The 144,179-nt window shown below is 36.7% G+C and overlaps 1 protein-coding gene across 8 annotated transcripts; it reads right to left on the minus strand.

Annotated features, from left to right (window-relative positions):
- Nucleotides 1–48,582: 48,582 nt before the first annotated feature.
- MDFIC (MyoD family inhibitor domain containing) lies at nucleotides 48,583–102,608 on the minus strand. Of its 8 annotated transcripts, none has more exons than XM_030481091.1 (6): nucleotides 102,504–102,608; nucleotides 100,271–100,426; nucleotides 86,250–86,381; nucleotides 64,376–64,651; nucleotides 60,854–60,892; nucleotides 48,583–52,035 (listed from the first exon to the last, which is right to left on the minus strand). In XM_030481091.1, the coding sequence occupies exons 2-6, from the start codon at nucleotides 100,359–100,361 to the stop codon at nucleotides 51,788–51,790; spliced, it is 786 nt and encodes a 261-aa protein (XP_030336951.1). In that variant the 5' UTR covers nucleotides 100,362–100,426; nucleotides 102,504–102,608; the 3' UTR covers nucleotides 48,583–51,787. The 8 variants fall into 8 exon arrangements, with proteins under 8 accessions (XP_030336951.1, XP_030336952.1, XP_030336953.1 ...); XM_030481092.1 differs by lacking the exon at nucleotides 102,504–102,608 and adding an exon at nucleotides 100,712–101,003; XM_030481093.1 differs by lacking the exon at nucleotides 102,504–102,608 and adding an exon at nucleotides 87,918–87,979 and having other exon boundaries at nucleotides 100,271–100,333.
- Nucleotides 102,609–144,179: the final 41,571 nt, after the last annotated feature.

Raw genomic sequence — 144,179 nt, forward strand, 5'->3', positions numbered from 1 at the left:
AGGGTAAAAAATACAGGCAGGTGCGATATTGAGAGTAACTTAACTTCAGAATCAGATCTGGCCAGAAAACAGATATCACATATCAGGAAAATGATGGCATTTGAGACATTTGGGAAAAAGACCCCAACAAAATAAAACAACACACAATAAAAACCAAAACTGAGGCAAAAAGAAGAGCTTTTAATTTTCTCAATAAGTATTATTAAAAATAGTATGTTGTAACGTTCTGAAATAATTTGAAACATCTTATTTAAATTTGTATCTATTTTTACAGAAAACCAAATCCCATTTAAAACCAAAATTTTTTGAAATAATTCATTTGAATAAAGACTTTGAATAAAGAATAATGATAATTCTTTATTAAATTGAATAAAGAATAATGAAATAAAAAATTTAATTTGAAAAAGAGGAAAAAGAGGAGCTCCACCATTTCAAAATGTTTTCATTTCCCTCCCTGTCAGCCTCTCTTCTCATAACAAAACTATCTAAAAATTGTTATGACAACATGAAAGCAGTTGTCTGTCTGTCTACATATATGTCTGTTTGTTTATCTGTCTATCCAGGTATGTGTTTATATGGCTGACAAACTTTCTCATCATTTACTTTCCTAAAAAACTAAGTGTGAACTGAAGTCCAAACAGGCTGTACATCATGCCACTAGTTTTAGGATAAACTAAAAAGGTTTAGCTCAACTCCAGGGATTTTCAAGTCCCTTGAATATAAAATAGCTGAGGACAATTTACAATCTCAAACTGTTCAGGATTTTATATCACAAAGGAGCACAACATATTTATAAAGCAACAGTGACGGGTTTCACTTGCTCTGAGTAATAATGCAATTAAGAGTGCTAATAATGCCCAAGGAGAGTCTTTTCCCTGAAACCATCTCGGCTTCAAGCTTTCTTAATGATTCTTTTGTATATTTGATTATTATTATCATTCCTGAGACAGTCTGGCAGTTTATCGATATCCCTGCCTTTTGAAGAAACATACCAAGAAATAGCACCACACCACCTCTGAACACATTTATTAAATGCAGTGCTAAACTGACAAGACACCAACAGTATAAGCAGATGTTCATTTCTCACCAGGTCTATGCCATTCAAACCATTCATCCAGAGCTAGAGCTGCATCAGTTTTACACCAGAACATTTTAAAGAGACATTATGCACTTTTCCTCAGAATGGGCTAAAACCTGATTGCACGATTTTTTATTATATGCAAACGAGCTGCATCTGATTAGGTCCTGAGGCAGGTTCACCTAGGTGTTCACAGGAATAGCAATGGGAGCTGGGGAAGAATATGTCATAACTGAAGTATATTTTCCCTTGGGGGACACCACCATTTGATTTTGACATTTATTTGTCCTGTGCTGTAAAGGACAAAACTACAATTACAATTTTTTTTTCTACTGTGCAGTGGGCACAGTGTCAGAAAAAATTAAATCAAAGGTAGTGTGTTCTCACAAAAAAATAACAAGCTTTAAACCAAATTTAAAGAACATAGAGATAAGTCACACTATGTTAGAACAGCTTATATGATTGAAATATACATATCATATATGTATTTTACAAAATAGCAGAAATAATAAAAAATAATATATGGTCCTGCACTTGATTTTTTCTTAGTTTATTATTAATAATATTAACACTAACATTAACATTTTACTTTTCTTAATATTTTTCATTGACAGCTTTACTAACAAGACTCGTCAAAAATAAATCAGTTGCTTGAGCTCATTTCTGTTTTATTTGTTATTACCTTTTTCATATTTGGAGGAAGTTGATGTAAATTTAATACAAAATTAAATGAATTATACAGATTATGACTCTTTCATCTTCTGTTTCAACAACATATGAATCTATTTTTAGTATGTACATTATCATGCAACAAATAATTTTTCATTCTTTAATTCCACTGGCACAATTCCCGCATCATGTAAAGAAATTTGTTCACATTTTACACCGAGCATGCCTAGAAATTACAATACTGAAAACAATTTATAAGCTACTATCGTATGTTTCACTTCAAGGATTCCCAAACTCAGTGTGCATAAATATAAATGGACTTCATGTGTCAAAAAAAAAAACCCTAGAATAAAGTGTTAGAGAGTTAGTCATAAATTGGCATTTCATCCTCAAATTAGTAATATGTACCTATTTGCAAAGCTTATCCAAATCTTAGTCCAAACTATAATGGTCAAACATGTCATCATTTTCTTTCTTCCCATTGAATTTAAATGCAGCTGAACACAGGCAGTTCCCGGGCTAAACAGGTGTCTAGTTCATAAAAGTAATCTTATCAAACTACATTACTTGCAATAAATACCAACAAACAGGAAAAAATAATAAGATACCACTTCATAAAAATGTGAAAGGTAACACATTAAGCAAAAGTTTCACCAATTTTTAAGGAAATTTAAACTGCATTTGAAGTAGAGGTAGGCTGAATTCGGATACCAGGATGTCTGCAGAAAGCAGATGTGGTCACTTTGATTTGAATACACATTGAACTTGACACTAAAATAGGGTGAGATAAAACCAGATACAGTACATGTAAAAAGAGAAGCATTTTTTTTTATTTCATTTGTTTAATCTTACATCCACTGGTGATTTAGTAGTGGTAGATCAGTAGATGGGAGCGATGACTTAGCTACTAGAACATTTGCTTTCTTCCTGCACTGGGCTTAGCTCAATGAAGAATTGTAGCACATGATTTTAAACACAGACATAGTAACGCTAAAGAAATAATACTATTTGTATGCTTGAATTACACACTTGCACTGCAAGTGCATAGGTCAACTAGGTCAGCAAAAAGAAAATGACATATTAGTATGCAAGGATCTAGCTAAGATCTGGAATATGTTTTGTTTTGGGTTTTTTGTTTTGCATGTACAAGAGACACTACATCCAAGTAATTCTAAGTGGATGCTCCCTATTTCTAAAAAAGATACTGTAGCAACAACACTTATAGAAGTTCTACATGCCTGCCTTTGTCTTTACTCCAAAAACAAGACCACCTCTCAAGAGCCAAAGGCCAGATGATCTTTATATCCACTTACTGCTTAGCCTCTGACACTGACTCTGCTGACACTGAGGAACACTAGCAGGATCTATATAAACATGTTTTTTTGCAGAAGTTTAGTCATGAAGTTCCTCATTATTAGATTGGATGGCTGTTGAATTGGTTTGGTAATAAATAATCAATTTTTGAAAGGGCATCAAACAACTTTTTTGATTAACATTAGATTTAATTCTGTTCTTGGCAATACAATAATATGGAAAGTTTGTTTACCAGGGATAGCTCTCAGTATGCTATGACATATTATGTGATAGCTTGAAGCACAATCATCTTCAGATCTGGAACTGGGGAAAGGAAGCATTGCTTAACGTATACATTTATTTCTTTAAAATTTTGATACTGAAAGAAAGTAAAGCATTATTATAATCTGTAATTTTTCCCATACTTAGAATCACAGAATCATAGAATCATAGAATCATAGAATGGTTAGGGTTGAAAAGGACCTTTCTACTGAAGGTTTCAAAACTTCACCATAACTCTTCAAAAAATGAAAGGTATATATTTTTACGATTTTATTTAGCAAATTAAAAAAAAATATATATTTGCTTTTTAAAATGCAGTGGTTTATAATAATATATTATGACATTTAGAATTTTAATAGCAGTGCTTTAGTGTAATAAAACTTTTAGCAATTACCTGACATGTCTTGTTCAGACTTAAGTTCCTCATTTACATATCTGATGTCCCCCAAGAGACAAACTAGCTTCAAGTTAATTATCCATATAGCTGTAAGAACTCCTGTTTCTTTGGTGAGAACTCTCTAAAAGAAAACTAACAGTTATTAAATATTACTTTGAGTTTCAAAAAGTAATCGAATTGCATTTAAAGAGGCACTAAAGAAATACTGAAATTTAATATTCTTTGCAGATTAAATAATATATAAACCATGTACAACTCTTATACAATCTGCAAAGAAAACAATCACTAAAAACTAACAAGAAGCCCAGCCTTCAGTAATTTCAAGCACTACAAATACCCAGAAACAAAAAGGCTCTTGAGCAGACCCTGCACTACTCCTTAACATGCGGTCATTTTACACGAAGGCAGAATTGCACCTGTTGAAAGCAGCGACACACTCCTGACCTCTTCCACTGAAGTGGGATTACATTACTAATAGCTCATAAAAATGTGGAGAGAATCATGTTCTTTAGAGAAAATAACAAGTGACAGAATACATACTTCTGAAACGAAATGCAACTGTTGCAGAGACACCATCATTTCTCTTGTATCTCACCTACTATAGTTACAGGGAGGAGCAACAGAGAAATACTGTAGCGTGTATGTTGTCACTTGTGACCAAAAGCATCTTTAAAGAACAGTGTGATATGTCATGGAAAAGAGGAACAGAATAACTGGCAACATAAAATGGACCTTAATTCTAACTGTTCTACACAGCTTCCACTCATGCAACATCCAAATGCCTTCAGTATCTGTGGTTCATTTTCTGTTCAGCTGGCAACTTACAAGTACAGATATCAGGTGAAATAATTAATCTGAGCATTTTACATTAAATGAACATGTGCATCTATTTCCCAGAGTCTCATGATGACTTGCATGAGAGGCAAATTCACTGACTGTCTCAAAATTATTACATGCATCCTATAATTAAGTTACAATGACTGAATAGAATGTGGATGCTCTCCTCTACACAGAAGACAACAATCTCATTCCACAAAGACCTTGGAGGTCATTCAAGAAACAATTAGATGCCCTGCTATCTTTACTAAAAAGAAAGAAGGCCGAGAGCAGAATAGCCCTTCTTCTATTTCCTGTAGCTTCAGTGCTCATACATTCAAATGAAGGCAAACAATATTAAGCCACAGAGCAACGCACACAAACACATATGCTTTGTAAAAAATTGGTATTGTTTCTATCCAGCAAAATGGGTGGGAAGAGTCATGTCTGTCATTTTACAGAAAGGCGTTTGGTAACAGACTGGTAACAGATTTCTATTTTAGTTTCTCAGCTTCACTGCGTACAAAGTGAAAAGCATTAAACAAACCTGTTGACATTCCACTAGGTAAAGACAGAATACATACTAACATCAGCTGTGTACCCATTCAGCTCTGCGGTAAAAAACAAAAGAAGACCTAACTTTTACACGTCAACCAACATTCTTCTATCATATGTAAAAAAATATACCTGGTATTTTCTGGCACTTTACATTTGATCAGATGTTTGATTCATTGTAATAAAGACAGTTAAAACTCCATAACGCTCACAGACTTTGGGAATGGAAAATCTTGCAATCCTTAGGAGGACAATGCTATCGCTGACTTCAAAGGAGACAAAAGGAGACGTCAAATAGATAATGTCTATTATGACTCTGAGATGATCTCCTGCTGAAATACAGAACAGTGTTGACAGGCAACTGCAAAGGTAGTCATTTCTAGGTACCCTCAGTCAGTGGAGGGTCTCTGAGATGTAGACCTTTCAGGATGTTTGCAGGACTGTGTGGAACTGGTTCTTCCAGGTGCCTCGTCTATATTGGGGAAATCTTAGCTTGTGAAGCTTGCTTCTATCACTTCTATAGTATTGAAGCACAAGGCAAACACTTCCAGAAAGCACTTTCTAAGACAGAAACAAACAGTTCACAAATCACTACCCTGTATTTCACCCTTTCTTTACTTCCTTTTCATTTTTTTCCCTTGGCCTTCCTATTTCTAGAAGAACCAATAAACATTTATGGGATGAGTAGGGCAAATATCAGTAATAAGATAGGCTTTGCAGTTTGATTTGAACAGTTGCCTAGGTGAAGTTCAAAGAACAATGCAAACCACTTGGAGATTTGCCACTAGATTTGCCACTGAAAGATTTGTCTCAGAAACAATAACTTGTTTAAATCACAGATTTAGACTAGAGAAAGTAATAGTCTTGGACTACCAGAGTGAGATAATTTCAAAAAGAGATTAACTCCAACCACACAAATAAACTAAATTAATAAAGAAAATGTACTTCCAGTGTATTTTATTTTCCACATCAAAGCTTTTCTTCTCTCGTCATATTAAAGTCCACCTATATGCTCAAGAAGAAAAGTCAAACTTAGCAGGACCTGAATACTGAATTAAGTAGAGAAATATAGAGACATTCAACAATCTAGAACTATGTTAACAGGTGCTTTCAAACAAAAATAGAAGAGGAAATGCAATGACTATCCCTGAAAAGAAGATATGAAATTAAGAGCTTTTCTTTCCATCTGAGAGCCAGAAGAGGACCAAAAGTGACTACTGCCAGGACTCCAGCACTCCTGTTATCTAGAATATAGATGCAGGTGACTAGAAAGAGATAGTCTACTTTAAATGAAATAATCTGTCTTTCAAAAATCATGAAATTCTGCTTACTTGCTATGAAGACTGAAGTTGGATTTTCCTTAATCAGAACAGCATGTAATTGCCTTTGGATTTTTGCCATTGTTTTCAGTCCATGCAGTAGTTATTCCACATGAAGAAACTGAAGATAAACAGAGCTCTCTATGCTATTGATCTTATTTATAACAGTCTTAATCCCACAGTGAAATGAGTTCAGACACAGACAGAGCACATTCTTAGATCTGCAACTATCCGGTTTAAAAATCTCCTGATTAATAAGCACTAGGTCCCATATCTGTTTCCTTGAGTCATTCCCAAGACCATATCCCACCACATCATCCACAGCAAAATAAGATTAGTATCTGAATACCACAGCACTACATCTTGAGTTTGCCTAGTAGAGAGTACTCAACTTCACTGTTTCATGTTTAAGGATACATCTCATGCTGTATTTAAATTTACACAAATGTTGATGGCACAAAATTTCATGCACTTCATTATAGTATGCGAGATTATTTGGGCACCATACTCAAAAGGCAAATAATATATCCTGTCTCCTCCTTCTGGCACAGAGAGAGGCGGTCAATCAAAAAGGTTCTCAGAGTTAAACAAAATGGCTGTATGGTGCTTCAGCGTTCAAATTATGAGTGTTCTTTAAAAAAATTGAATGCTGGATAATGATTTTCTACACTACTATACTACAGGTAAGTTCAAAAGCAGTCATTGTCAGTATGCTGATTGATGTAAAGCTTTCAGTCTCTGGGGGGAAGAGCATAGAACTTCCTACTGCTTGATCCATAAAGCAGCATTTACTGCAGCCCACCTTCCTGGTCTGTGCTGCAGAATACATTGCTAGATTACGGGAGTTAGGGAATTAAAAGGAAAAGAAAAGAATGGATGAAAAAGCCCTGACCCCCTCCTCCATAGGTGAAATATTTGAGTCCCTGCCTCAGGGTATTGGAAGTAGACACTAATTGCCATCCAGATACCCACTACTCACTTTCACCTAAATATTTCCCACCTTTGACTGATCAACCAACCTAAAATTTAATTGAAAAAGTTTTCATTTAATGTTTGCATCGTGTGATGACTAGCTGGGACTGGAAGCATTCACTATCAGAGCTACAGTATAAAAAGGGAGAATAGCACCATGTGAAGGAGCCCAAGTAAAAGGGAAGAAATGAGAAGGGGGAGAAAAAAAGCTCTTAAGCATACACACTTCAAGTTTCTTTTACTAAGAACCAACAACTTGCACTAAAAATGATACTTCATGTGCCAGGTACTGTGCCATGTTTTTAATTCTGCATTTGCTACTTACTGATCTCTATTTGGATTTTTGTAGGCATTTTCTCATGGCTGTTGAACAGAAACCTGCAACACTATCCACAGACAGGAAGAGGAAAGTATTATTGATCTGTGTTTGCTTTGATGTGCTGCTTTCTGGGAGTGAAAACCAATCCATTACAATCAGATGCTGCACAGTCTGAAATATATTGAGGTTCCCATCAATATATAGAATATGTGGGAGCAAATAAACAGTAGCCACAAAAGAAAGACTTGACCAGCTTATTAACCAATTCTGGGTGTTGAAAAAGGAAATTCATGGGGAATCCAGACAGGTCTCATTCTTAAAGACCTTTCTGGGACACAAATGTTAGAAAGGAAGTGTTTGATATTGGAGACCATGCAGAGAAGGCAAAGAAGAGGATTTGCTCTTTATGAAGCATTAAAGTGACTTCTGTAACGATACTCTATTTGGAACTGAAATGCCCCATTTTAAAAAAGGAACGAAAGTAGCTGAGATTCGGAACTTACAAACCTTTTTGGCAGCCTTACAGATATTTCCTGTGTTACAGTTGTACCTGAAAGGGGAAGATGGAGAACACCAAAACCCTAAATCCTTGTTCAGAAGTGTTTACAATCTGAGAGAAGAAACATGAGCACAAGCAGTCAACAAAAAGAAAGACTCGAAGGTGATGATTAGAGACGAGGTGAAAAAAATCTGAAAGACATAAGAGTAAACTTACTGATAGGGTTGAGCAGATAACATTCTCTCTGCCTCCTTAGAGCTTGCCACCATTTGCCTAACAGCCTTCAGGCAGGGTAGACAGGCAAAGGGGAATATTGGTTACAAACAGGGATGGACACCAAAATGAGATTGGCCAAAGGCAGGAACAAATGACAGAATGAAATTTGTTCAGAAACAAAGTCCTTGTAATAATTAAAAGTTTAACAACAAAATTGAAACACAGATATGTGTTTTACAGATTTAAAATATATGTTTGGATCTGACTGAACAACGTTTTGCATCTTGTTTTCTTCCTTAAAACTTAGAAATCATCTGTGAATCAAAACAGTACCAATTTTTGCAGAGATGTAAATACACAAAGTTCAAATGTTAGACTTGTGCAGAAACAACTGCCAGCTGCCTCTCCCCATAAAGATTTCTGGTAGGTATCTCACTCTACATGCCAAAATGGTAGTGCTTTGCCAAGCCGAAAGTATTCCATAACAGTGGTCAAATGTGGCATGAAGGCTGAATTCATCAGTAGAACAGGTAAAATGGCCAAATATATGTTAATGACAGTAGCTGAATAGAAGCAGAATTGCATAGGCCTAAGCGAAATGTGAAAATATTGGAGGATGGAGTCAAAGGGATCTTAGAGAATATTACAGCATAGCAAGTACATGTACTAGAATGACATAGTAATGTAAGAAAGATCCTTTCATTTTGCTTAACTCATCTGATATACATCTTTTCACTGTTCAAAGGTAGAAAACAGATAACTGAAACAAAACACTAAAGGCAACTTCAGTATGCTAAATACTGACAAGAAGTTAGAATATCTGGGACATATACATATGGCACAGAGATAACACAGGACCCACCAAGGACTCACAACCTTGTGAAGCCAAGCTGAATACCATAGAAGGTATCAAATGGCACCTACAATGAAACACCTAAATTTTCAGAGTTAAAAAAACATTTTGTCTTCAAAAGCACCAGGTAAACACTCCCCTAAACACAACCACCAACACAATATTTCTTTATTCTTTTTCTCCCACTTATTTAACTCTATCAAAATATCTTTAGGTGGAGTTCTTAAAGAAAAAGACAGGTTTCACAGAGAGGTGAGGACCACCGGACTGATGCCTTTGGACATGGGTTATTTCTCTTGCAAGTGTAATTGGTCATTACCTAATGAATTAGGTGCAGAACAGTATATTGCATAATAAAGGCTGAAGACTCCGAAGCAGGGTCTTAACTTTGATTATTTGGAGAGGTTTACAAGATTCTTCTGTTCTTGGGGTTTCATTTTTTCTTTGGAAGAATAAATAAAATTGAGTCAATTTCCAGCTGTGGACAGATTGTGGGCAGATAGATAATTACCCCATCGTACCTGTGGGTAGCCAAATTTCCCCACTGTTCAGTAGCATTTGAATTGTTTGCCTTAACTCTCACTGGCTTTGACTCTGTTGAGAAGAATGGAGGTGACATTTATCTCCTAACACAAACATGTATTAGTAAGCCATTTTTAGAGATGCAGGTTAAGTGAGGGACCATAAGGCACACATATGGGCAGACACATTACAGCAATTTTAGTAACAACAGAGACTGGAAGAGAATTGTTACTTTTGGAGAGAACGTGATTGAAAGTTAAGGGATAAATTCTGGTACATGTCACTATTCTCTCAATGCTAAAAAAAAGCAGAAAAATAATGACCTGTAATTCCAACAGGGAGCAAAGAATCAGACCTTCTACAGACAATAGGGGTGTTTCACCCCATACTCCTCTTTTGATTTCTACATGAAGCCATACACTGAATAAATTCCTGGCACAGTTCTGCCAAATTTCCTGTCACTGTAGCCAGTTATTAAATATCTAGGTTTGACAAGAGAAGTGACAAATAAGTATCATGTGAAAAGCAAGCATTTTGGTAGTTTAGTAGTTTCTTGACACAGATGCCATGTAAATTCATCCAGATGGCAAAGACTTAAGGCTAAGACTACACCATTTAAAGTGCTACAAAAAGCAGGCAACTGACCCCAATCATGAGATGCAGAATGTGTTTCCCTGGCACCAGCATGCTCTACAGACAGAGTGAAGCTGCTTTGGAGAGAGATCAAAAAAGCCCAAGGCTGACTAAAGTTGGACAGGAACAGGGCTGTGTCTGAACTTTGGCCCCTCTTAAAAGCTCAGGTACAACACTGCCTTTGGGCTCCAGGCCCAGAGCTGTCACCTAAGGCCTGATGCATAATTAAGCATGGGCTTTTTGCAAAATATCCTGGTGACCAGAGCACTCAGAGAAGACATACCTGTGTTACAGCTTCTCTTCACCTTAAGGAGATTTGATCCCCAAAATGTCATACGCAACAAGAGTGCACAGCCATAAAACTAGAGCTAACTGCAAGAGTAAGGGAGGCTAGTGAGAACATGCTCTCTAATCCTCTTTCCAGACTGGACCACTGTGCAAAAATCTTGTCAAAGATTAATTTTTAGTGTGTGTCGAAAAGGCAAAAATCTTGAAGTCAAAAGACGATACAGAATTGAAAGTCTAACTTTGATGTCTATGGATAGATGGAGATAGGTGGAGTCCATCTGTGGATAGATAGTTGGAGTCCATTCCTTAGCCATTTGTAGCACCTAAAAAAATTTATTTACGGAACATGCAGTGGATAAAAATAGAAACATCTTGGAAGCCTCCTTTTACCAATTAATGACCATTCTTGTAGCTTTCAATATTCTGCAAGATGGAAGATGAGAGAAAGAAAGATATATGATCAGAAAATTAGCTAAACTGACATTTTTTATATTTTCAGTCATAAGTGATGATAAAAACTGACACCTGACATGTTAATTCTCAGAGTTTTGGACAAATCCTTCTGAAAAATTAATTCAATTGCATTACAACTAAATGTAACTAAAAAGGTTTTAAAATTGTATACTGTAACTAAAAGTTTTAAAATTGTATTAAATTATATAAAATTGCAGTATGCTCTCAGTACATAATTTTTTATTATAATTTTCAATTAACAAACAATGAGAAGGTAACAGAAATGCCTTCACTCTCAACTTCAGGCAAAAATGTGAAGGTAATGGAGAAGAATGAAGAGAAGAGGAAAACACTGCAACATCTGAGGGCTGGTTTTGACAGAAAGATTTCCAGCATGAATAGTGGCATTGTAAGTAAAATGTGGAAGACTTCGCACAGATTCATAGTCAGTACAGCAGTAACAATCCTTGACATGCACTATTTTTAAGCCACTGGTGCCCTATGCAATGTGTTAAGACAACGAACTTCCAAATCCAATCAGAAGATGTCACAAACATTACCGCTGCACTCTGTAACACACAGTCATGAGCCAGAGCAGGCCTCCAGGAGACTTTAGACAAGTGGTGGAGTACAGCAGCAAGGCAAGAGAAGTCCTCAGAGGTTTCAACTCTGTGACGAAGTCACTATAACTTGGTCTGACCCAGAGCCAGCAAACGCTGCAGCTGCTGCTCTTTCTCACACTATCTGTAAACAAATGTGCCCTGTGCATTTAGCAGGTCCTTGTTTCAAACACTGATAAACAAACAAAAAGAAACCCAAACATTTTTTTATATTAGAAAACAATGTTTCTTGTATTCTTTTTTAATCACAGATTTTACTTCACCAACCGTCTTTTTTCACTGTCTTACAATATTGTACACCATCTCATTTCAAAAGGAAGTGAAATCAATATACACATGTGGCATATATGGACCACAAAATTTCTCTGCATGTGTTCTCTGCTGCTCAAATTACATGGGCAGTAAGGATAATCGAATTTCCACAGCTTTTTCACCTTACATACCTATTCCAGATTCTTTAAGGGTCTCTGAGGGACTGGTTTTAAGCATGATATCTAGTGGCCCATAGAAAATACAAATCCACTAATCTGATTTTAAAAATGCCCACTCACTTGGGCACATAAAGTTATTTGAAAAGTATTTTTCACCAGAATAGGTATGGTAATATTGCAAATGATCACAGGCAATTTGAAAACACAAATTCAAAATGCCTGTTATATACAACCCCTGCGTAGGTGGAGCCAGATATTGCTCCCTGTTCACTATTTAAAATTACCATTAACATATACAAAAGGTAAATATTTTCAAATTACTAGATATCCTTTCTATCCTCAGAGGGTCAGAGTCCATAAGCACCTGATTCAGATCTAGTCTCCACTAGCACACAGCTACAGCATCAGATTCAGGCATGGCAATATATTGAATGATTGAAGGTATCAGGGGGTGAGATTTAAGTCTGCAGTGAATCTGAATTTGCAGACTGAATTCAGCTGTAACATATGCTCAGGTTCAAGTATACATCTATTTTAAAAATAGTTCCAGAGTACATAAACACTGAAAAATTTTAGGATGCATGGGTTTTCCTTTAGCTGTCTTCCAAGGACTTTGATAGTGCTCTTCAACTGGAGGGAGCTTGGAGACCACCAGTCACCATTTTGATCATAGTCGCAAGGCATGGCTAGGAAATGCTGGACTGAGTAAAGTCCTGAATATATTTTACTGCTGGGCATTAGTGGGCATTTATTACATAATATTACTTCTCTCTACCACAGTACTTCTTGTATTTATACTAAGAAGTGCTACAAACTAGGTGGTAAACCAAATTACATACAAACCTCGCTTTATGTGGACTTTGCTGTTTACATACACAAGGATGCCCTACAAACTAAATCTTTAATGCTTCATTAAACCTAAACAAAATTAACATCAAATCTTCAAACAAATGTTATTCTGTGCTCTAAATTCTGCAATAATTAAAGGCCAAATAGGTTTATCAACTGGTGTTTCATCTGAGGCTGAAAAGATAATGACCACATCACTTGCTCTTCTGCCAGTCTCACCATAGCTCAAAGAAACAATAAACCAGTTATAATAGATCCAAAAAAACCCACCCTCACAGGTCCAAACCCTTCAAGTCAACTCTTCTGACCTGCTGCCTTTAATGATAGTTACAGATCAGGGCCAAATTGTGGACATAAGTGCAGGCATTTATAGTTTAGGGCAATGCCATTCCTTGCTTCTCAGAGTGTGATTTAGCCAGAAAGGGTTTTATTCAAAACAAATCTGATAAAAGGGAGAATGACAGGAGTGAGACATAGCACCTCCTCCTTCACAAAGGATGCTTCCTTGCTAGCGGAATCCTCCTCTCCTTCTCTCTCCCTCAGTTTGACAATTGCAGAGTGCAAGACATAGAAATCATCCTTCCCCTGGTGACATCTGCGTCCCCAAAGAGCTCCAGAGGCAGTTACTTGTGATAGCTTTGGAATCTGTCATATGATTAGGTGAATATCGAACAGTCTGGGACTTCATTCTCTTAATGCTAGTTCCTGTGACTCACATTTGATTGGCTAGTGTCCTGGGTTTGGCTGGGATAGAGTTAATTTTCTTCCTAGTAGCTGGTGCAGTGCTGTGTTTTGGCTTTAGGATGAGAATAATGTTAATAACACATCGATGTTTTAGTTGTTGCCGGGCAGTGCTTACAATAAGTTAAGGCCTTTTCTGCTCCTCACCCCACCCCACCAGCAAGCAGGCTGGGGGTGCACGAGAAGTTGAGAAAGGACACAGCCAGGACAGCTGACCCCAAATGACCCAAGGGATATTCCATATGACACTGTGCTCAGTATGTGGGGAGGAAGGCAAGGGGCTGACTGTGTGGTGTGTAGCTACCTGCTGGATTAAAATACAACAGCTGGAACTAATGCAATGTATCATTTATTTATTTATTGGGGGAAGAGGGGGTGTTTGGTTTTCGGGTTTTTTTTTGTTTGTTTGTTTGTTTTGTTTTGTGCTAAGAAAGGGAAGAAAAAGGCTTAAATAAATTTATGCATAGGGCTTTTAGTTGGGAATGCCTTCCCTTTCATTTATTGTATGGTATATCCATAACAATCAGACTGCATTGTCCATTTATGCATCTACTGGAAATATTGAGTTTTCATTGTGAAAAGGCTGATGCTTATGAACATGTAAAAAAGCTTTATGTGCCACTTCTTTGCAACCAGAGACTTCAGAACAGTCTCATTAACGAACCATAAAGGAAAAAGGGAAAAAGATTTTTTAAAATAACAGCTCTCCTAAGAAATTACATTTGAAAGGAGCACTGCTTAATATCAGAAACAAGTCAAAAGAGTTAAAGAAGTTTTAAGTATTATCTTTTTCAGTATGGCTATCAATAGGAAGCTGACAATAGTATTATTGCTATTTACATATTGGTAACATGCTGGTATGAATTTGCATAACGTATTGTGGTTCTGTGCTCTAGGGACTTGCATTGTAACATATTGGTGCTTAATGAACTCTGAAAAAATTGATTTTCCACAGAGTAAATTAAGGAATGCATTATAGCTGTTAAAGCAATCTTAAGGGAAATCTGAGGCTTCCACTGCAGCACCGTGCTTAGTAAGTAATAAATTACATGTTATACTTATTTGCCTTAATTCATGCTAATTTTGTCCAATTAATGTATCACAGTAATTCAGAAGCCTGTCACAGGAGAGCTAATTATTTATTGGATTTTTGTGTTCAGCTCCCTAGGAGTCTACTAGCAAACAAACTTGCGACTGTCTTTCTGTTAGGTCCACAATGACATTCTTATGTCTTACTGTGGGAAGAAAAAGAATGTTATTATTTCCTGGTTTCAGTTATAAAAATGGATCATTATTCATGTAAGTTAGTTTTTTGTTTACAAACTGGTGTCACCTCATGACAGACTGCCATACTGTTAGGATGAGACCCAATGTTTTTCTTCTTCCTGTAAATGCCCGAACATGACATAATTCTTATTAAAGACCATGGCGGTACTTTTCACAACCTGAAAGCTTCTGCCAAGTGTGTGTAAAGTTCAAGAAAAATCCCTTCTCATTCTTTTCACCGAAACCTATGTTTTTCAAAATCCACTGGCTTGAAAAATCAAGCACGATGTGCCCATAGCAATTGGTACTCTTTCACAAAAATAGATTTTTAACTGTGGCAGAATGTTAATTCACAGCAAACAATGAATTATTTATGAGATTAATTTGTGCAATTCATACCTATAAATAATACGGCAGTTGCTAAATAATTTGCACAGAGTGATAAGATGCAGACATCACAGTTAAACAATAAGAGAGTCACCAGCTGTGAAATACCCACTATCTGCTAGCATTCTGTCATGCACAAGCATTTACAGAAAACTGTTTGTTGGGGGTGGAAAGTATTAGATCCGATGCTTGGCTTCTTCTCATGGGTAGTGAAAGAATACTTGTCAGTCGATTACTGTCTTCTATTCTACGTGAAAAGAAGTGATATTTCTTTAAATGTATAATGTGAAGTGACATTTCCAGCAGGCTACAAAAAATCATGCGATTCAACCTGCCATAATATGATGCACATGACCGACTGTGTCACAAATTTAAAGAGACTTATTTTAGAAGAATTGGTGAAAAAACATAAATTCCCTACTTCTTTTCAGTTAGTTGCCATTGATCTGTGTTTGCCTATAGCCAAATGAATACCTGATAGTTCAGTAAATGTCTCTGAAAAATACACTATCTTACACTTACTGAAGCTATTATTAGCACTTAAAAAGCATCTGTCAAGTACTTCATAGTTTTCTACCATTGTTTCTCGGTCTCTTCATTCCTAGCAAACATATAAAAGCTTAACAAAGGATTAGTTGTCCAGTCCTTGTTTCTTAGAAAACAGTTGTTTAATCGTGTACAGCATTTAGAATTTGAAATTGTTTTCTTCATTTTAGTTCCTTGATTTCTCACTCTGGAAAACATAAAACCTACCCTTAACATTAAACATGTCTTGGATCCCATCAAAGTCAACAGGGATAATGACTGAGTTTTACCCTTAACTAGCAGTTTTATTTTCAGACTGCATTACCTGGACATTCTGGACAAGGGGCAGAATATGGGCACCCCTTCCAAGGGTGGGAACACCTTGTTTTATGAATGGTTCACAAAAAGGTGTGAACTATGCAAAACAGTAATAATCAACAAAGAAAACCCAAGAATCAGGAAGAAAAGACGTTAGGACAATGTCAGAAAACTCTTCCTGGAAGCAAATACATTAGTTCTGAAAGCCCACTTGCCTGAAAATATTCATAACTTTTTCTATCTCTCAATCCTTCTTTCCTGAGCAGTCTGCATCATTGTCTATATGGAGAAGTTTAAATAGCCTCTTCTCCTGAGCCAAAACCTGCACAACCTGACATTGAAAATCATCTAAAACACTAATCATATAGAACAGGTGACAGCGGGTTTGCATTGTAAAGATGTCACACTATGGATATAAAAAGTAGGAAAAAGCCTAAAAAGTTAAAACAAGATTTGGAATCCCTGGTTGGAATGAATGTTTTAAAGTGCCCATGTTTACTCTCTTGTTAAGCTAATATGTTTTCTTCTGCTAGACGTAGCAGAAATTTATAAGCTAACTTTGGTATTACTTTAACCTAATATAGAAACTTTAAAAAAACCCAAACAATACCAAAACACCCTTGGAGAGAGTAGGTTGGCAATAAGGAACTATATATTCATTAAAGGCTCCATTTGTAACAGAGCTTTGGCTACATTTGCTCCTTTCTTCTCCAGGCCAGCCTCCTGCAGAACCCAGCTTCACAAGAAAGGTAGGGAGGAATAGGTAATTGTAATTTCCCACTACTTCCCTCTGGTTGCGCCATCTAATAAATGCCTCAGTTTAAAATCCTCTTCTTTCCATGGAGGCTGCTGTTTTTCTGCTAGTTATTTTGTTTTGTACTCTTATGGTCATTCAGAATATGACAAAAGAAATCAAGTTTCAAACACCTTGTACATACAGAAAGGTATGGAAATCCTGAGTCACACAGCAGCAAGTGGCAAGACTGCTATGAACTTCAACAACCCAAGAGTTCATCAATAGCCTCTTGTTACAATAAACACCTGAAGACTATAATTTCTGGATAAGTAGCTTTCCCAGCTCCAATGTATGTTGTCATTCCTCCTGACACCTGACATGTTCTGATACACCATTTCTTTCTAACACAAAGACAACTCCTTACTCTACACCTGGAATATCTTTGTCTCGCTTCTTTCCCCTCCCATGCCCTCCTGCCAGCTCCCTGGAAAAGATCCATCAGCAAAGGGTTTCACATCTCCGTTTTCAGACTGATGAGACTTTAGTGGTCTCTCATCATCCAACAAATGAAGAAAAGCTTTTTATAAAAGCTGAAATATCTATTTAAGATCACTTCCACAATGCAGTTTTGTGTAATCAATAGTAATTTGTGTAATGCAGTGTTTCCTGCCATACAAAATCTGCCCTGTTATGCCAATAGGCCACCTTTGCCAGACCATAAAAGATATTTAAAAAAAAAAAATAATCACCAAATCACAAAATAAACAACCAAAAGCAAGACCATAGGGTGGAAGATCCCCACTGGAAGCAGCATCTTCTTTCTTGTCTCAAAAGAAACAGAGAAAAATTTTACAGATTACAGAGGTATCCAAACCAATCCTGGTGTCAATGGTTTCAGAAAACAGTGCTGTTCAAAATAGCTGCATCCTTCATAGCCATAGCTGGATGCAGAGCCAGCACAAACATCTTTCTGGCAGTTCATATTATCATGGACAAAATCAGCACAGGTATCACTAAAGCAAAAGATATGGATGCACTCATAAAAGTGCAAGCTTATACAAATAGCATTCATTTACTCACTGCGTTCAGAAACAGATTATTTAGAGAAATGGAGGGCAATGATAGCAAGACTTTTAAATGATAGCTAAGCAGCACCTTGGCCTCAATTACAACATTAAATTAAAGCAGAAATCATATAAAGAAAAAGGCGACCCAACTCTACATTAATCATACAATGACAAAACCACAGAGGTTGGAAGGGATCTCCAGAAGTCATCTAGTTTGATCTTCTGCTCAAAGCAGGTCTGTTGGATCAGGCTGCCCTAGTGGTGAATGATTAGCTTACTGGGGCACAATGGAAATTAGAGATAGCTAGACAAGGAAGGACGTTAGTAGTTTGTTATAGAGTCAATAGTTTGTTATAGAGTCAATTGTAGCAATAGGGAAGAAAAGGGAAAAGAAACTGAAAAACGACTATAAAAATGGGTCAGACTACAGCTACAAATAGAAGTTGCAGGTGACTACACACCATGTATCTTGCTCCCATGTTGCCTTACAACATAGGTGACTGGAGGAGTTGTGCTAATGGACACCTGCGGCAGATCTTCACTTCTTGTCTGTGGTCAATCAAGACTAAGAATACCCACAGCTCCACTTCCTGGACTCACTCATGGCCAGATTCCTCATCTTGAGACCATGAGCTGCTTGCAAGTTCCTGTCATTTGTATATGACTCTTATGTTCCTGTTTCATGACCCCCAAACACTAACAAAATGAATTATAACTATTTTTCTGTAATTCAAAAAGTGACTCTCCAATTTTAAGAAGAGTTTAAAAACAAGCTTATTTGTTTCTTTTGATATTATCAAGCTGGTTAGCAGAAATAACAAGAGTTCATACTATGTGGATTTCTTGGGTTTTTTTCATCTATAAATTCTGGTATACTTTACGTGCTTTCGCAAGAGAGAGAACACAGCCATTGCTTCTATACTGCTTCCTGCTACACCTGCAGTTGCTGACTTCCTACAAAACTCTGTTTCTTGCAAATGACGGCTGTATATGTAAATACAGGACTTGCAGTAATCAACTTTGGAATAGAGTTCGATAAAATCACTTACAAACAGCCCTGTTACACAAGTGATTCCTCTTGATGTGCAATTGACCCCATGGTCTATTGGAGGGTTGCAACTCCTGCTGCTCAAACAAAACTCCTTTTTTTTCCATCATACTACTGCAGTTCACTGTTCTATTTTGTAAGTGGTTTATATTGCTCTCTGGAATTAACAGAGGGACCACTTTGATATCTTCAGGTGAAACCTACTATAGAAATGCAAATAAACTACTAGCTCGTTATTTCATGCAAAGGCTGCTGTATAGCTATACCTAGCCATTACATTTACTTTCCATGCCTATCAGTATGCACTCAGAGATTGATAGATGATAGTTTTATAATTCTTAAATACTTTTTTGATATCCTAAACCTATAGAGCCTTCAGACATTTTGTTCAGGAGATTTGAAATACTTTGCTACTTGAAATAAAAAGAGCTACAATTGGCAGGGTTTTAAATCCAAACATTTAAGGCATTGATTTTACTTAGTTTTTCTAAAGTAACTCCTTTAGGAAACTGCTACGTTGCTAATTTTAACTTTATTCATTTTAAACTGCTCGAGGATACTAGCACAAAGGGCACTGTAAAAATTGCGTTGTGCTGTATTAGGTTTGAATAGGATGAGTTATAGAACTTTTTGAGACTTTGAATTTGCAGAATTTACTTATTGCAATACTTATAATGCTAAAGGTTTCTTATGCATGCATTTTATGTTTGGGGTTTTTTTTCTTAATCATCATGATTCCTAAAAAATATCTACTACACACAGTCTGTCACTAAAGCTTTATAATATTTTATATTGCAATACAGCTGTGCAAAAAGGTTTTTTAGATGTTGTTCATATAGAATGTAACATGTAACATACATCATTTATGAATGTTACACCTACATAAATATAATTTAAAATGCAAATGTTCATTGCCTAAATTACAGTGGAAATACATTTTTCATGCAACAAATCTTTAAAATATTTCCAGTGTTGATTAACCTGCAATGGGATTTTTCTGTTGGAATACAATAAATATGTTCACCTCCTATAAATCCGAGTACAGAAAGCAAAAATCTGTCTGAATATTACATAGTGAGAGTAAGTGGTTGTGTATTCAGAGTAAACAATGCAAAATTAAATAGTTTGCATGTCTTTTGAATTTTAGATCATTTTTATTCTAAGATATTTGGACATTTTTGGTCTACTACAGCACAATTAAATGTACAATAAAAATGTAACAAAGATTGTGCTCATTTTCCTTTGGTAATTATAAAAATTTATTCAGGACTATATAGTTGATTTCAGTAAAAATTGGTTCATGTTACATTAACATTTGAAACAATAATGTAGCTTTATAGGTGTACTTTTCTTATAAGCATTCTTTAAAAAAAACTACATGGCATAGTGTGAAAATGTGAAAGATATTGCAAGCATTCTGATTTTTCCTCTCTGTTTTCCAGTGTTTTCCCTCAATCTCATGAGTAATCTAGCATTCACTGCAAGTGATAAATATCTAACACAAGCAGGTACAGAATTACTTTAAAAACAATAAATAAAATTTGAAAAATACTATGAGCTGAGAGGGAAAAATAATCAAAAGTATTCAAAAAGGTAAACATTGGCTTTGGAAGAATAAATGGAACATTCCTTAATTGCTTTTTCAAGACCAGTGGAAAATATTCCTCACACACACAGTGGGGTTTTTTTCTCTTCTGCCTCTCACATTTGTGAAGGGGAAACCTGGTGAAGGAAAAACAAGGTGGATAAACTTAAGCAACATTTTAATAGGTATACTACCAAACTTCAGCAGGTCACTGGGGAGACTGATTGATGGAATGTATGTTATCACTAACATCAAAAAGAATAGATCTATCTCAGAAAAAACATCCCAAGCTATTTAAAAATTTAAAGCGTTACCTACAACATTTTTATTCAAAGGATTTTTTTGAACCATTGTGTTTGGTTGCACACTTCTTTGACAATAGAAATTTCCCCACAAACCCTGCCGTCACGGTCAAAGTACTAGTTGGGCTTTTTAGATTTCATGTATAACCAGATTTGAGATGTACTTCAGTTCTGTTCAAAATATATGTGCATTAGCAATTATAAGTCATTTTAGCTTTAAAGGAAGAGGGCAATACTGCAGCCACCCCAAAGCAAAAAAAAACAAATTACAGCAAAGTCAGGCAATGATAAACATTTTTACTTTTATGTTGCCTTTACTAAAAACCATGTTTATCACAATAAAACACACACTATACAATATTCATGTTATCTGCCTAAGCCATATCCAAAAGAAATTGAAACCCATGGTTATCTTCTCATTGGCCTCCATATTTCTTGGAACATGTCTTTTGTATATTTCCAATGTGTCCTTTGTTTTTATACTATAGATCCATCTTTTTCCTTCCTCACTGAGCCCAATGAAATTTGTGGTTTTATTATTACCCACTTGTTCAGTGCCAAAGTACATTAGGCACTTTATTAATGAACAGAAAATGCAGTGTTTCTCTTAAAGAGACCCATTGACTTGAATAGCACAGGGCCTCTATAGACTTAAAGTCTGCAACATGTTTATGGCAAAACACGGCCTGATGTGCCAGGAAGAATGTAAATGACAGCAGTCAGTAGCAGGGAAGCAACACGAACCAGAAACATCACCCAAAGTCGTGAGAGGGTATGTAGTATCCACAATCTTGTGTTCCTCTGAGCTGAGAAGATAGGTAGACCAGACTTTCTGAGAGAGATAATAACTGCAAATTTGTTACAATTCTGTGATAACCAGGAGGGGTAATTAAGACCTGTGATGTGTTCTACAGCTTTAACTGTAAAATAGTCTGATTAATTTAAACCTAGCCTAATAAACTACTTACTTTTCCAGAAGTGAAATCTGCAGTGGGTTAGAAAAGAAGAAATCTGTTTCACACTTCTTCTAAGCTGTACAATGGCTGCTCTTTTTATTTAGAAAATAGAAATTTACATACAAGTGGAAAGTGTTTCTCATCCCTTGGGAGAATAATTTTCATTAAAATACTCTGGGTTTCCACTGAAAATTCAAAACTTTGTCTAGCAAGCAGAAAACAGTTATTCAGAAAATGTGTTGCTTTTTTCATCGAAAGACATTTAAGAATATTCAGTTTTATTTTAAAAGTTGCTTTTCTTGAACAAAACATTTGTAAAAAACAATCAATGTTTACAACAAAATCATTCATGTTGGCTGAATTTAGCATTTTTTAATATATGAATTAAGCTTGAAGTTTCATTCATCATCTATTTTGGACTAGATTATAACACATACCATTTTTACCCTTGGGATTAGGATACAATACTGTATCAGGATACTGTAACAAAATCATTGAAATATATTTGTGGTCAGAATTAGTCAGAAAATTTCTCCCATGGAAAATTTCAAATAGGAAGTAAAATGTAAGAAATGAAAATATTTTTATTTGGAAATCCTGTCATAGTGTCTGCCAAGAGTTATGTTCCAAGTCTCCTTCACCCGGGGTGGGGGGTTGCATGATCAAGATATTATACATAAAATGGTAGCCTTTCTTAGTTAGTCTGGGTAAAGAAAGTCCCCAGAAGCAGTAATGTATCTAGGCAATACAGCTACCCATTTCTTACTACAGAGACAGGAAAGATGACCTACTGCTCTTCTAATTTCCACACTAAAAGCACCAGAGTGGTAGCATTCCAGCTTTCTGGCATGTGGTTCAAACACTGGTTTTAATACAAAACTAGATCTCTTCCATGAATAAAGAAACGGCTTTAGGTCACAAACCCAGCTGGCCACTGAAAACAAAAACAAATAGTGAAACATAATTTCTCACACTCCTCTGACTTAAGACACTCTTCATAGTGAGAGCAGCAGCCTCATCCTCTAAAACAGGTGCATATACTGCACCCAAAAGCACATATTCCTCTCCATAGACTCCCAGATATGTTGGGGTAGCTCATTCAGATATAGCTTTCCTATACTAGGTGAGATCAATGCATGCCAACTCTGGTCTTCAGCCACACGCTGCTCTAGTGGAAGGAAAGAAAAGAAAGGCAAGAAAGCCTTCCCTTGGATTAGGAAGTTACTTTTTCTATAGAATATAAGGGCATTCCCCCTCTTCTTGCATACTTTTGTTGCATATAACTTCATACACCTGAATAACTAGTAGTTTCTTCACGCAGCTCTCATAACAGTTCTTAACAAGGCTACAAGGACAACTCACATGAAAAATCTAGAGATCTCTACAGAGAATCTTTAAAAAACACTAAAGCTTTGTTTTACTTGTTGTTTCTTGAACAACAGCCTTTTACCATTCTGAGTATTTGCTGCACAATGGAGATGTTAATAGTCACCCTCAGACTGTACCTTATCTTTTACTGTAAACCTCTTAGGCAGTGCATTCACATTTCATGTCTTTCACAGTGCAGTTCACTTGGAGACAAAAGCAAGAGGAATTTGTTTCAGTTGAGCTATTCCTTTTTAACAGACACTTTCCAGCTCACTTGCAGAAGCTGCCAAAAGGGAAATCGAGGATTGAGATTAGCATTTTTTTTTTTTCCCCCCCCAAGATTTGAAAGACCAGTAAGGTCATGGGGATTTTTAAAATTTATTTGTCATGGATTAAAGTGTCATTAAAGTATTTGCTAATTGATGGACGGTCAACAATAGGACAGTCCTACACCTCAAAGGTACTAATTGTACAGTCTTTCAAGATGCCATCATCACATCTTAAATTTCTCCTATTGGAAAATGCTTCCAAGGTTTACACTTTTCTAACCACTGCTACTGAATTTTTGTAGCTACAACAAATAAAGACTAATTATGTTAGTTAATTATGTTAGACTGGGCATTCTAGACACAGTACTGAACTTCTAATTGTTTACATGCTGCTCAAATAGAATGTTATTATAGATGCATATGACTAGGAAATGTTTTATCCAAATATTTTAAATTATAATACTAAAACCAACAATGGCTTTTTTTTTCCTATGCTTTTGTACTTTCATATGTATCATAATAACTAAATTATATATTACATAAAGACTTTAAAGATGATTACCACCTTGCAATACAAGTGCAAAGTTGTTTTAAGCAGAGGTGGACCTAATCACTGAATCGAAGCCTCACTGTTAGGGAACCTATTTCATCAAGAACTTGTGATGAACATTTTGGCTACCTCTTTACACTGCACAAATGCTGGAAAGCATATAATAATTTTTCTATGCATCTTTCTACTCTATTTGCAGCCCCTGAACAAAATCTCACCACAGAGGGACTGCTGGTGTTCATGGAGCCCAAAGATTCAACTACTTTTCTTGTTTTTAAATGGAGAAGTGAAGCAAAGGTTCTCTCCAGCATAGGCCTAAGCACTAGGTAAGCACAAAGTATCAACTCCCTGTGTGGTGCTACAGCTATTTTCACATTATATTCTCCAAATCTCAGAGTGATCTGTCTCCAGGCCTTTTGGGTAGCAACGGCTGGTTCTTTGGCTAAAAGCTGTACCAAGGTCATAACTTAGAAAAGCACTTTAGTATTTACTAGGTTAAAGCATATGATATATTACTTGAATTTACACGAGATTTTTCAAAATTATTAAGCAACAACAGGAGAAGAGCTGGAAGATTGGTTAAAGGTGAAGGACAGAACCCTGTTGTGCCTCTCACATGTTTTTGTAGGGGAAAGTGTAATAACTATTCATTCTGTCCATCATGTGATTACCAAATCTTTCTTTAAAGAGTGAACTATTATGAACTAGTTTTGGATACATCTGACTGTGAATATGTAGATTTTTAAAAAAGATATACACAATTGTACATAATATAATGGTGACAGTATTTTAAAAAAATCATGTATTCTTTTAAAAATATTGCAAACAATTAATAGAGTATGTTCCATAAGTTCTTTCAAGGTCTGGGACCAGATCATACAAGATAGATTTCAGAAGCGGAAAATATTATCATTTGGCATTTTTTATTAATCTTCCAAACCAGGATGTTGGTTTTTGTCTCTGGCAGAGGTCTGCACTAAGCACTACTGTCAACAGTAAGAAAAATACTACCAAAACAGGTTTGGATTGTCTAAGACCTACACAAGGGACAAGGCTGCCTATGGGGGTCTTTACCTTAATACTGGCATTGGGCCTAAGCCTTGATTTAAGTTCCCAGGCAACAGATCTATTAAAGCTATATTACTAAGGTTCACACTGCCCCTGAAAGCTTTATTAAATGATTATTTCACAGCATGGAGGGAAATCCATTGAAAATTAATATGCAGCATCAGCCAGCCATGGCTCAAAGCTGAGATATGCTCTTTGTGTTAAAAAAGTAGAATTTGCCAAATAAGAAAGTGCAAGTGAAATTCCTCTCATTAACTTTACTTGTCTAATCTGACTTCTCAGGCTATTCTCAATGGAGAGAAATGGACATTTCTAGAGTTGATTTCATCTTTCCTCTGTCTTAGAAGGCCAATCTTGGGTAGGATGCATTGCCCTCTGGAAGTGCCCCTCTGCTTCTGAAAACCACAGAGGTATCCTAGCTGCCTTACCAGAGTGGCTAAAGTTAAACAATATGAACCCCAGCTTATGTGAAAGGAGTAAGATTTGATGTATCCATCTGACCCATGGGATTCTGACAGAATGAAAAAACCCATCTTAAATATATACAGGATTTAGTCTACTAGCTTATCCTTTTTGTAGAAGACAATTTGATATAGCTAATGCCAAGCAAAATCGTGCCGATACATATTTCTTCAAAAGAATTGACCAGAAAGAGTTAATTAGCTTCTACAGTGTTGCCACAGTCAGAACGTACATATTTTCTTGTATAAAAACACAATTACATGTTTTATGAAGGTGATTATTTTAATCAAGTCAAGACTTCTAAATAATTTAAAGATACAATTTAATCTTAACAAAGTTTGCCATTTTCCATTATTATACTTTTTTGCGAAAAAATGTAATAATTAGGATCATACAGTCCAAAAGTTATGAACAATTAAGTAAATGGGCAAGTACTCATGCTGACTTCAATTAATTTGGAAGGTGAGGGATAGGAAGAGGCCAGGCAGGCAGCTCCTACCCCTGTGAGCACCAGGTGGTAGTCCGGCATTGACTGACAGGTCTTTATTTCCTCCTGCACTCCCCAGACCAAAAACTTTCCTTGTCACAGTACTTGTCTCACTAGTCCCTTTCTGAAAGTCTTCTACCCTTTTCTATCTGCTAACTAAATACATTCATCCTGGGGATTGATACTTTTTGCAGAAAAGAAGATTAGGGTTTTTCATAAACACCTTAACACCCCAATGAGGCTGAAATGCCACAGAATTTCCCTCACACAAATCATTCTTTTTCAAATTAAGCTCTGAATTTTGCTGGTATGCCAGACCATACTAGCATAACCCAAAAGTATAAATAACCTACAAAACCATGTACAGGAAATATGAGGCATACAAAACTTTTATTTACTATGTCACGATCTTTTTCACAGCACACAAAACAAAGATTGGTTGAAAACTCTGTTACTCAAAATGAAAAAAAAAAAACAAACCCAGCTAAAATCTTCACAGCTCCAAGTTAACACTGGAAAAAATACTGAATAAGAGATAAGCATACATTACAAAGTTTATAAGACAGGTTGAACTAGTGTAAAATCAGTATCTTCGTCAGGAAATTTGATGGTCCAAAAGGTCCTGTTTTGGCTATGTAAGCTATTTAGAACACCTTACAATCTGACAAGTTGAAATGATTTTATAGCTTTTCTTGCTACGCTCTAGAAGAAAAAAAAATTTTGCTGCATAAAAAAGAAAAAAAATTACACTAAGATGTACACCAAATTTCTCAAACATCTATGAATACTATCCTACATTGTTACTCATCATTGCATCATTTTGATTAGTCTGGTGATCAATTTAATGATTAAATTTTGTTAACAATGCAGGTGAAAAACAAAAATTGGAAGGAACAGTAAAAATCTTATAACCTCCCACATAGTGAAAAAACATCTTTTTAATATCAGAAAAACAAGTTTTATTAACAAATAGAAATGTTTCACTGAAAATTCATTGCTAAATCCTGTCTATATAAACATGCAAGTCATTTTTACCCACACGAGCTTTTCTGATTAATCAAGAAGTTACTCTTTCCACCTTGCAAAATTGTGCTCACATATACAGGTAGCTCAAGTTTCTAAAAAAGACCAATAATAATAGTGTAAGTAATTGATTTTTCATTTGTCCATTTTGATAAACTGTTATTTGAACTGCACGGTGCTCCCTTTCCTCATCTGTATGGAACCGCTAAGTGCATTTCTTGCATCTTCTCCAGAGGATACCTGAGAAGACTGCATTTTAATAAGAAATTTTGTTACCAAACATTGCTGAAAACATAAAAATATAGGAATTTATAACCTGTGACAGTATACATGAAAGTAAAGCTACTTGTGTGGTGGTTTGGTGTTTTTTTCTCAAAGAAGTTTAACTGGTTTGAAAAGGCATGACTGTGTTTCTTGAATTATTAATTTTGTTACATTTGCAAAGGTTAAATTCAGTAAGCGGTATTATTCTAATAAATATTCACCAACAAACAACCCAAGCACTGTTCAAATTACTCGCAAAAAAAGCAGGAAGCCTGTGGTTATGATCTTGACTAGAGAACTGAAGAAGTTTACTATTCTTCTATCATACATACATTCATTTGGTTGCAGTGGATATATCAAGAATATATCAAGAATTTTAGCCTATGTTCATCTTACACTTTTTCTAAATTCTTCTCCACATAATTCTAACTTCTGTGAAATCTCGTGTTATAATTCTTGTAAGATTCTACCCACAGTGAGCATACAGAATAGAAATTACATATAATCTGTTTTACAAAGAAACAAATTGTTTCTTCCAGAGCACTCTCATGTGATTATACTTGCTTTAGGGAGGTTTAAAAATTACAGAGTGAGGACAACTTTATTATCTTTTATTCTCTCTTTAAAATACAGCTGTGGAATTTTCAATGTGCGCAGACTATTCTCTTTTTTTTTTTTTGTGCTGTTGTGACAGCATGGAAGAGCTTTATAGCCTTAGATAAGTCTACAAGGGAAAGTCTGTGATGCAGACTGTGCGAGACAACTACTACTGTAGCATGTAAATACTGGTGGAGGACCCAAAGATGGAGGCTTCTAATGAAGGGGCAGGAACAAAATCCATAAGGGATTTCAGATATAATCATTACTTAAAGGGAAGAGGGGACATACCTGCTCTTTAAAGGTCATACCTGCTCTTAAATCACTTACAAAATGGTATATGATCGATAGTAATAGAATTAATACTAACTAGTTTTCAGTTGTATCTGGGCTAGGATGAAGATCGCACCTACAGCCCAATGACCACTGCTTAGCTGAGAGGCAATACATTGCTGTTGTAACTCCAAAGCTTTCAGTTTCTTTCAGTTTTTTAAGAGTGTCCATACTTTTAAATCTGTAGAGCACAATGTCAATGTAAAGATTTTTTCTCACATTTTGGTTTGAAAGTTGCACCTTAAAGACACAGCATGAAATTTCACCTTAGTTATCAGTAAATTGTTTAAAGCAGAGGTCTTCAACCACTCTCAACTTCCTTCAAAAATTTTATAGTAATCACTCCATTAGACAGCATTTTTAAAACCAAATTATACATACATAAACTACTGACACTTTCATTTTTAGAAGTGTTCAGGACAGGCGTACTTCTAGAGTGCTGCAAAAACATGAAGAAGTCATAGTTCCAGTATCACTAGCTGTGTCCTATGAGAACCAATCCTAAGAGAACATGGACTTTGTAGGTTTTACTTTCCCTGTTTGGAGATAAATACAAAAAGATCTTTACTGGTGTTGTGAAACAGCTCTCTATACACATTTAAGTGTCATGTTTCACCTATCTATTTTCAGTGATTTACAGCTTTCACTAGAGTAACTACAGTTTATCATCTTAAAAGTATAAATCTCTGAAAAGTAGGTAACATGAAAAAATCCTTTATTTGGTACACATGTATTCAAATGTCATTTTATAAAGTTCAAATAAATTAAAGAGAGGAGATACCTGCACAAAGAAGAGAAATAAAAGCCTGATATGTCTAGAAAAAGGTCACTAGTGATGACCAAAAGAATAGGAATTTGACAAACTTTACACTAGGCAACATCAATGAGCCACAGGTAAAATAGAGTAGTCCTGCACTTCTCAAAAGTCTTTTTTTTTTCCCCTACCCTGAAGTATAACCGTGTCTGAGTAATAATAGCAGTTTTATTCCACAGAACCAGTCCTTTTGAGCATTCTGAGCAGGATCTGCTGACTTCAGTAAGGAGAAAATAAAAAGTTTTAATGCTTTTTATTGCATCTAGACCTGCAAAATGAGCACAGCTAAGATGGATTCTGCTCCTTCTTGTTCATCTTCGATAGAAATCTTTAAAATGCCAATGAAAAATATGCCTAGTTGTCATAGGTCATTAAATGCAGAAGTTCCCAGGCATGAACTGGGCTAAAGAATAGCTGTGCCTGCATATAGGCTTGCAGGACAGGTGCCTCATAAATGACTTGGAAGCAATACATACCTTCTCTGAATCAAACATTGCAGGGGACACACATCATGCACCAAAAAACAGCTTACATTCCCAAAGTCAATGAAGTGTAATCATCGGCCTTTTCCAGCCAAAATCCCAGTGGCTCCGAAGCAGCTGAGGCAACCTCATAATCAAGTCTCCTGTGCGCAACCCTAGACCAGGCTTTGGTGTCCAGGCTGCCCCCACCATGTCCATACCATCCCATGTCCTTATCATTCAAAATGCTGAACACAGACTCCCCTTAGTATCGGAGAGAACTGCTGGCAGAATGCTTTTTACAAAGGTCTGTTGACACAGGAACTGGCTTTTGCTGTTGATCTGCCACAGCCTTGACTTCCTAGTCTTTGATATGTAACAAAGCCTGTTTTCCTCTTGGGTCATCTTTAGTACAACTCAGAGCTTCAGTTAAAGGGATGTATATTTCTTATGGACTATTTTCTATTATATTTGCCTTCAAGTTGTTATCCATGGTACAAATTGAGACAATGACTGTTAATATGTCTATGGCGCAAGAAGTGCATGGAATGGCCACCTACTGAGACTTTTTCGTCAATCAAAAATAAATATTTTTTAAACCCCACATGCAACACTCAATTTGCTACTACATGAACTATTGCTTGTCATTTTAAAAACTAGCATTAATTGATTATCGGATTTCAAGCATCATTACAAACACCTATTTTTATTTTATTGCAATGGTTTCTACTTTATTGTTTCATTTTATGTTAGTCTGTTGAGATCCCTTTATGTGAGGTATTTTCTTCTTAGCCATATTTTATTGAAATGTCAACTAGTGATAGGGAACTTCCTATGTTTTTTTTAAACTTAGAAATAGCTTGGCTCTTACATGATACTTCTTTAATAATGTTGCCGATCCTCTGATAAGTTGTTCACATCAGATATTTAGCCCCAATACCTAATGCCTGAGAATCTACATTGATTCTCTTCACGTTCCGTCTCTGCATTCCAGGATTTATGAATATTAAGTTGTGCTTGCCCCAAAGCAAAAGTATACTCACTAAGATATTTGCTGAGATCAGGAGTCTCTCTGTCCCATTTTTAAAACAAAGGCATTAATAAGGAAGCACTATAAAATATACGACACTGAAAAAATAACGAAAATTCAGTATTTTTAATCAAGTGAGAAAAAAAATCCTCTAGTTCAAAACCCCTTATCTGAGCTATCCCAAATAATGTAAAATAAAAGTAATGATTTATGACACTTGTACACAAATTATGACTGCTAAGTGTGAATAAACCCTGATTTCTATAAATATGACCATTATTTTAAAACCAGTGGTCACCTATGATGAAAAGATATCATTCTCTATAATTTTAACCCTTAAAAATAAGTGGGTAGATACTACCCACAGCATCTATGAATGTCAGTTAGAGCCAGTGTAAATGGTTGCATCATTACCCAGCACATACAGAATTACATTGTGTACCATGCACAATGCATAGACCTGTGTAGAGGGTACACATATGCATCTTTCAGTGCTGAAACATCTTTCACAAGGACTAACTGAGCTTTATAATTTTAAATGCATACGTAAACATGCTTACTTTGAAAATTCATGAAATGTCATCTTTCTTGGTTTTTTCTAATAATTACATTTCTTAAATTCTATTCCAAATGCTCTCAGCTTCCTTTGCGATTTGGTCCATTTTTATGTGTGCATGAAATTAGAGAATTTATTAAAACCAAGCTGAAACTGGTGCAAATGAGAAGGACAAAAAATCACAGAGGAAATGTGAATGAGGTAGTTTACAGGTTTACCAACAGCTGGGATAAACGTGCTACAGCAAAAACATCTCATTGAGATAAGTGCTGAAGCAAACTAATACTAGTCGTTTACGTAGGCATATATTATGATACTCAAGACTCAGTTTTTAAACTGTGACTACATAATATTACTTCTGCCTCTCTGTTTGTAATTACATTGCTTTCAGTGTTATATATTAAACAGTTCTCCAGATGCTCTTTAGAAAATAATACATTGGTTAATTTTAAGAGCAACCACACATGGTTAAGATAATTCAAGAGATATAGATAGATACAACTGAGTAAGGTAATTCATCTTTTTTTTTACACAAATCTTTACATTAAACTACAAATAGAGCTCTACTGTGTTTATTACAGTAAATATTCTTACTGAAGTCAATAGTATATGAGGTATTCTCAGCAGGTGCTGTATAGCCATTATTGAAATATCTTACTGCAATTACTTTTCAGCAATATCCTCCCACTGTTATTCTATATATTACAATATATTGACACAAAATAAGGTGTTGGTATCTCTCAGTATCGCTTCTATTGGATTATGAATTAAGATGGATATAAATTGGATTGTAAATTAAGAAACATGAAAAGTGAAGGCCTCTCTTGGATATAGAAAGCTCACTCTGTGTGGCAGAGACCTCACTTCCCCACCAGCATCAGGGCTGACACTCAAGACACTTCAGAATAGCTCTCTCATTCGCCACACCAGCAGAAAAAAGAAATTCACTGGCTTCAAGAAGAAGAGCTAGAGAAATTTATTCTTCTCTTTACTGGCAATTTCTATGTAGGACATTATATGGATTCCCGGATAGCATTAATGGTTCTGTTTTCTGCATGCCTCAGGCCACAGGGCTGTGATTACTTTTAATCAGTTTCAAGACTCCCCACCCTCAGCTGTGCTTTGGTTATCTACAGACTGGATCAGTACCTTGTAGCCTACCTACTGTAACACTTGGAAGTTTCCCTGAGGCTTTCAGGCTATGCAGAATGCAGCCAAAATGAAAGTTCAGGTCTCTTTCCTCCCTTTCCTCTCCCTACAGGAACTTTGCTGACTGTTCCCCGTTTCCCATTAGTAGTCCCAAGTATAACACAGCCATCAGAAATCCTGCCTTTTCTTTTGCAAGGCAATACCATTAAACAAAAAAATAAAGGAAAATAAAATAAAATAAAATAAAGGAAAAGGAAAAGGAAAAGGAAAGGAAAAGAGAAAAAAGAAAAAAGGAAAGGAAAGAAGAAAAGAAAAAGAAAAAGAAAAGAAAAAGAAAAGGAAAAGAAAAAGAAAAGAAAAAGAAAAGAAAAAGAAAAGAAAAAGAAAAGAAAAAGAAAGAAAAGAAAAAGAAAAGAAAAAGAAAATAAAAAGAAAAGAAAATATATTTTCCTGGAAGCTTGCAGTGTTGTTTGTTATTTATATAATTCATAAATTCCTTCTGAATATTCATGGAAATACATGTAAATTCACTTTACTCATGTTCCTGATAAAGAACAGGTCTCAAAATCATCAGTCCGTGTGATCAGAAATAAACTTTACCAGTTTCAACCCCTAAAACTCAGTTTAATGGGTTCAATGAGGAGACAATCCTTGGTATTTGCCCATAAAAGCAGTGAAACACATTCTGCCACTCACACTTGTTCCTCAGTTGTTAGCTTTCTTCATTCCAGCAAAACTTGTAATTTAAATTTAATTCACCTCTGCTGATATAACAAGCACAATTTCAGTTTCAAAATATCTGTAACTCATTGCACAGAGATGCTGAAACTTAACACAAGTGCTTAAAGAGAGTGAATATTGTTGACGACAGTAAAATAATTTTCATTATCATATGCTAACTATCAGCAGCATAACAAACATCAATTTTTCTATCATTGTGGTAAAATCGTGTCAGTGGAGGGGCTAGGGAGCAACTGGGAAGATGTAGTGACAGTACCCTGTGCAATTATTATTATTCAGAAAAAGAAAGAAGAGAAAGTAGGAGGAAATGTATTTATAAAAATCCTTAGTGAATAATAGATTATCAAAAAAGGGCTCAGCCAAACACTCAGACAATTTATAGAGCACATCAGACAAAATACACCAGCTATTCAAAAAAATGAGGCAGATGAGATTAGGCTTGTGCAGGTTGTCTCACTGACATGCAGCATTCTAGACAACCAAGTGAATATGCTACTAGACAACCAAGTGAACATATTACGCAAGGACCTATGCAAACTACAAAACGATCAAAGACTGCTTCAATATCATAATGTAAAATTGTAACGGGAAGGCAGACAGGATGATAAAAAAAAGCAGATCTCTTTGAAATGTGAGTCAAAAGAAAAAAAAGTGACAGGCTTATAACATTTTCAGATGAGAATTTCAGATTATGGCATCTTCTGCAAGAACAACATAGGAAGTGAACACCAAAACATGCAGCTGTTAAAACAACAAGATTAGCATAATTTTTACAAGCTATAACTCCACTATTAGAGAACTCAGCTTATTCCAGAAACGAAGTTATCCAAGGACAGACGGATGGAAGAGCTAATTAAATGGAGAGCAATGCTGCTAAATAAAGTCTAGAGTGGGTTTCTACCTTCACTACAGAAACCGCAGCCTCCTATAAAATAACAGCACTGTGCTCCTCTGACTCCCAGCAGCATTCCAAAAGCAAGAAGCTGAAAAAGCTCTTTCTCTTTCAGTAGTTCTGTGAGGTTTAACTGAGAGTTTTGCAATTGCAGTACCACTAGCTTTCTAAACACTGACACTTGCAGCATTGGCTGTGGGAAGCCTAATGCGAGATTAAGACTCCAGCTGCAGGAAACCATGTGTTTTTATTTAATGTTGACAACGAAACTTCTCTTTACTCATTGTTGAAATGCAGGTTGCAGGAAGAACAGGGGTTTTTTGTTCAACTGGAAAAGTACCCAAGTTCCAGTTAACTCCTGCTGGTGAGACTGGCTGACCAGCTGTGCTGTGTTGAAAAAAACATGGACAGAAGTGGTATACAATTCAACAAGAGATTGTCATAAACAACCATGAAAAAGACAGGCCAAAACACTTCACAGTGTGATAAAGGGGATTGAAAAATAAATACATAAAGACAAAAAAGAGACACATCCGTGTTACATTGGAAAAAGCAAAACCAAAATCACTGTTAAACCATCTGTGGGCAAAGGTATTTTTCATGTGCTGTGAAAAGGTGCATGTGGCTGCCCCACACATGTTATAATTTCTCTGGTTTCAAAATAGTACAAATATTCCTGTTAAAATCACCTGTAAAACCAAACAAGAATTATGACAATTTCCCAGGTTTTGATGGATTCTTAGTTTGGCTACCTCTTATAGTACTTTTGCAATTTAAACCTCTATCTTGAGACATAACAAAACATCAGGTAGCAGGTTAAAATTTCTTCTCTAAGTATCAGCTAATTTGGTCCTACCAAGTTAAGACAGTCTAATACATAAACACAACACATTATAGAATGTAAACAGCAAAATAAAGTTGCAGGCTCAGTATTAGGTTGTACTAATTTCATGGTAAGTAACAAATGTTTGGTATTAAACAGAAAACAAAGTGAATTACCCTTTTATGATCAAGCTTATGGAGACAGACCTGCAGACAGACACAAGTAGGAATATAAGCTGCTTCTTGTATCTGCAAGCACGATTCAAATACTTGAGGAGGAGCACTGGTTACTTTTCAAGATGAAATATTACCTCTTTGATAATCTCTTTGAATTTCTCTTTCTTGCCTTGCAAGTGAACACTGGCTCAAGCCCAAAGCAGCCACAACAAGAAATCAAAGCGAAATAAAAAGTAAATATTTAGAAGCACATGCACCAAGGAAACCAAAGGGGGAGAAGAAAGTTAAGAAGTAATAGGTTTTCTCTGGGTGCCAGCTGGTAGGATGCACACTGTAAGCCCCATGAGGAAACAGATCGCCTAGCTCACAGAAGCTTCAGCATCCACACCTGTGATTGGAGGCAGAAAGCAAAACTTAAAAAAACTTTAAACAAGAGGATCAAATTCAGCAATTCAATTGGATGTTTATTCAAAAATAAGATATATATTTTTCCTGGGGAGAACAGCGATTTACTTCTGCTGTGTATTTGCTTTGTATGAAGGATGGTGATTTGCTGGTGCGTGCAGGGAGGGTGAAGAAGGAAAAGGTGTTCAAGTTTTAAAATATACATTTATCAACAAATGCTTAGCTTTGGTCCAACAGTCCTTTTGTTTACACACTGTGACCTTAATAAATTCCTAAGTAAAGCAGTTCCTACAGAAGAATGCTGCATTTACGATAGGTAAGACTTTTGTATTTATGCATTGGCTTGGCAGGTCAAGGTGGAAGGCTTTTTTGGAGGCTTGTGGGATCTTCATTTTCCTCATTTAGAGCTTTAAAAAGACAAATGTTCATAATCCTTCATTTCTGTGGAATCCTTAGAAATGTTTCTTCTGCAGTTTAGCTACTATTGTGAATGATTCCTTTGCATAGCTCCACAAGCTACTCTTGTACGACGAACAGAAGAACAAGTTAAGAAAATGATAAGAGAAGTGCCTAGGGAAGAGAGTACTGCACTGTACATTACAAAGATCAGAGGAAGCCCAGAAGCAGAACTAGAAAAAAATCTCTGCTCACAACATTCATCACAGTGAAGAAATTCCCAGAAAACTCAAATACCATCACTGTGATTTTTGAAATCAAGAAAGCTGGGGAAAAAAATTGCAGAAGGGACCTCATAAAAGTAAAAGCTAACGAGTCACTTCTACAGAAAGATTTTGTTGAGACATTTGACCTTAAACAATGGATACATTAGATTTTTAAGTCCAGAAAAAAGACTATCAGTCCTTGAATCCAATTTACCTCCACATCTTGTGAAGAAAGCTACTAAAATTGCATATTTTTATTTCCTACTGTGAAAGGAATTCACTGAAACAACCAACCAAACAAAAAAATCTTTCAGCCTAAGAAAACAGAAATTGTGTTAGAAAGAGTTTGGAGCAGCATATTCTTCCAAAAATATTTATCGTGACTTGAGTTGTAAGCATTAGGTGAGAGAGAGAAAGAATGTGTCCAAAACACTGCTGTGTTAAGGAAACAACCCTTAAGTTTTTACATACATGACAATACAAATCCCTCAGTTTCATTTGTTGTTGCCTCTTGCTATAGAAGTGATAGAACATGTTTTCTTGGTATGTTTACCAGGTGTTAGAAAACACCAAGAATAGAAACCAAGTGTCTGGTTTTTTAGAAATAGAAATGAAATTGAGAAAAATGCTGTTAGTGCTTTTAATAACTAACTGGAAGAAATCTACCTGGCAACAGACAGAAATCAGAAACCATCAGGATCATTTAATAGACTAAATGACTTGGGAGACCATTCAGAAGAGCTGAAACACAATTTGTGGTGAACCTGATCACTCTCTATACAAGTTACTGATCAATAAACTGAGATCCAGTACACGGAGGCTTTTTAAAATTATTTTAGTTATGCTTATGGCACTCTTCTGAGAAACATGCTGCAAGTTGGTGCAAAATTTGCTGATCAGCATAACAAGGAGAAGGAGGAGGCCTCAGCTAGGGCAAGCATTGCAAATGAAATAAAGATAAGCCTTCGTGCTGATGCCTAGCATATCATTGTAAGTTGTACAGTAGTTTGTATTGTCTTTTAAATGTCAGATATTGGAACAGTTCATATGAGAATCTTTGGGTTTTGACTTTTAAGTTATTTTTTGCTACTGCTTTTTAAGGAAGCAGCCTCTGTGATTCTGAAGCATGAAAATAAAAGTTGTGTTTTCAGGCATCTGGCTACTGGTTTGTCATCCAAACTCTACATAGTTGTAGATCATTAAGTAATAGATCAGTGATCTCCATGTTAAAGATATTCTAATATATGACAGTTCATGAACATTCGTATGTATAGATTTATATTTCTGCGTATAAAAAATCTAGACATCACTCTAATTTGTGATATTCTGACATTTTGTTTATTTGAAGAAGAAATAATAACACCAAACCAAATATGAATTATGGTATGGCTAAATTGGGAATTACAATGTCTACAGAACGGATGATGAAGTCTATGTATTTCATTTAGGAAGCACAAATTAAATTAAATTTTGCTCTTTCCTGGATGGGTAGAGTTGTAGTGTTATTACAATCCAGAGATGTCCAACGTCTCCATGCTTACATATGATATTCCCCTGATGCAGTCTCTTCCATTAATCTTCTATGTGTTGTATGTGATTCCTTCTGTGTGCAAAAGCTACAGGGCAAACTGCGATCAATGTGTAATTTGACTTGATGCCCTTTGAGTTTCCCAGTGCTCTGAAACAGGCGAAATCACTTAGAGTAGCTGACTCAATTTGCCAGGCAGCACTGTGTGTATCGGCCCGAATTCAGCTGTAGTAAATTAGGGCATCTTGTCAGTCTGTCAGCACATTGGGTTATTCACAGGAGCAGGACAGTGCAGAACATGAATCATAAGCACTCCAAGAAAGAATATTTAGTTAGAGAGGTAGCCATATGCATGTACAAATATTAACATTTACAGACACATAGCAATACATTTTGTAGAGATAAATTTAGTGATTGTAGATATTGAAAGTTCACAGGACAGACACTTTTTCACATACCTCATGGAAGGAACAAAAAAATTCTCCCTGTGGCTGTTTTTGAAAATGGTTTCCAGTTTTCTAGGCTACCACCTCTCAGAAGGTTTTGAGGGTTTTCTTTTCGTTTTTCATTCTGTTTTGCTTTGTTTGTTTTTTTGGAGGGTTTTTTTGTTTGTTTGTTTGTGTTAGGTTGGTTTGGCTTGGTTTTTCTCTCCAACTGCCTGACACCATCTGACCCAGCACTCAGAGGCATATTTCTGAGCCAGGAAAGGAAGCAGGAAATGCAGGTTCCTCCATTTAATATTGGTTTCAATGCTGAAGTTCTTTATAGAAATCAGCAAAGGCAGAAGTTCCCATGCCATAGCAGACTGCTACTCTACAGTCAGGCCTTTATATTCAGTGTTTGAAATCAGCTTAGCAGTAGAAAATTATAATAGAACAAACAATGCATGTCTGTTTTTTAATATATTGTCAGGAAATAACCATTCACACTAATTGTATCTACATGTGAGCAATCAGTTCCAGTGTTCATGGTTTAAAAATCCATTAAAGAAGACTACGTAAGGATACAACCCCCTTAATTCCAGGATTTACCTGAAGGTTATGGTAATATTCATACAGGTGGCAGACAGTGGGCCTATGCAGATGCAGATGCACATATGTAATTCCCTTTTATAAATAATAATTTTATAAAATATACAAATTAGGTATTTGAATTATATCCCAGGATCATATCTTATCTTCTATTTGAAATATGCTGGAACACCTTTGCCCTTTATTGAAAATACAAAAAGATCTAACCTGAGAAAAAAGTGAGATATCCTACATTTATTTAAACCACATACAACATTGAAGAATCTTCTACCAAAGATGCAGGAGTCCTTACCTTTTCTGACACACTACTTCTTGAAATGTCAGGATCCTAGAGAATTACCATTAAGCCTCCAGACAGCATGTGCTTTCTCTGATTTTCTCCTCTATTGTTTATTTGAGCTCAGAATTGGGCCCAAATAATCAGACACAAAGCTTCAACAAGCACATTAACCCAAGCAGTGCCACATACAGTGTTTCATACATCATTAGCAAAACATCACACATCTGACATACAGTCAGCACAGACACTCCAAACAAATTGCGCCCTTCCCATTTTAATTTTAACAAAAGGCTTCAAAAAGTCTTTACACTTCTATGCAAATTGCCTGCCCTTTGTGCGCCAGCATCCTCACTGGGGTGCTGATAGACTACTCAGGGCACCTACAGTCAACAGGATCTGCTTTTCACAACCCTGATTAAGTAAGTAATGTTCACTTCCCAAGAATCCCCCACAGAGCAGCAGTATTCCTATTTGCCCAGCTGTAAAACCAGTGATGACTGGATTTGGAGAGAGTTTGAAAACTTCCCTCAAAATGCTTATTTCTGTTTTTCAACCTATATTCAAAGACATACTTTGGCATTGTTATGTGATTTCTGATGGGGATGGATACAGTAAATTCATCATGTTAAACTGAAATGTTTCTGTCAGATGTCTACTCCGCAACAATCAAGCTATGTGTACAGTGAAATGTGACAACCACAGTGCTACTTCTACTTATAAAAATTACACATATAATATTTACTAATGCTAACTGGGACCACAATTATGCAGTATATTTTTTTTATTATTATTAGAAATTTTTTATTGCAAGAAATTTTTTCAGTATATTATATGAATATACTGAAAAATTTAGTCTTGAGTCAAATGTTGCTATTTGTAAAAAGAAAATAAACAAATGCACGTGCTAATAAAAACATGTTTTCTTTCTCGACCCTTCAAATTCTCTTTCTTAGCCAATATCAAATTACTTTTTTCAGTCATTTCTAGTTTTCTTCGTGAAGGCTACCCTGGAACAATGGATTTAGAAAGCTATTTGGTGGGGAAAACCCATAATCATTAAAAGGAAATACTATAACTTTTTCGAAAGCAAACGTTAGAAAACAGGAGACAAAGAAGTAGCATTTATTTTGAAAGCAACTTAAACTATTCCTATTTACAGAAGTCAAGCTTATACCATACAAACCAACTTGTTTCATGAGTAGCAGAATTAATTTTCATTTGTGTGATTTCAGTCTCTCAGCTTGATTCCTTTGCATTTTATAAAACATGAACTTCAGCTATAAGTTTTTCCACAATTAAACATTTTTAGTAAGTCTCCCTTGTGTGGATTCTCTGATAGCTTATAAGGCTTGAGAAAATTCTGCAAGTGCCCCCTCAGTGAGGTAAGAATAGCCCCATTCTCCTTTATTAGGTTTTTCTTTTTTTAATTGTTCTAATTTTTCTCATGGCATAAATGGGACCAACAGGCCTAAAAGTTATTAGCAAGGAATAAGAAAATGGATTATCACACATGCAAGCATATACATCATAGTGGTTTATTAAGCCCTTTTCTCTCTGGAAAACAGTCTAAGAAGGGGAAAATTCATTTCTGTCATTGGAGAAATCCCCATATGTCTCACAATACAGTCTAACGAACTATTTATGATTTCCACAGGGGTCAATTTTCATTTGATCATTCGACTCCCTCAAGTACACCACAGAAGTACTTGAGAGAGTAGCCTGAGGGAAATAAACAAACAAATCAACCAACTAAATGGTATAGTTTGTGAGGTAAATTTCTCCTGGAGTAGGAGAACGCAAAACTATTGCTGGATCTATGTAACACAGCATTGCATTAGCCTCTAACTGAGGAGAAGGGAAGAGAAATATGCAGAAAAGGCTCTACATATGCCTTACCATTCCACCTGCTCTATAATTTCCTGCATTGCAGCATGGGAAATGACAGCAGACAGAAAAAAAAAAAAAGTCAGTACCCACTTCTTTTCCCCAGCCCAGAGGAACTGGACCTTATAGCCCTATATTTTTGCTCTTTTAATATTTCAGAGTAGATCTATAACGGTTATGACGAGCCCACTGACAGCTCACAATACACAAACCCCAGTGGTCCTTTGTTTAATACAGTGGAATGCATTTTGTCTTGTAAATTTTCCATTAACTTCTATATCATAGTTTCCTGCTTTATTTCAGTGTGAATGGACTATTTATCTTAACACTGCTGCTCATCTTACTTTCACAGCCCATTTTATTAACTTTTTAATATTAAGTAAATTCACTTTTTATCTATGATGTTTGTTTTACAGGTAATTAATCTAATTTAAAGTATTTTCTTAAGGACCTCAATTTAGCTTTGCTCTTGAAATTAATATTTAATGTATTTTACATTTTTGTGATAGAAGTAAAACTTTATTTGAATTATTAGTCCAGAACTATAACCTACATTCACCATATCTGAATGTTGGAATGGGAAACATCCATGTCTGTCATGTTATACCAGAGAGCTACCATGAGAGAGGACATACATCTTTGTGTTGTGGAGAACCCTCACTACTAAAGAAAAAGCACTATTTCAGTCAAGTCTGACATGGTCTAGGGTGAGATGTCCCTACCCTGCAGGGGGGTTGGAACTAGATGATCTTAAGGTCCCTTCCAACCCTAACTATTCTATGATTCTACGATTCTGTTTCAATGGATTAGACACATATACTGGTACTTCTCATGCTCCCACCAGTAAGGGCAAGGAAAGAAAGAAAGGAAAGGAAAGAAAGGAAAGGAAAGAAAGGAAAGGAAAGGAAAGAAAGGAAGGAAAGGAAGGAAAGGAAGGAAAGGAAGGAAAGGAAGGAAAGGAAGGAAAGGAAGGAAAGGAAGGAAAGGAAGGAAAGGAAGGAAGGAAGAAACCCCACCAAATAAAACCTCAACCACAGAGATGTAGTAGAATCTGTTACAGAAGCAATACACCTTGTAGACCCAGGAGACCTGTCCCTGCTGACGTATGTATCTCACCTGCAGAGTAAGTTCTGACATATGTATCTTACTTGCAGAGCACAGATCAGAAAACGTCACTTCCTCATTAGATAATCTCTCTAAACACAGGTGATAAAAATAGTACAGAATACTGTTACTTTTCTTATCTACCTAGAATATATAGAGATATTATGCCAATGAAAATTTTATGGAAAAACATTTCCTTCTATTTTTTTTTTTTGTTTAACAGAAGTAAGAATTTTACAAACCCCACTCAAGCAATTAAAATAGTCTATTACTGCTGTTAGACAACAAACCCATGAGGTATTACTGCACCATCTCATCTAACCTCACAAATATGAAATAAAATTCCATCCAGTTCAGTGTTTATTGATTACATATATTCTATATTTTGTATATATTTATTATATTTAATTTTTTCTATACATGCTATATATATATGTATGTATGCATATAGCCACAGCCTTTAAAAGGTAAGCAGAAAAGCATTCAGTTGTAAGCTATCAGGAGGTCAGTAATCAAACGCTGGGTTTGGTACTTTGCTCTACTCATTACTATCCTCACAGTTACATTCGGGTAAGAAACTGGACATCAATTTTTGTTTGGCTTTAGATTTTAGCTCTTTCTGCATCTGTTTCGTGCTTCAGAACACTGTAATCTGTGCCTGTGAAATTACTGGTACAGTGTGATGAAGTCACACCTCAGTCTTCTGCTGGATATACTTGAGTAGAATAAGCTCTGCAATTCTCCCTTTTAAAAGCAATTTTATGTCTCTAAGTAATTTCTGTGGCTCTGTTTTGGACTATTTCTGTTTTTCAAAACACGAAGGTCAGAAAGCAGTGTTCTGAAACTGGTTTCCTTAGTACACACTCTCCCCTCCTTCCACTCACTGCATATCCATTTAAAAATTGAAAGGTCACCATGAAAGGCCACAGCATTTCAGCTGAAAACCATTGTTCAGTTCATTCTTCATCATAATTCTCAAGTCTTTTCAAAGTGTTTAAAATTAATCCTTTTTCTGTGAAGTAAACTAAATATTTCCTTTCCGTTCCATAGCATGGAAAAATATTTCCTTAAAAGAGGTCCATCCTACAAGATCCAGATTGCTCTAAATAAGCTCCTATTAAGAAGGGATATATTTAATTTACTGTTCCATCAACTATTGATTCATCTAAAAATTCTGCCAGAAATGCTTCTAGATTGAAGACTAGTAAGGTAGCATCAACCTTTGGAAATACAGTTAAAATCTACTCTCACTCAAGGTCTTAAAACCATATTATAAGGCTACCACAAATTTCAGGGAAGTTCAAAAAGCAAAACATCCCACTGTTGTGCAGGGGCTTGGGTTTTAGTTTTGTTGTTGTTGTTGGTTGGTTGTTTTGTTTGTGGTGTTTTTTGTTTTTTTTGGTTTTTTTGTTTTTTTTCCCAGAGATTAAAAAATATTTATTAATATGCATTTATCAAGATAGGCATCAAAGAAGCAGTAAGAAACAATATAACTGGATAGGAAGTTTTAGTGAAAACACGGAGGATGCTGGATTAGTAAATAGAGTTCTGAACAAAAGTGGCAAGAAGTCAAAAGCTGAGACAGAGCAAAAATACAGAAGTAACAAATGGAGATAAGTGTTAATGACATGGTAGGTTTATTTTCTGTGTTTGTTTGTTAAGACAACACTTGCGGTTCTCCGCCCAGGAAATTTTAAAAAGTGGTGTACAAATCCCATGAAAATCTTTCAAGTGTTTATGTAGGAGATCATAATGCTGATTCTTTGGACTGTTTCCTTTACAAAAGTCCAACACCTATGTTTCTCATTAGCAGAGAAAGTTGCTTCACAAGTTGCTTCCTCAGTCTTGTGATACTTTAAAATGAGAAGCATGGCTCATACAGTCTATAATAGCTGAAATGAATGTCATTCATACTGAAGAAGACAGGTTGAAGAAACTGGGCTGGATTTCTTTGGACTAAATAAAACAAAACTAGGTAGGAGTACACAATTTGTACAAAAGGTTATGTTATGAAAAGTCATGACAAGGGAATGGTGACTGTCCTGCACATCCACTGGGAATACATCAGTCTTACTTGTAGAAATGAAAATAAGATCAAATGGGATGTTAGAAAAAAAAATCTATCATCTGTAAGACTACTATAGCACTAGTGCAGACTATCTCTAGCTAGAGTTCCAAATCCCCTTGATTGTAGGTTTTCAAGAATATGCTTTTAGACACTGTTGGAGCTTAGACTACTGAACTAGAAGTTCCCTAGAAGTTCCTTCCAACAATGTACTTCTGTTGTCAGAATATTTGTGTATGCATTTTGGAATTAATATCTTTCAGTATTAGACTTCTTATTTATACAAATAATTCTGCAAAGTAATTTCCAGAAAAAATTGGAAGTTAGTATTAATTAGAAACACAGTACGTTTTTGTCCTTTCCAAACAGAATGTGAGATACAAGTTCAGTATGATGTAGCCATTTTTTCATTTACATGTATATTTACTACAAAAATACTACAGTTGTGATTTCAGATACTATAAAAATTTATATCAGCTTAAAAAGGAATTGAAACATGTAAAAATATCATTTTAACACTAAAACATACATTTTCACCACAGGTTTTTGTAACAAGACTTGCATATGCAATATATGGAACAATTTAAAAATCATTTTGATGCATTATGAATCACCTGTAAAAAAATAAATAAGTGAAGACATTCTCAATTTTGGTAAATATTTATAGAGCCAAACAATATGAAGTATATGTAACAATCAAATTTCTAGTGAAAATGTGTGCAAGTGGGTTTATTTTGAAAGGAAAATTCCTACTCCCAGTGTCATACCCAATTAAATTCTCCAGGTAATGACCCCATTTGCATAGAGAGCTGAACCCACAAGTGGGAATTTTAATGGGCACAGCACCTGAGTACATTAATTGAGAGTGACACTACTTGAACTAGTTTTGTGCTTACCCCACTGAAAATTCTACTCATATTATTTTTAATGTCAAGCTACAAGTCAAATTTCAAGATGATGGATTTGTTCTTTTTTAAGCATTGAATTTGAATAAAAGAAAGCTTTAATTCTGTTATGCATTGCATAGCTTTAACTAATCTGTAGTTCTGATTCTCACCATTGCTTCATTTTTTCAGTGATTGGAATTTAATTTTATTCATTAATTTGTGAATAATTAGATAGAAAATAATGCTTTCAGCAGCTAAATTGCTTTTGGATTGCTGTTTAATGTACTTTTACCAGAATATGTGTTACAGTTAAGCTGGCATAATAGTTTACTAAAATGTAATTGTGTAAATATGTCTAATTATGCTTTCTGAAGAAACAAGACTGAATATAAAATTTCAGTCATGGATACCTTAATTTTCTTAAACTTAACCCCATGAAAGCTTGGTAGCTGCAAAGCAAATTACTGATGCAGAGACAGCAGTTGTCAACAGTAACGGAATCCTTGCACCATATTTCCCTTTATCCTTCACACGCTACTTGTAATGACCTTGAAGTTATTGTGGATTCTGAACCACTGCTGTTAGTCTACATTAAATATGTAATCAAGGTGTCTCCTCCTCACATGAGGAAACAGACAAATGGAGTTGTGTTTCCCAGGGAGGAAAGCAAATTCATGTTGTGTAATACATTTCTTTTTCCCAGCTTGTTCTTATCAGTCTTCAGTACCTAAAAGTAGCAGAGAATATAGAACTAGCAATATACATGCCACTGTAAAATGTATTCAACTAATGTACCGGTCTTATTCTTGTGAATAGAACTATTTTGAAGATTGCCAGTTTGCAAGACTGCAGAGTGCATCTCAACAGAACTTTTGTTTTTTTTTTATTTGAAAGATTGCCAGTTTGCAAGACTGCAGAGTGCATCTCAACAGAACTTTTGTTTTTTTTATTTGAATGAGCAAGACAGAATTCATATATTTTGAACTGCATATATTCAAATATAAACCACTGTTGAGTTACAGTTGCTTAGATATATTCTGAAGTTCCAAAGGTACCACTTTCACAAGTCTGTTTGACTAGGAGTTGCATACAGCAGTGAACACAGAAAAGATGGAGAAATAACTTGCAATGTAACATACATCTTTGTATTGCTATAGATGTCCATAACGAAAGCCCTTTGAACAACAAAGATTTAAAAAAATCCCAACAAAACAAACAAACAAACCACCTTGTGATAAAGCTAAAGAAACAAAGGTGGGCACTGTGGAAAAATACTATAATGTGAAACACATACAAGTTGGAGTGCAGCGTATTCACAGTGTGGTCACTTCGTGCAACTTGGAAATGAGACAAATTGCAGAAGACTACACCACTGATTGAAGAGGAATTGTATAGTGCTTGGGCACCAATTACATAGCCTACTGAGATGATATAAAGAGCCTCAATTATAGTGGAGTATTTTGTCAGTTAAAACAGCATATGCATATCAGAACAAAAATTAGCAAGATACTATTACAGGTATAAAAGATATTATACAATTTTTTCATCTAACATCCCATTTTTATGAGTATTGAATAGTAATGTACTAACAATTGCTGTAATATACATGCATAAAGGAGACAAACAAAACGGTATGTAGTGTTTTATTAAATTTTTAAGTGAGGTGAACTGATATACTAAAACCATATAGAGATTAAGATCATCAAATCAAATTCAACATCTCCCTGTTTCGTAGAATGGTAATTCAGAGAAAGTTCTCTCTTTCCAACTATCGTAGAAATAGCCCATCATATCAAAGACTTGTAAAGAAGAGAAAGGCCATCTTTTTATGTCACTAGCACCAAATCACTGGTAAATAGCATTTGCAAGTGCTTATGAGGAGGTTGAATTCTGCACAATCAATCAACTTCGCATTCGAGTGTACTGAGCACAGTGAAGAAGTGCATCATGGGTGCAGGGTATTATTTTGATTGAACTTCTTTCAATACCCTGATGCTAAAACTGAGTTCAGTTCCCCCTGCTCTCTTTGGAAGTGGTTAAGAACTGGCAGAAGGCTTATGAGGTAGGAAATAAAGATTAATGCCTGTAGGACTCTAGAGTTACTACTGTCAACATCTTCACTACCTGAAGTCTTTCAACACATGGTGTACGCACTCATATATGGACAGAGAGAAGGACAGAGAGAAGATACCAGGGAGATATTTCTCTAATCTAAGTTTGGGACTAAGAGTAAGATTTCAGATATATGATTCATTCTATCATATATGTGCTGCCTTTCAGGAAGCTACAAGACTGCTAACAAAAGGAACTTTACCATGGAAAAACATCAGTACAGTTGGCAATGCTCTCACAGAACATACATCAACTATTGCAATCAGTAAGACAATTAAAAAAAAAAAAAAGTGAACAGTTCAGAAAAGCTTCTCATTTAGAAGATTAGAAAACCAATGATTCACCAAACTCAACAAACAGTTCTTAACATGAGTAATATGGCTGAAATAGAGTCATTATTTATTCCAAAAGCTCTCAAATGCTCCTGATCCTTCTTCGCAGATGCCATTTTTTTTTTCTAGAAATATTATGTATTATTGATACTGGCTAGGACACCTATAATTAGTCTCAAATGGTGCTATTTGGCTACGCATTTGTCAGTTCTCTTACACAAACAATAATTTTGGCACACAATCTCAATGGCAAGGCTTCATGGTATGCATTCAAGTACAATTTTTGTCAGTTTTAACATCTTACCTGTGTAACGCCCAGAGGAGTCGTATCAGAATGTTTTTAGACCCCCTAAGGGCCCATGTATATACAGTCATGGTAGAACGTTCAATAATTTTTTAAAAGATATAGAAAATTTAGTGCAAAAGACTGTAGACATGCAGTTTCTGCAGCTTTAAAGTAGCATAAGAATGTTCACACTTGGCTTAAACCAACATGGAAATAAAAAAAAACCAACCCTTTGCTTAAATCACAGTTGAAACAGTCCACTCTGTGTTTAAACTAGCTGATTTTAAAAACCTTAATTTAAAATACTGGTACTGCGTGTAAGCCTTCATTTCATAGGCCACATAGGCCATTAGACCTTAATAGGTCTACTGCAATACCGACTACGATGTTGTGCAGCTTGTTTTTAGTAAACTGAAGACTGTTGCTGCAGATGTATTAAAACAATATTCATTTTGATCAAATGTAATCATTGCTGGAATTTCACCTCAATAACACAATTTCACTAAGGAATGACTCTGCCCTTTTACCGACGAAGTCTTTTACTATTGGAGATTCACGCTAGCACAGCTTCTAGTGCCGGAGTTGCTCCACCTGTAAGACAATTCACATACACTGGCTCATCCTCTGTGCAAATCACCCAAAGGCCAAAGCCTTCAGGAAATGTTGTAACAGGGAAACAAAAAAAAAAAAAAAAATCACAAATAAGACATGAAATTACAATTCAGAAGAGTAACAGGGCAAGATAGAAGATCTCTCAAAGTTTCAAAATAAAGATCTTTATTTCAAAATAGTGTTTGAGAATAGGACATCCAGTTGATATAAAATACAAATAGCAAGTTACCATTTTTTCAAATGGGCCAGTTTGCAGAACTATATACTGAAACACTGTACAAGTTCACAAGAACTATTATAAAATAGACAGTTAAGTTCTGATGTTTTAATTTTATTTAAACCATGTTTTCACATTTGACTCCTTCTAATTCTGCTTGTTTTAATTACACAAGGTGCTTACAAGATTGCCTATAGAGTGAAAATTACAAAACAGCATTTAAGAATATAAATATAGAAAGGAATTACTTGAACTACATACTAATATTCTCTGCTACAAAGATACATTTTACAAAAGTGCTAATATCTCTATGACAAACAGTAGCAGACTACATTTAAATGTCAAAGAAATCACACATTTTTTAAATTTTTTCAATTGTCTGTAATACTTTGATACTTCTATTCACTAGAAGGGTTAAACAACACTATTTTCACTTCCTAGTATTTCACAAATGAAGTGGGAAAAGAAGTAATATATCTGCATATGTGTGTGCACATGTCTGTGAGAGAGAGGCTGTACACATACACATATACACATCAACAAAGTTCTTGTAATTATTATTTGTATTTTAACAGTTCTAGAAGTAAATGCTTAATAGCAAAGACATTTCCAAGGTTTTCATAATTTCGATAGATCAAAAAACCTTCTGAGTTCCTGTAAGTAGAAACGGGGGTTTGTGCAGGGCAAATTGTATAAACTTCTACACAGATTGGCATTTTCTTTTTTTTTTTTTAACTGTATCTTTCTGTAGTAAAAGTAATTTTTATTAGCATCTGGTATTCATTAAAAGCTTGGTGCGACTGTGCAGTTTTCCAAGCACAAAACTGGAACTGCTCTGGCAGGGCACAGATATTGGGGCAGGACAGGAGACTGGAAGTCCTCTTCCCCGTCCTCAAAAGCACAATTGGACAGCCATAATTCATCTCTCCATGACCAGAAGGACATGAGGAAGGACAGTTTATGTTGCTGACTAGCCCCAGAGAGCATGTCCCCACCACCACGGTGTCAACCACAGAACTACATGGGGCGAAGCACTGTCTACACTTTTTCCAAGGTGCATCAAGTCCCAGTGCTCACTGTGATGCCCCCAATTTCCCCAGAGGCACTATGCCTTACAAAGGCAAAATGCCTCCAGGTACTGCCACTCAACCAAGGCACCTCTTCCCCCTTCCCACTGAGGCTCAGACTTTTAGGAGTCATAATTGAGCCCTGTGGGCCTGATTCTGAGCTCAGGGAATTTATCAACTTAACTATATGGTTCCTTATTAGCCTGCCTATTACCATGATATCTTTGTGCTCTCCAGCTGGAGCTAAACCAATGGAAAATTCTGACATTAATGAAAATGCATTTAGTTTATGCAACACAGATCTGAATCTGGCCCAATATATGAAAAACAAAACAAATCTAACAAAAAACCAAACTGAACCAAAACACCATGGTAAGAATCAATTCTTGTAGTAACTATGAAAAAACAGGTAAGAAACCCTCTAAGTAAGTCTGCATTGTATGAGAATACACCACAATATCGCAGATGATAAGGCAAAACGTAACACCTCCCAGCTCCCTAGTATAGTTGAGGATTCGGCTATGTTACCTTCATAGATAACTTGCAGTAGTAGGCACTACTAGTCAGTGTTCACAGGGACAGAAGCTTTGGTTCATACCAGACCATTTGTTGACTTAGCTTCACAGTCCTGCGATCTTTAGCTTGTCACATTTGCATAAACCGAATTCACTACAGCGGAAAGAGACATTTATGGTCAATTCACTCTACAGAAATATGCTATTGGCTATCGATGACTCTTGTAACAAGGCCTAAATTTACGAGATCCAACAATCTACAAATGGGACATCTGGAGTGTAGATAGGAAAGTTTAAGTACGTGAGATCAAGATGTGTAGGTGGTTTACATTGAAAAGTTGATGAGCTGCAGACATGGACATAAGAAACTAGCAAGAAAATGGTACCATTATTCCCCAAATCTGGGAATGCCATAAACCTCATTCTGTGTTGGACCAAATTCTTTTCGCAATTACAATGACAAAGAAAGATATTTCACAGAAAACCTTAATCATATATAGGGAAAAAGTTGCCCACTAGATCCTAACTGTATTTTTCAAACATTTTAAATCCCAATCCTTTTATTTTTAAAGGATATCATACATTTTTAAAATTTCATTCTTTTTACACAGCTATTTTAAAATAACACTTAAAACATATCTGAGAATAACATTTTTGCATTTGCTTCTTATGTTCAATGACAGAATTTCTTGATCAAGTCAGTTTTAATTTGGTCTTTATACCCCATTTAAATTCTGCCATCCGCTGTGGATTTTTCTCAAACAGTGAAGAAATAAATACTAAGTTATGTGACACTGGCTCTAATGCCCCAAATACTAACAAACAGGGCCACTTAACGTCAGGCTTAGATTCTTGAGTTAAATTCTGATAATCATAGAATCATAGAATAGTTAGGGTTGGAAAGGACCTTAAATAATTTCCTTTTAATAGCCAAAACTTGAAGATCTGTTAGTCTATTAGTCTGTTAGTCTAAGGATATATTTCATGTCTACATAGATTTCTGAAGTCTCTTTCTAAAAAGAAGCATTTCAAGTAATATTAGTAGTGAAGAAAAATGTAAGTTCTCTGTTCTGTCTTGATTTATAACAATGAAATCTTGTTATTCTAGCCTTGTTATTCTGGTAAAACTTACATTGACTTTAGCTTGCCAAATCTTCCCACAGTATCAATACTGAGATATTCAAAACAAAAAAATATCACCAACGTGACCATTGTAGCAAAACCAACAGTAGATTTCTGTTGCTGACTTCTGGATTAAGTTTAAAACAAGAGAGCAAAGCTGCTTTCAACCCAAAGAGATTGAAATTAAGTTATTTTGCTTTCAGAATGCCTGTAAAGGCATGTTATGGATGGAGGCATTTAAACATTAAACTAGGTAAAGGCAAATACTTAAGGCTTCGCCCTGTCATCTCTTCTCTGACTAAAATCTGTCACTTAATTCAAATGGCAATTTTACCCTCATGCAGCCTGTGGCAACAGCCCTATAATTCGGTTTCAATAAAGTCTTCCATTTGCAAAGCCAAAAGGAAGCTGGAATGTAGCTTGAGTTTCACATACAAAACTATACAATTTGTGTTAGAATACAGATTTTAGGACTGGTTTAGAAAAAAATATTTATATATAGGGAATTAACAGTGCAATACCAGTTGGTTGTGTGAAAATCTTACCTTGTCTTTCTTCAAATGTATTTAAAGAAAAGCTCTCCAGTTTTATAGAGAATAAAATAAAAAGGGATAAATATTTCATGATGGGAAGCAGATCCCACAGCATTCCATGCAGATCTCTAAGCAATCTGAAGATTCACAACATGCGTCCATTATGCCACAGTCCATATCACACGGGCAGTTACAGTCATCTCCCATCTCGTCCCCACAGCAGCAGCAGCAGGCCTCTGATGTGCAGATGCCACAGGATGCTTGTCCCAGAACAATGTTACAGAGGGTGAGAAATTCACAGAACAAGCAAGCCAGGATACAGTGAACACAGCAATCTTCATATGTACCAGTTCAGTAGCATGTTATATACAAACAAACAAACAAAAAAAAAAAAAAGAAAAAAGAAATCATTAATATGTTATTCTAAATCCAGACGTATCACAATATACAAAATAAGTAGCTGAAAGACAATAATTCAGAATAGACATAATCTAGCACCACAAAGATGATGTTTCCCATCTTCAAGGTCACTTTTGCAGCCTAACTCATCTCCCAGTTCAGTTTTGGTACAAGTTTCCTTTTGCCACTTCACTTCATGCAAATCTTAAGTACCAAGCATCAGCTTAGATTCATTTCTCCAGTCATTTATTATGCAAAATATCCATATCTATTATCTTCAATCATAACTTCTTGCAGGCCCACAAAGCGATTAAAAAAAAAAAAAAAAATCAGCTTATGAAGGAAACTATCTAAAATTATTTCCAGCCTCTCCCAGTACATCTTGCCCTTCTGAATTTCTTTTGTGGGCCTGCTACTTATGAAGAAATAGAAGGGAGTTGCCACACTTTTTGCACACCTTAAACCAGCATAACAGCATGTTGTATGTATTTCTGTACTTTCAACAATATGTAAAACATTCGATCAAAACAGATTTTTCTACTGCTTTTCGACATAAATCTCTTAGCAATCCTTTTAATGTACTATAATTTTCAATAAGTACACTTGAACATCAATATCCATCTGTCATAAGTACTATTAAATTACATGAGAAAATTCAGGTGACCCACAAACTGTCTAGCACCCAAAGAGTAAAAATATAGAATAACTTCAAACAATTAATACATCCACAAGACAAGAAAACACGAAGATTGGAACTAAACACATGCCACTGAAAAGGAGACTGCAGGAGTAAGGGATATACTCTGTTATTTTCACTCTCCTTCACTAGTAAGCACATAACGTATAAATTTCTATGTATAAACATATTTAATCTGTAAAAGGCAGTGACAGTCCTCCAGAAGGAAAATAAAAATACAAGAAATGTTCAGGATAGAGAATTAGTGTTCTTTCTTAGCATCAGCTTTCCTTCTTTTTACTGCTTACTAGCCTTGAACTCTTTTAGCCACAGACAGTTGAAGACTGAGAAAATGTCCAGGGGAAAATATCCTGCACCAGGCTCATCCTTTCCCTGTCCCTACAGTCTATCACAGGTATCTGTTATGAGAGGCCGGTAGGAAAGAGCATACTGAGCCATATGGGTAACTGGTCTGACTATCTACAGACATTACAGTTAACAGGCTGGAGACTGTTATCATAGGGGAAGGGTTGCAATTACTCACAACAGTAATACAACTACCAGGACTCCTAAACAGATTTATAAATGTCAAAAAATGACGCAGTAGCTGTGGCAAGTAACTTGATTGATTCAAAGTACCTCTAACATTATAGAAACTCTCACTGCAGGATAGTGTAGTGATGACTTTACATGAGCAAGCACAAGTACTAAAGCAATACAGTGGTAGTCTCAGACCTGCAAAGCATGTCCTAAAGAGCAAAATAACTACCTAATCTCTTAGCCCACTCTAAATATCACACTACTGGGGATTAATTTCTTTACTTCCTACACTACTTAGACCACTTAGATCACAGGCTAGCTTGGGAATACCTGCACTGCAATGCGCTGACAGTCATAATATGCAAAATGAACCCATATGTCCAAATGAAAAAAATGGAAATGCCAGGAAAAACAAGAAGAAAGAAAACAAACACCACCCCCCTGAAAAAAACCCCACAAAACAAGACAAAAACAAACAAACAAATTAAAAAAAAAAAAAAACCCACAAAAAAGCTAAACAAACAAAACCCCACACACAAACAAACCTCAGAAACTCCCTACTACTATGCAGGATGCAAAACTGAGAGGAAACTCCAGGTAAGATTGAGCTGTTTTTAAAGAAAGTTGTTGCTTGTATTAAAAGGCTGCTTTTCCCAAAGAAATACTGTCACTAAATAAATGACCTTCATAGCAAATGCAGAAGATATGAAATAAAGCTGAGGAGTATCAGTTCACTGAAGAGGACCAAAGTCAGAGTGATAGCAATTAATTAGCTGGTTGTCATGGAGATGGTGTTAAATTTGTTCAGGTACAATCTCCTTTCAGATTTTCTTTTAATATGAAAAGAAAAAGATAAAGAAGCCAAGAGTTCTACCTAAGAAGCCTTCATATTTGAGGAACTGAGATTTTTGATATTTTGCATCTTTAAAATACAGCTAAAAGAAGATAATGCCACAACAAATTTTGTTCTACAAATTTTTTTTTAAACAAAGGATCATAAAAAAACTTCATGTGTATCAGTATTGAGGATAATGTGTAGCAAATGTTGACTGCTTCATGCAGGGATATGTATAATTGCAGGCAGAGAAATAAACAGTCACAAAAATTATAATACACATTAATTATTAGGCAAGAGAGAGAGTTACAGGTTAAATGAATGGGACTGCACTTAGAAAGCACTTTCTGGACCCACAAAAAAACTTCACCTTCCTAATCTAAAAAACCCACAAAATTGATACTTAGAAGAAGAGGTTGTGCTGATTTAAATAAAGCTATTTCAAAGGTAAAAACTATGAAAACTGGCCCAAGACACAGAAAGAAATTTTGGCCATTAGTGCTATGACTCTGTGGTAGGTCTTTCTTTCCATCTCTTCTTCACTGACTGAAACACTAGAAGGATTTATTTACCTACTGTTTATTTTATTTCCTTCTCCCCAGATGGCAAAACTAATGTTACATTCAGAAAATCTTTATATAAGAATTATACTTAGTCCACACAAACACTTAACAGAAAGTAGAGATGCCCTTTACTGCTCTCTTCATTCTTGCAATGACTCATTTCTACAATGAACATAAACTTTGATCCACATTTCAAGGACAAACCTGAAACAATCTTGCTTTTATGTTCTTCATGTTATTGACTTTTAACAACTATCCAGGTAGCCATTATTTAACACACGACAAAGCATGCTGTTACCTAGTCCTGCCTAACTTGCTGAATTCAGAATCGTGACTCTAAAGGTCTAATATATTTGGATAAAATGGGTGGAAGAATAATTTCTTCCATGTATGACTCCTACTTCTGAGCTTCTTATCTACAGCAGCAATTATAAGGAAAAGATACAGTCACTGATTATTTTTTTTTTTGTAATAATAACCAATCTACATGCTACACGAAACACACACCTTTCTCTAGTACCTGTATTCCTACATCAACCTGTCAGTTCCATAGAAGAAATTATGCAGCTAAAGCCCACTTCCTTCCATTGCTGTTGCAGGGTGTCATGATCAGTGGAATCCAGCCACACAGAAGATGGTACATAAAGCTCACTCCAAAAGAAACGATCTCAGGTTTTTCACTACCATGTTGGAGACCCCTAAAATATATTTCACTGCTTTTACAAGAATTTCTAATAATTCTTTCCTGCTTCCAAGACCAAAGAGTCTATTTTAAATTACAGATTAGTTTAAATTTCAAAACTATTTTAACATACTAAGAATAAAGACTATACTTAACTTCCACTCTTTGACCTTACGATATCAAAATTCTAATAGTTTTTGCACATGAGTGAGTCGTGGAACACATTAACCCAACTGGAACTATACTTAATTTATATATTTGGGAAGAAAAAGTAAATTGGGTGATCTTAATGTCTGACAACATGTTTTCTGGAAACTCTGAATATATTTTACTATTTTCTGATAAAGAAATGACATAGTAGTATCAGTTATGACACTGTATTACCATAAAGAGATGCCAGCTTAAAATTATTTATTTCTTTGCTTTTTTTTTTTTTTTTGAGAATTAGAGCTATTCTCATACTTCTTTTCCCATTAGATATACTAATGCAATTAAGAATCACAGATGTGCCTTTATCAAGGACCAAACTCTATCTGCCTTGAGGTTCATGATGTAGTACTGTTGATAACATTAAATACTTCCACAGAGAAAGAACTTAGTCTATGTCTACCACATAAGCCTAGCATTAACGAAGATAAGCTTTTCCTTAGGACTTCCATACTACACCACATGAGTCTCAAATTTCCATTGTCCTTCAATTCTTCTATTATTACACTTTATTTAATGGAGGAATGCTGCACTACAGATCAGCAATATACAAAAGTAAAGATATGCTGTGTCAAACACTGCACAGAAGTAAACTTTATAACCCCAAAATGGTACATCTGCTTTAGTTCCTTCAACAAATGCATTTAATTTCATCAAAGCACACTATCACACTTGTTGACTGCGACCAAAAACTATGTTGAACGGCGTAAATTACAAAAGGCTTGTTTTGTAGGCAGTGATAGTATAATTTATTAGACCAACTTACAGTTGGGGAAAAAAAGATGAACTTTCAGACATGCAAGCTTATATTCAATTATCCTTTCCTTTAGCCTGGGATGAAAGTTCAACCCGAAGTTAAAAGGGTCATCCCATGCAGCATTTTTAAATACCAATGTAAGTAAAGCTGTTTCCTTAGTCGTTTGGCACATTCCCAAAAGTTACAGGTTTGTTAGGGAACTTCATCAAAACTGTTAAACAATGCCAAGGCAAACAGAAACCCAAGCAACTTGTCCAAGGTTTTGCTGCTTATATTGTACACACATCCAGCTACTTTGTGCTGATTTAACCAAAGAGCATACATACAGTACATGTAACATCTACTTTGGGTTATAAATGTTATGATAAAAAATATCCAGACAAGAAATAGCCTAAAATCCCTTAAAACTGTTTACACACATTTAATCAAAGTCCAGACGGCCCTAAGACTTAAGTCGAAAACAGAGCACTGCACCACCTACTAAGAAGGAAAAGAAATAACTGTTACAGCTGAACCCAGGACACTCAGTTGTAACAGCTATGCTGCTATGCTCATTTAAGCAAAAGAAACAATATAAACAATCAAACAACTTTAAATTTTGCCCATGTCTTTAAATATTTGCTTGTGCACACCACTCTTTAGTTCCAAAATTTTTGCATACAGATATTACCCTGATCTCTAATTCATTTTAAATACCAAGATATGCATTTCTTTTATTTCAACTTCCTTTTTATCACCTCCTCTTCATTTTTATGAAATGGTGCAGCTCTACCGTAAGAAACAGACTTATAAGAGAACTATTGACCATTGAAACTGTACAAGGGACACAGAAGTTAAACGGAAAAATGTACAGAGAAACACACACGCAGGCTGATCTGTGCTGCTTTTGTAATGTTTGACACTAACCTGTCACAAACTGACCCAATAAGCTTTCATACCAAGCAGGCAGGTCACATATGATAAAAGTTTTTCATGTCTGAAACAGTAAATAAGCTCACTTACAGGATGGTGACCCTGGTCAGCTTCTTACTAACTATATTCACTGAGTTCAGACAACTCAAAACAAATCTCCAGGCACTCTGCTGTCTCACAGCGAGAATCAAGGGCAGAACCACAATCAAAGTGGCACCTGAGGTCCTCAGCAGGGGTTTACTGCAGGCCCCTGTAGAGCCCAGAACCCCAGCAGGTGCTACAGGCGGCAGCAACAGGGATAAACGTGCAGCGCCAACAGTGGAGAGAGTCCACAGCCAGAGCGGCACAGCCAGCGTATGAGGAACCACCCCACACAAGTGTCTTAAAGGTGCGCATTGCACTGAGGTGGGGCCTAAACTTCCCAAGCAGCAGTCCACACACCATCACGCCACTGTTCCTGCCATGTACAGGGTTCACATGCAGCGTCTGCTACCTGTTCCCACGCAGAAAAATGCTCCAGGAAAAGTAAGAAATGAAGAAAGAATAAACTCACATGTCATATGAAGTATAGTTATCTCTAGATAACAGAGCTGCATCTATTTAGACACGGGAAAATACAAAGCACAGTATATGTGACATTTCGGCATTTTAAAATAGAAAACTATCTCTATTGATCAAGAAAATTAGGACGTTGACTGAACAGGCAAATTACACTGCAAAATACATGGAAACTTTCATTAAATTCTCAATACAGATATAACTTCAGGAGTAAAATGATCCAGTTCAAACATACAAGTAAAATAAAAAACAGGCCAATTTCCAGCATCTAAGGCTTCCTTAGAAGCTTTCACTGCCATTGCTCATCACTGCAAACACTGAGACTAGTTATGTGCTAGCTAGAGCATGACCTTACAAACCTGATACTGCAAGAAGACCTTTTTCTGTTACAGGCCCCATTTTCCATTCACTCTTGTTACACAACATGAAAATCACCTCCCAAGACCTCTGTGCAAACAAAAATATTAGCCAGGCTTAAAAGACACAACTCTTCAAAACACCTTCTTAAAAATCACAGGTTTGACCATATCATAATGTTATCTGCCCACTGCCTGATTGACAGCTGTGTTCTGATACAACCTCGTCCCACAACAAAAACTCTGTAGCAATTCGTGCTTAGACACAAATCCACTTTGAATCAATTTCTAAAACATAACAATGGAAATTTTGGCCCAAGTACAGAGATTTGCAGGATACTAAGTAAGTAGCTGCCTAAATGCTACTTAATGATATGGTATAGACTTCAGAAGTGTATGTATGTTAAAAAAAAAAAAATAGAGACAGAGAAATGGTCAGCAGATACTTCTGCAATGTTAGGCTATGCATGGTACAATGCATAGTCATATCAAATTTCAGTAAATAATACCAATCCAATGACAGAATAGTATATAAAAGAAAACCTACTGATGCTTTTGTGGCACACAAGAAGGAAAAAAGTAATTTAAAAAAAAATTAAAATCATAGGTCTAAAAGGAAAGTTCACTGAAAACTATTTTTCTGTTTATGCAAAGTTACACAAACCAAAATAAGATGCTCCTACTTCAAACAGAGGTCTGCTACCTTGCTAAGATAACTACCCACTACTTGCTACATATATGCACCTAGTGGTTCTTAAGACCGTGGCTTAACACAAAGGCTATTTGGTGTATTTGCTTTGTCTTCAGTTAAGCCATCACTATCACCTGGGATACTCTAATAAATTAATGTAGTCAGCAGCATGAGTTAAACAGTGCCCACCAACCCCATGCTTGGATTCAACACTGAGAACAGATGAAGTTGCATTCTACTAAAAAGAGGAAAAAAGTCTTATTCAAATGCACCCTGAAATCTTGAATTTTAAACAATGGATTTAAAAAAACCCCATATGTTGGGTGAGATTGTTCACTGCATCTCTAAGCTCAGCAGCACAAGATACACAGTCCAGCAGGTTGAAGAAAGTTGCTTCAGGACTTGCTCGTGGAGAAGCACAAGTGGCAACTTAAATCTGGCATCAAGCCTTCACTGTCTGTCCTTCCCCAGAGCCTCACGCCCATGCTGCAGGCTTTCTCTATCTACCTCACACATTCTGAATCTAGCCTTTTTACACTTACCAAGTCGTACCTTGAAAAAAAATCCTTGGAAAGAAGATGCCTTCAATGTCTGTCTGATTTAGAGAGTCTGGGAAAGAATAAAGAACTTGCTGTACATACAGGAGGCAGGCTCATCATCTGCTCACCATAGTTTAACAAGCTACCATTTCCAGATGAATAACAGCAATTGTGTATGCTCTCGGCCTTTTGAATATGTGAAGTACCACCCTAAACTCAAATTATCACAAATTACTGGAGCAGTGGAAACTATCCTGATAAATAAACTTGTGAGGTCACAGCAACTTGACCAGAAGCAAGAGCTCTGTTTCAAAATTGTATTAAAACCTGTGTTCCCTCTCTCCATCACTAACTTTTTATAAATGATTGCTTTGGTTATAAAAATGCATAACATCAAGCTTCATAAGGTTTTGCCAGGAAAGCTTAATTCATTTTTCACAGAACTATTAGCACCTACTTCCTTTTGTCCTCTCCACCCCCTTAATTAAATTCCTCTTCCATCTGTCCCACTTCCAGTTTCTTCTGTTTCCTCCTCCAACTCTGCATGTCATTACTACTTATACCTTCCACTACTCTAATACGCATATGTATGTATTCAGTCACCTATTTTTCTTAATTTCCTAATGTAGATTTACTATTCAGCTGCTACATTGCTATCTCCTTCAGAACTCCTACCCTGTTTAAGCTGCTTCAGACAGGTACCACTGCTTCCAAACACAGCAGCTGGACTGATGCTTTTTACTTGTTTACAATTGCTTTTTCAGGTTTCCAAGGTGTATCTCTGCACCACACACAACAGGTGCAAAGGAGTGACAATTCTCTGCTAGAGGTCTTACCAGCCAGAGTTTTGGAAGAACTGTGACACCTCTGACATCAATAGTTAAAATATTATTAAAATTTCTTTGAATAAAAAAAAATATTTTATTCCCAATATGCACTGAAACCTATCCAGTCCCTTTGAAAAATTGTTAGAACTGAAACAGTGTTTCAAAACTGTATTTTTAAGAGAGACACTCCTACTATTTCATAGTTCCTTTGGGTTTTTGTAATGTAAGTTACGGAGCTAAGTAAGATTTCTTCAGGGACAATATGGATTAACAATAGATGCAGAGGAAAAGAAGAGCTGGTGAGTGCATTTGCACCCTCATTTCACACCCAGCCTCACTGGATGTGAAAGTGTTTCTAAACAGCATATTCTGGAATGCTGACACAACTCCATACACTACAGGCTCATTTAAAAAGGGAATTTTTCAAAGCTTCTATACTACTGCATTTGCTAACCTTTTAAACAAGCACGAGCCCAAACAGGTTCCTGCGCAGGATGGGTGGCAAGCCTGGATGTTTCTTGAGCCTATCCTGCTTCAAGCACTACCAGATTTTCCATTCTCCCAATAGATAATATGTTCTAGAGCAAAATAACTACGAGACTTGGACTTGTTTTGCATTACAAATAGGTGTGGTGCTCCAGAAATCTTGTCTTTTAAGAAGAAACAAGAAGAATGCAGCTATTGGGAGGGAATAAGAACGTGAAAAATATTTTATCTTTTCTATAGTCAGCTTGATGACCATAATTTTCACTTCCTTCTGAGGACATAATATATTTCTTTTTTCTGGTCACTTTGCTTCACTTGAAACCAGTTATTCTCCTGACTGGCAAGAGTGCAGAGCACTCATGGTGGAAGAGAAGGCAGATGAAGTAAAAATACGTGTCATGTGTTTTCAGGTTTGGTTATTTAGAAAAAAAAAAAACCAAACCAAACAACAAACAAACAAACAAAACCAAACCCTAAAAATTAGACCATAAAATCTAAGGTCATACATAAGGAATAGCAAAATTACAAGTGAACTGGAATAACTGCAAATGTAGAAGTTTATCTGTATTTCTTTCTACTAAAATTATCAGGACACTATAGTAAATGGAAGTAGCTGAGTTAGTTCAGGTGATTAATTATTCAACACCCACAGTACAAGAATTAATATAACTTTTCTCCTTCTGCATAAGGTTACATAAAAACCTGCGTACAAGTTATACTACTATACTGTATAGATATGCATGGAAATGCATACCTTCAAGTAAACTTAAACCCAGCAACTCTTCAGCAGTAGCCAATGGCTTCTGAGGTTAACATGATACAAGTTAAAGCAAAGTCAAGTAGTTAAGCAACACTGCAAATAATTTCCAACAGTTTCCTATCTCTTCTACCCTCCTGTAAACCTTTTTGACAGTTTCTACAGAAATGTCATTGGATCAGAAGAGACAACTCCTCACAAAAATGCCTCAAGATTATGATTCATAATACAAGGAAGCTTTAGAAGTTAGGTTCAAATTAATGTGTATACCATTTTGAAATAATGTCTATGCAATCCTCAGTCACGGGACTTACTAGGGTACTCTTCTGGCTTAGTATAGTTAGATGCATTCATGAAGTATGTATATATAGCTGGTTTAAATGCAAATGAGCTCCTCTGAACAAATAACCTGGCCAAGTACAACAAGTTTTTAAAGCGTAGCCATCCAAAAGTAGTCATGAAGGTTTAACGTTTCTTAGATTAATAAACAGATTATTTTTAAGTTACAGATAAATCTCCATCTTTTTTTTTCCTTAGCGCTCTTCTTTATGTTATTTTAGATATTTTAACTGACCATTGCCAGAGTCTCTGATTGTGCATCTCACAAAAAAACCTGAGGCATGATATAATAGAACAAATTAAGTATATATTGATACTTCCTGCAAGGTAATGACTTGATAAGAATATCACTTATAGCCTACAGTTCCCCCATGCAGCCCAACAGGGTAAATTACTGAAAAGCTGAAGAAACTGTCAGGTGGCTTGTACATGTTCGCATGCAGATGCGTACACACAAATATATGTCTGCCAGAGAACTGTAGAGCAAAAATAAATGTCAAAAATAGAAAATGATTTTTTTAAAAACAAATATTCCCTTATAGGCATATCAAAATACCCTAGATAGATACACTTTAATCATTGCATGATAGAACATGTTCTTCACTCACAGTGGTTAAAAGAAAACCCCGAGCAGCAGACACAGGCCAAGCTGTTCAGAGCATATATCCAAGTTCCCACATTCAAAATGAGAACATTGCAAAGTTATCTGTATAACATTGATTATATTTCATTTTAGCTATCAGATGGCTCAAGAAACTACCTGTTACAGTAAGGATTACCCTACATTTCTGTACTTTGAAAGTATAAGTTAGACAGTGTGACAACACGATTTAATTATCTATATCGTAATCAGATATGCCTTTAAAAATATCATAATTTCTTATTGTATATAAAAATTGGATACTAGCAGTTTCGGGCAACTAACACAATCATGTGTTGGATATTAAAATAAAACATTAGAATTTAGAGCTAAATCTGAAGGTATCATCTTCTTAATTTTCTCCTCAATCATTCAGTAATTTGACATAATCATTGCCAAGGTATATAACAAAAAACAAAACAAAACCAAAAAAACCACAAAAAAAAAGAAAAAAACCCCAACCCACTGACTGTATTTCTTCCAATATAATTTTAGAAGAAAACAGGAAGTGTTTCTCATAAATAACAGTATAGCTGCATGAACAGGGCAGGCACCATCTCTTTAGAATGCTGTAATTTTTTTTCAGAGGTTGAATTTCTTAAATTCAGAGGCCTGTACTTTGTACCAGTCCTCTGAACAGATCTAGGTCTCTTCACTTACAGTTTTTTGATACTGCATGAAGGAGCAATATATAAGAAAAATATCAGGCTGGAGGGTGAACTGGATTTCACATAACAGAAAGACATAAGGGAAATACAGGATGTATGAAGTTTTGATTTTGGAAAGAAATGTTAGAGGACTGCAAGTGCAACAGAAAAATAACAGTAGGTTCTTGAAGATACAAAAATAAACCACAGCAAGGAGGACCAGCCCATGGCACAGTCTGAGTGAAGCTGTTCTTGATATTACTACATAAATTCACTGAGTAGGTTTGACTGAAGTAGTTGAAGTCAAGATAAGTCACTCCACTGAAATCAGTAGGCTTCATTCAGGCCAGTATGTGCAGTCCTGACCCTTCTTCCTTTTCATCTAGGCTAAGAATCCTCTCCATTTCACTGAACAATACCATCTCCCATTTCTCTAAGAAACTGTGCCAGTACCCACGCCCCAGAGGTTTTTTTTTTAACCAGTTGCATCTATGCCTGCCTCAAACCAATAAAATTTATAAAGCCTCTGCACCCTCCTTGTGACACACAGCAGCAAAGCCCATTGCGTGTATTAGTGCCAATGGGAAGAGAATGGATTGAGGGGAGGCTCAGGAACTCTGGAACCATTATCGTAACTGCAAGCAGTGAAAACACACACACAGCTAAAACATGAAGGGAAATTACTTACTTTTGCTTATTTAAGTTGCGCATATAGAGTAAAAAGCTTTTTCACGCAAATTATTTACTGCCCAAATATAGCATAAGGCATGTAAAACACTGAATCACAGGTCCAAATCTAGTGCTCAGACCTCATGGCTAGTCAGAATATCTGCTAACACAACATTTTCAAAAACAAACTCTACCCTCATAGAGCCTGCCATTACTGGATTTAAATATTTACTATGCTTTGAACTAGTGCTTTAACATGTTTTTCTGGTGTATATGTGACAATGTTGACAAGAGCTTCTATTAATTCAGGGTACTAACTACAGTGATCAAAACATTATTAGACGATGTTGGCCAAATGTTTGAAAGCAAGAAATCTCCCATTGCTTCAAATTCCTTCAAACACTTAATATTCCTTTGGGGAATTAATACTTCCTTTGGGGAAGTAACTTGTGTTTTATCATAATGGTTTCTATTTGTTTCTGGAGCATGAGTCATGCTCTTCAATTATTTTCAGTTGATTGTGTAATTATTAGTGGGAACAGGGTTTGGGTAGTTTTATTCAGTTTGTGGTTTTTTAATAAGAATTTCTGCTTACCTTCAGGTGAAGTACCTGGCTTTTGAGAAAATGCAGAGCTTATTTTACTCTTTTTGCTGCCATTGCTGTTGACAGACAAGGTGGACTGAATTTTTCTGTGCATTTTTTCTGAAACAGGAGCCGAATGTTTTCTGTTGTCTGCAGGCATGTGCTTGATCCCATTGTGAATTCCACTTCCATTACTCAGACCCACGTGACCATTTTGGATTTTGCCAGTTTCTTCCTCACCCATTTCCAGTGCTGAAGTATTTGGCTGAGGCAAGCGTTGAGGTTGTGCTTAAAATGAAAGAAAGAGAGGGTTAATTTAAATTGTAAATTGATAACTGAACACTTTAGACTAGACTGGGAATGCAACTTTCATTGCTCTTATTGATCAAAGAATAGACTGAAAAGTTATATTCCCCCATCAAAACAAAACGGCAAAAAATAGCTCTAGATTAAAAACAATTTTCAGGTGTTCAGAAAACACCTCATGTCTGCATTAGGCCTATATTCCCCATTTAGCACCACACAGAAGGTTTGCAAGACTCTGTGAATTACACAGGGATAATAAAGCAAGCAGTTTGAAGAAGGAAAAAAAAAAAAATCAAGAATAGGAGAAAAAGTAGCAAAACTAAGATAAATTTGTGTTAAGGAAGACAAATAAAGACTAGGGGAAATGCAAGAGAATGAGGGAAAAAGGTGTAGAATCATAGAATTATAGAATAGTTTGGGCTGGAAAGGATGTTCAAAGGTCATCTAGTTCAAACCCCCTGCAATGAGCAGGGACATCTTCAACTAGATCAGGTTGCCAGAACCAGATGCAGCCTGACCTTGAATGCCCTGCTAAAAAGTCTCTCATGGATTGCTGGGAAGAACAGAACCAATCAAAATCTGGTTTTGTGGAGGAAGTGATCCAGTAACCAGAAGGAATAATCATTCAAACACCACACAGCTGCAGCAAGCCAGAGCTTAATTCAGAATGACAATTTTTAAAATTGCTTTAATGGGCCAGTTAAGGCTTTTAATGGCAACCAACTGAAATGGTCAAAGGGAAAAAATACAAAACCAGTCAAGGGAGGAATCTGCAGTGGCCTGGTTAAGACTCCAAGAGTATATAACCCCATTCTAAAGAGAGGGCACAAAACTCGACCATTCTTTGTTGAGGTACTGTATCATAAAGGAGCACAACGCTGACACCTGAACAACTAACTGTTGCCCAAAAAGTTTTTCATTGCCAATACTGAAACTGCTTCTCCTTTCACTTTTGCATTAGTGTTTGCAAAACTTACGAAGAGAGGCATAAGCAAGGCACTTTCTTCACTCTGGAATTCAATTTGTAGTATATATTCTGTTCACTTTTCCAGACTCTTGTAAAGGCCCCAAACCAGATTTTTAGGGAGTTCTCTCTTACCTGAATAGGATTCATTAAAAGAATACTACCAGGAACCCTTTGTGTAGGTCATCTTTCCACATATGTGCACAACCAATTTTCTTAAAATTAAAAAGGTATTCATTCCATTTTAAAAATAGTCAATGTAGACCTAACCACAGTCAAAAATAAAATCTTTGGCAACATCAGGAATAACTATTTTGCTCTCTGAAATTCAGTGTTCATGACCATAGTTCCCTATAGCTTTTTCTTTTCATTACCCCACTCAAATGTAAATTGTACTATTAAGAACAGTGTTTCTCACATTCCATGAAATGTTGTTTCCTCAAATTGCACTGCCTGATTACCAGATGTGGAGTGGTGCAGTTATACCAATAACCTGGCATTACTGGGGAGGGATTAACCTTCCTCAATAAATAAAAACAATAGATTATACTAAAAATTCTGCATGTCTGGACATGAGTTTCTAAAACTGACAGTTATGACCTTTTCCAAGCCAGCTAAATTGGTGGTGACAGCTTACAGTTGTTTGTGTATTTTTGGTGCTTTGCTATAATACAGTTACTTGACAAATTATCCAAAATACAGTCTTCAAAATTAGGTGTGTTTCTGTTAAACTGTGGGTGAATGGGAAGTCTTGGAGAACCTAAACAGTTATATGTTTTTGCTTTTATTATTATTTTTACTAAGGGTTTGGGGGATATTTTTTGTGTTTTGGTGGGGATTTTTTTTAATTCTTTTATTAAATAATCCTGTTCCCAAAGTAGTCTTACTTCAGTCTTTTAGCATTAACATACAACTTTTTAGCTGACTGGCTTTGCAGTATTCACATGTGATATGCAGGTCAAATCAAAATGGAATAAAACCCCAAATGGATTAGTTATCTCAATTTAAATTTATTTTAACTTTATTGATAATTTTGCACAAGGGAGACTTGAATCTTATGGTTAAAACACACTTGAAACCAATTAGGAATCATATGACCGCATTCTAGCATAAAGAACAAAAGCAATTGACAGTTCCAAGATTAAGCCACAACCACTCAGTTTAAAACAGAAATATTTTTACCTTATTTTTTAAAGGTTGTGTATATCTTAAAAAAAAAAAAGGTGTAACATGGGGAACGACACAATGCTTCTTAAAACACAGTGATACCCAGGGACTCTCACTCTCTCTTTAATGATCCACTGCTCTCATTCAGCTGTCTTTCTTTTTTCAAATCTTTACATATGTGACAGCTCTCAAAAGTAGACCATAGACCATCTGGCATTTTCTGAGGTGTAACTTGTGCAAATTCAGCTCTACTGGGAACACAATGCTATCTTCTGCCTGCGTTATAAAAGATACAATAGAATGTAGAACTTATGAGTTGTTTTGAATTATTCATTTTTTGCCTGTATATTCAAGAAATTTTACAAACTCTGCATTTTGTACTACATAATCACATGCGTTAAAGGTACAAAGAAACTTTTTGACACCTCTTTTCTACAGAAAGATGGCATTTTGTTTGATATGTGAACATTCAGCGCCTGTTATATCATTCTAAACAGGCCTTGTGCTGCTACAAAAGATCCCATTTTATACTCTATGTATGAGCAAAAAATTTATTCTTGATATTCAGAAACTAATGCAATACACATCAAAATTTAAAATATGAGTTGGATGAACATTCAGCACAAATCAGGATGGCACTGGTCACTTACTATACATTAGAGATTTTAAAAAAAATAATTCCTCATGCAACACAGAAAAATTGTCATTTCGAACATTCACAATGAATAGTTTCAAATGTCCTAAGAAATACTCTGCTTTTTAGGTTAATATGGTTTTAATCCTTAGCAAAACCAGTAGATTTAAGTCAATATTTTATACAGTGCTAACACTAGTGGATTTTCAATAAGAATGACAAATATTGGATTAATGATTCAATAGACTGAATCTTTTTTGATAGAAAACTAGCAGATAATGTAGCTAGTAATAACTGTACATGAATCTGCTGACTGTGGAAAAGCAATAAAATGGCAATATATTGCTATAGCATATAATCTATTAGCGTGTTTCACTGCTTCCCTGTCATTGGTTTCCTTGCAAAGTGGGCCTTAATACAATAACTTTTGCTGTTATTTAACTGACTTTACATAATACTTTAATTGTGAGGTTACGATCTGGTGAAAAAATATTCGAGTACCAAATATTTACTTGATGGTTTTGAAGTAACTGCACATTCTCATTCAGACTGTAAAATCCTCAGTGGTGTTTAAATGAATATGCACATATGTATGCACACTGACAATACATTGTTTACACCTTGCAAAAGCTATTCTTAGGAGAAAAATCCTGATGCAGGCATTTAACAGAAAAATGTTTGTCAACACATGGAAACGCTCCACCAAAAGAGGACAGTCTAAGCTATCATTAGGGATTTTACACAAAACACAAAAACAAATATGCACACAATACAGACTCCTTGGAGTCAAAGTGAATCAAAAGAAAACATCAGGAGGGAGAGAAGAATTGAGACAGCTAATTAGTAGCCTAATCACATTAAAAGCAATTCCAAGGCAGCTGATATGCCCACGGAGTTTGCTAGGCTGGCCAATGCCACCGATGGAAAAAATACTTTCCATTTTACAGCCTGAATCATCTGACTGTACACCCAGAGAGGTAAGAACGCTGTTTTTCTTCACTTATGACACAATAGTTTATGACATCAGATCAGGCCACAGAAGCAATGTTTTTGCAGGTGGACTAGGGAGGAATAAAATGCACAACTCCTGGGTGTAAAAAAAAATAAAATATAACCTTTGGTATTTTCAAATATTGAGAAAATACAAAGTATCATTTCATTTGAAAATATCCTCAATGCTTCTCTGTCTCCCAAAACAGTTGAAACCACAATAAGGGGTGAGCTCTTTTTAGGAAATACAGGTCCTGTTTGGGTCCATTAATGTTGAAAGCCAAGATCCACATGCTAATTCGAGCTGGGGAAATTGTTTGATCTCAGTGGTAGCCGCTCCTACTCCCTCTGCATGGATCACACAGAAGAGACCACGTGCAAGGGAAGTAGGAATCAGGCCTCTCTTTTTTATCAGTGCTTCTTCACAACACCGACCTAAGCTTGAGGGGAAAAAGAATGCAGATGACAGAAATATCATGGATTGCACAGTAAAATTAGGGCCTGCCTGGATTCTAGATAAAATTAAGGCGATTCCAAAGTGCTTCTGGAAAAGACATCAATTCCTGAGATATAAAAGGCAACATTTCCAACTGATTAGCAAAAAATCTTACCTTTTCAAAAATATTACTAATCATATACATTCATACATTCAATAAGCATAAAATTTCAGTGAAGCTGGGAGAAGTCAAATATCTCACTCTCCCTCCCCACTTTTCTAACTAAAATCCTGACTAGTCTCTACGTGATCTTCAAACTACATCAATAGTTTTCTCTGCCTAGCTATCCAGAGTATTAACATTCAGATTACAAAATGTATCTCTGAGTCAACTTGTGAAGTGGCTTTTGTCAGCAATTATTTTTGAATATTTTCTAGGACATAAATAGCATATACTGCAGCTTCCACATCACAGAAGGCATACATTAACTAAATAACAAGGTACCATCAAGGTACAATCTATCTTTTAAAATCAATTTTTTATACTGAATTTTTTATACCATGCTGACTTTACAAGGAAAACAAAGTACCAACTAACAGCATCAACCACCTTTTTAGAATTGCTTCTTGTAAGACATGAGGGCACCTTCAAAATGAATACAATATATTATTATGAAACAGGATGTCCTTTGTAATGAAAATACTGTAGTAAAATTGCTGGTACAAGTTTTCCAGGACCCACACTGAGAACACTTTGTTAAAATACGCCTGAGAACACATCCAGGGAACACCAGGTATAACAGAAATGGTGCTGGCAGGGGACAAAGGGAAAAGACATTTTATCCTGTCAGCTCTCAGTTGGTGAAGGGCTGACGCGGGTGGCAAATGCCTGTGTGCGTGTGTGTTTATGGGTTGAGAAGGCAATGCAAGTGCACAAGAAGGTTCCAAGAGTACTCTTACATCCGTGCAAAGACACCTGCAGTGCCTTCCTTTGGAAGCACCGCAGGACCTTACACGCTGTTTGAAGGGTTGCATGAATTGTATAAAGATGCCTTTGACATACCCAGAAAGAAGCAGTTACCACAGCGAAGCATGAAAAGGGCTGGTAGCCAGGGGTTTACAAAGTTGATAAGATTCCCACTGAAAATGTGGAGCAAATTTCTCTATTTACAAATCCTCTTTCCTGACATGTTTTTGCAAAAGGAAGAGATGCCTGCTGATTTTTTTTCATGATAGCAACAGCAAATTTTTAATCATTGCTGAATAAATGCTTAACACTTTTAATTACCTATCTTTTAACAATTATCTCAAAACCCAAATATCCTTTTGTCTTCTAATTACCATTAGATTATCAGTGAATTCTCCCTCCTTATCATACACAAATCTTGCCATCATTAACAATGTTTTTTTGAGACTGCAAATATTGGCATCTATGATAAACTTTGCAGATGATTTGGAAATTCTTGCTAGATCACAATATAATTAGAAATAAAGATGTTTCACATAATGCAATGATTTTTAAGCCACATCTACGTAAAGTGGAATATTGGTCTTACTCTAGGATACAGTTTTCAATTCTCGAGAACAAACTGTAGTAGCTCACCATGAAAAATCCAAGAAAAGAGCCAAACACAAAATAGAACATTACAGCTAACAGGCACTCAGACACCTGGGAAATAAGTTTCTATATAAAAATAAGTTTAAAAGTGTGAAATTTTACCACAAGCTTTCTGCTTGCAAATTTATCTATGCATTTTTCTCCTCATACATTCTGCTAGAGGACTGGAAAAGAACTGCAGTATATTTGCCCTTATCTTTTATAGCATTACAACTAATTACAGCAGTGGTGATCATTGCACATCTCTGTGTGACGGATTAACTGATGGTCACTATTCCAACATTCCACTGGTGTATTTATGGTGGTTAACACATTCATTAATTACTACCAAAGCTGATTTTTTTTTTTTATTTAAGGTGAAATGCCTAGTTATTTCCTCCTATGTTTTCTACATAGGTAGCTTATTAAGAGGCATCTTAATCTACTTGATTTTTTTGTTAAATCTTTCTTTATAGTGCACAGTGGCTTGTAGAAGTTGGATTTGAGAACAAAATAATAAACACATTAAGAATCAGATAATTTTTTGTGAATTTCTAAAGTGTTGAATTTGATCTATTTCTCCAACGCATATAATCAGTAATCTAATAAATGTGAAGACAGTCCCACAAACTATAAAGGAGACAAAGGGGTGCAAACCCAATACAATCACATCTCACTGAATAACAGAATGCTTTGCTTCTGGAGTTCTGATTTTCAAAGGAAGGTTAATTAACCACTAGATGCAAAAAAGGTAATCCAAGCTGTTGGTAATGACAATTACAGCAGTTACGCAATTAGTACCTATTACAACATACGGTTATACTACTGCATAAAGACACACTGGTGTCCCATGGAATTTAAGCTATTAAGTCAGATATTTGGAACAGTTTTGATGCCCCTCACCACTGTGTTACTGGTTCCCAAATCAAATAATAAACATCAAAGAGAAAGTACAAACAACAGGATATCGCTTGCTGGGTATTGCCTCCTAAGCAGCACAGCAGGATGCACCAGGCAGGAGAGATAACCTCAATGTCATTAACAGCATTAACGCGGGCAAGTGCACAAACATGTCCTCTTAGCCCCAGCACCTCCTGCTCCCTTCCTCAAAACCCCAGCCACCACTGACAAACCGGACACCATTTCACTGCAGTAAAGAACATTGGATGGTGAGAAAAATAGCTTCTCGGCCTAGCCAGTTCACTGCTTGCCTCTGAGTGAGAAAATACTCAAAGGTCAGATTCATTCTCCACTGACCATATATACTGAGTTTTCAGATTATGAGATTACAGTGTTCAGTTAAACTCATACAAATATACATAAACACTGGCTCTACTTGGTTCTTAAAAGAACATAAAGGCAAATGCTTGGAACAAGCAATTCCGTTCATGTTCACTGCTCCCTTGATTTCTAGTCCTCCACTCATAGAAGATTCCAAAAAGTGTTCAACCTTAAATGAGAATCTGACCAGCTGCTCTCAGTGCTCTGTCTTTTGTCATCGCTATAATTCTAAGTAATAACCAGTAGCTACCATTAACAAAACTAACAAGATGCAGAAATAAAAGAAATTAAAAAAAAAAAAAAGGGGGGGGGTAAAACCAGAATAACAGCAACAAAGAGTGGGTAATGTAAAAAGGTAGCAGGAAAATATAGAATATCGGCAGAAAAAATAATAATACATACATTGAGAACTGAGTTTCTGCTCCCTTTGCTGCACTTGTTTTCTCTCTGGTATTCTTTCTCGCAACCTAGAGCTGATGCTAAGTTTGGCATCCACTGACATCAAGTATCACAAAACCAAAGAAAGAAAGACAGAAAGCACAGCTGCAAGGAAAATTGAACAGGAGAAGCAAATGGGCAGTAACCATGAGGAACAGGCTAAAACATGGGATTTTACATTATTAACACAAGAGTATGGAAAAAACATCAAAAGAAAAAAGAGCAGACAGCAACCACCCAGAAGAAAACAGCACTGGAGGGGAAGGAGACAGAAAGGGGAAAAAAATCCCCACAGTGAGCTGAGCCACTTTCAGTCTGTGAGGGCAGAAAAGAGTAAGGAAGAAGAAACAAAAAAACACAAGTAAAATCCCATTCAAGCTGAAGTATTTTCTTCCATTTTTACAAAAGAAAAGGATTAAATGAGAAATCATTAGTCGATAAGCAATGAAATAAAATAAAGATAAACACATTGTACTTGTACAGTGATCTAGCACTGAAGCAATAGTTCCCCTTCTGCTTGAGGTCAGAGAGGCTCCTGAAGCCTAAGCCAAAAATCAACCATGTTCAGCAATAGCAGCATGACGGAAAATGGAAATTCTGTGTCAGAAAACAGGGTAAGGACTTCAGGTCCATAACAGTAACTCTTCATTACCCAGCTTGTCATTACTAGAGACAGGATAGTTCATAGAGTGATTGTCAGTAGGAGAAAAAAGATGTGGAAATGTAGCAGAGAGTGCAGCAAATGTCCAGCTATTTCCCCATCCTGAAAAAGCAAAGTATGATCAGAAAAAGAAGTAACATGCATCTGCAGCAATAACATTAAACACACTGAGAAGGGTTAGTCTCTGCTACGGATGTCGTTCAGCTAAGGGAATTCCCTCATGGCAAGCAGGGTCCAGGAGATGGGTACAGGACCCCTGTCACTGATCCACCTGGCTGTTACGTCCGCAAGTGGGATGAATGGGGCTTTCCCATCCCAAAGCACTGCAGAGACCCCAGGCCACCAAAGGACTTTGAGCATACACAGGAAGTCCAGGCAAAGCTACCGTAAGCTGGGTCTTGTGCTGCTTTATGCCGCTAACGCACCAGCTTGGCATTAAGATGAAATAAGAACTTTTTTTTCTTTTTTTGAACTGTTTTGGCATGCCTTGAAGAGATATGTTACAATCTCACCCCAAACGTTTTTGTGCAAGCTGTACAAATCAGATTCTTGAGAACACACCTTCAAAGTCTTCTTATCAGAGTCCTTAAAAAAACTTAAATTCTCTTTTTTCTTTCTTTAGATTCAAAACTGCAAGCATGGACTGAAGGCTCCATCTCTGCACTAGAGCACCAGAGCTCACTGCCCTTTCCCTTCCCCACCCCACAGGCAGTTTAACTTTGTTTTACACTGAAACAGTAGTTTTGTATGCTGAAGGGAAAGGGAATGTTATATTTCAGAATGTAAAAATTTATCAACTAAGGGATTAGTGTGTTCAGTTCAAAGCTGAATGACACCTAATCACTGTCACCAAGACTTAGCACAAAGGAAAACTTTTTTTACTTCTTATTTACTGTATTCTACCAAAATGACACAGGAAGTCCTCTTTCTGACTCAGCTGGACAAACCCACCCATCCTGGCCAAGCTTTCATACACGATTCATGCAATGAATCCATTACATGAATTCAATATAGCAAAAAAAAAAAAAAAAAAAAAAAAAAAAAGGATGCGAAATGACTTTTTGCCTGCTGCTCACGCACACATCCCTTAGAGCAGTGCAAAAGTCAGACTGCTGTCCGTGCCTAGTGAAGACCGAACTTCCTGTAAAATGATGCACTTAGTTTCCTGAAAGGAAGCAAAGCATAAGCTGCTCAAACAATTAACAAGAAAGCTCTGGTATCTGAGCCACGCGGTTACAAATCTGTCCTGCTAGAAAAATACAGCGTCACATCAGCGACCAACAGCTACAAGCATGAAAATTCAGAGAAACAAATGCATTAATGCAAAGGAGAAAGCACCAGATTATCTGAAGAAGCAAGTAAATTGTCTTAACAGGATGAAATTACCTGCAAAACCTTTTTCTTTCATCCACAACTGAGTTAAAATTCTGATTCTCCACTCTGTTCATGAAACAAGATAAAAGTCTCTATGAAATTATTGTGCCCAAACTGTTTCAAATATAGTGGAGGCCAATAGCACCTGCAAGTCCTTATACTGCAGAACTGACTGAATAGCAGCAGAAAACTGGTTTTTATCTCTAACATACAGAAATGGAGTATTTTTATTTCAACATCCTTAAAGGCATTCAACATTACATATGGGATCATTTTAATACTCTACTAAAAATATAAAAAATATTTCTTTCAATTTATAAAACTATGTAATTTGGCCCACTGAAGTTTATTAGTTCAGCCTTTGTTTAAAAATACTTCTAAGTAGCATTTAAATTTGGACAAGGCCCATGCTTTGCATCAGTGCTTCTTGCAACAGGGATCTTTTTTCTGAAAACCTTGTTTGTCTTATTTAGAAGACATACTTTCCTTTATTTGCAGAGAAAAAGACAATCCTTCTCCACACTAATCACCATTACTTTTTTTTTTTTAAACAGAGTATAGATACAGCAGTTAAATCTGTGTTACATTAATGTTATTCACAATACTGACAACTATCCATTTCTACATCTAATACCATTTTGTTACATGCTTTTGCAAGGAAGCTGAAGGAACAGCATTTATAATTTACAGTTACTTTTTTTGTCCTTTTACAATTCAAGAGCTTTAAAAAGCCACAGCTGAAGCAGCAAGCTCCTTTTACCCAAAAAGATCCAAAGTACAGTGGCAACATTTGCTTATAGCAAAGACAGCAACTACAACACATGCAAACAAGCTTCCATTACTGCTTACACAAGCCTTCAGCCCCACAAAAGCATTCACGTCACCATGAGCAACAGCAGCTCGACAGGCTGGCTATGGGTGAGCCAAACTGCTGCCTCCATCCCCTTGTGGCGTGCAGCTGTTCTGTGCTTGGGAAACACCTCAGCCTCACTTCTTGCATTTCTTGGCCGTGAACAAAAAAGCCTTTAGGAAACCATTCAAACAACTGCCAAAAGGACATAAATGCCTGGTTTTTATACACCCTTATCCACTCTACTAAAGATTCATGCCATCTGCCATTTTATTTGCACTGCTATGATAGCCCTGCCACTTGGAGTTAATTCCAGCAGCCTTTTCTTTACTGTTCCTTCAGCATAACTAGCTATATTTTATTAGGCCATATCATTTTCTCAGGCTGCTGGAATTAACAGCTCACAATGGGAACATCTCCCTACCACCTTATATTTAATTAGTGATACATTAATTTAGACAATATTCCTTCTTTCTGTATAGTACGGTACTGCCAAACCAAACTACTCAAAAAACATCAAAAGTTTCTTTTTAAATACACCTTTTTTATTGGCATTGTCAATTTTGCGTCTTTAACTTTCAGCTTTTGTCAGTAGTTACAGACTAAGACCAGGTTAATTTTTTGTTTATTTTATAAAAAATTAAATCTCACATTATCACATGACTGCAGAAGCTAAGATTTTCATAGTGTGCCTGTAATATTTAACAGTTGTTTTGTTTTCCCCGAATACACAGTTTCTTTTCATAATGTGTAATTTACTGTTAATTTTCTGGTAATCAAAATAATCATTCTAATAAGAAGGTTCACTGCTACTTACCAAACAGCTTAAATGTTGATGTTAACACACCGAAGCTGAACTGAACAGGCCTTTATATACACTGAAGCACTTTAAAAACATTTCCAGTCAGCCTCTAAGAACAACCTTCCTGTCATTGCTTACAAATATGTAACTGTAATAGAGAAAAAAGTGGGGAAACAGGAAAAAGGACTGTTCAAATAAACAAAAAAAGAGGGAAAGGAGGACTAGAGAAAATTATGCAAACAGAAAAGAGAAAAGGCTTAGAGATAGTAACATAATAGGGATGGGTCAGTCTTTTCTCTTTTTACTTTATAAAATAAATATGGGGAAGGGGATGTCGAACCATTTATTAAGAATGGGATCAAACCTTAAACACTCTTCCAAGTTTGACTCTACCAGGATAACCACCACTTCCCTATTGTATCACCAATCCATATACTTTATTCCAAAACTACCATAATTTCTAAAAGATTTTTTTTTACTGATCAAAACTTTGAAGTGCCATTATGTTACAGTCATTGTGAAATGGATTTCTAACTCTGACTTAAAGTTTTGAGAGCAAAGTGGATTATTCTACAGGAACCTTGCCTGTGCTATCAAACAACGCTTCTCACCTTTTCCATAAGGACCTGTTCCACAAATACCCAACAAAATATTGATAATGAGATCTAAACTTCTTGTCCTATTCCAGCTATCCCAGCAGAATCCCTGGTGTGGATGCAGATGCTATAACAAGAGAGAGCTTTTGCCAGGTTATTTTCAAGGAGGTTTTATTTTGCCAGCTTCAAGGAGGGAGCATAGCACAGCAAATGAGGTCTCTCCGTTAGGCTGCTCTTCTCAGAGCTACAGTAGCGGATACTATACAATATGCAAATAGTCAAAACCAAACAGTAAATTATTTAAAATTAAGATTGAGTCTATCAATTAAATTGTAGGGAAAAGACTCCTCAGGCATAACACTACCCTACAGATGGGAATCAGAAAATCAAGCAGATAGAGAAGCAGATGAAGTAACAGCCAAAGGAAAGGAACAAGAAGAGGAAAGGAGGGAAAAAAAAAAAAAGAGGTAACTTTTACTAGAATTCCTCCTTTAAAATGGTGTTGTGTGTTGGTTTTTCCCTTTGACACCTTTCCAAAGGTAAACAGTGTCTTATTTGTTGTAAATACAAAACTCATACTAGTTTCAAGTTTCCAAGTCTTGATCCAGAACAGAACAGTTTACAAAATGGCTGTGATGAAGACTATGAAACATATAGAAGATCTTTCTAACTACTTCAGATGCATGAACATACTCTATCTGCTAGACAGTATCTGCTAGATACTTTACAGAATGATTAGTGCATAGCCCCACTGAAAGATCTATTCCCATATGAAAATATTTCTCAATACTGATTTTACATCATAAATATGCTAGGGACTATTATCACTAAAAAGTCAGCACACAATATAAGGAATATATACCGAGGTAGGGAAATACTTTATAAAGTCATAGTTACAAAGTGAGCTAGGAAATACTAAATTATTAGATGAGCTGGTGTAATTTAGTAAAATTACATATATGAAAACTACATGTGCATTACCCCAAAGTTAGCTCCATATCCCGCTGCACCATCCAAATTTTTTTTTTTTTGTATCATCTTGTGAAAAATTCGGTTTAATCACTCAGACAATCCTTCCCAAGCAGGCTGATCCCAGATCTTCTCACTAAAGCTTACTGTTTCCTTTATTTTGAAATTCAAGCAAAAAGACTACTGTTCACTAATCTCCTGTATTTCAGAATTGTGAAGACCTAAAAGATGTTCACTCTGGTTTGACACTGCTCTTATGGCAAATTTTGGACAGCATAATAATCTTTCATTGTTTTTCTGTTAAAATGTGAGTTTTATTTTAATTTGCCAGAATGCAGTTAAACTATGCATCTGTCCTAATAAAGAAGGAAAGGGTACATGCCTTCCACCTAGCGAAGAGCTTTAACTTCTGAAGAAAGATGTATTTCAGAGCTACCCATACTTGAAGGCAGGCTTGCTCTTGCTCTGCTGAGGAACGGGCAAACAGCTTATGCTATCTCTCAGGGGCAAAAACTTGTCATGAAGATCAAATCTGACTCATAGGCCACATATTTCATAGGCTTGCCTAACAGCCTGCTCTACTTGATTTGTCTCAAAAGTAAACTTCATAACATTTTATGCAAACATTATACAACCTTAAGTCTGAGCTATAAATCAGTAAAAGTCAATTAAGATTGAGGAACTTCTGCAAGAGGAAACAGCCTCTTAGTTGAAATTCTGCTCTAATTAACATTAGCATTGTTAAATCTTACAATTTTCTCTAAACAAGTATCATAATATTTATAGCTTCAGATTAAAGTAATAACATGATAATTGCGACATTGCACCCCATTTGAGGGAAACAGGTTTAAAAGGAAAAATTTAAGCCTCTAAATTTCATGGGTCCAGACATAAACCTCAGAATTTGAAACCTCTTGTGTTAGAATGCAATGGGTTTGCATTCCATGATCAAAAATTATAAGCATAGTTTCCATGCAAAAACCTGTTTCTCACATGCCAGAATACTACTGTTTATTTAAAAATAGTTAAGACTTAGGTGGAAATAATTCATTATTCTCTTAAATCAAGCCTCTGTATTTTTGGAGGCCTACCTCATCAGTATGAGTTAACAAAACCAGTATTAGAAATAGCCCAAGTGACCATAGCTTTTTGACATTTGACTTTTTCAAAGGGATCCTTTGGGTTTGCATCATGAATAATTTCTTTTAAGAGAAAACAAAAAACCACCAGCACCAGCACCACAACACACAAATAGGCCTTAGGCTCCTGTTTTTCCTCATCCTTTACAAAAATACCTTCAGGGAAAGGTACTTGTGGGTACTTTTGCACTGCAGATATTACCAGAATGAAGAACAAGTAGTATGCATACCTTTCTTTCCTCTGGATAGCTATTTAAAGAAGAAAAATGTTTAACCATAATTACTTAGCTAAGCCCTCTGCTGTGACCATGAGCCCCTCTTCATCTTTCACTTTTTTACCAGCAAATACAAAATTTGAAAGATTAAAAACTATTTTGACTCTCTAAATTTTGAAGAATTTAGTAATTTTGATGTAAACACAATATACAGTACTATTTTTCAGCTGTATAAACCTACTCCAAGTGTTTCACACACACAACAGCAAATATAAAATAAAATTTTAAACAGAAAAACTAAGAGAATTTTTGTAATGTTTTAAGTTCAAGACATCCTTGCCAGAAAACAGGTTCCTGAAAGTACAAGTTGCATTATGATACTTTTGCACACTTTGTAATTTGGTGTTTTCTTTGCTAAAAATGGCTAACAATACCGGTAGCACTTAAAATAGCAGACTGAAACCACACTGACTCGTTGGTTTTGTAGGATAATATTTCACGTAGAACACAGTCAGAATTTTAGTACTCTTCCTCTTCAAGGAACTACTACAAATGTATTGTACTTTTTCCCCTGTACAAGGAACTAATCAGGAAAAGAACATAAATATTCTTTCCCACCGAGGCAAAACACCACATTAATTCTGAGACAGTACCAATACAACAAATTAAAATATTCTGAAATTAAGATACAGTTTACTTCAGGCTCAAACACAGCAAGCACAGTAACCTTCACACTACTTGAAGAATTTCACCTTTGTCTGGTACTGATGATTATTGTCATCCAAACTTCCCCAGCCTCAGACCATAAAATCAGATTATGTTCTGAGAGTCAGAAGTAAGGTAACACAGAAAATGAAAGGCTCCAGGTAATTCTGGCTACTAGTGATATGCCGAACACATGCACCTATCTTACGGTCATCTGGTGCAGTTTGAAGTTCTCACTGAAGTTTGACTACTATTCTGTAAATGGATCAACAAAGAAGTTTATTTCTCCACATGGAGTCACCACAGAGTATACAAATTCGTCACCCTTTGCAGTCCATCATTAACTGCATTGCTTCAAAACGTTCAACATAGAGTTGAAGGGAAGAGGCTACAGAGAAAACGTGCATCCCACAGCAGCTCCATTTACAAGTAAGGGGCTACTAATTCAGCGACATGTGGGGCATTCCACAGACATCTTCTGTAAACACAAAAGACCAAGTCTTTGAAGACTAACTGTAAGGATATAGCTACCGTGAAAATGCCTCTTTGCCCAGGAGATGGTGAAATTAAATCAAAATGCTATGGTTGTGCAACAATGAGCTGTGAAATTCCCTAGATGCAAAATTTTCTCAGCTGAGAGGTTTGATCCCAGAAATTCCTAAGGGAAATGAAAGTGGTGAGATGGATACACTTTCAACAAGAAAAGGCCTAACTTTCTGCAGAAGTTTTCCAGGTTGAGACTGGAAAGAGTGTGTCATCTTTATCCATTAAAAAAAAGAGGAGGGAAATCTAAACAAGCCCAGCTGAATCATCAAGACTCAGATGAACAGTAGCAAACATGAGCTCCAGTTGAGTATGTGTGCACCAGCTGCAAACCCTGATTAGTCTATCTGGAATACTGAAAATGTTTCGTCTCTTGGTATCCTGATAGCACTGGCTTCTGATTTTTCATTTGTATTTCTCAGCCCACTGCCGAAGTACTGTTATTCATTCTTCTCCTCAGCTTCAACTGGTGTATCATCAGTAGGAGTAAATCCATGGGTCCTTCACAGGCTCTAGTACTTCTAATGCACAACACACTGACCTGCCTGTAAGCCAAATGAATTCCAAAATTTTGTTAAACAGCATAATTTTCACTACCACCTTTATGAGATGCTTTCTCTTAACTGGCATGAGTACTCTGAATATGCTCTACAACACAGGTAACTTCCAGTTTATATAATCGAAGTCATAGTTCACTATTTGGTGGCTGAAAACTTGCCACAGCATAACCCTGGTAAGCAGCTATGAAAATTAACTTTTGCCCAGCCAAAACCAGTAAAAAACTATTATAGTAAATCACATTCTACCACCTGTGTTGTGCTAAAGGACTAGCTCATGCACAATATTTTCAAAGAATGTTTTCAAAAATGCTTGTGTTGTCACCCATTTACAGCTGGTTGGGACGAAGTTAAAAACATCAGGCTCCTCAAGAGACATGAGCAGAGTTATCTGACGACTTTCAGAACAGAAGTAGCATGAGATCTGCCAGTTCAGAGGGAGAAACAGAAGTAACTAAGGCTAGTACTAGCTTGGGAGAGGATTAGAAAATCTCTCTGGGAGGAGTTCTCAGGGAAGACCTTCACACCTTTCTTTCTTCTACTTGCCAGATTCCTCAAAGATTTATCCTTTTTAAAGAAGGATCTAAATATCAAATACTGCACTCCTGTAGTTAAGTATTGAACTGATTAAAGCTTTTTTCATTCATAGGTTTGCCGTTTTTTATACCTGGGCATATTTGGAACATCATACATAAATCACTTCTTTAACTAAAAGAATACACCTTTCAGACTCAGCAATATATTTTGAATAATTTCCATTAATCTATTCTGCACAATTTCTGTACTCACACACTCAGTTACGCTGCAAGATGACTGTCATACTTTCTAGCTTTCAAGAGAACCATGTAAGTTACTCCTAGCTCTGTGCAATATTTTATAGACAGAGTGAAAAAAGTCACTTGAAATCACAATAACTATAAGCTGACTCTGCACCATAAATTAGCTGAGAAGATAAACTTGGATTAATATCAAACAAAAAGAACAGTTCTAACAGCAGATTATCTTAATCTTCTTGGAAAAAAAGTCCCAAACCCAAAGCATAATTTAAGCTACAGAGATCAGTCACTTAGCCAAAGGGAAAAGGGAATCTTCACATGTGAAAATTAAATAAAGTCATTATTTATGTAAAGATAAATTAAAAGTAAAAATGTCAACATAAAAATATAGAAAACAAAAATATTAAAATATCTAGGTGTATATTTCAATAAAACAAAACACAAGAAAGAAGACTGTAATAAATAAAATAGTGGGCACAAGAACATGTAAAATTGTTTAATCCCCACTGATCTGAATGAAGCACCCCTTTCTCCGAAGAACCACTCTTATCGGGAGGGTGTTTCATGCAGGAGAGAGAGGCAATTGAAGCTAGGAAATGATGGATAGCAATGACCTTTCTATCTGTAAAACATGGGCATATTTTAGGTATTAATCTTGAGAATTGGGTTATTATTAATCAATTATTCATGACAATTTGAATCTATGGTAGATGTTTTTTGTTTTCTTAAATATCACATAGCTAAGGTCCTGCTTGAGAACCAGAAAGGAGATTAAATCCTCACAAGCAAATAGTGTTCCAAGACTGGCATTTTCTTCCCTCCTAAACATTTCTTCCCCTGAGTAACAGCACACACTAATGATAACCCAGTACCCATTGTAAAAATTCTGCCTAAGTATTCTGAAACCCAGCCTTGTAGCTTTTTTTTTTTTTTTATAGAGCAAAAATAATCCCCAACCTTTCTCAAAGAACAAAGCAGGGCATTGTAGTAACATGGAGAAGCAAAACCACCTATGGCTTCATTCCTATAGCCACTAGTTACTCAACTGCATGTTTTAGCATCCACTCTTCCTCACTTGCCAAAGCTGAGTGACAACAGAAGCAGAACATTACCACTACAAGCCACCAGATCATACAATGAAAATAAGCAGAAGGTGTCTGCAGATATTTAAAACGCATTGACGAAGAAGAAGGAAAAGCAGATGGAGCTATTCTAAGGCTAAGCTCTTTTGAAAAGCAGAACCTCTACAGCCTGCAATAAAACACAAAATACGTATGCATCTGTAAGTGGAAAGGAATAGGTCTCAATGTTGCCTTGAAGAATACCTGAGCTGAAAAATATAGAGGTTATCCCAGTTTGCGGGAATCACTATGAGAAAGAGTCTCTCCCTTACTCAGGTTCTAAAATTGAAAGATATGGATAACAATGGCCACCTTGTGAAGAATAAAGCACACCTAAAACCACTAAATATTTGGCAGTTCTTCCTGTTCTTAAATACTCCGTTAAAAAATGTGCACCTTATTTCTAGTCTAACTGAACTTCCAGGCATTACATCTAGTTCTCCCTTTGTCTGCTGCAGTTGATGAATTGTCTTAAGAAATTTCTGGGTTTTGTGGTATCATGCTTCTTAGGGACTAGGGAAGCACCTTTTTACCCCCTTGTTAACACTAAACAGATTTAATTCTAGGAGGTTTTCCACAATAAGGCATGTTTTCAACTACTCCAGTCATTCCTGATATATTTGTGGTTCTCCCCTGATCCTTCTCTCACTGAACACAGTATTCAAGTAGCAGTCATGCAGGTGTATTAACAATTAACTCAGAAAGGTAGTATAACTATTTTCTTCTCATTTAGTTATTCCCTGTTTATATATCAGTATACTGTAACCTTTTGACTCTCAAGCTCTCTTCAAAAGCAATTAATTCCTTGGTTGAAACTTCCCATAAGATTACCCATTTACCCAGGGTATTATGAACATTTCCACTTGGGAGGAGAGAAGGGATGCTCTGAAGGAGGTGGGGAAAGGGCTAATCTGGAGAAATCTCATAATCTAGAAATTAAAAAAGGGGGCTTGAGAAAAGGACTGCAAGGGCAGAGCAAGATGAACTAAAAACACCTTACTGTAGAAAACGGGAGCAGCATTTTAGTTTATTGATGTTGCCTGGTAAACCGAGTTCACAAGTGCAAATGAGAAATCATACATAATGAAGTCATTACAGAGCCTCTAACACTGGACTTCATTGTTGGTGTGCCAGTAAAACTGACTGATTAATCTACTTCCATATAACAGCAGGATAAAACAACTGCAAACAAGGAAAACCTTGGAAATGAAATACTGGAAATATTTATAAAGTGAAAAATGAGGCTAACTCAAATGGAGTATGTATCAACTGTGGGGGTGGAAAACAATCTGTATGGGAAAAAAGAAACTGAATCATTAGGACAGTGAATGGTTGTTCGTACCTTAGAAAATTGAAGTATGCCTTGTCTAAAACAATTTGAAGAGTTTTTAAATAGACCATAATGATTAAAACACTTTATTTCTAACCTCAAGCTTCTTTCAATATGCAGCATTCTGCAAACTTTAGTCTAGTGGGGTAATAGATCTGGTTGAATCACAGCCATTCTGAGCTACAATACTTGTTATTTTAGATGAAATACCTAAGTAATATTGTGATAAACAAACTTCTCTTTGCTCTACTTGTTCTATTTTTCAAACTTGAGTTCTTATTTTTTCAAACTTACTAAGTAGATTGAGTTGTAAAACTTCTGCAAACTACAAGAAGTACTTGTAATAGAGGCAGTGTTCCTCAATTTTTTTAAGTAGAACAGACTTCCCTATTCATAGCCACAGCCCCCCCCAAAAAGAAAAAGAAGCTGTTTTAATTTCATCATTTTTGTTTCTTCCATCTAGAAAACATTTACACTGAAGGTTAAAAGAAATCATTAAATTGAAACAAAGAGAGGATTGCAGCATCATAGCAGCTACTCAGACATGTCTCATAATAAAGCCACTACTACACAAAACTCAGTTATTAAGACCAGGAGTTTTAGAAGCTTCCAGCTTTCTCTTCAACTTGCTTTTCATAAAATCAAAGGTAAAACTACAGCTGACTCCAGGAGCACAGTTGCACACACTGGAGCAGTACATTACAACTCTGAATTTTATCCTGCCTTTGCCCTTTTTCCTGATACTTTCTTACTTCAGTGGCAGATAAGCCTCCCATCACAGACACATATAACTGCATATACCTGTCAAGTCACTTTACCAGGGACCTGCAGAGTCTGATGCAATTTCTACTATACCTTGAAAAACATGATCTTTTCCTCTCCCTCTTTCCAGTGCAGCCACTACAATATGTCCTTGTGGTGAACAGATTACAGGAAGCACAGCACCATCCTACTGTCCTTGGTTCTTTCCTCCATAGCTCAGGTGTGCTGGTAGCTGCTCCAAAATAAATCTGCTTTCCCATGGGTCCGGAAATAAGGAAGCCTCTAGGAAGAGGGAAGGAGAAGGAGGCCACTCCAAAAGCAGCAGATGCTATATGCACCTTCCCATGTCCTCAACACAAGCACAAAGCAATTGCTTGTCCAGGGACAGTTAGGTTTAAAACAATAATCTTTTGGGATTAAGTAAACTCTGAAGCTATTCAGGACAATTCTCCCTCTTTAGAGTCCTTTAAGAATTATTCTTAAATTGTCAGATAACTATCTGACATGCTAAATTCGTTTCCTGTAAAGGATCTAGATAACTATTCAATACATTAAGGGTATAAGTATTTACCAGGATTCATTATTTAGAAAAAAGGATTAACTAAGATTTGAAAAGAACTCCAAATGCTAATGCAAAGTTCAGATGTTGAATGTGTAGATAAGACTAAAAAACCAACAAACAAAACAAACGTAAAAAGAAAGAGATAACTCCCCAGAAAATAACTAGTATTGACAACAGCAGGTTCAGAAATACGAATTTACCCCAGTGTGTACAGTGTAGTACATGTGCAGTGTAAAGACAGACTGACCCCGAAGTGTGTGGTCAGACAACAATCTCCGAGAGCTGGCTCACTGCTTAGCATTTAGTCCATATGCTTTCTGAATACACCCTATAATTAGAGAACAATTTCTCATGCAGCCCCTCCCTTGAGCAACTAATGTTCAAGCATTCACAGAATTTTAAAGTAGCATTAGCTCTGGCAGTTGACAGAAATATTTTTGCCTTGGGAGGGTGCAATTGTGGATGATCTTTTGAACAACATATGATCTTCAGTTCAAGACAGAAAATTGGGAATAATCTTGCATCCCTTTTCATGTTTTAAAGCATTTAAGACATACACTAGGAACATGGACTTGTAAAAAAAAAAACACAATTCCATAGCTTAGGCCTAAACCTTGTCTTACAACATCCTTCTAGTTTTGAAAGGAATAACTACTTTAGGATTCAAAGCTCTTTATAAACTTACACCTGACCAGTACTGAGTGCATCTGGAAGCAACTGCTCTCAGCATAGTTTACTGTGCCACTTAAATGTATAACCTGAGAAATCAAGGGCAGTGGCATTCAGCACAGCTGCATTCTGCAGCCCATGTGCCTACTAAATATACAGATCCCATGACGAATGATAAGAGAAGAATATAACAATAAGGCTTTAAAATGTAGATGTTTCACAGGTCTATATTATAGTGCACCATTCAAACCATACTTTTCTTTGAACTCACTGCTTATGCATGCTGACAGGAGTCATTCTGGGAAATAATAAATTCAGTAGGCATGCATTATAGTTGCAACACAATTGCATCTGACACACATTTAACAGAGTCAACAGGCAGTATCCCATTACACTGCAAAAGCAAGCCTAAGCGGCAGCAATTTCTGCTGGAAATACTTACTTCTGATGAGGTCACCATCAGTGCGATTTCCCCAGATGGACTGGTCTTGTATCTCTGGCTGTATACTTTGGTTACTGGAAGGCTGGTTTACGTCTTTATCTCCTGCCACAGTATTCTCTCGGTCAGCTTTTTCTAAGTCAAAAGAAATTTTAAGGTAATAGTTTCTATGGTATTTTTCCTCTATGTGAACAAAACTCATCTTTGGAAATCAAAAACAAGAAAGCATAAAACATAACACATCTTAGCATCTCATGTAGCTTCCTTAGAAATAATTCCTAATAAAGCTGATTTTCCATTTGTTTTGTCTAGATCAAAACAATTTTTCTTTAAGAAGGTGTTTTAGTCATATTATGTTTAATCATTCAAAATAATACACACCAGCTTTTGCCACCACAAGTTACAGTTCAGTTTGTTTATGTTGAGTTACCTTCCACAAAATTTTCAGATAGAAATTTGAATTGCTTTGTCACACAAAAAAACATAATTTTTTTGTCCATGTACATGTGGCTCTGGCATATAAAAGCTACAAAAATTCCACAAACATCTGTTCTCTATTATTTACAATTGAAAGTATAATTAAAGATAAATATTGTTGAAACTTCAAAACTGCTTAGTACAGAAATTCAGAAAATTTATTATAACAGAATCACCTATTTTTTATTGAAAAAATAGCCTTTAAAAGCCATTTCTGAATAAAAGTCAACTTTTAGCCTATGATGAAAGGCAAAATTATTTCTTCTCCCCAAGTATATCCAAGATGCAGGGAAAATTCCATGGTAAGGTTATTTGAGGGATTCTTCAACTTACTTCGCAAGGTAGCAGATCTTCTTGTTTTGATGATTTCACCAGTTAACATAACATTAACCAGTTAACATAACATCTGCATAAATGCAGATCTGCATCTTCTCAAACCAAGGTAAGTGACAGCTTTCATTCTGACATTAATGTTTTAATAATCAAATTCACATACACAAATCTTTCTGATCTTGACTGCTACAGGTTTTTCCTGAACAACAAAGTATTTCAGGTATTCAAAGAAACATTTCCAAATCTGGAATTACTTTGCTCATTATTCACAGTGACAGATTATCAGTTTATATCACTTACCCGAGGGATCTGTAAAACACTAAATGTTTTGTCTTAAGTATTTTTTTAATATACTTGCAACATTTAATAGTTACAGTAAACCTAAATGAGCAACTTTTGAAAAGGTCTGTTAGGTCTATTTATTTGTTTCAAACAAGAACGTGTTTATAAACCACTTATCATAACGTAATGATACCATATCCTCTAGTAAAGCAATGATTCCAGTCCTAAGACCCAGGAAAAACACTTACTGCTACTGCGACGTATTAAAGATTAGTTTCTTTATGTAACCAACAGCAGTTTGATTTTAAATCCTAACTTTCTGCCTTTGTTATCCACCCTATTAAACTGAAGCATTGAACATCACTCAAAATAATATATGCCATATTGTATGTATACTAGCATGTGCCTTCAAGCACTGCTGCTCCCCTTCTATTAATTTCCACCTCTGAAATGTCTGAGCCAGCTACCTCTGTGGTACTCCTCTCTCAGCCTTCCCTCCCCTCACCATTTCAACAACTTGTCAATATTTCCTCAAGCCCATCCTGAGATGAACCATTTCACTGGGACTGGCGTAGACACCCACGGTCTTAAGTGAGTTTTGCATCTTGCCCTGATCGTATGATCTCACACAGATACTCATCCTACAAAAAAAAAAAAAAAAACAAAAAACCAACAACCAAAAAAACCCAAACCACACCACCAAGAGATGTTTTCAAGCCCTTTGACAGACATCAGATACAAATCCAACTGCACTGAAGTATGATGATTCTGCCTGTGCAGTTAGGTATTAGCTGCAAATGAGTTTCAAAAATGTCTGAAAAGTGTCCTGAAATAGACAGAATGAAAATAAGTAGTGTCCTGGAGAGAACTAGTGCAAAAGCTCTCTGTTTTTCACATAGAGAAAGCTTTAAGAGATTCTGCTCTCAAATTACTTTACCGCAGTAACACCACCAAGATTACAACAATATCTTCTTAACAGTGGTAGTACAAAACTGCAGAGTTATTGTACACAATATTCTTGTAGAGGATACAACTTCGCAGAGCCCTACTATTTCATGTAGTAAACAATGAATAGCCCTAAGGAAACATTAATGTTAATGTTAATATTATGGACCCTTCAGTGTTCTAGATTACATTTTTATCCAAGAAATCTACAGGAGTGCAGAATACAGTCATCATTATTCACAGGGATTTCGTTTTCATTCCTCTACTTCGTTGCTTTGTTTTGGTTCTGTATCTTTTTTTCTCTCTCTCTCTTTTTTTTTTTAAAGGTTGTACATGTATTTTTCATGTGTACTTTTATTATTCTAGCTAGATATGGTAAACAGCCAGGTAAAACCTGGTAACTGTAAATTATATTAACAGTTAACAAGAAAGTAGTAAATGGCGCTATTAAAAAGTAAAAACCACCAATGTTTCAATTGAACGCCAACCCATTTTGATAGGAAGTTTATAACAACTAACATTAATTGAATACTTATTTTTTGATCTATGTAATTCACATGAAGATTTCCCCATGAATGTGCATAGCAGAAACCTACAGCATTAAACATGTATCTGATATTTTACTTTGCGCTCCAGAATTACCTACTCCAGAATTACTGGAGCAGATGACAGATGCTGCTTGGCGGGTGTGGTCAGCTGACCCTGGCCAGCAGCTAAGGACCACATGGCTGTCCCTTCCCTTCCCAGTGGGACAAGGGGAGAGAACAGAAAGAGCACAAGTGAGTAAACTCATGGGTCAAGATGTAGTTTAATAAGTGAAGGAAAGAGGAAGAAAAAAACAAAGTCAGTGAAGCAAAGGCAATTACTTGCCACGTCCCACAGGCAGACTGATGCCCAAGCCAGTCTCTAAGCAATGGCTACCTCCCACAAAACCTCCCCCCTTCAGTTTTTATTGCTGAGCGTGACATTATATGGCATAGAATATCCCTCTGGTCAACCTGAGCCAGCTGTCCAGGTTATGTCCTCTTCCAAACCTTGCCCACCCCCAGCCCACTCACTGCGGGGAGAGTGGGAAAAGAGAAAACGTTGATGCTGTGCGAGTGCTGCTCAGCAACAGCCAAACCACTGGTGTGCTATCACCTTTGGTTTAGTCACAAATCCCAAACATAGCACCACAGGGGCTGCTCAAAGAAAAGGAATTCCATCCCAGCCAGACTTAGTACAATGGGGCTTTAGAAAAAGGAATCATAGAATCATAGAATCATAGAATCATAAGGGTTGGAAAGGACCTTAAGATCATCTAGTTCCAACCCCCCTGCCATGGGCAGGGACACCTTGCCCTAAACCATGTGGCTCAAGGCTCTGTCCAACCTGGCCTTGAACACCGCCAGGGATGGAGCATCCACAACCTCCCTGGGCAACCCATTCCAGTGCTTCACCACCCTCACTGTAAAGAACTTCTTCCTTATATCTAATCTAAACTTCCTCTGTTTAAGTTTGAACCCATTACCCCTTGTCCTACCACTACAGTCCCTAAGGAAGAGTCCCTCCCCAGCATCCTTGTAGACCCCCTTCAGATACTGGAAGGCTGCTATGAGGTCACCACGCAGCCTTCTCTTCTCCAGGCTGAACAGCCCCAACTTTCTCAGCCTGTCTTCATATGGGAGGTGCTCCAGCCCTCTTATCATCCTCATGGCCCTCCTCTGGACTCGCTCCAACAGCTCCATGTCCTTTTTATGTTGAGGACACCAGAACTGTACGCAGTACTCCAAGTGGGGTCTCACAAGAGCAGAGTAGAGGGGCAGGATCACCTCCTTCGACCTGCTGGTAACGCTTCTTTTGATGCAGCCCAGGATACGGTTGGCTTTCTGGGCTGCAAGCGCACACTGCCGGCTCATGTTAAGCTTTTCGTCAACCAACACCCCCAACTCCTTCTCTGCAGGGCTGCTCTGAATCTCTTCTCTGCCCAGCCTGTAGCAGTGCCTGGGGTTGCCCCGACCCAGGTGTAGGACCTTGCACTTGGCTTGGTTAAACTTCATAAGGTTGGCATCGGCCCACCTCACAAGCGTGTCAAGGTCCCTCTGGATGGCATCCCTTCCCTCCAGCGTATCAACCGAACCACACAGCTTGGTGTCATCGGCAAACTTGCTGAGGGCGCACTCAATCCCACTGTCCATGTCACCGACAAAGATGTTGAACAGGACCGGTCCCAACACCGATCCCTGAGGGACACCACTCGTTACAGGTTTCCAACTGGACATTGAGCCATTTACCACAACTCTTTGCGTGCGGCCATCGAGCCAGTTTTTTATCCACCGAGTGGTCCATCTATCAAATTGATGTCTCTCCAATTTAGAGACAAGGATGTCATGCGGGACAGTGTTGAATGCTTTGCACAAGTCCAGGTAGATGACGTCAACTGCTCTGCCCCTGTCCATCAGTTCCGTGGCGCCATCATAGAAGGCCACCAAATTGGTCAGGCAGGATTTCCCCTTAGTGAAGCCATGTTGGCTGTCACCAACCACCTCGTTGTTTTTCATGTGCCTTAGCATGTTTTCCAGGAGAAACTGTTCCAAGATTTTGCCAGTCACAGAGGTGAGACTGACTGGTCTGTAGTTTCCCAGATCTTCCACCTTCCCCTTCTTGAAAACGGGGGTTATATTACCCTTCTTCCAGTCATCGGGAACTTCACCTGACTGCCAGGATTTTTCGAATATGATGGACAGTGGCTTAGCAACTTCATTCGCCAGCTCCTTCAGGACCCGTGGATGGATTTCATCAGGTCCCATGGACTTGTGCACGTTCAGGTTCTTAAGATGGTCTTGAACCTGATCCTCTCCTACAGTGGGCCCAAGGTCTTCGCTCTCACAGTCCCTGCATTTGCTTTCCAAGACTTTCGTGGTGTGGTCAGAGCATTTGCTGGTGAAGACTGAGGCAAAGAAGTCATTAAGAACCTCAGCCTTCTCCAAATCCATGGTAGCCAGTTCTCCTGATAGCTTCTGGAGAGGGCCTACATTGTCCCTAGCCTGTCTTTTATTTGCTACGTATCTATAGAATCCTTTCCTGTTATCTTTTATATCCCTTGCCAAACTTAATTCTAGCTGGGCCTTAGCTTTCCTAACCTGGTCCCTAGCTTCTCAGGCAATGCTCCTGTATTCTTCCCAGGCCGCCTGTCCTTGCTTCCACCTTCTATAAGCTTCTTTTTTCCCTCTAAGTTTCCTCAGCAGCTCCTTGTCCATCCATGGAGGTCTCCTGGCACTCCTGCTGCACTTTCTTCTAGTCGGGATGCAACACTCTTGAGCACGTAGCAGGTGATCCTTGAATACCGACCAGCAGTCTTGGGCCCCCCTGCCCTCTAGGACTGTATCCCATGAAACCTTACTAAGGAGGTTCCTGAAGAGGCCAAAGTCTGCTTTCTTGAAGTCCAGGGCAGTGAGCTTGCTGCACGCTCTTCTCACCGTCCTGAAGACACCTTTAGCTATGTTTGTTTGAGGTTCTTTCATACATCACTTCTGATGCATCAGAACATTGAAAATAGACAAACACTGGTATCCTGATTAATTACTTGTTTTTTCTTGAATACACACCAGGTCTCAGTTTTAGTACAAAGGGATTTCTTGATTATTCCCTTATAATAAACAGCTGACGATGGGATCATAACATTTTTCTTTTTTTCTTTCATTCTACAGGTGCAACTGCAACATACCAACTACAAGACAACAGACGCAAGAATACTCAAGTCCATGTTTTGTTGATGCCATTATTTTTGTGTTAGGTGCATAAGAATAATGATGAGTAGTTTATGAAGTATAACACAGTTATGAGTTCAGTAAGAATCGATGCAAACACCTTGAACTTCTCCGATATGGCATGCTTAAAGCAAAGCAGATTTAATAAAGCCTAGAGCTAGCACAAATACTATTGGCTGGATCTGGCCATAGATAGGTATGGCTTTTTCCTACTGCATCTTCAAATATGTTTGTAACACCTCTCTGTTTTAATCAAGCTTAACCTTATGGATTTTTATGTAATACTTCCTTAGTATTTTAGCTTCTGCTTCCTTTAGTACACCCCTCCACTCTCATGTGACTAACCTCCAAAACTGAGAGCCAAGAAGAAAAAGAGATGCTCTTCCTAGCAGTTCAAATAATGGAAAGACTCATTATGTTCTGAGTCTGGCAGTGCTGAGGCAGAAATACAATCTCTCTTCAAAACCGCGAGTCACGTCACAAAAGCAACATAGTCTTTTTACCTACCACGGTACCGCCCCCAGACCAGCAACCCATGTGGCTACGTACCACTCCTAAACTAACAGGCTGAAGAGCTTCTAGCCAAAAACCCCACGGGGGTGGTGTACACCCACACAGAGTACTTATCGTGAAGGTAAGCATGAGCACAAACTCTGCTTGTGTACAGATTAATCCAAGTTTAAGGTTTAAATAAGGAAGAGATACAACATGCTGGCAAAGTATAAAATTGAGATGGTCAACCCCAAATCATATCTATATTACAGACAATTGGTAAGCCACTTCCTTAGTGAAAAAAATAAAATTTTAATCACATCTCAGAATTACTATTTCATTAAATAAGTGAACAGAGTGAACTATTTTTTTTTTTCATTTGGAATTACTAAGGTATATATAAATCACTTTTATAGTACATACATTCATTTTACAATAATCTTGTTATATTTGTTTTTAAAGTTACACACTGATACATGTATTTCTTAGAATGAAAACTTGTTTTCGCTGTTGAGACTATTATAGCATTGATTGTTAGCTCCTGTTTTAGTTTAGAGCATATGCCTCTTGTAACATACAATTCTTTGCATCATGACATACATTTTACAAGGCTCGACTAACAGAACAGTGTCGGCAGTCTGGGTCAGCAACAAGGCTACTATTACAATAGCCCTCTCAAAAAGAAAATTCAACAAATAGCCAGAATTGTCAAGAAAGACTTAGATATAGTTAGGCAAGAAGGGTATACAAGGCAATCCCTCTAGATTCCTTCCGATCCTGTCTTCTATGCTTTTATAAAGTTGCTGGGATATAGTTCAAACTAATTCTTTAAAATTTCTTACAATATCCCAGTCAAATATCCCTCTTTTTGAGCTATATTTATTCTATCTTTCTCTATGATAATGTAGAGGGTATTGAGTGGATGTCAAATTAATACAGAAAACTGATAGAAAATACAAAATATATAGGTAATGGATGTACATCTGCAGGACACACCTGGAAGAGCTCAAGTCTTTGTCTCTCCAAGTGCTTGTCCATTCACATTTCAGCTGCCCCCAAATGCCCCACTATGTCTCTTGTGCTGACTCAGGAATGAGTCTCAGTGTTGAAGCATACCGTAATGCATCAGTAACTATGTAATGTTCAATCTCTGAACACGCAAAAAAAAATGGAAACAAGTGCCCATAATAAGTGGGTTGCACGTCCTCAGAGTATGACTGGCAACTGATTTCTATTTATTAGATGACACACAGGCCTATGTACTGACTCAGACATCTCTTCCAAGCACATGAACTATAAGACTGCTTGACTTGCAACATGATAAACTGGACTTGAGAAACAGGCTTAGAGTTTGTCTATTGACACAGGGATACTGTGAATGTAAAACCAGTTAAAAATCCTGTGACTGCAACAATAGAAGGCTTTGTTGCTATGACACATTCATCTTCTGTTCACCAAAAATGTGGTGGACAGCACCAAACAAGTAAATCAAAAGCAATTGTTGGGAAAGGTTTCTGGAAACCTGAGTACATCATTCTCATCAAGGAGAGAGGAACAAGAAGAATGGGCTGGTGCAGTGTAGTCATTGCGACCTCCAAACATGCAGAGTTAGGAACAGCCCAAGAGTTTTATTGTTTAAGGGTGGAGGAATGACTGAGGCACAAAGCAAAGCTTATTTATGCACCTAAATTTGACCCAGCTGCTGGAATATAAACATGAATCCTCAGAAGGCCTGAGTTATCCCTGAACAAGCAGAGGCAGATTTAAACATACATGGGCAAAACTCAAACCATCCCAAATGGAATTTTGTCCTTCAAAGCAATGAGAAATCACCAAAAAAAAAAAAAAACACCAAAAAAAAACCAACAAAAAAAAAAAAAAACCCACAACAAAAACCAAACCACCAAAACGAACCACAAAATCCAGGAAGAAAAAAACAAATCAAACAACAACAACAAAACAAAACAAAAAAGAAAACAAACAAACAAAAACAAAACATGCAAAAACCCCCAACCAAACATGAAAGTAGACCTATGAGGAAAAAAGTTGAAGAATATTTCCAAAAGGAAAGATAACAATATGGTTCTCTGTCTCAAGCCTAGAGCAGCTGGGAGGGACTAAAGAGCATGTGGCAAACACTGCATTTCTAACACTTCCTTTGTTCATTAATATCCTCGCTGGCAAGGAACCGCTGAGGATGCTATTTCCTACCGAAAATTCCACTGTTCACAACACTGTTCACAACAGTAGCACAAAGGAACCGCAATAATAGCAGGTTTCACAATGCAACCATTAACAGTAACACCCACCAGCAACCTAAAACTTTTAGGCATTTCACATACCAGGTTCAACTGTGCTTGTTACTCTGTTCATGTAACAGAGTAACTATTGCAGTTCATGACCTGCTTGAAATGATCTCATTTCATTAATGACTGATTGTACAACCTAATTAATACTAATAATCCATAAATTATGGAGTTGGAAGCCTCCATTTAGATGTTTGATTGTTTTAAAACTAATTTGGTTTTATCTCATTTCAGTGACTTTCACTTAAATGTCTTACTGCAACTTTCAGTGGCCTCAAAATGCCACTGAAAAAGTCAGTCTCTTAAAATTAGAGCAATTCAACTAGACTTCTCGGAAAGCCCTTACACAGAATTTTCCAGGTGCAAGCTATGCAACAATTATGAATGTACTACAGGTTTGACAGCCCTGGATAAATTTCAGTCATGATAAATTAAAAATTAATAGCAATATGCACACAGGTACTCTGCATTAATTAATTAAAAGCATTAAGGAAGTCAAATACAGAAGCAAAAACTTCACAAATTATCACACTAATTGTCATGTGGTCAGTTATAAATATATGTCAATCATCCAACAGTATTTCACAGGTGTACAAAACTAGTTGCTCATTAAGTGCAAAGCAATACTCAGTTCAACATTAGCATGCTAATACTCATTATTAGCAACAGCATGGTCCAATAAAAGTGGGCCTGTACAGTAAAAAGAGTTTATTTTAAGGACACATTCCATATTATACAAGGGACTTTCTACTTTGGACTAGCTCTCAGATTTAATCTCAAAGGCTGCAGGCTTATTAGTGGCTGAAGTGCATTAGGCACATTCCTGCAGTGCATCTTTCAGATTATTTTGTCCAAAAGGAATCCAGTCCAGGTCACTCCCCAGGATCACTCACAATGCAAACCAAAGCAGGGGCGAACAGGATATTCATTTCAAAACTGCATTGCTGATCCAAATGAAAACTCTAGCATAACACACTCGTTGCGGGATGCTAACTACTAGGAAAAACAAGTGTTTAAAACAAAGAGAAATCTAACTTCTGAGGGCCTGGAATGGAATTTTAGAAGAATTATTCTTGTATAAAATTAGCCTATGAGATGGAACAGAAGTATTTCAAATTTGATGCAAGACTTTTACAGTCAACTCGATGAAATACAAGTCTATCACACCCATGTGGACATGAATCACTTTACTGGAACGGCATGAACATGAAACTGAAAGCAGAAGTGTATTTTTATGACAAACCAGAGTTAGAGACTTATTAAAGTTTTAGGTATTTTAGTCAGTAACGTTCAATAAACCCCTCAATACTGACAGACAGTGATGAAACAAATTAACATGAATTCACTCAACTCTTGTCAGATTGCAAGTAGTAACACAAATATAGAGGAAGTATTTGGTAGATTTGAGCAATCTGACTGCACTGGTTAACCGTTAAAATAAAAATCCACTACTCATAACACTGAGGCACTGCTGTTAAAGTGCAATAATTATGGTGATAGTAATCGTTGCCTCAAGAATGTCTAAACATTCATCACAGTAAGCCCTCTGTCACCCCGTCTCATCTAGTCAGTATGCTCCTTTAGTGATCCTCATCTTGAAAACAGCTAAGCACAGACAACATGAAGAGGTTTGAATCACATTCTTGAAGAGGAGCACATGCTTTTTGTACTTTTCTGAATGGAAGTATTAGTTGCTGAATATGGTTTCTTCAGACACCGAATCTGAACTGCATCTGCCTCAAGTGACATGATTTGCACCAAAGAGAACTGTCACTTACAGAACTTGATCCTTAATATTTCTACTGGACTTCTCCATCCTCCTCCCCCATGTCATTAAAAAGAAAAAAAAAAAAAAAATAATTCCAGTGGATTTCCATCATCTAAAGAGTTATCAGGAAGTTCTTAAAGTGCAATTATCAGTCTCAATTTCATTAATAGGAGGTAGTAGCAGTAGTAGTAGTGAGAAAGCTAAATATTATTCACCTGTTATTCTAGGTTACACTTAGTTACCTACAAGCAAAGGTAAAGGCATTTCAAACACTTTATAGATGACAGTCCTCCATTGTCTATCACATGGCCCAATTCTCTAAATAGTTCCATGTTCACTGAATTTTTCTCTTGTATTCCATGGACTATTCAAATGCAGAGGACTTAATGAAAAAAGTCTACCCATAGTCCATGGGTAATAATCATGATATGACCTCTAACATATGAAACATTTTCCTTAAAGCAGAGAGGCTAATGGTCACTAATTGTCACATTCCTTGCTTAGGGACATTTTTTTGGTACCAACCAGTGGAGAAAATACTTGATTACAGCCAAATTGAAATGGTCTGAGCATAGACATAACACTATTCACTGACTACCTTGCACAGCACACAGGTAGAACTAGTCATAATTTGATTTCAAGGCCTGCGGAGTTATAGGAGAAGAGAGATGGCATGATCGGGGTCTTGAACAAGGGTGCACAAGTAAAGCTGCACTTTTGGAAGGATGTGGAAAAAAATAACTAAATATTTGCAGAAATTAGGTTAAACCTTTCATCCTGTTGCCTGTACCTCAAAGCAGCAGACTCCATTGGCACAGATAATGGTTTAAAGACTGAAATTAAGTAACGATATTGCCACAAAAGATGACACTATGATTTCATTTGATCATTCATAGCACACGTAATTGTGGTGGGCCAAAGTTCAATAATCTCAGTAATATTTATACATTAATTCAACAATGAACAAACAACCAAGAACAGTGACAGGGGATATGTTGAGAGAGCATGCTGGTTAAAGTAACAGACAAAAAGTCTTTAGGTTACAAAAGCCAGAGCACACCACATCCGTAGGCCAAACTATGCCTCAACCCACATTTTCACCATGTCCACAACTGATGTATATCCCTGCAATCTGCCTAAGTTTTATTACTTTTGTCTGGTTTTTAATTAGGCTGTGGGATACCTATTTGTTGGATATTTAAAAATCAACTGAAGTCTCTTTTCCTTTCACGGAAAAATAAAATTATTTGGCTTCAGCATCTGAATGTATGTGATAGTGAGCAAAAGAAGCACTTTGAAGATCTGGGAGTTTTGATGATACCTTACAGAACTACAGAAGAGAAGTTTGTTCTCAGGTATCTATACCAGTTAAACAAATACAGAAAGCATATTACAGTATGCTGTCACCAATCAAAAATTCTTTCTCACTAGAATGCACTCAATATTTTATTATACATACACCATAAGCCATTTTTTTCTGATTAAGGAATCTTTATTTCTAGGTGGACACAGATTTCAAGTACCTCACTGTAAGTATATGGAGTCATCGCATAAATACAATGAGGTGATTCTAAGTAAAGTAGTAATTATTTCAAATTATTGAAAAATTTTCCAAATACCTCTAGTCTATTTCCAGAAATAATATGAATTTCAACCACAGCTTTTAAAATTATCACCAAATTCTAGAGAAGTCAGTGCACTTTTAGATGTTCTGGGGGTAGTATAGGAAGAGTAGGGGGTGCTGAAAGACACCCAGACATACTATCTTAGATCTCCAGTCCTGGAATATCTGGACTACCTTACCCTGTAACTACACACTGCAAAGCTGACAACAGAAATGCTGGAATATAGACTGGAAATGTTATGAACTCACCTCTTCCTCTTTCCACCCCCATTTCCCCAACAGACTTAGGCTAGAAAAAAGCAACAAATAACCACAGCTATCCTTAAACCTAAGTTCATTAGAATAAAAATTATGTATTTGAATGCTGAATTCCATAAAAAAACAACCTTGTCTTTCTGTGAACTACACATATGCTTTAAAATTGAGCCTGTGCCTTGAAAGGTGTGGCCAATGAGCAAACCTGAATCAATATATTACACTTTTTTGTACTTTACTGATCCCTAAGAAAGTAACTTTAGAATCCTCCACCTGAACAGCTGTGAGCTCTAATTGTGTCATTGAGATTTTCTGCACATAACTTGTCTCTGGACAGATCAGTATTTGTTTCCTTACTTTTCATGAAAAGAAGAGCATGTATTGAAAATCTTACAAAATTTCATAGTGAAAACTCAATTTAAAGTGGCACTGTAAGAATGAGACCACTTTCCACGCTAGTTAATTCACTAGCTTAGAACTTCAGTCGCTTGGACATATGGCCTACATGCAGAATGTAACCAGTGTGGCCACTTGATCATGTGTCAAATAAGAACACCACACTAAAAATAAACACGTATCACAGATATTGATGTTTCTGACAAAAACATGATTCTAACAGATCAGTTCCATATGCTTGATCTTCTGTATCTAATAATTTTTATTATTTTTTTTTCTTACTGTTTAGAAGTTATGAGTCATTCTCTAAGACAAAAACCAAACAAACAACAATAAGATAAGTATAAGCCAATTTAATATGTATTCCTGCCAGAACATTTTTTACTTAGCTACGGATACTTTCTGGTTTCTCAAATGAGTCTTCAGTTTTCATTTCACATAGCTATTGACTTTCCAAGTTACAAAAACAAGACTGCATCTTTAATCCACAGTTGCACAACTGTGTTACCAGGCTCTGCTCCAGTTAACCAGTTATGAGTAAAGTTACAGTTTTTGAACAAGCTTATTTGTCTGTTCTTCAGAGACTTTTTAAACTCCTGTCAGAATTCTGGAAAACAAAACTGTAGCTGTAAACAGAAAAAAACCACATAAGTCTCATCTTCACAGCCCAGAACACAGGAAGCAAACATAGTTCCCTACCTTGAGGATAACCTGTACTACACTTTGTCAAACTTTCCTGTATGAAGGTGATCAGAATATCAATGTATTCTGTGACAATGCAAACAAGACATAACTTAAAGAATTTCTCTTTAAGATTAATGTACTTTCAAACAACCTTTTCAACAGCTGGTACAAAACAAGCTAACACTCCTAGAAACTGGTTTCAACTGCAGCATCACAAAGTAATCTAAGAACAAAAAAGCAAAGTGACCTCCAACTCGAACAACGCTCCTGCTCCTGGATCAACCCTTCTCATTTTACTGCAAGACCTGGAAGGAAAGCTTTAAAGGAAAGAGCTTCTAAACACAAACACAGAGCTGAGAAGCAAGAAAGTGATTTTTAAGGAGCTGCATCTGCCATTTAATGACTGCAGTTTTTCAAGTACTGAAAACCAGTGCTGACAACAGTGCTGGGGTTTGGTTGTTTGGGTTGTGGATTTTTTTTTTTTTTTTTTTTTTTTTTTTTTTTTTGTTTGGGTTTTTCTTCTTTTTTTTTGATTTATTTTCTACATAGGAATTTCTGGTTAAAACTCTAAAGAGGTGTTACAGAGTTATACCGAAGAGGGAAGGTAGGGGGAGGGGAAAGAAGAGAGGGGTTAAAACCCACAAAACAAATCAGTAAATGTATCACTCAAATAAAAGGCGCAACAATTACAGAGAAACTTTAAAGCAACTTACCTCGAGGGAGAGAGATCAAAGCGCTGTTTTCACTCGGAGCTCGCTCTGGCCCTTCAGGCCCCGGAGGAAGAGGTTCTCTCACTTGGGACATCTGCCAGCTCTCTCACCGAGTAACAGATAGCCTGCACCCCCCTCCAACAAAACTAACACGCGACCCTGAAGGAACAAGCAAACGAAAGGACTCGTTAATGTATTTCGTGTTGAAAACTCGCGACTCTGGGGCGAGGGGCTGAGACTGAGCAGGGACAGCAACGAAGCGACGGCAACTTCGCGGCCCGGCGCAGGGCGAGCCGCCCGCCCCCCGCTGCGAGCACCCGCGGGGCCGGGGGGCGGCGGCCGCGGGGCGAGGGCGGATGAGGGCTGTCAGCCGGGCGGCCGGGGGTGCGCGGGACCGGGCCGGGGAACCCGGTCGGAGCCGGCCAGCAGCGCGGCGCGCCCTACCTCTGCATTTCCTCCCGCTCCGCCGCGGCGCCCGGCCCTCCTCCGCGCCTCAGCCGCGGGAACTCCGCGCCTGCCGCCGCGGCTCCGTCTCTCCGGCGGCTGCCCCCTCTCCCGCCGCGCACGCGGGCCTTTCCCCCGTGGAGGGGCGCGCACACGCTGCACTCACACCCACTGTCCCCCCGCCGCCACAGTCACTCCTTCTCCATCATTTCCGGACAATGAAACATCCCACTCCCGCTGGCGCGGCCGCGGCTCGGGGCGGCGGTCGTGCAGGTCCTGCCGCCTGCCAGCAACGGGCCCACGGGCTGGGCTGGGCTGGGCCGGGCCGGGTCGTGTCCTGGGGGGAGCGGCCGGCGGAGCACCACGCTGCCCCCCGCCCCCAGCCGGGCCTCCAGCCACGGAAATTCCCCCAAGAGGCCGAAACCCGTCAGGCAGAAACAGGGAAGAAGGAAAAAAAACATCTGAAAGGGAGGCTTTCATGCCTGGACAGGGTTTGCAGCTGTAGGGCTTGGCAGCGGTGCAGGGGCACTTAAAGGTGCAGCCGCGGGCTCACAAGTTGCCCGCTGCGGGGACTGATCGCTGCCAGCCAGTTGCGCCTCCGCAGCGGGGTCAGCGGGCATGGGAAGCGCCGCAGGGCCCCCGTCCTGACACCCCCGCTTCTGAGACTGGGTCCAGGACAACCTAGCCCTCCCCTGCACCTTAGCGTGCAGGTGTGTCTATAGAAAGGACTTTAAAGTGGACATACAAAAATATTCAACACGAAGGACAGAACAAGCATTTTTCAAAAGTACAGCTCTAAAGTGCAAACTACTCCCTCTACTATTATCTGCCAAGTGGTGGTGGTACTTGTGCTTTCTCCATGCAGGAAATAAATTTCTTTCCCATGGCACTGATTGATTTCATTGTCAGCATCATGTTCTGTTCTTGCCCACACCATGGAGTAATACAATTATTGCTCATGTGGGTGCTGGTATCCACCCACCATGAGCTGCAAGCTTTACCTTGCTTATGCTGTCACAGTATATTACCTTTCTCTATCACAGTGCGTCCATGTTTAAACTTACACTTTAAAACTAACAAGCAGATTTTTTTTATGGTTTAGCAAATATACTTTACTAGTATGTCTAATTACAATGTACAGCCACTTATTTTTGCGGAAACAAAAGTAGGAAAACAAAATAGCCAAGTTACAGACTATTTACAGCCTAACACAAATGACTAAAACTGATGGATATTTATTGATACCGTAAGCGCTAAGGAATATGCTCAGGTATTAAAAGTTCATTTCTTAAAGTTTAGCATTTCCCTGTAATGCTTTGCAAACCAAGCAGGGTGGAGTGTAAGTACTGAGTAGGAGCCAGCTCTGTGTGAGACTCCACACACATCAGGGCTTCCTCTTGTTTCAGAAGTCATCAACTTGCACCACTTTATAGCTTTATTATTGGTTGTTATTGGTGCAAAAGAGAACAGGGTGATGAAAGGTGCATATGCTTTGCTCCGAGAAATACAATCATTTTTAAGTGTTTCAATAACCTAAGATGTTCTTTGGTACAACATAATCTTTCTTTAAACTTTTTCATTACAAAATGGGGAAAAAATGTTTTATTTGGGGAAGCAGCTATGTAAAAAATCCATTTTGGGCACACAAAATTATTATTGTACTGCATAATAATAATATTCATCTCAATATCTACACTTTTCATCTATGAAAACATTGCATAACTTTCCATAGTTCCTTCTCTCCTTGCTGTCCTGGGACAGAGCGATTGAGACATAAGGTAGAATGACTTACCTCAAACTCCCAAGTGAGTCAGGAGCAGAAGTGAGGTTATGACTCATACTCAATGTACAAGCTTGTATTTTTCCCTCTGAAACTGGAAATGTAGCAGAGGACAGTGGGAGGAGCAATAATTTAGCCAACCACACCCTACCTTCAAAATATTTCATTGGATAATAAATGCCTATGAGGAGCAGATACCATCCAGGGTTGGTGTTTGGTGGTTTTTTTTAACCTTATCTATGAAACCCACATGGTAAACTCCATGTTGTTAAGTTTATCTTCTTAAAAAAGACGATGGGATGAGCTCACCCTGCCAAGGTTCAACTGTGTAGCCACCTACATAGAATTTAAAGCAACTAAAAGTGAATGGAAGAGGATTCAGCTGATATTGCAACTGATGCAGTGGGAGATACCCCTAAGAAAAATCAGATTACAAAAAGGTAAGATAATTCAATATACAAAAAGCACAATTCACTGAAATAGCACATTAAAGATATTGTGCAATGCATAATAAATTACATAAGACTGTGATGATCATAAAAAGATGGGTCCAGATGTGGTCACTGTTAATGAGATACCACAGGCAAGCAAAGTCCATTGACATAAGCCAACCATGCAGCACTTCCTGACAGTACAACATAGTTCTAACAAGTACACAGCTAATCTAAAATAATTGTTTTATTACTTTCCACTAAGATCTATATAATTTTAAAATGTTACTGAAAATTCTTGGAGAGTGGACAGTTCAGACATTAACATCAGCAGCCTTTCAAGGAGGCTACAGATATGAGATATGCTGTATCTTACTACAGCAACTGAGCTACAAGCTGTTGCGCATATGTATTCCAATATACTCTTTCATTGCTAGTTTATAAAATTCAGGTATGGTCTTCTAGACAATTAATGGCAGATGTGGGGATGGATGTGAAGAGAAGCTGAAACACTGGTAAATAGGCAATAAATATAGTTTGCAGGCAGGTAAAAATTTTCTGAAAGAAAACAAAACAAAACAAAACACAAAACCACCAGAAAAAAAGAAAAAAACAACAACAACAAAACAAAACAAAAAACACAAACAAAAACCAAAAACAATCAAAACTCTGAGGTTTTTTCCCTATTTTAAAAAATATAGAAATAAAATCTGTAGAACAGATTCCTATTAAAAGTGCACAAAATGCAGAATATAATCATATATTCTTCTGGACAGATTTGGTCATCGCTATTTTTTAGTCTGAACTCCCACACAAGCCATATGATAGGTATTACCTCCAACCGAAATAGACTTGTCGCTGAACATGAGTGTGTTTTAGAAAGGCACAAGATATTTATTTAAAGTAAACCTACAATATCACAAAATTAGCTGATACAAGGGTTATTGACTTATTAAAAACTCAAGCTATATTTCTAGCTTGAATTTTTCAAGGCAAACTTTTAGTCTTTGAGGTTATTTGAGTATCAGATGGTTTCTTGTGGAGGAAGTTTTGGATAGCAGAGTTGCTTATCTCAACAATGCTGCAGAAAATTTGTGCATAACTCTTCAAATAAAAAGATTTTATTAAAAAAAAAATTCTGCTTACAAAGTGAAGTGATTGTAACTACAACTTATGCATCGATACAGATGTAGGTACCCAGATTTTCCCCCCACCATAACACTTGCCTTTCACTCCTCAAAGCTGCTCTTTAACTGATACTGACTTCCTCCCATCAGCAGGAACAGAGGAAACCTGAAATATTTTACATCCTTCGTAACGTATCCTGGATCACTTAAATGGTTTTGAAAGATGGACAGTAATATTTAGTAAAGCTGTTTGTGATTGATTGCTTGTATCTTAGTAACTGTGAGTTCAAGTTATCCTTCTGTTATGACTAAGAACGATTTTCAACTTTGTAATATGCATTTTTAACATATGTGTATTACTCTAAACTTCATAGTTCTTTTCAGTATGAGGATCAAGGCAGGATCTCTGTCCTAAATATTTTATAGTGCAGCAATACTGAAATAAGAAGACTTATAGCTAAAAGAGCTAAATAAAAGACTTGGAGTTAAAACCAAATTATATTATAAAATAACAGTATTAGCAGTGAAGCTTACAAATTTGTTTTGTTTTGTTTTGTTTTAAATTTTAATCAAAAGCAGAAATATATGCAGTATATGCGTAAAACACAGTAAAAGGGAATTTGATGGTCACTACCATGCCTGGTTTGGAGTACTTTTAAGTTCCTGGTGTTCACGGCCTAGTTTGTGTATTAACCTTCTCCAAAACATCCTGTTTCAAGCCATGTATTTTGTCATGCCAGAACAGAGCTGGATGAAGCTATGGAAGCATAACCACTGAAGTGTCATGGGATTGATGGTGCCTTAGGCAGCAGCTGGTCCTAACAGGACAACCAACCCCTTCTAGTCCAAGGAAATCCACCTCCAAAGAGCACAAAGAGAAACAAACAGCAAGATGCCTAAAATGAAATTAGAGACATGCAGGTTTAACTCCTTCCATAGCCAGAAATGGAATGAAGAAATGCATTCTCTTTTAGGGAAGCAATTCCTTCTAGTGATGCTGTATATTGCCCTGGGAACAGGAAGAAGTCTTTCTATCATAAATGATTGTTGTCTAGGTTTGTTTTTTGGTTTTTTTTTTGCCACGGGATGGAATCCGCAGTGGAGAGAAAGGGAATATGAGGCTTAATGACTGCTTTGTGCTGGCTGGAGTGGCAATCGAGAATTAAACTCAGTGTAAACATGAATTTTAAAATATGAAAAGGCATTTTTCTCTATGTTTATTGGAAGTATAATGGTATAAGAAATATTTTGTTTATGTAAAATATTTTCTAGCACAGGATGGCAAAGATTTCATTAAAATTTATAAATTATGAAGTAAAACAAAATGAAATATTCAGAGATTAATAATTTTAATGTAACTCCAATGAAGTCCAAGGAGTTGCATGAAGATGAATTCAGCTCAACAAGCTTTACCCTTCTTAGTGCAGAACACATCATATGGCATGGTTTATGGTAGTTTCAGCTATTCCTTAGCAAACTCAAGCAAGTAGCTCACTCAAGCAGGTAATAGATCTCACATGAAAAAGTAACAGATCATATATTGAGGCATGCAAACTGACATTTCATCACAACAAAATGTCAACTAGTAATTCATTACATTCCTACAAATAAGTCAAGAAGAAATATCCAGTATTCAATTACAACTAAGTGTGCTGGATTGCAACAGTTAATTTATTTGCATATTTTCCCTTTAGTTATTCAGCTTTTCACTTTGCGGTTAATATTGCACCTTAATAAAGGACTTATCTAGGACTTCAGAAGAATTCAGCAAAAAATAATGTTTCAAACTACATACTGATTTTTCAATGCATTCAGGATTATTTAGAACTTGTCTAGACACTAAAGTTCATCTCAGCAAAGGCAAATGATAGACAACAGCATCTTTTAATTTAACTGGACAGGAAGTTTAAGGGACTATTGATTAAAAAGTGTGGATAACTGAACTCAGAATGTAACACAAACTATACAGAGACATAGTAAATTTAGAATAACTTCGTGAATTTACCTGAATCACTTGGTCATAATAATTTCTGTTGCTTTTCAGGCTAACAAGGCTCCTTTTGCTTCACAAACTGAGCAGTATCTGGATCTGGGAGTATTCTACATTAGTATTTTATGCACATTCCTTACAATTGTAAGTATTCATGAAATTTACATTACTTTTTCTCAGCAGTATCAAACTAATTGCCAATATCAAATGACATTTGAAAAAATACTGTATCTAAAATTCTACAAAAATAAAAATGTTTCCATATGAAAAGAATGGGAAGAATCCTTCCCAAAAAAATTGAAAATGAAAATTACTAAAGCAAGAATATTTTACAAATAGAATATATAATGCAGTGGAACAGAAGATTGTGTTATATTGCTGTGCAATATCATGGTATCACATCCAGAGGTCTATAAAAATTTAGTTAATTTTGTGCATCTTCAATATGAGTTCATAATACACAGTGTAGTTGCGGCTTTAGAGCTGCAAGAGTATGCTGTGAATGAATATTTTAAATATTGTGCATTCTATGTTATATTTTCATAATATAGAATGCTCTTAGTTGCATATTGTGTATTATTCCTAATACATATTCAGAGCATATATTGTAACAGCTCCTTTGGAACCACTAACGTGTGTTGTGAATGTGTATTAACAGCAGAATGCATTTGCGTATTATGAGTCCATAATACTGAATGCACAATCAAATCTTTGATAAAAAGTTATTGCTATACGTACAAACAGAAGTTATTTTCTCATGCTTCTCACTCACAACTGTGCCATCTTGCACAATCTTTTCTCACCCATATCTTTACAATTCACAAAGAAAAAAATATCCAGTACTGCAACAATCCTGTGAATTACAGTTTTCTTGAAGTATTTCATGAGGTCTTTTTTTCCTTTCTTTGTTCTATCTCATAATCAATGTTTTCTTTAAATGCCTGAATATATACTCTTGGTTTTTCATTTTGGAATCCATATAAATGACTGGACTAAGGTCTTAGCATTAAATGCTCATTTGGATATTACATGTAAAATACAGGTCATTCATTGGAAAAAACAAACATAAAGAAAACCCTCAGTCAGTTGTACTAGTATTTTTAGCTATGATGATTTTGTTTGTTTGTATGTTTGCCTAAAATAACAAGGGGTGGGGGGGGACAGACAGACACAAGAAGGGGAGAAGGTGGGGAGGAGTGTTGCCAGGTAGGAACATACAATTCTCCAGATGAGGCAGAACTAAAATTATGAAATATGATTACCAAAAACATTATTTCAAAACTTCATTTGGATCAAAAAGTTACTGTGTTTCTACATCGACAGATGATCATCCTGGCAACCCATGCAAGTAAAGATGGAAAAAGACACATTTACTTGTCTAAAGCAGGGAATTTAAGAACAATAGTTTCTTGGTTTCTCGTTTAGCTAAATGAAAGTAATGCACATCTTGGGTCCAGGTCTGATATCATTCTGTATCTGTGCTCCAGGGATAGGTTTTTATCCCCAGGAAGCAACAGAAAAGCTAAGGACAGCTTGGCTTTTGCCCAGTTTCTATGCTCACCCTATAGATTTGCTGGAATAACTAGAAAGACACAAGAGGAAATCACCATACCATTTCAAGGACTGCTTGTGACCATACTGACTATTAGTTTAAAATGGCTTTCAGATGTATTATTTTAATAACTAGTACTGAAATGTATTTTATAGTTCTGATATCACCGCAGAGACGTTAACTCCAAAAAGTATTCAGATAAGCATTCTGGCAATTAATGGCAAGTATAAACTACCAGCCATACAAGAAGCAAATATTATGCATGACTATAAGAACATCTCAACTAAAATATTAATAAAATCAGAAAATACAAATTAGATTCAAAAGATCCTCCATATAGCTAGTATTTTTGGATCACATATATGGGGATGCAGTCCTGCCCAGTGAATGACGGACATCATAGTTACATTCTACATTAATATGTGTACTCTCTGCCACATATCAGAGAGAGAGAGTGTGTGTATGTGAGCATAAAATGACTGGAATTTTAGTGTTCTCCCTTCAAAAGAAATGATTACATTTTAGTTTAGTGAGGAAGTCTATTACAATGAACAAATTCCTTCATTTCTCTTTTCCTTTTTCTGTGGTTTATTTCAAATCTTTTAAAGTATTAATGAAAATGCTGTAAAAGTCATAATATTAAAGTATAATTTTATTTAACATTGTTTTACATTATAAGAGCTATAAACAGGCTCTTGTAAACTTATACAAGCAGTTATTTTTAGGTCTTTTTTTTTCCTTTATGATTGTAAATAAAAGTAAGATAGCTTGTACTCAATTCTTTTAAAATTCTAACATACTAGCTGCTCTCTATTAGAGATTGTTTCAAGATACAAATGCCAGCAGCCTGTAAATTACCTTGATCATCAGTGATCAACAAAAACAAATTAAATACTTTTCTGTGGTTTTCCAAAGTGAGCTGTATATCTCCTCATTAAATTATTTGGATTTTGAATTTAATACACTTTATTATAATAAAAGTAAATTTCCGATAGCAATGATCTACAGCCAAGTGAAATTTAAGCAGCTGTGGCATGGGTACTTTCACTGCAGAATCTCCATCGTTTTCAGTCCTGAATCTCTGACCAGTTCCCTGATTTTTGCCTGATTTTGTTATATTAGTAAACAAATTAAAAAAAAAAAAAAAAAGTTTTAAATGGAATTCTGGTAAACCAATCCTGAGCTTGATCCAATACTCTCCAGAGTCTAGTTAAACTTTGAAGCACACTTTTATTGTGGGCTTCAAGAAGATTTGACACCCATTTTTTAGGAGAAAAAGTATACTTTTGTTTACACCATAAACATAATTAAGGAGTAAATCAAGGGAATAGCACAAATGCTACTGCCATTATGTCTCATGTATTTGTCACTTCCAGTGGGGACAGGAAGTATCACAGCCTGCTCCATTTTGCCCCTCTTCAGCATCACTCTGTTCTGAGGCTGGGAATAGGAGCGCTGCTCCTATGGTCACCTCACACTCTCAGCCCAAAACAAAAAATACTGTTCACCAGAATTGTATCTTGCTTCTTTGTAGTACCATTTGTGGGTAATTCTGAAAAAGAATCATATAAAATTCAGAAAAAGATTATTGAAGTGCTCTCTCAAAACACCATAGCATCACCAAGGTCTTACTTTCTTGAGGAAAGAAACCCAATTTACAACTGGAAATTTATGTGAAGGAGCACTCAAGGCCTATATTCACTAAGTATCTGCTTCTTCCTGACATTGTAATGGGACCAAATATGCTAAGAATTAAAGAAAAAAAACACCTTAAATAATTTGTGAGTATGGGAAAATTATGCAAGTCGATCTGTAAAAGCTTGGTGCCGTATATGAAGAATTGGTATGAAAAACCTGAATCTGAAAAAACATCTAAGTTATCAGCCCTTGGATTTTCTTTTTATGAAACACTTGCTGGGAAAGACAAAACATGAGGTTAAGCAGAAACACAAAGGTATGCTATTTTTTTCTTTTTAATGCCAAAGAAGAATTCTCTTATGACAGTTTGTAGTATCTTGTCAGACTTTAAATTCTTTTCCTTGATGAGGTTTGTTATAGACTGAGAAGTGGCGAACAGCACCAACAAGCTCCCGTGACAAAGGGAGACAGTATAATACTTTCTAAAATAAAGCAGTAGATACTTGATCTCATTTTCTTAATGTAAATGAGTGAACTTGGGAACAATGGGGTGATTTTGGCCTCCATCACATTGACACAAACAAAATCAGAATCTTGGCCTATGGATGCAGAAATCTCTAAAATATTGCATTAATTTGCTCTGTAGTTTGCAGGGAAATATACAATTTGGGAATTCGGTAAAATAAAGCGAATTTTTAGAAATACAGAAGAGATTGCTGTGCATGTACATTAATGTTTGTCTAAGTATCATCTATCTAGACACCCATAGTTAACTACACTCACAATGTGCATGTGTAAAGGATATGCTACAGTAGACCATGAGATTATACATTTATCCTCATTTGTGGAGGTGGATGCCTAGAACTCGTGAATAGAGTATTTAATCCTAATCAATATTTATTAAAGGAGACAAAGTAACAGGAAGGCAAACCTACTGTACTTTAGAAACAAAGCAGTAAGCTGGTGTTCTTATCTTGTAATAGTTAATGAAGTTTTAGGATTTATTTTAACCCTGAAGTGGGTTTTAAAAAAACGTACTTATATTAATGTACTAAAAGAAATACAATTGTCACTTAGTTTCATTAAGCATGACAGATGACAGTTCTGAAGATAAATGCTGGAACTTGTGAAAATTGCAAGTTCAGGTTGAAGTGACAATAATATGGTAGCAATGGGATGGAGTTGTGCTGCTCACTGCATTAATCAATACTGCGATGTATTTTTTTAATATATGAAGAATATTTAATTTCATTAATTTATGACTAGGTTCTTTCTACTTAAGTCCTTTCCATCTATGGATTTTGGTTTCATTTTAAAACATTCTGGCTATTTATAAATCCACAGCCAATCTCATAAAATATCATGGTTGGGAATCAGTTGTCTGTATGCCATATACAATTTGAGAGATTGATAATATAACTAAAACAATTAAAGGGGATGTGGCTGCATCCCCTTTAAGACTGCAAAAGTTATACTAGTCACCTGTGCTATACTCTGCAAAATCAGATTTAAATTTGTTCAGTTTATGATACCTCACTTATCTTTGCAAACCACAGGCTACACCTTCAATCCCCTAGCAAAACCTATCTGTCTCTTTTACTTCCAATTGTGAATATATACACTACTGTACGGAGTCAGTGTTATATTTAGATTAGTAGAGCCTGTATCATAGTGTCACAGATCTGAAGCGCTTGAATTGGGAATGAGAGGATCCTGCCATAAAACATTTTCATTACAACTTTATGATTCAAAACACAAACACACACACTCCATGCTGCCATGCACAGACAGGATTTGCTTCTGTTTTACTTTGTGATAGCCCACATAGTTGAGTTTTAGTACTTTGGGACATGTGAGCAATTAAAAACTTCTAATACAGTTAATGAGCAGTGGCAAGGTGTGTGTACAGTAAGCATTTATGGATAGCTATCAGCTATCAGGTGCTTACAGCACCTAGAATAAGTAAATATTTGGACTATTTAAGTATGGATAAATAATGTATAGATGGCAATTGATACCTAAATTTAAACTTCAAAAATTAAAATAATGAAACCAGTTAAGCAATCTCCTTCATAGTACTGTAAAATCAATACTTGAAGGGCTTCTGGAGACAACCTTTAGCTCAGGTTTGGGAAACAAAACCCTTTTTGACTAAAAATACAGGCAGTACCAAGTATCGGACTACTGAAAACTACCCGTCAACAGGTCTAAGCTTGTCTTTGACACCATTAGGAACAAGAAATAATGTAAATGTTTTCATGCTGAATGTAAATGACCATGAACTTTCTCGGCTAATATCACGTATTTCTGTTCTCTGCATGTTGTATAAGCTTTAAGTTAGGGACTTGCAACTTATATTGCTCTTTACATCTCCTGTACATCTGGCTCATTATTCTCATGACCTGCCAAAATTCACATATAAATGGGTAATGTCGCTTAAACTTATTAATCCAGTTTGATTAAGAGACAATGCTCATATGAGGCAATTTATGGCTTTGGAGAATGATTAAATGCTGAAGTGGAGCCAAAGCATTTGATAATCACAAGAGCTATTTTTGCTGGAATGTTCCAGCCATATGAATGTTTCTCCCATCAGCCAGTAAGAGAAGCACATTTAGCAAACAACATTAAAAAGATGGATTTTTGTAGGTAAAAGAAGGTTTGAAATTCTGTATGTAACTGCAGTTAAGATACCCTGTTTGTGTCCCGTGAAGAGCAGGTATAGGTAAAGGATATATAGAATTCAGAAGGAAGATGTTACTCTCCCTAAAAGCAGGGCTAAGGACAAATAATTGCATGATGGAGTTACCTGTGTAGAAACAGGAGGCTAAGATTGCAGTGTGAACATACATGATTTGTGTTAGGATTTATGATTCATTTTCATATTGCTACCGTAAATGAGTGACAATTATCATCTGTCAGACTGGTCCATTAACACGTGTTGGAAGCAAGTCCAGAGTGGCAGCAATTCTCTGGTCTCATGGTAACAGGCCTGCTTAATTTATACCTCCAAAAATATAAATGAAGTAAGGAATGACGTCTTAGGAAGAGGCCACTTCAGAATTAGAAAAGGGAGGTTCTGGTGGAAAACTCTCATAAGAGCTTGGAGAGGAAGTTGGAGTTGAAGATTTGGGGGATTTTTCTGATTTTTTGTTTTTAGATAATGCCATGAATCACATGCAAAAGGCCAATGCAAGGGTACTTCTTCATATTTATTTAGTCAGTGAATAACAAGAGACTCAAATCATTCACAGATCCCTACAGTAATCTACTATATACGTAATAGCCATGTTTGGTTATTTTATTTTTTAACGAAGACATCAGTGCTACTCATGTAAAACCCAGGTAATGTCTTCTGCAGCCGAACTGCTGTAATCTGTGACTTCCAGAACTGGGGAAACCAATCTATACATGCCCGGTGACATTTCTGATCATCATTCTCCTTCATCCTGTTCATCTGAACTCATATGCATCAGTCTAAACTGCATAAAAGTCAACCCTCTTTTCATTTAGTGAAAATGAAGAAGGTAGGTGGAAGGAAGACGCTGAAGAGTTAGGCAGGCGGATTTGGAGAGTCTGTTCAAGTAGACTACACAGAAAGCAGGTAACTCTGCTTCTGCTGGCAAGCTAGCCCTTCCTTAAGTGTTAGTCAGAAAATAAACATTATGTGGTTTTCCTTCTCACTGGTTGTTACATAGAAAAAGAAAAGAAGGCCTCACTTGCTCCAGAAGTTTTCTGTCTTCAGCATTCTGAAGTTCTCACTTCATATCCACTAACAATGATTCACAGAAATGAAAGGAACGAAATGTGAATTGGTGAACATACTTAATAGTCTTTTTTAATAGCATACTGGCAAGGGCTGGAGATGGACTTTTACTGCACAATAAAATATGCGAGTATTTTTATATACAGTTGCTAGATGTCTAATTTCAATGTCTAGTTTCTTCTTCCTGGACAATTTCAGAAGGGAGAGAGGAAAGATGTAGGAAGAGCGAAGAACACAGTGGTGCAAAGGGGCATTGATTTTCCCTCCCCTTTGCTCACAGATGCTCTGTAACTCCCATTACACACATGGTCTCACACGGTGAGAGGGCAGAACTGAGGAATGGCCATGTTGAGTCACTCCAGAGACTCTCCTAGAGCAGTATGCCTCAGAGAGTAGACAACACCACGTATTTCAGGGAAAAGTGCACAATGTCAGTAAAAAACATGGACTAATTCCTTCACATCCACACACGATGAGATCTTATGCTAATTTGCAAAAAGCTGCTTTTTCTTTAACTCAGACACTAGACTTTGTTCATACAAGAGACCATCCCTACATATAAATGGTTTATACATTTCAATCATTACATTCTGTTCTTCAAAAAGAAATGTCTGAAATCTCAATCTAATGTAATGAGGGATTTTTTTTTCTCTAAAATCACTCCAGCCTCAAACTGAATACAGTCTCAGTGCATCTAAATTCCAAGACCAAGCTGCGTTTCTTTGAACAGTTTTTTCTGCATCTATCATTGCCTTTTTTTTTTTTTTTATGCAGGAAACCTCAACTGTGTTCTAAAATCTGCCACAAACTTTCTCTGTGTCTACAGGCAAAACACTTTATCTTTGCATGCCTTCTTTTCATTATCTATGAAAGAAGAATGGTGATGTTTGCTTCCCAGGAAGGTTATATTTAGCTGAGATCCTGGGATGGCAGCTACCAATGAATTCCAAGCAGTGATTATTTGTTAATAGTCTCAGGACTGTGTTTGGAAAATCAGCAAATATACCTGTCATTCCACAGGACCATGTCAGGAGGCTCCATTAGAAGGCACCAATACCAGATTTTCAGTCTTGCCCAACTATCAGTGTTCAAGTTTGGCGTATCTCACCTGTGGTATTATTGACAGAGATGTCTTTACCCACTTTCACTTTCCCCAGGCAGCCAGAAAGGATGTGATGACAAAATAAGAGCTACCACCGAGATACCAGGGTAGTTATCTCTGAAAGCATACTAGGCCACGGTTTCAGAACAATCCCACAACACTAGAAGTTGACTGGCTTCTTGTTAAGGACATAACAAATCAGCTTGTTTGTTCTTGGGATGATAATGCCATTTCACTGAACTACAACTGAGTTCCTTTTACATTTTCTGTGTGCAGCGAAAACCCCCATAACAATACTGTTGAGCCTTCTGAAATGAATACCTCTTGAAGCAATAATTCTGTTAAAGGAAAAAATGATTTCTGGGCACCAGGGCTATGTGTTTAAGGATTTAAACTTTCTTAATGCCTAAAACCTGGAAAAAAAGTCCAGAAAGGACACCCAATTAGAAGGATATTGACTCATCCTGACAAAGGCAGGGGGGTGGGGTGGGAGTGACAGAGGGAGAAAGGGAGGAAGGAGGGAAGAGATCAAGGCTCACAACAAAAGACCTATTCATTTATAACAGCTTGGCTGTGGAACCATTCCAGCATGTTTAAAAATACTTTATCCATTAGTTGGGAACTATTTTCTAAATGACAACTTGCTGCCCACATCTGACCACAACCAGCTCCCTTTTCACATTGAAGGTAGCAAGGTTCACATTGTCAAAAGCAGCTCTGCCACCTCTTCTGGATACTGTAGAGGGGGTAAGGCAGAGTAAAGCAGAGGTGCCCTGCATGAAACAAAAATCCCTGACCTCCAGCATACAGAGAGGAGAAGTACAATGCTATTCAGTTCCTCCCAAGCTATTTTAAGAAAAGAGGGCAAAGAATACAACATTTAGAGTTCTCCTCACACAAAAAACAGGAAGAGCATTTTAGGTTAATCAAATTATTAAAAAAGAGATCATTTAATGCCTTGATGTGTGAGCTCAACAGTAGCCCTTTGCAATTTTATACGAGGCTTCTTTATATTAAGCTGTGTACACACACCTGAATAAAATCATCAAACATATATCACCAATGTTCCTCTGTATTAGCCAACAGATAAACATTTTTAATTACAAATACTATATACTTGTTGAACAGCAGGGTTTTTTTAATCAAATTATTCTCCCCTAGGAACACTTCTTCCTCAGTTATAAAGTGGTATAGCTGGAACTATTAATATTTTATGCCAGGCACTGTGGATACAACTTCATATAAAAGCTTTTCTTTATCTGAAATGTGACTGTTGCTTTAAAGTTGGCATTTCTACCTTTTGCCAGTATTTTGTTGCATATGCTTTCAGAGCTTAGTTTGAGGAAAATGAATGTCTGGTTTAATGTGTGTTTATGTCTCTTGACACATACGTTGCATCCTTATGTTAGTTTGCATTGAGACTCTGGAGAAGATTCTGGGAGAATATTGTGCAGTTGATCTTCTCATCAAAGTATCAGCTTTTCTGAACGTGTCAGTCAGCTACAGCAAAAAGTACTCTATATTACAATATATGCTATCATCTGATTCACCTTCTTACAAGGATCATCTTTGTAACCTTTTCTCATGTGGATATTCTTAATAACACCAGCACTATGTAAATGCAAAAGACTACATCTGTATCTACAGCATCTGTTTAAAGTAAAAATGCAGTGAACAAATGCTTAAGTTCTTAAAACAAAGTATTCAATAATTTATATTCTGGGGTTAGATTTTAGATATAGAGCAAGGTTTGTAAGAATCCCTTGCTTTCTTTTCTTAGTTTAGTTGATTAGTTTCAAGCTAGGTTGGGGAAGCAGTGATGAAAGATGGCATTGTAGATAAATATTAATGTGTCCAGTTGCTCATGAACATGGTTGTATTGTGCAGAACTCAATGAGTGTAAAATAGCTACCTTTTTAGCTTCCTGAGATATGATAGCTCTTAACCTAGGTTTTCAGGTACCTTGAAACATTTATGAATAATACAATACAGATTCTAAAATATATCTCCTTTTATGAGTGCTGGCACATTGTAACTCAGCTCTGCAGAAAGCCTAAGAAAAATGGCAAGGCAAGATCAAACAATTGTTTACATCTGACCTCCAACAAAATATAATTTTACTTTGGGTGACCTTTAAGTAGATATAACAATTACTTAACGAAATAAACCACAAGCCAAATAAAGAGACCATGTAATACAAAATATACAAATGCTTATGGTTTTATCACGAGAAGTGCTATCTATGTTTTATGTGCAATGTTGGGCTTGTAAACGTTTCTAATTTAATGGGGAAATGTATCCAGATTTTAATAGCTCATTTCATTTTCTAGGCTACATCAAAGAGTGAGATGGCCTCAACGCAATACCAGGAATGAAAAGAATTCCTGAATCCTGAGCCCAGCCGCAGGGTAATTTCAGAAGCCTTCTTGTCACTGCCTGGCTCCTGTCTTCTGAGAGGTTGGGTGGTTGGGGTTTTTTTATTTAAGAGCAACGTTTACCTACTGCATAAGAACACTCTGAAGATTAATTCGTTTGCATGCCACCTGAAATATGAAATGTGCTGGGAAACAGATCTCAGTCACGGAAGTGCAAAGGACCAGTTACAGTGCTGCTAGCACATTGTCCAGGAAAAAGTGCCTGGTTGTCTCTGTTGGCTGTAAGGTCCTTGCTCTGTCATTCCTCACAGAACACATCAGGGCAGAAAGGAAGGGGTTTCAGGGACTCTGTGGCCCTCAGCCCAAGCAGGTGCAGACTGCTTCCGTGTCCTGACAGCAGGTCAGGTGTTGAGACTTGCATAAACTTCTCTTTTGTTCACACCTGGGCTTCTCAGCCAAAAGTGCTTTTAGATGAGGTTGGAGTTTAATATATGCAGAGTTGCTAATCAGACAAATTCGACCCTCAAGCAAAACACAGGATGATCAGCTTGGCTACATAGGTATAGCCCATATATCATATTCCACTTCATCACTGAATTCAATTTGTGGGGCTAGTGGAATCCTTAAAACAAAGAAGGGCTTAGAAATCCCTGCCTCCTCAAACGTGAACAGTCTTAAAGAAGATCTTAGTACAACAAAAGCTAATTATTAATAGGACTAGCATATTTTTGCAATGAACACTTCAAAATCAAAATGTCACTATACTTTGTGTGTATGGTAGTAATGTTCTGTGCTCCATCCATAGCATGAAATTTGAGGTACATTTGCATATCTTAATAACTTAAATAAACTTGTCTACAAAGAAAACTATACCAAATAAAACATGAAGCAGAATTAAGCACTTGTTATTTCTGTTTATAAGGATATATAAGAAAATTAATGTTTGTTTAAAGAAATATAAAATATAAGTACAGTATGATCAGTACCTCACAGGGTGTTAAATTTTATTTTCCTAAGAAGTAAGACAGAATTTGAACATGGAAGTTTGGATAAGGTGATAGCATTCAGTGTTCACTGCTACAAAGTCGTTCCATATTTAGGAGGACTACCAAAGAGCAGTTCAGAATTTAGCCAGTCAGGGAGCATGTTTAATATTTGGCTTACAATTTGGAGGATCCCAGCCAGACCTGCAGCACTAGGCTCTCCAGGACTTATCCTTGTGTGCAGCATGTGTAGTCTCAATCAGCTGTTAATGCTTCTCTTGTAAGATTATAAAATAATTGCAAATAGCTCAGATTAGGAGGGGTGAATGTCACTTAAAGCTCATTTCTGTTTCATGTGCTATCCAGCATTCTCTGTAGGCAGCAGATGAGGGTCTACAGAAAAACAGGAGCCTAGAAACAAACAATAATAACAAGGACTAATCAGAGTGTAATAATCCTTTGAGTTGCACTTATGTTAAAAGGTAATCACTGATATTCACATGGCACTGAATAAGTAGCATTTCATATGGACTTCATACTTACAGAAAGAAAATAAAGAATTTGATTTCCTAAAGGGCATTAGGAACAAAATATGAAGAAAACATAGCTTTGAAGTTTTAGCACTGACTTTCTGAGAGCTGCATTTTCTCAGTTATGGCATAAGACCCTGTGCAAGCTTAAGCACATTTTGCATCAGTTCTATATTAACACTGTGTTTGAACACTTTTATCAGTTGCAATATTGCAGCAGATGGGTGTCCTCTAGGTCAATAGTACAGAGACAAGCGTATTTGGACATACTTGAAAACAGGTGCCTAGGTAACTTACCTGGTGTAAAATTCTGTTAAAAAGAGTATAAGCACCACTCTGATTAGATGGCAGGTGAGTGAATGGTTTCATGACAAAGAGTCTTGAGAGACACCACCATTGCAAGGAGTTGCCGTCTCTGTGTACCCTGTTCCAGTGGCAGCTGGGACAAGCAGAGTTTGCCATACTTATGAGAGCTGCTATTGCCACAGCCTCCACGTGCAAGCTGAGAGGGCTTTCAAGATAGAGATGCAGTTAGACACCTAGATCTGTGGATCTAACCATATAGTCCCCCCATGTCTCACCTTTCATGTTTTAAAAATACAGTTATAATATCTACTTCATGCGTGTGTGTAAACATTCTTTTCCAATGTAGATGAGGTACTCGAAGAAGGGGGGTTGCGGAGTAAGAATTACTTTTGTATTTCTGTTTCAAATGCAAGAAAGATGGCATTCTTCAAAGCACCATGAAGATTTCTTCACAAAATTGAAATGCCTAAAAAAAATAAGAAATTAATAGCGGAAAACTCTAAATTAATTCCAAATATAGATGAACATAACTAATACAAAAAGCAAATAAGATTTCAAACCTCTGCTTTATTTTATGTCTTTTTATATGCATATACACTAAACCAATATACACATGTGTGGGCATAATGCATGTGTCCTCACCACTTGAAAGCTTTTTATCTGCTTGAAAAACAAAGCAAATCCGCAATATGACACTGAATGCATACATTTTGTATGGATTTATTTCTTTGTTTGATTAAGATTAAAAAAAGCCAAGCTTTGGGGTCAAAAATGTAACAATTAAATATCTAAAAGGAAAAGAATAGCCAGTAAATTATTTATATATTTATCATATTCCATCACATAATCTTTGCATTTATAAATATGGTAATCAAGAACTGTGGACTTTAAAATCAACTATATGGAAGCATGTGAAAAGTAGTATAGTAGTTTTCATGATAATAACCTTAGTGATACGAGATTCTTTATATACACAAATATGATCTTTAAAATGGCCTCTATCAGCTTAAAAAATGGACAATATCATGAAACTTGTTAAAGCCAAGGTGAACTGTGACACCATATCCAAATGCAGAAAAAGACAATCACATTTTTCGACATTTCTACAGCTGATGGCATTGAAATGTCAGCAAAGCTCAAAGCAAAGGTACACAATAAATTTGATATTACACCACATGTTTGATTAAGCCCAAGGGTGAAATTGTAACCTGCAATTTTATTCTGAGTCAGTAGATTTCTGACACATTTTGATTTTTAACAAAGGGAAACCCAGTCTTAAGGCTTCACAGAATTCAGCAGGACTGTCATTGTTTTATTCAGACTCTGCTGGAAATTGGCCTTTACAAGCCCAGTGGACGCAAGTATGTTAATAAATTTTATGATTGTATAAACTGATCTCAAAGAATTGTTTCAAATACCAAGGCTATGATTATACTGAAAACACAGAGTATTAACTAATGGCAAGGTGTGGTGAAACAATAACAGTATTTTCTGATTAAAACTATTTTATTTTCTACTTCAGATTTTTAATACATTAAAAAGAGTTTTATACATGTACATGAAGTTGTTCACGCTTAAAATACAAGAATGTTGTCTATGAAAACCACAAGCAATTTCTGACAATACTTGGTTATTTTTTAAAATCCATTTATACTCATTATAAAGCATAGGATAATTCCAATAATAGTTAAAAAACCCAACTCTGCCTTATAACGAAGACACAGGGAAGCTGTATCACTTATTGTGACAGGTCTCGGAGAAGAAATGCTTGACTACAGATGAAAGAAATACAAATGGTGAAATCTGCTCTCATTTGTGACCATGGAGCATGGTAATTAACTGAAACATATTCAAGCAGTTTTAAGAAATAGCCTATTCAAAAGCCACGCATTGTTTTTGTTGTTTCCTAATTTTTATCACGCTGTTGGATAGCTCAGAAGTGATGCTGTCAAAGCAGCAGTCAAGGACTGAAGTAATTGGAACTGCTGGGTGAAAAGACAAGCTCCATACAGGAATTTCCTGCCACTTCAGTGACTGTGACAGAAAAGCTCTGAAAATGCCGGTAGAGATTTAGAATGATAAATAGCTGCTATGGTTAGTAAGAAATATTGGAAGTTCAGTTTTGTTTTATTTGCTGAAATATTACCAAAGAAGGCTTGAAGCCTGTGACTTGGAAAATGTGACTCCAAAACGACCTCTGACAGTTGGGGTTGCTGTGGATGTTGTGCTTCTATTTATCTGTGAGTATTGTCAGATCCTTTGTCTCATTTCTCAAAATAAAAACACAACCTTTGTCCCCCTGTTTGTCATTATTTATATACTACAAGGTCAATTCCTTTATTTTGAGACCTCCTAATTTTCCTGACATTATTTATTGGGGCTGTCTTTTCTGCCATTCTTGATAATTACCCCTGTATTCCATTCTCCAGTCTTCAGAGATAAACTAACAAGGCTATGTCCATGTAATGGACTTCAAAGTAAATTGTTGCAATGTTGAACCTAATTACCCTGCTGGAATCTGTAAGCCCGTGACAGGCACATGGGTTCTTGACGCCTTGAAGCTCCCGAAGAAAGGCTTGTGAGAATAATATCCACCAGAAGCAGGGAAATGACTGAAAGTAGGAAATGTAAATAAAGATATCTATCAGCACTCCCAGGCAGGGAGCCACCCATCTTCTGGCTGGACACTGGTTGACTCTTTCCCCTGCTGAGGTTCTCAGATGTGTGCACTCTTCAGGTTTTAGGTGCTTAACACAGGTTAATCCCCATGACTACAGCAGAGAGCCAAGAGCAGTAAGTTAGTGAGCATAAGTAACACAATAGACCCAACTGAAGGACCCACCTGCAGGAGCTCCACACTCAGATCCCATGTCTGAGGATTTAAACTCTTCAGTCTCTCAGGTCTTTGGAGAGCATTCCCCATGGCCCAGTGCTTAGAGCAATAGGGAACAAAAGCAACCTCTTTGTAGGTCTCTTTCATGCAAGGAATTAAATGGTATGTACAATTCAGTGCTTTCAACATGATTAGATGTAAGAGGCAAAAGGATGAATTTGTGAAATCTTCAGATATTTAACCATTGGCCTGTTTGGCACCACCAGCACTGTGGTTGTGATATCCGGAAATGTACGTCAAGTACTTTATAGACAGGGACTTCGACGCATGCAGCAGCAGTAGAACAATGGCTTTGAAGATCTACCTGAAAATATTAAACACCTGTAAGTCATATGAAGTGAATGGGCCTTGACACGATTTCACCCATGTGGGTCTAATTGCAGAAGCAGGGTCTGAATACTTACATGGAGAGCATCTTCCAGAAGCATTAAAGCTTAAGACTGGGGAAAAACATCCATTGGTACTGAAAGAGTGTCTGCTAGACACTCTTAGATGTAAAAATAATACCCAGAGTAAATGCTAAAACAATTTTATTTTGTATATGATTTTCCAAGATAGCTACAAAACATTGCATGAAGCAGACAAAATGAAAGCAATAATCTTCAAAGCCTAACACCACATCCTCTTCCTTCCTGGCATAAGTACAAAAATGCAAGCTAAAACAAGATAACTTCTTAGTGAATGAAACTGCTTTCACGGAGACTGGATCTTAACTGATTTCGTCTTGTCTGCTAAAGTCTCTTTTAAAAACAGAAATAAACTAATCTGAGGGGGTGAGGGAGAAGGACTCCAGCAAACCTAATACAGAAAGAAAGAAACATAACATGGAAAATGTAAAGTTATTGGTACAGTTGAACATCAAGTTCTTTCCTAAGTTCTTTCTAGGAATTACTGTAGTTGAACACTTCCAAAAGGAAAAGTTGGCTTCAAACTTATAAATACAAATATATACAATCAATAAAGTTAATTGTCAAATATGAAGGCTCTTACTTTCTATCTCAATTGTAAAATACCTAATCCCACAAAAATACACATTTTTTGCAAAGTTGTAGTAACATAAATTTGTAGGCCTCTAAAATACTTTTCTTTTAGTTTCTCTTATTTCTCTTGTGCTATTCACATAGCATTCTTTTTCCTATACAACTTCTATTTTTTAATCCTACATCTAAGTAATATACTGTATTACATCTAAGTATTATACTGTATTCCTGTTTACATTATCACAATGAACTTTTAAAATACTAAGTCTCAAAAACTATCTACCCAATAAATAAGAAACAAAAAAACTATGAAATTATTATGTATTTTCATTTACTTATTGTTACTACCTTGTTTTATTTTACCTAATTATAATGAGTGCTGTGCTGTGCCACCAAACAAAACACCCTCAGGCTGTTACCCACCATTAATGCCACAAGTGATTCAACTGAAATAAGAAAAAATAGTAACAAGGATCAATACAATCAACACCCACCGCCACTGAAAAAAAATGTTAACTAAAAAAAATCCTTTCTAAATTTAGGATGCAATAGATATTGAGAAGATGTGAATTGAGAAGTCAGCATAGCACTACTTCCAGGACCCTTTCGTCAAGGCAGTGCTCAGCTACTTATCAAAACACCAGATAAACAGATGAGAAAACATCCGTATACATTTATATACAATATCTGTACATTTATATACAAGCCTGATGCTACTCTTCAAGTTACCAGTCATGTTCTGATAATAAGCTCGCAACGTTAATGTTAAAACCCATATCCTCACTCTCACCAGTGTTCCCAAACTGACTCTGTTTTGTCCTGAGTGTTCCAAAATCATACAGAGTGATCCCTTGCCAAGTAACTGATAACAGGAACATGGGTCTCACTTTGAGCTAGATTGATATTTTCATTTAGTCTACACATACGTGTATATTATGAGCTGACCCACTGTCTTTGCCCTGTCTGGCAGATTACCTAGGATTAAAACAATGCCATGGTCAGTGTAGTCTTTCTTTCTGCTCTCAGCCTGCTGGAGCTGCATTTTGCTAAAGAGAGTCACAAAACATCCTGGTACTTTTATAAAGGTAAATGCTCCTTGGCCAGTGGAAGAACAATAGACAGTTTTCCATTACATTCATATAATGTCTGTAAGTTATTAAAAATGCTCTAAGGCATGCAAGTCCCAGGAGATGTGCCAATTGAAGGGAATATCATTTATATTTTGCCTATTTAAAATATTTTCAAAGAACATTAAAGTTGAATTGCCAGTGTTTCAGACATTCAAATATTAGGGAATGCCAGATGAAAGGCCATCTACCCAAATTTCAATATATCTGTATGTCCTTGGCTCCTCAATCATGACTTTTTTCCACTTCACAGAACATCATCTGGACCTTATGTGGAGCCTTTAGACCACCAAAAAAATCACTAGTTTTTAAGCAAGTATAAACACTCCTTGCCAGTTGCAAGACAAGCTATGGAATAACAGTGAAATGCAAGTCAATTCTCATCCATCTTCCAGGAAGATGTTCATTTGCTGTCTATAACTTCTATTAACTAATAAAGCCAACCACATTGATTTGGCACATTCATTCTGAAGTGCATTATGCTTACACTTAAGTCTTTGCTCTTTAGTATTAGAAATCAGTATTTTATTCTTTCTGTTAGGTAGGTTGATTCTAGCTGTCTCAGATCCATGCAGTTTTACCAAAGCGAAAAGTTTATTTCATGGTTATCTCAACCACATGTTTATCTCGATCTTTGTAATTTTACCTAGAGCATGATGAAATGTGACAGGAATGTCATTGGTGTGATCAGCATATGAAATCTGTCTGTTTGAGGCCAGATACTCAGATGTGCTTACTCCCGCCATTTCTTGTCTTCTTTGACCATCAGGATGTTGGACCATCCAAAAACTTTATCCTAGTTTTAAAAGAAAGCTAGAGCCCTCACTGTTCTTTAATTGTGTTTAATTTCTTTAAACAATTTCCTGGTTTTATTCACTTTCTCAGAGAAGGGGAAATTCACACCCAGATAATGCCACCCTTTGTGAATGGGGGCGTGTCTGGGGGACACAAATTTCAGCAGAGAATGTACATGAACTTTCCAAACAGGTTTGCTAAATAATTTTATTAGATTTTTCTCTAAATCACCCTTGTTCTGAGAATTGACTGAAAACCAAAAGGGGAATATTTAGAGAGATACAGCTGTCATTAATTTGGTTGGTTTAATTAATGTATATCATCAAGTATCATTATCACTTAATAGCTTGATACTGTGGTCCCGTAATCAGCAATCTCAGGGTCCCGACAAGCCTATCATAGCTACACCTACGTCATTTCTGAAAGCAGGCAATCTTAGCAGATGCCATAGATCTTTATGTGGCTGTATAGATCACACAGCTGGAAAATGAGAAAAGCCTTTAGAAATGTCCAACTGTACACTTTCTCCAGTTGAAGTGAAGGGAAATGAAATATTCATATGATATGAACCTTCTTAGGCTGGAAATAGGGTTTCTCTTGCCAAAGGAAGCAAGCACCTTCTATAGAATATTTTGCTTGCCAGAAATATGGAATAAGCGTTACCTGACTGCTTAAAATCACCCTTTTATTTGATTTCTTACCAGACTGAAGTGAAATGTGAACTGTAGCTTTAAGGCCTCTCCCAGACTTAATAAGCTCCAGGTGTACTTGCAGCAGTTAATTGCTTCTGAAGGGAGCTAAGAGAATATTGTTTCAAGAGCCTGTTATTTCTGCAAAGACGCTATGATCAGGGTTTGCTGCGTCAGTGAGTTCCTATGGTGAAAGTGAAACTTCTCTGAATTTTATGGAAATAGACCCAAAGTGTGAAGCTGGACTCATGATCCAGGTTTCCTCCTAATAGAAGAGGCTAAATTTGATTTTTACATAAGGCTCCTCTCCATTTCTATTAACAAGGAGCTCTAGATGGCTCTTCTGAAAACTAAACTGAAATGTCTTGGTGTAACTAACTTTCTTTTGAGAAAAATAAAACCTTTGCTGATAGTAATTTTGCAGCTCTACCATATTCTGACACAGTTTCTCTTTTTCCAACACAGTACAATTAAAAATGTGTTTGTATTATGTATGGTAATTAATAATAATGAGATATACATGAGAAAAAATCTTCAAGATCAGATCCCTCCTTTCTGCCTTCCACATTACCACATCCAGGTAACTAGCAACATATTACAGCCAAGATACCATATCTACTTAGTTATGCTCTTGCAATTTTATGTGACTATCGTGTTTAAAGTGTGGAGGGGTTAATACAAAGAAAGAACTTTGGCAAGTGCTTCTCTAAAGGGACAGATTTTCAGTAAATCATGTTGAATTATGAAACATACATATCACGTAGATTTGTAAAGAGCTACCTTGCGACTGAGACACTATGCTACGATCTCTAAGGTGCAGGCTTAGTTCATCTCTTTCAATTTTCCATTGTGGCCCTGGATAAGTCATCACATTTTTCTGTCTAATCTTGTTCTTGGAAGAAACTTATCTGTTGGGATTGAAATTTTCCAAAAATTCAGTCTGTATGGGAAATTTTAGAACAGATGTTTCAGGCGTGGCAAAATTACAAGTAAAGAAAAGAGGCTCTTATTTTGGGAAACGTGAAGCAATTTTAATGTTGATGAGTTCTCTCTATTTGCTGTAAACAAGTTGTACACAAATAACTTTTAAAAAAACCCTGACTTTACCTAATTTTTTACATCCCACACCTTATCCTTACTCTACTGTATTTATTGTTCTGCACTTGGTTCTTTACTTATAATTTCAAGATCCCTAGCACTTTCAGAAGACATGAAAATGTCATCTTCAAATCTGGCATGACTCAGGTACTATAATATTTGTGTCATTTTCTTCTTATTTAAACTTCCTAAAGACCTTTTCCAGGCATGAGGTGAAAAATTTCAGTGAGACACTATCTCCATATCTAGCTACATTTCCACTCAACTTCTTCACACATCTTGTCACACTAAACTTAAACATTTCTGTCCTAATAATATAGCTGTGTTTCTGAGTTATTATATATGGCCCTTGTACACCTTTCCTTTCCACAACTTTCAACACTACTTGAATTTCCATCAAGTCAGAAATCTGTTCATAATTCCAGGAAGGTATACACAATCTCTTGTTTTTTCTGGCACTCTTTCTCAGGGGTTATTCATTGTTTGCAGGTGATTGGTGGCTGAGACATTATTTCTAAATTCAGGCTACTCTTGAGCATGATTAGAGTGTCATTAAATATTGTTTAATGTGCATAAAATGCTGGCTATAAACTCCAACCATCTGGCACTGCTGTGTCCTGGTGGTTGGTAAGACAGTAAAAGAATACATTCAACCCATTTTGCCCCTAGAACAACAGTAATAAACCAACAGAAATCCAGGATTTGTTTGCCAGAGAAGGAGCATTTCAGTGCTGCTGAATTTTTAAATTATTATTAAATCATAATAATTTTATTATTAAAAATTAGTATTATTATTATTGTTATTATTATACAGTATGAATACAGCTGCAACTTGGAAGGCCTCGGTACCAAAATTTCGGATACTCTTTAGTATCAGTAGTTTAAAAAGGCACACCCTACTCTCAAATGATATTATAGTTAAGAATCTGAAACACTTTGGATATCCAGGAAATTCCTGAAAAGCCTCATCACACTTTACAACTAGTAAAGTGTGAATATGTTCAAGATGCAGGCAAAGCGTGCTTGACAAAGAGGAGTGTGTAGATGGAGGGGACATACAGGGACGTCACAGCAAAGCAGCCATGCCACTGTACAAGTCACACCTAAGAGTGAGTCATACTCAAGTCATACTTTAAGTCATACTAAATGTAAGGAGAGGGCCTACAACCCCCTTAGCTCCTCCCCTCTCAAAAAATTCACTTTAAATATATTGACTTGAGGGCCTCACCTAATTTAGACATCTTTTTATCTTCATTATTTTGACCTCAAAAGAAAAATTGTTTCATCCAAAACAGGTATAAGGAAGTCAATAAGTAATACTATACTTAAAAAAAACCCAACAAACACACAAACAAATAAAAAGAAAACCACACACACACAAAAAAACCCAAAACCAACACACACACAAAAAATATCCTACCAGTTTTCTGTCATACCTTAAAGCGCTGTTCCACATCATAATTTGCCTTCCTCAGAACCTAAATAAGATCAGGTTTTCCTGTGTTTCCTATAAACTGGTCTGTTTGAATGATTTCAGACCAAGGCAACTAGCCAGTTTGAAGAACTACTTTGGAGAACACCAAGTACCAGATCCCCTGCTCATACGAATAAACTTTACTTTAAACATCCTTCCAATTGCAGTTTTGGCACTACATCCCACAGAGAGATAAAATCCTCACAAATAATTTGTTTTCAGACTGTTTAAAGTTGCATAACCCAAAACTTTAAACTCTACCCAAAACCAAATAGGAACCAGAACCCATTAATCTCCTGCTTTACTTAGTTTGATTTAAAGTGTATCTCCCCATAGAGACTCTGAAACACTCCGTAGCTGAGTTGATGAAAGTTTGGATTTCGGTAACATCTGAAACAAAGCAAGACATGTTGCCATTTCAGGAACTCAGCAACACGGACAATCATCCTGGCATTTTTCATTTAATTGACAAGCATTGTGCCCTTTCTAGAGTCCTTATACCCTCACATTCCGACAGTAGGTTGAAATCTTAGGATGAGGCAGCTCTGTCCTCGTCACAGGATTTCTTAGTATATCTAAAATTATGCCATCTCAAATTAGTCATGAAGCCGTGAATGTGCCACCTAGGAGAACATTTTTTTTTTTTTTTAGATAGTCGTCTTATTCCACTAAGATATTTTAAGCCCTCCAGCAAATTATTCAAAAATCTCATTGCCTTGCCATTCTGCCTAGGCTGTATTTAAATGCAAGTAACTGAACTGAGGCAAAACGGTGTGCCCGGTGGAGTCAGGCTATGACTTCTAGCAACAGCACTGACCAGATGTGTTACAGGAATTTTACAATATAATGTTTGAAATGTATGTTACTATTCAACGTGTTCTGTCAACGCTCAAATCCTGCTGAACAGTGTCTGCTCCTATCATGAATCTTTTTTCTACATGTCCTGTAGTGGGGAAAAGCAAGAAAATGAGCACTGTCTGTGATGCTAATGCTATCACACACATAATAAAGGACAGTCTGTTTGCCAACTTGGATGGGGTAATAGCCTTTGCATAGCACAAGAAGCAGGCTCAGAAAGTGTTTTACAGTGGTAAAGTTTGTAACGTTCTCATTTCCATTCATGGCAGTGGCTATTAACATTCTGGGATTCCCTATGGGTTACCAGAGCATGTGACTAAGAATGGATATCTTCAGGGTGAGATGGTTCAAAGGCATTTCTTAGCATTTCCTAAGGGTCATTTTTTTATCCATCCATTCCAGAGTGCATGAAATAAAAATAAAGGCTATTTAATACACACAGAAATTGAAGAGCTATGCTTTCAAACAAACACCTATTTTCTATGATAGAAACCAACCCAATATGAAAAGGCTGATCCAGTGCTAGGGTTTTTTTTTTACCAGTTTATTGTCATAGAAGGTACACTGAAAATATATAGCTTCCCATTCCAAATTTGGCTGTTGTCCAGTTTACAAGTCTGCCTACTAACTGTCTATTCTAATACCAGTTCTGTAGTTATCCAATTAGGTAGAGCTGGGAAACACACATCAGACATTCACATCCACATCTGTATGTGACAGACAGAACTTCTGATAGTCAGTGAAGCAAACGGAAAGTGGCTGATTAAATTCTTCCATCTGAATTTGTAGGCTGAAAATCTGATCTCAAGTTTTTCCACTCTTTCTAAAATCTGACAGTTCAACATCCACCTCCCCAACTTCAACTGATTCTTAATGTGATTTAGAATGACATGAGGCTGCATTTTTACTTGATGAAATGTGCACTGTAATTTGTTCTAAATGTTAAAGTAGGACGATTAGTTAGATTTCTATATTAATAACGACTCAAACTAAGCAAAAAATCAGTAACTTCTACCTGTTTAGACTTAGGTAAAGTATGGATGGATTTTTTTCCTATAATAAAAGCATTATAATTAATCTTTCTTTTAACAAAAGTTAAATTAATAAGCATAATTAATACACATCAGCTTTCATATGTCTTGTTATGAGAATGTACACCCCTATCCTCTTGTTGTTTTTGTTGAGGAAAACCAAGGAATCCTTTAAGAGGATTAATACATGCAATGTGCTTTTAAATGATAAAAAACCCCACAACATTTGAAGCATTTCTGAGCAGAAGGCACTTAATAAAATCTATTAGAAGTAGTAACAAAATATTCAAAAAGTCAATTTGTAAAGCATTTACTTATATTTCCTATGTGCAAATCATTTCGTATGGACTACAAGGATCAGAGAATGAAGTGTCAGCAAATAACTTCTGAAATACAAGATACCCTTGTAGTTAAATATTTCATTTCTGCATGAGTGGTCATGAACATCTATGGATTTACCAGCCTTTTGTAGCCTATATAGCAGGATAATATGAGAATACCTTCTACAAGTGAAATTGAATTTTAAGATATTCAGATAAAGTGAGTCAGAATAGTATGGAATTATCAACAAACTTAAAACACTTCATGTCAATTTTTATTACATTCAGTAGAACAGAGCTCTCAAAAATGATATCATCTAACCTTTTCAATAATAAAAAAAAGAATACTCCTTCTTTAAAAATCTGATCTCACAAGTATTTTTCTTTAGGGAAATACAGCTCATCTCAGAAATATCCCTCTCTTCCTTTCACTGTCATTTACCATTGAATTCAACTGAATCTCTTTCACTGAGACTTTATAATTTCATCTTTAATACCCCCCACTAATCTCCCTCATGGTGGCCTTCAGCCAACAAATGTTCTTTACATTACAATACCCTCATTTATTCAATTCCCAAGAAACAGATCTGTGAAAGGGTTAACCATTTGATTGTCAAAAGCTGTGGGTTCTGCTGAGCTACTAAATTTCATGAGCACTTATTACCCACGTTAGGTTCAAGCCATTGCTGGGCTGGCGCAGCGTTTGCCTAACAGGGATAGACCCCTGTAGGGAAAACTAGACAATTAGATGATACTCTCCACACCTAGCATTTATTCAGCCTAAGCCATACCAGTATAAACTCAAAGGTAAACCATCTTTCCCTGATTACTCACTGGGAGTGCCAGTTCCACAATAAGGGGTTGCAACTAAATCTAAATTAGAGGAACGAAATTAGTTTACCAGATCACTCCTGCTGCCCCTCCACGCAATAGCAAGTTGACATTCTACTTTGTTTCAAAAAGGGGGTGGGGAGAAATAATTTCCAGCTTAAATGGGTAATATGAAAAGACTTATTTTTCACCATTAATTTTATCAAAAGGAAGTTACCTACCAAAAAGCAGATGCAATATCACAGGGGCTGAAGTAACAACAGCAATGTATTTGTCTCCTGTGCAGTCTCCCCACTTTCAGTATGTTTATCCGACAGTTATTAGGTGATACTTATTCTCTCTATCAAGTGACCTGCATTTCACATTAATAATTAAGCATTCTTTGGAACAGGTATGTGAATATGTGTTTCCTGTGTCCCAGAAGAATGTCCTTGCTTCCTCTCCCCTTAACCTTTCTCCTAATTCACATTTAGTTGTTTCAAACAGCATTTAATTGCCTTAACAGGAAATATTGAGGAAGCTCTACCCCCTTTTCGAGAAGCCTGGTGGTTAGGATGTTCCCACATTAGATGTGGAGGATTTGGCTTCAGATTCCTGTTTCAAATAACACTAATTGCAGCATCTTAAGGAAGTCCTGACCTGTACATTGAGGTACATGCCAAGTCAATGTCTCTTTCCAGATATTTTCTGTTACAGTGTCCAACTCCTGTAAGGTCTGAGAACATTTCTGAGGTTTGAACCTATGTCTTGGTCTCAAGCTAGAGAATTTTGTTGGTATTTAGGCAGGAGATAAGTGTCTGGACTCAGAACATCAGCATCCCACCATGCTCACTGACTGAAACTTAGGTACTTGCACAGCTAGCAAACAGCTAGCTGGGCCAAGGATCCACATAGTGCAAAATATTTCTGTCTGAAGTGGATTCAAGTAGGCAGGTGCCTCACTCTCCCTGTTTCTTTCATCCAAAGACAGGTCTTCATAATTGGCCACCCACCGTCAAATGAAAAAAATGGACGTTATTTTTAATCTTCCTGAAGAAACAGTCTGAAAAATGTTCTTAACCCCCTTGTAAAGGCTCTTTACTGAGTTTCTGATGATCTTGTCACTTTGAAATAGGATAAGAAAATAAGCATCCTGTCGTTTATTTACCAGCCTGTATCACGGTGTTACGAAAACCTGAGTACACTGCACAATTTTAGTAGAATGGAATAAATGATCCAATCACTTGGAAATACAAGGGATAAAGTTCAGGCATTATAACATCCTATTCTGTGAGAACAAGAGCATATCCCACCCATTCATTCAGTGAAAATGAAGCAGAGAAAATGGAGGAGAAGGATAAAATTTCCTGTCTTGTACCAGAAGAGACCGGGTGCATTCTGGACATAAAGAAAACTGCTACTTGTGATACCAAATGGCAGATAAAGGTTGTTTGATTGCATGGAAGAGGGGCTAACAGCTTTTCCAATCTTAAAAATGGTCTTATTAGAGACAAATGAAGGAGTTCTAATCATCATTGAAACAACTCTTTTTGATTAAGTCAGACAGAAGAATCATTTAAAATATAGGAGACAATCAACCATGCTCATACTTGAAGAGAGCATCTAACTGACATGGCACAAAACAAAAGATATGCATTCAAATAATTTTATTTATGAAATATCCCTTACTTATTAAATGCACATTCATATGAAGCCACAGCATAATAATAATTGATATTTAGGCCAAGATGGGTAGGAATGAATATCTTCGTAATATAGATGGTGAGTTAATTAAGGCAGAGAGAAGGGAAATGATCTACTTCAGGTCATACAGAAAGCCAGTGAAAATGGTAGGAAGAAGCACCAGATGTCCCGTTTCTGAAATCTCTGTTATAACCATTAGATAGTAATTCTCAGTCTGGCAGCCCATAAGATCTTCTGGTGTGCTTCATGCCAGTATATATTAAAAAGCTAAAATCAAAGCCAACAGCAAAACATTGCCCACGGCATGTTACTTGCTTACTATTTGGCTGTTAAATGGAGACAATTAGAGGCCACTGATGAAACTGCCTAATTCTGCTTTAAATGTCTTATATCCAGTCTGTAAACCTGTCTTTGTTGACTTGTTAGAGAAAAATAAAAGGCATAAAACACTGCCAGGAATGATGTAGCAAAGGGAAGCAGCTGCTGCCATGGTAAGAGAGCGGCTGCAGTTGGGTGCATGAACACCACCGTGCTGAGATGACAGCACCCACCAGCTCCATCTTCAACACTGACCCCAGCAGCTGCCATGCCAGGTCCAGCAGCAGAGGGTCATTGCTCTAACCCAGACACAACTTGCCTATGGCAAGCAAGTTACTCACAGAGATTGTCAAATAAATAGGGGCCAAATATAAATTAAATTGAAGAAAATATGACTGACCACTGCACACTTTAAATACTATTTCATGCCAACTTACATTTTTTAGCCTGATTCCTTGCACGTATTGCAGTGCCACTGCGTTAATATAGCTAAACATACATTACAGGTTTTTCCTTAAAACCTTTTTATCCAAACTTGATTGTTGTAGTCACCACAGGAATATTAATCAAAATTCATTGCGAGAAGACATAGCTAAAGAGATGTAAAAGGACTTCTCTATGAAGCTATTCATTGAATGTCCTCAATATGTGAAGAATCACATCACATCATAGTAAGTTTGGTTTGTAGATTGCCATCTCTCCCATAAATTAGGCGTAATGGAAGTTTTAATGTTCTTTCAGCTATTTAAAATGAATGTAAATTGTAAATTTTGAGAACAGGGTAGAGTAACAAGACATATTAGGAAAATAACTACACATTTGGCTTTCTGTTGACCATAAATATGAGAAAAAAAAAATTAGACTCAGAGAAATCAGTTTGTCAATTATGGCTAATACAGAGGAGTTTAAAATACAGGCAATGCATGTTAACTTTATATAGAGAGGTATTTGATCTTTAAAATAATACATGTTTGAAAAAATACAAGTTATCCACAAACTTACTCTCTCAGAGTACATTTTTTTCTTAACAGACTATCTGACAAGAAACATTCTGAAGGAAAAAAACCCCACAACTTCAATAAGGCTACTGTATGTCTGGGTTTCCCTGGTTCTGGTGATTTTCCTACTATAAGTTTTGCTTCGACAGGATTCATGCAAATTCATCCAAGATTCCAAGTGCCTGGTAGCATCAGAAAGGTTGAGAGGTCTTGGGGTATCCCCAAAAGATTACAATACTATGCCTAAGCGTCCAAATATTGCCCCAAATTCTGCTCTGAAACTCAGATCTTCTAGGGTTCTTTTCATCATATGACATGCTGTCTATTTGCTTCTGGGAGTTTGCCTACATTGCCTTGCCAATAAGCCTTAAATCTGAACTGGAGACAGACTTGTTTAGCCCCTACGTTAATTCATTTTAATACCTTTTCACTGACACTGCAGATGCAGGTGACAATCAGGCAGAAAGTAGCAATAGGCTGTCCATCCTATCATGTCCATCCACATGATGTAGACACATCGGAAGAAACTAATAAAGAAAATTATATTTGTTTCATATACTCACCCAATGGTTCTTTATTTTAAGATAAACACAGTATAAACCATTCTTGGTTTCTGAATCATCCTTTTCCTTTTTCTAATAGATATTTTGTATGAGAGAAAGACAGTAATAATGAAGAACCCTGAGAAAAATACATTTACCCCTCATACTGGCTCTGCCCTCCAAATATTAATGAAATATTAACAAGTAATTGAAGTTATCCAAGTGAAAATGGATTTCCAGTTATCTAAGTATAAGCTTGAGACTACCAGTAGCTTTGTTTTCCTCACGTACATGGAAAATTATACTTTTATCAATATATACTACTACAGTAACTTGAGTAAAAATGCCTTTTCTACCTTCCTGATGTTTTGATAAGTGAATGTTACATATGAGGACAACTCACTTTTCATACATTTTATATCGTCTACATTTTGAGCCCACTCTGCTCTTAGGTATCAGGAACTATTTAAAAATGCTTATAGCACATTAATTATGACTGAAAGGATGCCTGCAGGTGGAGGATGAATGCTGTCAATGCTTCCAAAACCAATCAGTCATTACATTTAGTATTAGTATACACATTTCACACTAGGGTGAAATGTGTGAGGAGGGGTGTGGAGGGGAAGATTGCAAATGTCGACTTTGCACTGAACTTCTACCTGTTTTACTTACAAAGACAGAAGTTCAAGTCTGAAAAGGACTGAAAATAGGCCAGAACTGAAGAACAAATGTCATGATGTGAAAGCCTGAGTTTCAGTTACCTATCTCTGTAGCTATTTTTAGCACTTTATATAAATATAAATATATATATGTACAGTCTTTTATGTAATGAAAGATGTGTCCTGGTGATTTAATTTAATGTACCTGAAATGCACAACAAAATAGTACAGAAGACATAAAACAATTCAAAATAGGATCAGAGCAAGTGCTTCACAACAAGTAAAACAATGCAAGTGCTGGAGATAGATAAGGAATTATACTTGGCAAATCAGACACAGAGAGAAACTGTTCACAAGATCTCCAAGGAACAGTCTGTGGCTGTCAGAAGCACTGAATCTACATTTTGTTAGGTTAGATATCTTCAGCTTTCAAAGAAATAAATGTTCCCATATTGTCTTCAAATGAGTCCCAGGTTGACCCGATTTGCATGGAAATGTTTACACTTCCTTCAAGGTAAATCATCTCAACTTACTTTTTACTGCTTTGACATGAAAACTAATTTATCGTTTCCCAATTTACTGCACTGGAATATTTACAGCCAAATATGTACCACACATAGATATAACAAAGATTTAACCAGCTCAAATCCTTTGCCCTAATAGCACCATGTAGAATAATCCCTGTCATGAGATTTTTTTACTTGCTTTCAATAAATGAAATCAGCTTTTTAAACTACCAGCAGGCACAGGCTTTGGCCCAATTGTATGAAGAAGCAGAATCAGGAGCGACATTCCCATATTTTGAATAAATAAGAGCCAGCATAAGTGGTGGCTCTCACTGCCTCGAGTATGCAGTCTGTGAGGAAGAGCTTTGGTCATACCTTTGTGGTACCTGCTGCAGGATCCACTGGTTTTTTGGTTAGTGCCTAAGGGCTAGTACCAATGACACCTCTTACAGCATCTTTCCAGCCACCTTCGGGACTTGCTAACAAGTCCAGCCTCAGTGAGACCCCCAGGACCACTGAATATTCAGGAGCTGTCTCCTAGGAATAGGTAGCACTGCTAGTTTGTTTTAAATTGAGGCATTGTCAATCATTGCCCCAGTTGTCTGGAGTACATTAGGGAAGTCAACACGAATGGTTGAGTTGTAAACAAAAGGCACCAACACAGCTGAGAGCATGTGTGTGGGTCTATGGAATATTAATGCAGCATTATCTTTTTGTGGCACCTAACAAGATTTGTTGCTGTAGTCATTTTTCTTGCAGTACTTAGCCATGAAATGGGAAATAGCTTGCAATATCAATGTAAGTGTTGAGGGGAGCATGATAAAGCTTTCAAGACCTTGCACCACCATTACATTTCCTAACATATATGCCATGGTTCTGATTTTGCCTGTACACGTTAGCAAGAAGATCTCACTGCCCTCCCAAGCTTCAGAAGGAGCCAGGCTTAAGGTTCAGTGGGGCAAGAGGAACATGAACTCAGTGTAGTATTGCCATGTAGCAGCTGTACTTCTGTCCCCACTGGTTCCCATTCGCCGACACCATGAGGCAGGAGGGAGCTGGGGCTGCAGCAGAGCCAACGTACAGTGGGTCCAGGTATGCAGTCAGCAGTGCTGTCACTGCCCCACGGCAGAACTGCTTTGCTGCTCCAACTGTCTGCCAAAGTGCTGTGCGCTCTGCTCATGTGTATAATCTTCATGTCCTCTGGTCCTCTGGACTGTGCAGAAGGGGAGGCTTAGGTATGAGGCACAGCACTGTGACGCACCTTCAAATGTAAGATTTTTGCCTCAGTGCAAGGCTCGCTCTGCATTCAGAAAGAACCATAAACTCCTTCCCAGCCAGACAGGCATGAAAATATGAACATGTGTGTGTATGTGTAAACACAGATGAATTAGCTTTGACATTCAGAGATCCTTAATTCAGGGGAGCACTTGCTTGCAAGTATTTTGAGCCACAAAAGCCAGCCCTGATAAGTTTATTTGTTCACCAGTTAGTAATTATATATTTCAGTCACCCAAAGATGTTCAAATGCTGGAAACTGGAAAGAAGTATCAGACATTTTTATAAATACAGTGACTGATTCCATGATTTATTCATGAGGTTATAAGGTACTGTTGGGTTTAGCAATCACTCCATAAATAGGGCAATAAAAGCACAGACCAACACCTTTCACTTACCCTAGTAAGTAACTTCATGGTCAGATTTGTATGGTATACTGAGCAGAAAGCCATTTTCTATCAGATAATGAAAATATTTAGAAAACCTTTGGAGCAGTGAGGGCTATAGAACTCCTATACGCCATTATTAGAAATGAAAATATTGGGAAATTATTAAAGTTTCCCAGTAAATAGGGTGTTACACCAAGTAACCCTCAGGCTGCTAAGAAAAGCCTTTTTGAATTAAATGAAAAAGAGAGTAGTTATTTTTTCATCTATCTTCCTCTATGGCATAAAAATAAAAATATGTAGAACAACATCCTTGTTGTCATACATTTTGTTTTATAAGCAAAGCAGCTATCATTTGGTGTATTTTACATAATACGGTGTATTTTACATATTTCAAAATCACAAAAAATTAAACTAAGTTTTAACAAATCTAATTGTGTAAAGCTCACCAAATGCAACCACACATGCTCTGCGATAACTCTTTAACATGTCAACTCTCAGCTCTAAAGAAGTTAAAGACAAATTCATTATTTAATAAAGAATAAAATATTTGAGCTAACTTAAAAGTTGGGCATGTTCTAAGCTGGTATTTTCACTCAGTGTGATGGAGAAATATCTTTTCTCTGAGATGAGACCTCAGTCTAAATCTTTCTCCCCCACATGGAAAAGGAAACAGCATGCATGAGATTTGTGGTTCTGATTTTGAAGAGTTTGTATGGACTATGCTTGATCAACAGTTGAGGCATCTCCATGAAAACCTGGGGAGACTCAAGTGACGGCAACAGTTACTCTGGCTTGTATAATCCCACCAAACAGCTTTAAATGATTTGCATTTGCTAATGATTTGTTCTATAAAGAACCAGATTTTATGCTGTAACCACAAGTATAACAGAAACTCCAGACCTCAAAGTACCCCCAAAAGCCTGAAGGAAACCAGAAGAGTATATTAACATGATCAAAATGTTCTTAAATCAACAGGAAAACAAGCTTCTGAATTTCTATACTGTACTCCAGTGTACTAAAAATATATTCTCAGAAAGTCTGCTGAACCTTTCTTAACAGATTCAGCTCAATGACTAAATGTAATATTCATGTCGCGTAATGGAAGCTGTCCAACATTGTTAAAAACAAATATACTTTGTAATAATTTATTTTACCAGATTGTTTTTCATTCAGTATTTCTGTATATTTTTGAAATTTTATCATAAATTTAAATACTTGTAAAGGATGAGTATGTGGCATTAAAATAATTAGTAGATTCACCAGAAGGTACGTTAGTGACTGCAAATCCTGTTTAGGTGGTGTGGTTTGGTTAAGCTCAGCAACAAGGCAGATAGGGCTGTGATGACCACCTGGTAAGTCATCACAGGCCTCACAAGATCTGGCTTCGCAGGGAAAACCGGATTGGATTTTGAATACAGGAGGAAAACATTTAGCCCCATTTACTTACTTTATTTTGGGGGAATGCAAGCAGTGATCCCACCTGCATTTAAAGCAATGACAATGGTGCAATACCAACTCCAGCTATTTCATACCGTGTGTGTCTGGGGAGCTAGAGGCTTCCCCTGAGAACACCAGCTTGGCTAGGTAAAGCCAGGTAGATTTCTAGTTACAACTAGCCAAGGTGCTTTAATGAGTGTAAAATATTCTTAGTAATGAGATCCAGTGTGATCCTAAGGCTAAGGAATAATCTTAATTAAAGAACAAAGTGGGTGTAAGTTGGTGGTTCTCAAACTACCACTAAGGGCTAGATTGTTCTTGGCCATCTTGGACAGCAGGATCATATGAATAAAATCTGCAATTTTATTTTTTCTTTTTAAAATGTGGCACTTCAAGATCTTTGCCTGCTAAAATGGCTCCTTCTCCCTAATAAACAAACCAGCAGTTAAGTTCATGCTTAGCTACCACCTTCCAAATCTTTCTTCCAGCAATAATAAGAAATTTTTCATGTCTAATTCTTAGACAAACCATTAACAATGTGAATGGTTTTACAATAGTTAAAACTAAGGAGGTTACACATGACCAGCCTAAAACCACAAAGGCAGCCTATGTCTGAGCAGCATATAGAGCTGAGATAAATAAAATAATTGCAGGTCCTGCTATGTGACTGCCTTCAGAAGCCAGTCAGCTTTGTGCCAGGGTGGGAGAAAGCTACCTTTTACACTGTAATTTCAAACATTTTAATATACTTTTTATTGTAATGTCAAAAGTTGTTCAGTCAGCTTTTAGGAGCCCATTTGGAGATTTTTCCACTATTGTTGGCTGCATCTGCACTTCCTGTTTTTATGGATGATCCATTTCAGGAAGTGCTGAGACCACAAAAAAAAAAAAATACACAAATTCATCAAAATAAACCAAACCCAACTGAATCTATATTTTTCATGTAAAACCAAAGCCCAATCTCATGGCTTTGTATAAAAAGCTTGAACTTTGTGAAATTTCAAGAATTATTTTCAGCCTTTTTCAGCATCTCACCATTTCCTTTGTTTCTCAGCTACAGAGTTTGTTGATGAACTTGCGCAGTTTAAAAGAGCAGATTAAAAGGGGAGAAAGATAGTTATTATGCACAGTTGAAAAGAAACTCACTGCTCTGCACCAGCTTTTCCCATCAGTCAAAAAAATGTAACTACGAATAGTTCATTTACAACAATTTAATTTGCACAAGGACTTTGCAAAGTAAAATATAGTTGCACTTTCTATAGCTGCAGTATACTTCACTTCACATAAAAGAATCTATTCCTGTATTAGCAGCCTGATGCAACTTCCATGAGAATATCAAAGCTGTGCTTTGTTGATGTAATTAATGATGTAGTTGTAGTTGATGTAGTCCTGAAAGACATTTAGAAAGAGTCAAAGATTTCCTTCCTCTTCTGATCACATCTGTAATGTTACAATGTCCTCAGCGTGCTCACCTCTCGGGAGTAAACTGTTTTGCTGGGGTTTTTTTCAAGCCAAGTAACAAAAATCATCGTTATTTTGTCTACTTACTAACCTTTTAACTGTTGCCCTAACTACATGCTCAGCAGCATCTTTCTCATAAAACTTCTATAAGAATCACAGAATTGCTGAAAAAATTATTTTTACAGTGCAGTAGAACTGTTAAGCTTTAGCCTCGTTTTTGATTAATTTCATGCCTGACTCAGTCAGAGATTAGGCCCTGACACAGGTTATAATTAAATATTGAAATCATGAAGTGCAAGAATGTTTAATTTTTAAAATATGAGTTTTAATTTACCTCATACAGAGAATAGCTCTGGTCACCTGCAGAGATGCATTACACACTACATTGCCTAATGTAGGATGCCTGAATAAGGCTGAGCATACAGTTAAAGTAAACTAATGCAATTTACTGAACAGCAGTCAAATATTTATCCAGTTGATGAAGCAGACTTTACGTGAAACTCAGACAATAATTAAAGAGAAGCCTTGCTTAAAACATGGTTATTCCAGTTTTCACAAATATGTTATACCAAAGGAGCATCTTCCTTTTCTCAAATATTGATGTTCTCCTAACACATTATACAGTAAGCTTGTCCTTGGCATTCTCTTGACTATTTAATGAATACATTTCCTGGCATTTGCCTTATCTCTGTTATGTTGTTCTTTGGAGAGCTAAAACTATTAGTTAGCCCTTGACAGAAAAACATCAGAGCAAGCTAGTAAGAGGTCTTACAGTATCAGAGTTATTAACATGGTATTTGATTAAACCATAGAAAGATGAGGAATAGATACTACAGAATATGTCCCCTGCACTTAGACTTTCACAGCCTTCAATGTTTTTTTCGTAGAACTTTCACATTTGTTTTTGTCATTTCATCTGAGCAATAGTCTGAATAGTCACAAGCTGAATTCTAATCCTATGATTATTTTGTGGTACTGTGTCTCTATCATTCCAATAGAATTGAATATGTCAGACATTTCCATTTCTTCAGAACAAACATTTTTTCTTCAAGTTTCAGTTTTCATATTAAAAAAAAAATTAAAATCCTTTTATACCAACAACCTGAAAGACGTGTTGAGATAGATACATGTTTTACGTGATAAAGAACAAAAGGTAAACAGTTAGCATACAGACATTTATAAAACTGTAAATGGTCTCAATTTTTAATTTATAACATCAAAGTTTGCGTACTGCATAATTTACAAGCGTTATTAAATCTTCACAGCTCAAAGCACTATGAGAATCAGGAAGCCAGAGTAGTTGTTTATCAGAAAGACCTAATACTGACCACAGTAAGAGAGGAGACAGAGTTTTGATCTGATCTATATTCCCAAAATAGGTGGAAGCATATTTTCATAATAATCTATTGACAAATAGGTAGTGAAGAATGTATACTTATTAGCTAGTAACAGTCATTAGGAGATCCCCAAATTTTTCAGTAATACAAATCTGATGATGTTTATGTCCATCTCCTTCAAAATACACCATATTTCAAAACACACCCTACAAATGACAGTTCACTTAATCCAAAAACTACTATTGTTTGTAATGCAGATGGATAATTCAACATAAAGTGGCAGCATGAGGTTTCTCCCACACTGAAGTAACATTTTTGTTTTGACAGCTCTTTTTACTTAGACACTGTCACATGTACAAACAGCCCCTGTATCAGGAAGGCTAATATTGCGTTTTTAAGAAATCAGGATTACCTTATCTATATCAGAAGAGCAATAAAGGCAAATGGTAGCAACGCCAAGTTAGCACATCAGACGAGGTCTTGAGCAAGAAAGAGCCTAACTGGCATAAGCTACCCTAACTACTTCAGCGGACCTGTGCCAGTATACATCAGCTGGGGTTCCGGCTCAATGTTTAGAAGCTGCATCCAGCCACACTTCATTTTCAGCTGCAGCCTCCAACCCAAACCAGCTGCATCTGCAAGCAGCTGGGAGGCTCCCGTGCAAACTCTATATCTGGACTATTTCTATTCTTAAATATGCAATATTGCCACAGTCCTTGCCGTGCTTAAAACCAATATACCACAAACACAGATTTAAGTACAATGCTGCTGTTCTTACAGGCCCCAGGGGTCAGGAAAATTTAGAGGATTTCTGCGTTTGCAAACTCTGTAAAGTCAGAAAATGAATGCTTATTAGCAATAGGACATCACAGCTACCAGTTTGAGCTGCAGAGGATTCGGCGTTGTATTCTGCCATTCTGTTTGAAGTATTCATGTCATTGCTCAAAGCATATAGAAAAAAAGGGAAACCATGAAGTTTTAACTATTTGCTACTTACCAGTAAACTAATATGGGCATTATCCGCCAGTATTTATTGTACAGTAAAGCAACAATCCCACCTAATTTGTTTCCTCTCACCTAATAGGAGAGCTTGCTGTCAGCACATCTCTCTACCTGCGTTTTCGCTGATGATTGAGGAACTGAGAAAATGAAGCTTTTTTAATTTGAAATAAGACATTCACAAACTCAGTGCTATTCACCAGCTGTATTACTGTTCACACGATTACATAAAGAACCTCCTCGCTAACACAGGTACAACACATACAAAGAACTCAAGCACTAGAAGCTCAAGCAAGACTGTGAGTGCTGTCATACTGTATCAGATTTTGTGGTGATTTTTACAGCCTGCTGTTGTGGTTGATTTGTACAGGATCCTCAGATTTGTTATAGTATGTCTTAAGGTTGGATTGAAGTCTCGGATTTCCAGGATTAATTGGGCAAGTACCCAATTAAGCAATAAAAGTATTGATTAAACTGTAAAATATAGAAGTAAATTTAAAACTATTTTGGCTACGGTATTTTATAAACAAAGTGTTATAAATGAACACTTTTAAATGCTTTTTGGTATGATTTGGTTTGTGTTCTTCTCCCCAAAAGGTTTCAGAGCTAGTAAAAATATTCGAGTAAATATTGTGCAACACCAAACAGACAAAAACCTGACCTTTTAGCTAGAAGTAAACTAGGGTCAGATTATGGGGTATCTGCCATTTTTTGACGATCACATTGGTTTGTCAGCAAACATTCTTGAATGTCTATAAATGCTCGGTCCTATCCACAGCCAGCTCTGTGGGGATTGGCATTACATGACATTACACTGATTTTTTTCTGTTCAGCTATTTCCCTTTAAAGATCCTGTTTTAACATAGTAAAACTTTTTAAAGGACATAGGAGTTTTATGGCCCATTTGTGTCCCAAAGTCACCGAGATCAGCCCAGTCCCTACCTTTCTGTCCATAAACACACAATCCCAGTAAGTCACATTGTAGCTGATCAATCCACGAAAATTTTACTCTATATTTCCTGGTATTACAACCACTGAGTGTTTCCCACAACCATATAAAAATTCACATTACTGCTCCCAAAATTACTGACACTGCAAAAGATGTAATTAATTCCAGCAGGAAATATGCATCACATGCAAATGCCTTAGGTGAAAATGCCCAAAAATTCTTGTCTCTAAAGCCCACATTTTTACACCTTTATACCTCCTTTGTGTATACATACCATTGACCTATTCTTCTGTTCATACTTGTCTACTCCACAGATCTGAGTGAGTCTAATTTGTGTAAAAGCACCTCATGTTTTCCTGGTTTTTACATCGTTTTAGCTGTAATCCTTGCACTTTGTTTATCAAGATCTAAGACTGTATGCCAGGGAAGCTGTCACAAGATTGATTCAGTGTTGTCAAAAAGAAAAAAAAAAATGCTTGAAGGGCCTAGTACTGTGGCCCTTAATTACATGACTAATTGTACTTAATAGATCCACTCCTAGGGGCTGTGGGAGTGGGTCTGAGCACATTATGTATTGCCCCTAGAAACCTGTACTTGCTTGGCATGCACTCACTAATAGCAAGGCTGATTCACATGCCAGAGCAGATGCCACTAATACAGAGGGCCGTGAGCTTAGCCTGCCAGAAGGGATTCATTTTCATATTTAACCATTCACTGCAGCAAGATACATGGGTACACACTGGCTTGTGACTGTTAGAGCCCCATGCTATTTTACAGTGCATAGAATCTGTAATGGAAGAAATCATTCCACAATAAAAATTATTTAAGATGGCCTTACTTAGCCTGTATGCATCACAGGGCATCAAATTATTTTACATGGTGCATAATGACCAGCTATTTATGTTCTCTGCTCAGGCTTACCAAGGGAATGGAAAACTTCACCTATGCAAAAGGAAGGTTCATCGTGCCATACTGTACAGTGTCTTGCCTTGATGGCTACTGCTGAAGATTAAATAACAGCTAATGGCTACTTAGACTAATTCCAATATTCCTACAAGTATTTCTCCTGTACCTCTAGGCATGTTTACACACATATATGTGTGTGTATATGTACAAATAGTACAAAACGTACTATTCATGTAAGTACTGCTATTGGGATCACATTAGCAAAGGGTGAATGTTTGTTTTACCTGTAATGTCACTTCAGTATTAGAATCATTTTGATTATTGCAATGGACC

This window comes from Strigops habroptila, chromosome 3 (assembly GCF_004027225.2).
Source record: "Strigops habroptila isolate Jane chromosome 3, bStrHab1.2.pri, whole genome shotgun sequence".
Taxonomy (NCBI): Eukaryota; Metazoa; Chordata; class Aves; order Psittaciformes; family Psittacidae; genus Strigops; species Strigops habroptila.

What these genes read in the sequence shown, in the direction of transcription:
- MDFIC (XM_030481091.1), bottom strand. Translation starts at nt 100,361, where the DNA reads ATGTCCCAAGTGAGAGAACCTCTTCCTCCGGGGCCTGAAGGGCCAGAG. An exon ending in TTTGATCTCTCTCCCTCGAG is followed by an intron (nt 86,382 to 100,270) that starts GTAAGTTGCTTT and finishes CTTTTGACTTAG; the next exon opens with AAAAAGCTGACCGAGAGAAT. An exon ending in ACACCTATTTGTAATGCAAA is followed by an intron (nt 52,036 to 60,853) that starts ACAAGTCCAAGT and finishes GTACATATGAAG; the next exon opens with ATTGCTGTGTTCACTGTATC.